Source organism: Coptis chinensis, chromosome 3 (assembly GCF_015680905.1).
Source record: "Coptis chinensis isolate HL-2020 chromosome 3, ASM1568090v1, whole genome shotgun sequence".
Classification (NCBI taxonomy): Eukaryota; Viridiplantae; Streptophyta; class Magnoliopsida; order Ranunculales; family Ranunculaceae; genus Coptis; species Coptis chinensis.
Window position 1 is genome coordinate 115,639,071 of NC_141458.1, and position 143,684 is coordinate 115,782,754.

A 143,684-nucleotide genomic window follows, 5' to 3' on the forward strand; every position below is an offset into this window, starting at 1 on the left:
TGAAGTCGAAGTTTAGGATTCAACGACTTACACAAAAGCCTTAGTACTGCGGTCTATATTCAAGGTTTGATTGTGTATTATGTTGTATCAAATCGATAGATTACACAATGTGCTTGTTCAACCCCCCACATGTCTAATTTTGCAGAATGTCTCGGCCAATTCAGAAAGAGTGGATGAATGAATTGGACAGACTTGGAGATGTGTACAAACAAGGGGTGGCTGATTTCATTCAATTTGCGATTGTGGAACAACCGGCTCGACCACGTGTCCTTGTCCTTGTAGAGAATGTCGAAATGGAAAAAGCTTTGTGTTTGATACAATCTCTAGACATTTGATTAGGTACGGGATGGATAAGAATTATCGTGTATGGGTTTTACATGGTGAGAACCCATGTACGGATCCGGTGGTGGAGCCAGTGATTGAAGAAGAAAACACTGAAGCTGAAGGGCTTGGGATGGGGAATTTTGTTGATGCTTCTTATGGAGTGCATGAAGTAGTTGCATGTGATTTGAATGAGGATGAAGAAAATCATATGGGGGATTTTGAACCACCACCTGTTCTTGAACCTGATTTGGGGAAGAGGTACAACGAATACAAGAAAATGGCAGAACAAAAGCTATACCCTTCATGTGAGGCTCCCGTTACAACACTTTCGGCAATTGTTGACCTTCATAACTTGAAGAAGAAATATGGTTGGTCGGGAACTAGTGTGTCTGCACTTTTGTCCCTTTTGAGGATATGGTTCCCAGAAGGAATCACTTTGCCATCAAAGTACCCGTAAGAATGAAAGCAATGCCGAAAAGATCTAGGAATGAAAGCCACAAGTATCCATGCATGTGAGAACAATTGTATGTTATCTTTGGAAAGATGATGCTAAGTTAACGGAATGTCGCCGTGTAAAAGCACCCGGATACAAAGTGAAAGAAGGAAAGATGGGTAAGAAAGAAACAAAAGAGCGAATAAAGTTTTGAGACATTTTCCCTTGATTCCAAGGCTCAAGAGGTTGTACACTATCCCATGGATAGCTTAACGAAATGATATGGCACGCGACCGAAGCTACACCTTCTTGGGATCATATGCGACATCCCATCGACTTCAATCCGATGGAAAACATGTAAAAAGAGTTGGCCCGATTTTGCTTTCGGGAAGGCGTAATGTTTGGCTTGGAATTGCAATCGATGGTTTCAATCCCGTGGAATACAATCCACTAGCTACAGTTGTTGGCCTGTTTACTTGGTACCTTATAATCTCCCCCCTTCTTTATGTATGAAGCCAGAGTTCCAAATGATGCCATTGCTGATACCTGGGCGGAAGGCACCTGGCTTATGACATGCATAAAAAACAGCATTTTACCTTGAGAGCTATGCTAGTGTGGGGTATTCATGATTTTCCTGCTCTTGGAAACTTAGCGGGTTGCATAACACATGGTTACAAAGCATGTCCGATTTGTTCAGATAACACTCAATCGATATATCTTGAGCATGCAAAGAAGATTGTTTACACAAACTATCACCCCTTTCTTCCGTTGGGTCACCCGTTTCGGTCAGGCAAATACTTGGGACTTAAGATCAAGAGTTGAACATTGCTCCACAAAGGTTAAGTGGAGAAAAAAGTTATGCAGCCAGTGAGTCATATCAAGTATAAGCCGGGTAAAATCCCAACGGGTAGCAAAAAAGCATATCCGATGTGAATTTGGATGATAGTGTAGATGATGAAGATGTTCAAGTTCTGAGAGGCTTGGTATAAAAGGTCTATTTTTTGGGATATGCCCTATTGGCCCACTCATAAATCCCGACATGTTGTTGATGTGATGCATACTGAGAAAAATGTTACGGAACATCTACTAAATTACATCCTAGACAAGAAAGACAAGTCAAAGGATACAATAGGTGCGCGAGAAGATATGAGGAAGATGCGAATTCATAGTGGTCGAGTGGATGCAATCGCATCGATCCACAGGGGAAACCAATAAAACCGAAGGCTCCATTTGTCTTAACTAAAAGGCGAAGTTAAACTTCTGAAAAATTTTGAAGGACTTGAAGCTTCCTACGGTTTCTCATCAAATCCGAGCAACATTGTCGCTTTAAATCCACCTCGGGTTTGCTCGTAATGAAATCACATGACTATCATGTCATTATGTGTTATTTGCTACTGTATTGCTTCAACATGCTTTTCCTAAACATCGCGGATCTGCGAAGAGCTATTCATCGATAAGCTTTATTCTTCAACTTGTTGTGCTCTAAAGTCTTAGTTCGCAACATATCCAAGAGGCCAAGTACATGGTTGCGTAAGCATTGTGCATGCTTGAAAAATATTTTCCACCATCGTTTTTGATATCGGCATCCACCTCATGGTGCATTTTGGTGATGAAGCGCTACTTTGTGGAACTGTGCATCAAAGGTGGATGTTTCCATTTGAACGGTATGTAAATTACTTTTACCTTAATATCTTCTCTAGCTTTTTCTATAATTGGATTTTAAAATTGAAAGTGTATACTTAAATTTCTTGTTCTAATAGGGCGATGAAAGAGTGTAAAAATATTCCAAAGACAATAAACGATATGTTGAAGCGGTCCATTGCAGAGTCATTATATTATTTCCGAAGTGGTTGTTAGGTATGCTATGGAGTATATGCCCAATTTGGCGGGACGGAAATCATAAATCAAAGCGTGTAGCCTTTACGGATGAAGATGGCTTAGTATAGTGATGAAGGGCCTTTGCTTTCGATGGTAAAGACTGTGACTCTAAGTGTTAAACAATGGATTCAAATACGTAGATGGTCCTGTTTAGGACTAGACGTCGAAAAGCTTGATGATTACTACAGTGTGTTTTTTTGACACATTTGGTTTCTAAACCTACTCTAGTACTCTACATGAAAATACTCATGTGTAATTGCATGAACAATTTGTAGTGAATACCGCTCCTTACAATCTCGTGGTAGAGGAAAAGGGGTTGCAAAGTCGGCGCGTGGATACAAACAGATTTCATTGTCCGGGTTATATAACAAGGTATTGTTTAATTCATCCATTAGTTAAATAGGAAATCTGAAGTTAGTAATATTAGCTTTCTAACTATCGCGTCTTTTACAGTTATTGGCTGCAAAGCGACACCAAGAATGACTTATGGCGATTAGTTGAAGGACCATTACACCAAGCTAAAACGTATAGAAAGTATCGCGATCAATGGTTTTGTCTTTTCTACTAGGTCGCATGACTAAAACAGGTTGTCATACAAGATAGTGGTGTTTGCATGGAGGCAATCACTTCGTTTACGTCAAGTAGGAAAGACAAAAATCCAAAGTAGATGCATCGCGAAGTGGTATGGGGTTATTGAACAAATATTAGATTTGGACTATACGGACTTTCAACAAGTAGTCTTTTATTGCAATTGGGTGAAGGTGGAAGACAAGACCAATGGTCGCAAGCCTCGCTCTAGACTCTAATTTGGTGTTGGTCAATCTTAATAAGATGAAAAGTGTTGATCAAGATTTTGATGAGTCGGTCATTCTCGCTTCGGCTAGTCAAGTGTTTTATTGAAGGACTTGAAAATCCTAATTGGTCGGTAGTCATCCATTCACCGAGGGCATTGACGTGTGGAGTTGACTCACTAGATGTACCAACCTGTTTTCCAATCTACCCTTGAGGACCAACCTAATTTGAAGCCTTTGATGAAGTGCTTAACCCGATTGTAATTGTTGTAGTTTCCAAACTATGATAATGTAATGAAATACTTTTGTTTGGATTGAATCGTGTATATGCTTTTATTTATTCTTCTTTCTCACCTTTCATGATTATATTTTTTGCATTACCTGGACTACTAATAGACTATTTTGCAATATATGTTAGGATTTCATTTGAAATGGTATCAGTCAACCACGACCTAGTGCATCTCAACCTTCCGGTTCGCCTCACATGCATCATGACCTTCTACTTCGGTTTCACATCCATCTCACCCTTCAAAGCGACGGCAAGAATCAGAAAATGTTAGGAAGTTACCTATATTGATTGATATTGATGGTGTTGTCGTTGGTGATAATGCCTCCGGATGGAATACTCGTCTTTCGGTAGTCTCATTCGAGCTCAGATCCCGTTAGTTACACCGATTGGGGCTTGTACATTCCGAATTCAAGGATAAGGTTTGGAATGCCTTAATGGTAAGGTTTACCCTTTTTTTTTTTTAATGCATTCTAGACATTTTGAGTTCTAGCTTCATTCACATTACTATATAACTTGTGTTTTACAAATGAATTTGAAGTTACAAATGTCCACCAAGCACTAGCTCGTTCACATGCAGTAAAAAAAACTTTTCTACTAAGTTTAGATATGGAAAATGGGTCTTGAGAAAAGATATATTGAATAAGTTTGAGACCTTGGAAGAACAAATCGCGCGATGCCCACCGGCATTGATCCAAATCATTGGGAACAGCTTTGTAATATATGAGAACACTTTCGAGGTGATGGCAAGAAATGCTAAGAATGGTGAGAATATAAAATTGAATGATTCTCGACATACACTTTAATGGGGATCATTGATGCCAACACGTTGCATAAAATGGTAGGTGTCTTTCCATAAACTTTTAAATTTTTATCAACGATATGCTAACAATTGTTTACCAATGTACATGTAGAATAAACAAAATCGACAAGATACACGGACGGGTAGACAATTGGAAAGCGGGACATGAACGTCAGAATGGGAACTTTTGGAGAGCCGAGCCCGTTATGTGAGTTTGCATTTCACTGAGTTCCAACTATAATTTTGTTAAGTCTTTGACATAGTATTTCTCTTTTAAATGATGCAACTAACTAGTGTGCGGCCGTTAGTTCGTTACTTTGTTATTATAGACAATTTTTTTCTAATCGATTTACTTTAAGTTTGTACTAACTTGTTAGTTTTGAACTAATTTCCATGGAAAACACTATAGGAATTGGTGGAGGCAACTCAAAAGAAAAGAAAAGTGCAACTTCAAGTGGAGAGGCAAAGGCAACTCATCTTGATTTTGATAATGACGAATTGACCAAGTCTTAGGAGCGGACAAAAAGAGTAGGACTCGTGGAATCAGCTCTAACCTCTCTAAGAAGCAATTAAAGCGCATAAGTATTATGAAGGTGATGTTAGCACAAGCAAGGTCTTCATCAAATTCTGAATTTAAGGGTGAAATGAGTGAGATGAAGTCCTCCATAGCTAGAGTTGAGGGTGTGTTGATGGTGAGTTTGCCTTAAATAAAAAACTTATTGTTTTCATCATATATATAATTCTTAGTTTTGTCATTCATTTTGTCAGGATATGCTTAAGCTTGTAACCAACAATGGAATGTCAATAGTCAACCGCCACATGGGGATACAACACCCTAACCAATGTTGGCTCTAACTCGATTCAACCCGTCCGTCTCAACAGAATTTAATGAATATGTTTAAATCTATGAACCCTCCTGCGGAACCCTCCCCGCGAACCCACTGTGAACCCTCCCTCGCTGAAATGTTGAGTCCACCTCTTAAGGTTACCCTATTAGGTAGAGATGGTGTTAGGTTGCTGGGGATATGTTATGACAACCACCCCTAATATTTGCCATGGCGTAACCGGCCCTTAGAGGGGAGAAAAAGATCTACATCGAGGAAGTCTTGGTTCCCAATGCTCCTATTTATGATGGACCTCAATTTGGTCGCTTCGGACCTTAGTGATTTTGTTGAAGGGGGCCTTTGATTTGGCTTGAATCAAGGTTGCGAGATGAGTAATCTATTGTGTGGGATATGCAAACTTCATCTATTTTGGTTTTTGAGTATGTTTTTGTAAGTAATGGTAAGAGCCTTTTGCAAGATGTAAGAATGACATAACGAATTTGTGCACTATAGCTTGTTATGATGGTATGATGGTTTATAAGAATGTTTATTGTCCTGAATGTTATATTATGAAAGTTTTTATGTTTTTTTGCAGTGTTGAAGAGATAACCGTTTTTAACTCCGCCAAAGCAAAGTAATGAAAGTTCTTTCTTGCCGGTCCCAAGCCCGGATAAAGGAGGAGGGAGAATGGTGGAACTTTGGAATGAGTGTTGCTGCCATGGTAAGAATAGGCACGCTTTTAACTTCGGGCGGATATCATCGGCATTGGCAAAGTTGATGACTAAAGACAATCATCTTGCTGTACCTCATATTTCTGTGAAAGATATTAGGTGGATTGATTGGGTAGAGTTAGAAAAAAGAGGGTTTAAAGGTGTGGTTTTTGATAAAGATAATACACTTACGTTGCCTTATTCGCTTGCGCTTTGGCCTCCTCTTGAATCGTCCTTGGATTCTTGTAAATCTGTTTTTGGTGATAATGTTGCTGTTTTTAGCAACTCTGCTGGTAAGTTGGCATTGCCTAGTCTGTATAAATATCTTGTTTCATACTTGTGGACTAATGTTTATGTTTGATTTTTTTATGCTAGGATTAAGCCAATATGATGCTAATGGTTCCAAAGCTCGAACGCTCGAGCAATCAATTGGAATTCATGTCATTAGACACGGTAAGTCACTTTGTTGCTGTAGAGTGACATGCTGTGACTGGTTCCAGCTCAGCCTAAAGGAAGGCCTCACTGTCTTCCGTGATCAGGTAATCCCTCATCCTCCTTTCTTCTGTCAATTGGTGATAGAAGGATGCTTAGATGATTTCATTTTGAGATTTTAAATCTGCAAAACTCTTTCACAACTTACAGGAATTTTCATCGGACATGGGGAGTCGTCCAGTTAAGCGGATAGCTGACGTTTCAAGGCTTCGCTGTTCTCAATTTCCACAGGTTTCTTACTTTTCGGTTTTGTAAATATTAATAAAGCAAAACAAGAAATTCCTAGAAATTTAGAAAAAGGAGGCCATCAGAAATCTTTCATTTTTTTGTTTTGTTTTCTTTTTAATTCAATTTGGTTTGGAATGTGGATAACATTGATACCAGCATAAGGTACAAATACATTACAATATCATGCATATCCCAACATCCATCCGACGATCCACACGCTTTGACAATGGTACATTAGTTAGTATATGAATTGTACAGCACATTTCCTTTCTAGTGCTTGTTTATTTTTTAAAATTTTCTTTGTGGTCTCTTTTTTCATCTTCTTTATCTTTATTGTCCTTGTTTTCTTTGCCTTTGCAGATGTATAGGACTGTGAAGACAACTGACAAACCTGCAGCTTCCTCAGGTGATTTGTATAGCTTAAACTTCACAGTTCAATACCTTTCTTTTTAGCAGTTCAACTTTTATTCCAATTTTCAGTAACCATTTACAAATAAAATCCATTTCTTCCCTTACCCCAAACTCTCATTAATTTCTTTACTATTTCCATTGCCAAATCACAATGTGTCTACCAAAACAATGTTCTCCCGTGACAACAATGGTTCAGTGTTCACAAAATCAAATGTGGTCCTCGAACATTTAGAACTTTGTTCCACATACAAACAGATGAGTTATAACCAAAATGTCTCCTCAAATTTATGACATTAGGCCAATCTGATGGATCTGGAGAAGAAGATTTCTCAGGAGGGGCGTCAGCCGGGTAAATAAATGACTCAATCCAATAAGTTATTATTATTTATATTTGTTGTAGATCTGATATTTGATATTTTGATGAATCTTTGGCAGAGTGTACTTGGAATAATATTAGGAGGTGGAGCTGGGACAAGATTATATCCACTTACAAAAAAGAGAGCAAAGCCAGCTGTTCCATTAGGAGCAAATTATAGATTGATTGATATCCCTGTTAGTAACTGCTTAAACAGTAATATATCAAAGATTTATGTACTAACTCAGTTTAATTCCGTGTCTCTTAATCGTCATTTATCAAGAGCTTATGCTAGTAATATGGGTGGTTATAAGAATGAAGGATTTGTTGAAGTTCTTGCTGCTCAACAAAGTCCTGAGAATCCTAATTGGTTTCAGGTATGCTTTCCTTTTACTTAAATTGGTCTACGCCTACGTGTATTAAATGTGATATTGGTTTTCCTTTCTAATTTTGCATAAAAGTGATACATAGTTTAATAATTAGCCATGGTTGTGTTTCCATCATGCTTAGAGTCTGGTTTAACCTGAAATGGTAATGTCTTAAAACTACAAAAAGGTTATTATTGTTATAGGTGAAGTGGGATAATTCGTGACTCCTGCATTTTTTTTTCTTCTGGTTAAACAATTGTAGGGTACAGCTGATGCTGTAAGGCAGTACTTATGGTTATTTGAGGAACACAATGTCATGGAATTCTTGGTTCTTGCTGGAGATCATTTATATCGTATGGACTATGAGAGGTTCATTCAAGCTCACAGGGAAACTGATGCTGATATCACTGTGGCGGCATTGCCAATGGATGAAAAACGTGCCACTGCTTTTGGACTAATGAAGATTGATGAAGAAGGGCGCATTATTGAGTTTGCTGAGAAACCCAAAGGGGAGCAATTGAAAGCCATGAAGGTATTCATTTTGCTGAGTTCATACATAGATTCCCGCCTTTTTGTGCCTTGGTATCTTATCCCTTTTTTTAATCAATGGGATTGTGCTTATACACATAGTAGTTTCCTCACTTTTTCTCATTTACATAGCATATCATAATTTCAGGTGGACACAACCATTTTGGGCCTTGATGATGAAAGAGCTAAAGAAATGCCTTATATTGCAAGTATGGGCATATATGTTGTCAGCAAAGACGTGATGTTGAGCTTACTTCGTGACAAATTCCCTGGGGCCAATGATTTTGGAAGTGAAGTTATTCCAGGTGCAACATCGATTGGAATGAGGGTAGGTTGTTTTATTAAGGTCATTTTTTTTAATGATGAATCCTGTAACAGTATAGTTATTGGGCTGTTTTCTTATGATGTATGTATGGTGAGGGTACTTGCATTACAACTGGGATTAAGGAGGAGCTGCAGTTAAGATAATAAGTTGATATGATATTGAAGCTCGTGTAGAATTAATCAAAACGCTAAAACAGTGTATCTGCTGGGAAGGTAAGCGTGAATTAATAAATTGCAAAGCTATTTTCTCTTTTAACAAGTAATTTCTCTTGGAAGGTTACTAATGAGTTGTGTTGGGCATTTTTGTTTCTCCCTCGTAGATTTATGTTGAACCGAGCGTGCACGCATTGATAAAAACCGCTAAGATCAAGGAATCTCGTGGCCTTATTGCCGAGGTCAGCCGACTTGATGCAGGGAATTGCCGTGTAAGTGATTTCACGAGCAATAGGACCTCCACGCTGCTTTTCTATTGGGTATTAGTGAAAATCAGCATTTTCGTATGTTGCTTAGTTGTTGTTCTCTTCGGATTTTACTATTGATCCTAAGTGATTGTGTGTCAGCCGATTCGATGTATTGAAATGTGTTGGCTGATGTCAGGTAACTCCATGATTGGCTATGACTCCTCATATGGGTCTATTATGGACCATATAGTGACTATGAGTCTTACTCTTTATCCCTCCTATATATACATATAGTTCCATTGTGTATTTCCTTACTAAAAAAAAAGTTATAATGAGGCCTAAAAGGTTTCTTATTTTCCGACTACAGGTATATGAGAAGGTTTGTTTTTCTTCTCATGACTCTTGTTCATCTTCATGTTGCACTATGACTTCATTTGGCAATTTAAGGATTGTGGATTATTGTTGTGATCTTTGATAGGAGTGAAGTTGTCGGGATGTACAAAACTTTGCTTGGGAGTATAGAATTGTATTTTTTATTTGGTTGCTGTATAGATGAGGTAGTTTCTTTTATCTCTTTCACTATCTTTTGAGATTTAGTCATCAAACCATAATACAAATGCTCCTGTTTTGATTAATTCCTTTCGTCCTATTTGCAAAAGCATTGGTAATTTTCTTTGTTTCTATATGAAACCAGGAGGTTCAAATTTAGGGCAAGAAAAAAATAAAAATAATTTTTTTTACAATATCAACACATTAGTAACGGTTTTAAACCGTTGCAAAGCAAAAAAAAATTAAAGCATCATCAATAATCGTTACAAATCAAACTACGCAACGCTTTTTAATCGTTACTAATTGTCACTCTGCGAACGGTTAATAACCGTTGGAAAATTTGGTTTTGCAACTTTTTTAACCGTTAGTAATTGTCACTCGCGAACGGTTAATAACCGTTGAAAATTTAGTTTGCAACGCTTTTAACCGTTAGTAATTGTCACTTTGCAACGTTAATAACCGATTGGAAAATTTGGTTTGCAACGGCAAAACCGCACAAATATTTCCAACACTTTATCGACGTTTCTATTCGCGAACGGTTTTTGCCGTTGCAAATAGCCTGTTATGGTGTAGTGTTTCCGACTAATGGGGGAATGATAAAACATAAAAATGGCAGTTTACCTACGAAATGAACGATGAAACTCAAAACGTAAGTAAACTACACTTAAATATGAGCTTATATTTATCAAAGTTTTCTACTCAATCGATATGAGATATAGTGGAGTAGATGATTCGCTCCACTCCTAAATTCTTCCGCGTCTTTGTGTTCTCTACGTATAAGTAATCTTAACTAAAGTCTAATGAGAGGTTTACGAGGGGAATTCTATAATACGATGCAACTACCCACAAGATGCAACTAGTCGACTATTAGAACAACTATGGGAATGTTATGTCGATTCTATGATAAGGAGTTAGAGGGGGATTGATTCCACCTTAACTTCGACTAAATCTTACTAACGACGAATCGGGTCGTAATCCGAATTGAATCGCGCAAGCAATCAACTGTTACTCCTAATCCCTAATTACACATGGAATTTCTACCAATTCATAACTAGCATGTGAACGATTACACCCATTCTCATGGTGAACTAATCGTTTCTAGAGTGGAAAGGAAATTACGACGACTCTCTACGATAATCGAATCAAGCTTTTATCAAGGCTTCTCAACCCTCTAATGGAGTTTTAGCCGAGAATCATTCTTTTTAATCATTTCCAATGGAATTCAAACAAGACATGATATAAAGATTTGAACTTTTCTTATTTAAACTCAATTGGAAACTAATCATGCAATAATTAATTGAATCTAATAATGACAAGTAATTGAATCTACGAATTGAAACTAAACAATTAATGGAAATGAAACTAGATTATCAAGAACACTATTTTATTAATCTAATGAATAATAAAACAATGATTCAAATACTAAATTAATAATCTACTTGTTCTAAAGTAATTAATTAAACATGAAACTAGATCTAAAACAAGATATGAAAAACTAATTAATGGAGGCTAACTAATCTAAGTCTAACTATCTACCCTATCTACCATTAACAAAGAGTCAAGCTCTTGTTTTTTATACTTTCAGATCCAAAAATCGTGCATGGGCTTGGAGCCATGTTTTGGGCAAGAGAATCAGGCCCAAAACCCAATTCTTTCAGTCCAAAAAAGCCTCTTCAGCTATAGTTGACTTCAATAGACTTTTCATCCACTTTTGCTCCTTTGATTGGGTCAAGCCTTAGACCATTAGAAAGCTCTTTCCGGAGCGGTCGTTTTGACATAAGGTAGGCCCAATTCGGAGGTCCGAGTCCAAAGATACTGACGCCGGAAGTTCTCACGACTTTGAGTGTTGTTTCGCTTCGATCGATTTTTCGGCTTTTTGGGCTTTAGAAAGGCTTTATTCTTATTGAATCTTGGCCTTTAATCACGTAACTCCTCAACAACCGACCTTTGCTCCTTTATCTCGTTAAAGTGGCTCATTTCTCGCATAATGGACTTTGAAGCCCTCGAAATGCATAAAACACGTGAATCGATTAACTCTTAATTATTACTCACATAATTGGTCTAAAAGTATGATCATATTCTGGGGGTTAAAACCATGGACCAAAATATCGCCGATATATCCGATATATCGCCGATATATATCGGTATTTTGGTACACCGACATCGATATTCGACATATATCCACCGAATATAGAACTCTTTTTTTTCCGATATATATCGGAATTTCCGATATGAAACTTTATATCGCCGATATAATCGATATTTCCGATATAATCGATATATATCGGTTGACTTTTTGACAATTTTAAAATATAAATCCGATATTTCCAATATATTTCCGATATATATCCGATATATCCGATATTATATTTCCGATATATCCGATATTTACGATATTTTAAATAGTTTGGATTGGTTACCAAAAAAATGGATATATCCGAAATATCCGATATATATCGGTTTTTGGGTACACCGATATATTCATCGATATCGATATTTTGGGCCTTGGTTAAAACTACAGTTTTGGGCTCTTATCAGGGAACATATGAAATAAGAGGGGACCAAGTCGCCGCTTAAAACATTCACCAGGTAGTGGTTAGAGAGTTGATCCGCGCACCAAAGAAGAAAGTGGAAGGGGAGGGCGAGTCCCCAGCATAGCAACTACAGACCGCAATGGCTAAGGGAGACGGGTCCGTGGAAGGAAAGACCTTGGACGAGACTGCGACCGTGAATCTGGGTGAGGGGGAAGAAGAGAAACTGGTGTCTATTGGGGCTGAGTGGCCAGAGAGTTGGAAGGCAAAGTTAGTTGCTTTGTTAACAGAGAACAGCGATGTGTTTGCGTGGTCGATTGAGGACTTGATTAGACTGGATACCGAGTTTGCGTGTCACAAGTTGTACATGAGAGATGAGGCCAAACCCGTCCGGCAAAAAATGAGAGGAATAAGACCACAGTATACAGAAGGGATAAGAGAGGAGGTGTAAAGGTTGAAAGCCGCAGGAATCATCCGCGAGTGTCAGTTTACCGAATGGCTCTCGAACATCGTCGCGGTACCTAAGAAAAATGGGAAGGTAAGAATATGTGTTGATTTCACTGATGTCAACCAACAGTGCCCGAAGGATTGTTATCCTATGCCGCGGATAGATGAACTGGTAGACCGAACGGCCGAGTTTAAATTTTTTTCATTCATGGACGCTTCCATGGGGTATAACCAAGTGGTAATGTACGGCCCAGACCAGGCGAAGACTACGTTCATAGTAGAGGGAGGAGTGTATTGTTACACCAGAATGCCTTTCGGACTAAAAAATGCAGGAGCAACTTTTCAAAGGGTAGGGGAGAAGATGTTTGAATGCAAAATCAGGAGGAGTATGGAAATATACATAGATGATATGGTAGAGAAGAGCATGACTGAGGAGGAACATCTAGAGGGATTGAAAGAAACCTTCGCGATACTGCGGAAATATCAGCTGATCGAGGTTGAACCCTGAGAAGTGCACATTTGGGATGACATTTGGAAAGTTTTTGGGATATATCGTCACATACCGCGGCATAGAAGCTAACCCGGACCAGATTAGGGCGTTGGTGGAAATGCAACCACCCCAAAACGTGAAGGAGGTTCAGATGCTTGCGGGAAGAATTGCGGCCCTCAACCGGTTCATATCCAAGTCGTCAGACAAGTGTAGACCGTTGTACCTACTCTTAAGAAAAACAACTGACTTTCAGTGGACCGAGGCATGCGAACGAGTTTTCCAAGAGTTAAAGATTTATTTGGGAAAGGCTCCTATTTTATCGCGACCAGGGCAAGGGGAAAAGTTGTATTTGTATTTTGGGGGTGTCGAGAATATGCTATTAGTTCCGGGTTGATAAGTGGTGGTGGACAAAGCGAGAGAGGCGATATTTCCGAGCAAAACAATGTTAGATGCGTAAAACCGAGTACAACAAGATTGAGAAATTTGCATTGGCCTTGGTGTTTTTGCATTGAAATTGAAGCCGTGCCGATGCTCATTCTATGGTCCGCGGTGACCAACTTGCCTCTCAAAAACGCGTTGAAGGTCGACAAATTAGGGAGAATGCTTGAAATAGGTCGTCTTTGTTGAGTGCATATGACATTGAATTCCAAATCGAGCAAATGAAAAAAGCACAAGCTATATGGCAGAGTTTTGGCGAGAAGACCCAACTTGGGGGACGATATGATCATGGAACGGGAGGGAGAGGTCAGTCAGGATTTGTTAGACCCATGGGACATGAGAAATGGATGGAGGGTATTCACAGATGGGTCCGCGACGGACACCGGAAACAAGATTGGAGTGGTGGTAGTCACCCCGGAAAATAATCGCCTTGAATTATCAATGAAGTTGGGTTTCGCGGCTTCTAACAATGAATCAAAGTATGAAGCGGTGATAGCTAGGCTAGATTTAGCCACGGATCTGGGGATGAAAGAGCTGACAATGTATTCCGATTCCAACTTGGTAATTTGTCGGATGAATGGAGAATTTTTGCCCGATGCCCGGGATGGCAAAGTACACGGAGGTACTACGAGGAAAGCGAGTGAGTTTGGCAAGATCCGATTCGCTCATTTAGGACGGTGAAAATCGACATCTTGCCGACGATTGGCATATGTAGCCGCTGTGCTTCCCTGGGTCCGGAGGGGCGGATCAATTGAGGTTAGGGTGTTGAGCAAGCTGGTACCCGAGAATGCCGAGGTAGGAGTGACCATGAAAGAAGAGCCGAGGTGGATAGAGCCCATAAAAATTTCTTATTGAGAATAGAGATCGAGGATAGATGCGAGAGAAGGAGAATGGAGCGGTATCCCAAAGATACATTTTAATGGAAGGAGACTTGTATGCAGCGAGCGTCGGCCGACCGTTGTTGAGATGTTTAACCTCGCGGCAGGCAAAAGAGATCTTGGGAGAAGTTCATGAGGGGGACTGTGGGAGCCATTTGGCAGGAAGAACGACGGCGCATCGGGTGTTGTTCCAGGGGTATTTCTAGCCACACATGAAAAGAGAAGCAACCGAGTATGCTAAGAGGTGCGAGAAATGCCATAGATTTGCGCCACTGATACATGCACCCGCTAAGCCTTTGCACAAGGTGTATAGTCCTTGGCCATTCGCGATGTGGGCATTGGATATTGTAGGACCGTTACCGATGGCCAGTGGTAAACGAAGGTATATGCTAGCAGCGACTGATTATTTTACCAAGTGGGTAGAGGGTGTGGCACTCCAACAGATCAAGGAAGAACTGGTGAAGAAATTCATGTGGGAAAATATAATATGTCGGTTCGGGTTGCCACACAACATAATTGCCAATAATGGGACTCAGTTTACAGGTGGGAAGGTGCGAGATTTCCTTCAGGCGTTCAAAGTAAAACAAGGATTCGTGGCTCCTTATAACCCAGAAGGGAATGGGCAAGCAGAATCCTCCAACAAGACAATCATGGATAATCTGAAGAAAAAACTGGAGGATAAAAAGGGTTCATGGGCGAACGAGTTAAATCATGTGCTGTGGGCATATCGAACTACACCACAAACATCCACTCATGAATCACCGTTTGCCATGGCGTATGGGGTAGAAGCAGTGATTCCAGTAGAGATGGTGGCGGCCACAACCCGAACAAGAGCGGTGGAGGAGGGGATCAATGATATGATATTGACCACGGATTTGAATCTCACTGAGGAGAGGAGAGACACAGCCCGCATCCGACTGGAGGAATATCATAGAAGATTGCAAAGACAGTATGACAAGAGAGTGAGGCCGCGACAGTTTCAGGTGGGGGATCGCGTCTTGAGGAGAGTGACACCGTCAACTAGAAAGGAGGTGGACGGAAAGTTAGGGCCTAACGGGAGGACCCTATATTGTGGCGAAAAAGGGGCGCAGAACATATCGGCCGCGCGACACCTCGGGGAAAGGATATCGCGAGGCCTTGGAACATCAGAATGTTAAAAAGTTTCCATGAGTGACAATATGTATTATGTGGGAATCAATGGCAAAGGCAGCGGCCTCTAGTGATGTAGCGACATTTTATGATGATGTTTAGATTATAAAATTTATCAATGAATAGAGTAACATTTTGGCTATTTGTTTGCTGCATTGTTAATTGCAAGGGTGTAGAAATTGACCATGGACGATGAGGTCCCACTCTAACGGGGGCAACCGAAGTTGCCTTGACGATTTTACTTTTACTACCGAGAGATAGCGAGGGCTGAGCCCCTTCGGACAACAAGGTCCAAATGTGACTTGGGGGCAAATTGAGTTTCCCTCAATCAAGAGCCCATCTGAGATAGCGGGGAGCCCTTCGCGGACAACGAGGTCCAAATCTGACTTGGGGGCAAATTGAGTTGCCTCAATCGGGGAGCCCATCCGAGATAGGCTGGGGTGGAGCCCCTTCAGGACAACGAGATCGTGTATCAAATTGGGGGCAAACTGAGCTGCCCCCAAGGATCTTCATGAACGAGAGTTTAAGTTAGGGCAATTACGGCGAGGGGTGAAGACGGTTATATAGTATGGTTCAAACACTGTGCCACGAAATAAAAAGAAGAAGCTACCGCGAACTGGATGGTTAAAATAGCAAACATAAGTGTGAGCCCGTTGGGAACACCCAGAAATACGGGACATAAAGTAGGCATACAAAATGATTGAGAACAAAATATGGCCATGGCTAAGTAAACACATAGAAACAATTTCGGATTTAATGTTCAGCAGCCGCGTCTGGTGAAGTGGGATTCCCGGCCATGTCTTTGTGAGGAGAACCTTCGGATATTACCACGACTGCGTCGTCTGCCACGGCGTCAGCGTTGAGATCACCCGCAGGGGGCGGCGAAGAGGCCGTTGAAGGTCCAACCATAGGAACAGGGGTGGAAGAGGACGAGGGAAGGAGTCTCCCAGCAGCAGTGAGATCGTCGAGCTGACGTTGCAACTCTCTGACTATCATCTTTTCAGCCAAAACGCGAAAACGATCGGATGCAACCTTCAGCGATTGCTCCAGCTGCACTTGAGCCGCCGCCTCGTAGGCTGTCTTCTCGCCCTCCATCTTGGCCTGCAGCTCAGACAATTGCTGATTGAATGCCTCCTCCGCGGTCTGTTGAAGCTTGTGGGATTTGAGAGCTACGAGGCGTGCATTATCGCGATCTTTCTCCAGACGCTCATATCGTGCTTTCCAACCTTCGGGCCCATTAATCTCTTGTTTTACTGCCTCCAGGGTTTCCAGGGTACTGGTCAGACCGCGGATGACGTAGCCTACATCCAGGCTCAGCTGTACACAAAGGAGATGTTAAGCATCTTATCCACAAAAGATACCAAGGTAATAGGGAACTAAGACATACCTTCTCCCAGCCGGTGTAGATGGCAGCGCGGTGGGCAGCGAAGGTCCCAAAGTCGCCATAGGCTTGGTCACAAGGAAGATGGGGGCTGAAGAACAGGGTGGCAGCGACCGCAGCATTATCCAAAGCTGAGTCATGGGTGGTGACCGCCCGATCCCTAGCCTTGAAATCGGGGCCTTGGACCTCGGGAGCAAGCGGGGCGCTTTCCTTTCTGGACAACGACAGTAGATGCCGCTGGGCCGCGGCAATATTAGGGCGGGAGCAGAGGGGGTAGAGGAGGTTCCCATCGTTCTGCATCTCTTGGCTGGCGGGCTCTTGGCCGCAGAATCAGATTCGCCCTCTTCTTCATCACTGTCCCACAATTTTAACTTGGTGGCATCCATATCCTCGGGGCATTGGGTAGAGTAGAACTAAGCGGCTTGAAAATCGTCCCTCCCCGGCCCGAGGGAAGAGTAAGAGGCCGGGCACCCGTGGGTCTTTGCTTGGAAAGGTCTCGGAGGGTGTTGTGATTGTTGAGTGGCCGCAACCCTTTGGGCGGCGGCTTTGGAATGAGAAATCTTCTTGGTATATCCCCCCCTCTTGGAGCCTTGGGCAACCTTTCCTTGGGAGGAGGCAGACGGTAGAAGGGGCCTTGGTACTTGCAGAAATCCTTGAGAGACGGATCTAGAAGAAGAGGAGTGCCTTTCTCCGGATCGATGCCTAGAACTTCGCACTGATCACTTCCCAGGTCGCGGAGATTCTGGAAGATGGCAGAATTGACACCGGAGTATAGTTGGGAGTGTGAGTCTGGTCTCCAACCTATGCCCATGCAAAAAATATTGGGGTAATTAAGCGATAGGAATGTGTAAAAAGAAAACATAGGCGGGCGGTCTATACTTACCGCTCGAGAGAAAATGTAAATGTCTCGAGGAGATACTTCGATAGGAAGGTCGATTAGACGAGGAAGCTCCGGACACATCATGGCCGGATAGTGGCGCCACACTTTGTCGGAAGATGTGATGTTGAGAACGAAGGACTTCTTTCGCGGACGGCTACAGAAAGATTGGTAGCCTATACTACCGAATTTGGTACTCTTCTTTATGTAATAGTGGGCAATCATGTCGCGGAGTTGGATGTTGGGGGAGTTGGTTTTGTTAAAGAAGTTGGCGGTGTACATAACACGCCAGAAGTTGCCAATACCCTGACACGGTGGGATATTGAAATGGTTGCAAACTTCTACGTCTAATAAGGACAGAGGAAACCGAAGACCGACCACGATTTGACCTACGGTAGCGACAAAAGCTCCTAGCCGAGGTTTGACCAAGTGAGGGAAGTGAGTAACACTGGGCACATGCTCTAAAGTCACATCGTCTGGGATATCATAAGCCGCCTTGACCGCAGCCAAGTTGGGTCGGCGGTAATGTGAAGGGGGAGGAGGGAGTTTGAACGATCTCCCAGATGTGGAAGGGATAGCGGTTGGGCCATCCGAATCTGAGGCCGCGGACTCAGATCTCTCAACAATAGGGCTACTGGATATGGAAGAGGGAGAACTAGATCTGGTAGATCTGGCGGCAAAGGTGCTTGCCGACTCAGAAGCTGACATGATGCAAACTACACTAGTCGTAGAGTGGAAAAGATGAAAGGGCTAAACTACGCAAGTGGGAGAATCCACAGATCACTAGAGAACAACCAAACCAAGGATATAATAAAAGTTCGAGAGATAAAAGAAAGAAGAAACGAACCTGGTTTACGAGGCAGCAGCAAGCAAAGAGATTGGCAAGAATCGAACCAGGAGCGAAAGCAGTAGAGATCACCGTGAGGAAGAAGGAAGATAGGAAAGCCAGGCGATTCCAAAATGAAGAACAGAGAAAGAGGGAGTTGAAATGATTAAGTGAAGAAAGAAGCAGAAGGGAGTGAGAGAGAAAAGGAAGGGTTTGAACGAGTTTCGAAGCGCTAGGTACAAAGGTAATTTCCAAAGTGCAAAAACCAAAGAATCAGAAGGAGGGGCCAGCAGGGGGTGACACGTGGAGGGGCTAAGAACGAGGCGACAGGTTCTGCAGGCCATCATAATTGCTAGAAGCGGGCAAGGCACGCGAGAAGTATAGAGCTCTCAAATCAAAGCCAGGGGGACACGTGGCCATAAGGAAAGGACCCCCTCCCCTTGTTTGGTTATGAGCTCTAGGACATGTACCCGAGCTCCGCGGCTTCAATTGGCAGAAGGTATCTCGGACCCCGAACTAAGGGTCCGAGGACCGAGAGGGGGCATCTGTATCAGCCTAATATATGACTACTAAGACGACTGGTGTGTTTTGGGCTGGGGCACCATAATAGAAAAAGGTGAATGAGCAAAGGGGTAGTTCGCGGATAATATGAAGACCACAAAATCTCGAAATGCGTGAAGGTCAGCGGAGTGTCTATGACTTGAAGGAGATGTTGAATAGGGAAAGGAAGAGCTGGAGCACAGTAGCTAAGACACGATCTCACGGGGAGGCAATTGGGACGATTCTTTGGGCGTGGGACATAAAGGAGGTCATGGGGATAGAAGAACGGTTAGAGAAGTAGGGCAGTTATGAGGTATATAAGAAAAAAGGAGAGAGGAGGAGAGGAGGAGTTTATAGGTTGTAATTCTAGACAACACAGTCATCACAACTAATTAATCAGTAGAAATTATGAACAAATTTTCTGTTGATTCTTGGCTTGCATATATAGTTTGCGATGGACCAAATCTTCACCATTCTCACATTTTAAGTTGTGTACATTTCATTCTAAGAGTAGTTGTTGTTCAACACACCTGAAAACTAGTTTGAGTAGTTTCTAATTAACTCAATTTTGAAGGAACATGAGATAATGTTACATATGGATATGATTGTCTGGTGATGAGGAGAAGATAATTGGGAGGTGAGGTAAGACATAGTACAAAATATCGCGATAAATATTGAGATTTCGGCAAAAGATATATAAATATCACGATATGTTTAGAGATATATAAGACTGAAAATATCGGTGATATTTCTACGATATTTATGATATGGCGATATTTGGGGATATTTGACGATATTTTGTATATGTAACAATTTTATTTAATATTTATCATTATATTTCAAATAAATATAAATGATATATCATGATATATCAAGAAATAACCATAATATCTACAATATTTTAGATATTTTAGATATATCCATAATATTTGTATATGAAACAATGTAAAATATCCCCAAAGAGAAAAATATATCCACAATACATATCAAGAAATTGAGTATCGATAAATACACATATCCCGATATTTTGTACTATGAGGTAAAATAAAATGGTATATTGGTTAATTTGAATTTTGGGATGGGAGGTTATCAAAATGAGGCGGTGAGAATATTAACACCCAAAATATAAAAAGGGAATAGTGTTACACTTGAATTGTAACACAAGCCAAAGTAAAGATGCCACATCAAAAACAACCTAAGAAACTTGGGAGAGTGGTAATCCACTTGAGAAAACTTTCTCCCCGTCACTTTGCCAATGTTCTTTGCCATCATCATCCTTTTTTATTTTATTTTTTTTGAATTAGCAAACATGTTTTAAATGACATCAATAACTCTTTTATGTTAGCGGGGTTCGAGCCCCAGATTTCTAATATCATCACCCAAAGGTTTTACCGACTTTGCTAGTTGACACCTGCAACATCCTCCTCTTTCACTATTTTCTCCCTTTTTTTTCCATCATTTTTCATTTTAGATTTCAAAAGCATATTCTACCCTATCAACACCACCACTACCATCCAAAACCACCACCATGTTTTTTATTTTGGTATAATAGTTAAGAATTTTAAGGGTTCATTGGATATTGGAATCTAAGAAAGTAACAATTTAAAATCAAAATTTAGTAAATGTGTTTAAAATATATACTTCAAGTATTTATGATTATAAAGTGACTTTGGGTGTTAATTTAGAGCAATTTGTTTTATTAAAATTAATTTGTGTGTTTTGGATTTGAGGTGAGTGATAATGGAAAGTGTAAATCTTTGTGGTTGTTGAGAATCTATAGGTAACGATTTCAATTATTATTCATGGTTTACAAAGAGAGAGAGTGTGTGTGTGTGTGTGTGTCACAGCAGCAGTCAATGTGGTGGATTAAGACGAAAAAGAAGACAGTAAGCCACTAGCAATGGTCGCACTATAAAATAATTCTTTTATTACATGTTAATCACATAACAATACTCGTAAATAAATCACATACCTTTATCTGAAGTCATGCTTGTATGCAAGGATCTTTAATGGGGGAGAACTAGGTTACTCTCTCTTAGCCTATAAACCTTAATTGTGTATTCAATGAAACTTGATTGATGAAAATCAATACATATTTATAGGTGGAGAGAGGTCATTAGTTTCCTAATTCATAAGATTTCCACTATTCATCATGGTAGGAATATCGTAATTAAGGAAAGACTTTTGTTTAGTAAACCACTATAATCGGCAATTTCTAAGTAAACCAATATACCCTATATTTTTTATGGACCATATCTAGGGTTTCCATTATTAGAAAATTATTGTGTTTAGAATATTTCCAACACGCACTTCTCTTTTTTTGTATTAGAAACTGGTTGTTGTGGTACTCAAGTTTCCCATCCAACATGGCAAGAGGCTATTTGTTTTTGTGTGATTTCCGAGTAACACATTGTGTTATGCTCAATGTTCACAATTCCGAACGGAATGTTGGAATTCCGCTAGATATTTCAGTTTTTCAAAAACAATGGAAAAAACAACATAGGGTTGAAATATTGATGATTCTGAAATTAGCCAAAATCAAAATATGACATGGGTTAAAATATTATGAATTTCGGTTTTCCAGATTTTTGGAATTCAGAAAATTATGAAATCCCGAACTATAGTTACGCTAGAAGGACTCGTACAAAAATCAAAAGTCTCGAGAAAACTTTGTGGTTAGTGATGTAAATAGGGTGGGTTTGCCTTCTCCATCCCTATCCTCGATTTCATTTTCGTTCCCCATACCTGCCCCACCTGAGTACCGGATTCCCTGGCCATACCCATCCCACCTGAGTACCGGATTCATCGGCCATACCTGTCCCACTCCCTAGTAACCAACTTCACCAAAAAAAAATCCTTATTTATACTCACCTAAAGAAACTATTTTTCGCCTATAATTAAATACACTTTATGAATTTGGCATTAGCTTAGTGGAAAGATGAGCATAGTTTCAAAAATGAGGTATCAAGTTTGATTTTTACTCTTGCAATAGTTTTACAAATATACATAATATATGGAAATTACATACACTATATACTTAATTGGGGCAGAGTCAGGTAGATGACCCCATTCTCCGTACCCGCCCTATCCCCACTTAGAAGGAATCGGGGATTCTCCATACCCACCCTCATTTCCATTTAGCACTCTCCATACCCGCTCCATTAGGATCGGGTCTCCATGGAGCCCCGTCCCATGAGTATTTTTGTACATCCTTATTCGTGGTTGTGTGTGCACTAAATCATTGGGGTCCAGGGATCCAGCCCATAAGCATAGGAAGGTAAGTAACATTTAATCTAACTACTTTAAAGTGGATGGTTCGGTGAACAGTGAATTTTTCTTATAATACCCCTATACAGTTTCTATTATTACAATTATTATTATTATTAAAAAGTAGATATGTTATGGAAGGGTAAGACTGGCATTTGACTGGTAAATTTTAGACGCTTCTCTCTTGATTTAGCACATTGTCTCTATGTTATCAACAAATTACGAAACTGCCATCTAACTATTTTAATTTACAAAACAGTTCTTATATTTTACTTAAATTACAGAACAGTCCATCCCTATACTTTACCATAAATTATATAACAATCCCCTATAATTTGTCTAAATTACAAATAAGTCCCTATATTGTAAGTTATGAAATTTTATTTTTTTATTTTTTTTACAATGAGCACCAAATAAAGATGTAACGGCGCATCGGCGCCGTGCCGGAATGCTAGTAAAATAAAAGTGGATTCAGGGGCAGTACAAATAATTCAGGGACAGTAAGGGTACGCCTTTTTTTTTTTTTTCTTTTTTGTCTCTTACCAGTCACCACTTAACACTTGGCCATAACTAATAGTTTTTTTTTGTTTGGGTGAAATTGAGGGTACGCCAGGGTATACCCTGACCCCCTCTTGCTCCGCCATTGTATGTATGCTTGTCTGGTTACTCTGGTATGCCGTACCCGTATTCAATGGTCATAAAATTTGAAAATTGACCATACCTGTGTCCTGTTACCAACTCTACGGATCGGAGTATGCCTGTATGGTAGGTATGCTGTACCTGTACGAGCTGGTCATAAAATAAAAAAATTGACCATACAAATACCATCTCTATGGAGCCCAAAATCAGAGCATTGATAACAGTTAGCCCAAAAACCGAAAGATTTTGCGATATTCACGTGGTTTTGTACTGTGATACCGAGCGTTCACCTACGTCTTGTACGACAGTTTTGTTTTTTTATTTCTTTTTAAACCCCTGGAATAGTGAAATGTGTTACGTGGAAAGTATGTTTTGTATTGCATAACAGCGTTACCTTAGAATTTCTTCCGACAGCAGCAGACACTGCCACTTAGGGCGCCTCTACGGCTCTACCACACATGATCGCAGGCACACGATTTCTCTACGAAGTGGCATCTGATTGGCTGCGGGTCATGACGTGTGGTATAGATAAACTAGAATTGAATGAGCTGAAAATTAAGGGAAGAAAACAGAGTTATTTCAACTATTAGTACACAGACCTACTTTTTAGATCTATTATTGCGACCTCACTATTTACTATTTTGATAACGTTGGTTTGCATTGAAATATACATAAACACATATCTCAATGTAAATCAATGGTTACCATTAATAGGTTAGTTAAGTAGGTCAAATTCTCTCTCTTTATCTCCTCTAGTTTTACAATTTCATCATTTTTCATTTTCTCTTGTAAAACCCTCACTCTTGCGGTAACACAAACTCTAAAAATAAATAAAATCAAGTTGGATTGCGTAGAGACGAGAATCAATGAGTTTATTTGATGTTTCAAGCACCCAAATTGTAAAAACTAAGAATTTTAATACAAAATGCTACAACCCATACTTAGATTTTGGTGTCTCCTCTCATTAAATCTCAAAGTTGTTGATTTTTTTCTATAAAATTCAACTTTAATACAAACACTTTGCTATTTAAAAAATAATCAAAATAGAATTCAGGGGAAAAAAAAGGTGATCTTAGACACACCCATAAAAATACTCCCGTATCCCAATTTTAAAATAAATAAATAAAATTATTTTAGACACATTTAGATTTCTAAATTATCATTTTTTTATTAGATGTATCCAAAATAAAACAAATAATTTATTTAATATACATCGTGGATCCCATACTAATCTCTAGATACTCTACGTTCTTCACTTATAACTAAAAAAAAATGTGTTCATCTTCTTCTTCTTTCAAAAGAATGAATACCAAAAAGACATGTTGTTATTATTATTATTTTAATCATTTTGTCCATATTGGAAATACAAGTTAATTTGGAAGATATTATTGGATTGAGGTGATTATTGGAGTATGACAAAAACTTACTTTAGTTATGGGATACGTGAGTGTTTTTATGGGTGTGTCCAAAATCACCCAGAAAAAAATCAGTAATAATAATGGATTGGATTACCAAAAAAAAATATATAAGAATTCAAGCTCAAATTATCGAAGAGAAGGGAAAATAGTAAAAGAGTAGAAAGGAGCATAGAGAGATATAGACAGGGGCAAATCCAGGATTGCCACTCAAGGGGGGATGCTACAACTAGCATACACTACAAATATATTTTTTGGGTGAATTATGTTGGAATCTCCAAGAGTATTTCAAAATACTTGTGTGTGTGTGCAAAGTGGAGAAGATGAACTATGTGTGTTCTCTCCACTTTAGTGCACTGTGTTTAGTCCCACATTGGTGAATCACCACTAGCAAGTGAAGTATATGAGGAATTCCTCTACCATAAGGACGTGCCCTTAGGGTACAAATGTTTTTGTGTTAGGAGGGAGGACTCACCTAAAAAACACACGCGCGCACGCCCGCCCCGCCCTGCACCGAACCGAGCCGACGCCGAGCTTGTTGTCTAGTGGGTAGTGGCTTACTAAAAGCCTAAACTGTTTTTATTTTGCTGTGAGATTGGTTTTCAGAGTCCTAGTATGAGTTGGTCTCTTGACCGACCATGTTCTTGTGCGAGTTGGATTTGTGGATTCTTTGTGGACCGACCTACACCTATAAATAAATGAGGGGTCAGGCGTCCATACCCGATACAATTCATAAGAAACCCATCTCGGAGAAACGAGAAAAACCATTACCCGCCATATTCTTCTTCTTCTTCTTCGTCGCCGAGAGAAGTTATATTGCCGTTCTAGAGGGTAGTCCGTTCTAGTACAAAGTCAGTCATTGTTAACTATTGAATCATGTGAGGAAGACGCCATCGTTGCTTTTCGCACCATTAGAATGGGTGAAATCTTTCCTTAAGGACGACCCTAATCCGCCTGGTTGGTTATTACATTATTCGTCCTTGTCTTCTATTGTTTTCTTTTATCCGCATACAACAATCTTAAGGAAAGAACAAGATGTCTACACCGTTGACACCACGCCCGATCAAAGAAACCAGTCGAGTCATGGAAGTTACCCGACTATGAGAGATGATGCACCTCTTGAATGCTCGCGAACTTACCCAATGTGTCAAAGATTGAATCCTTCAACGGTTCACACTTCAAGCGATAGAGAGAAAGGGTATTTCACAGCCCTAGATGTACTCAACTATGCAAAGTATCTATCTCGATACAAAGACCCGTGGAGGGTTCTAATGATTTCGAAAGAAATCAAGCTGCTTGGCTCAATGGGAATAAGGTATGTCGTCATGCTATTTTGAGTATCTTGTCTAATGAAATTTTTGATATTTATTGTTCAAATAATAATGCACATGATAAATGGGAGAGTTTGAACAAAAAATACATAATAGAGAATACTGGTACTCAGAAATCTGCTATTGAGAATTTTCTAAAGTTCCATATGAGAGAGGATAGAGATGTAACGTCTCAAATCCATGATTTTCATGTGCTGATTAATAATTTGAAAACTGAGGGTATTAATTTACCCGAAACCTTTGTTGCTGGATGTTTTGATTGAGTAACTCCCCGAGTCTTGGAAACACAATAAAAATAGTATAAAGCATAAGCGAAAGCAGATGACTCTTGAGGATGTAATCATTCACATTCACATAGAGGAAAAAAACAAGACTCGGGATGAGGTGTTGTCTAAGGAATTCCATTCTAAAGACAATATCATTGAAGGTAATCCCAGCAAATTTAACAAAACCTCTAAAAGTATACAACAAAAATAAGAATTTCAAGGTCGAGGCACTTCTTTTTAAAAAGAGTGGTAATCGGCAATGGAAATTGTTATGTTTGTGGTAAACCCTGGACATAGGCTTTTTTCGGTCAAGCACAAGAAAGACACTGATGATCCTCCCAATGCTAATATAGTTGAGGGAGATGATATTATTGCTGTTGTGGTATCACAAGTGTTCATGGCCACTGGGAAAAAGAATTGGGTACTAGATTTTGGTGCCACCCGCCACGTATGTGGTGATGTTGAAGCCTTCTCAGACTACATACTAGTGAAAGATGAAAATGTCTATATGGGTGACTCTAGGTCTGTTCCTGTTGAGGGAACATGCAAGATTCTTCTAAAGTTAACTTCAGGGAAAACCTTTTCACTTAGTAATGTTCTTCATGTTCCGAGATTAAATTAGAACCGATTTACGGCCCCATCTTGGGAAAAGTTGGCGGCCAAGGTGACTTTTGAGAGTGACAAGTTCGTTCTGACAAAGAATGAGGGTTTTGTTGGTAAAGGTTATTGTAATAACAGTGGTCTTTTCATGTTGAATGTACTTGACAACATTATTATTAATAAGAATGAATCATACGCTTTTACTTGCTTGACTCTTTTAATATATGGCATGGTAGGCTAGGACATGTGAATGTTCAGTATATGAAAAGGATGAAAGCATGTGATTTATTGTCTGATATTTTGGATTTTTCTAATGATAAATGTGAGATATGTGCTGAGACTAAAGCCACAAAAAAACCCTGCAGAACTGTTTCTAGAGATAAAACTGGATTACTAACTCTTATTCATATGGATTTGGGTGAATTCAGAAGTACCATGTCTAGAGGGGGGAAGTTTTATTTTATTACATTCATAGATGACTTCTCTAGGTACACCATGGTATATTTACTTAGAAACAAGCATGAGGCAGGTGAGATGTTTCTCAAGTACAAAACTGAAGTTGAAAACCAGCTTAACTGTAAGATTAAAAGACTTCGGTCTGATAGGGGTGGAGAATATGAGTCTAATCCCTTCCAGGACTTTTGTGACAAGAATGGCATTATTCATGAGACTACTCCACCATACTCTCCTGAGTCTAATGGAGTAGCCGAACGGAAAAATAGAACACTAAAAGAGATGATGAATGTTATGCTTGTAAGTTCGAGCTTCCCCGAACTTGTGGGGAAGCAATCCTATCCTTGCCATATACATAATAGGATACCCAACAAGAAAACAGGGAATAAGACACCATATGAGTTATGGAAAGGTCATGTACCTAACCCGACATACTTCAAAATGTGGGGGTGTCTGCAAAGGTTCTTGTGAACGAACCTAAAAAGAGAAAATTGGGACCTAGAACTATTGATTGTATGTTCATTGGTTATGCTCATAATAGTGCTGCATATAGATTTTTAGTAGTAAAATCTTATAATAATCTTGTCGATGCTAACACTATTATAGAAAGTAAAAATGCTGATTTCTTTGAGAATTTGTTTCCTTTGAAAATTGGCATTAAGAGGTTGGTTGCTCCTAGTGAACAACAATCAACAAATCCTGAAATTTCTGAACAAGAAATTTGGAAGAGTAAAAGAGACAAAAAATCCACCAATTTTGGTGATGACTTTTACACGTTTCTTCTTGATGATGATCCTGTGGCGTATAATGAGGCAATCAGTTCTCGAGATGCACCTTTCTGGAAGGATGTTATACACTCAGAACTAGATTCGATTATAGCTAATCACATATGGGAGATAGTTGATCTACCTCCTGGGGCGAAACCTATATTTTACAAGTGGATCTTCAAAAATAAATTGAAACTAGATGGTTCCATTGAGAAATACAAGGCTAGACTTGTAGTCAAAGGATTCTCCCGGAAAAAAAGAATTGACTATTTTGATACTTATGCTCCTGTAACTAGGATTTTTTCTATAAGAATTCTAATGGCTCTAGCTGCTATTCATAATTTATTTATTCATCAAATGGATGTAAAAACTACATTTTTGAATGATGATCTTGATGAAGAAATATATATGATGCAGCCTGAGGGTACGATAGTACCAGGGAATGAGCATAAGGTATGAAAGTTAGTTAAGTCTTTATATGGGTTGAAACAAGCGCCAAAATAATGGCATGAAAAGTTTGACAGTGTCATGATGTCTAATGGATATCACATAAATGATGTTGATAAATGTATTTACTTTAAATCTTTTGATGTGAATACATATGTGATTATCTGTCTATATGTGGATGACATGTTAATCATGAGTCCTAGCCTTGATGTTGTGAGAAACACCAAGATGTTTTTATCCTCCCAATTTGAAATGAAGGATTTGGGCGAAGCATATGTGATTCTTGGAATCAAAATCATCGAAAATGATGATGGCTATATGCTTTCAAAAGCATTATGTTGAGAAGTTTTTGAAGAAGTTTAACTTTTATGATAGTAAGCCCGCGGTCGACACCCTTATGAGGCAAATAGTGAACTTTAGGAAAAATGCTCAACATGGTGTCTTCAGTCTAGATATGCCCAAATTATTGGTAGTCTCATGTACTTTATGAATTGCAGTAGACCTGACATTGCTTATGCAGTTAGCAAGTTAAGCAGATACACCCATTGTCCTAGCCAGGAACATTGGAGTGCGTTAGAGAGACTAGCTAAGTACTTGAGAGGAACAATGAATTACGGCATACGGTTTAGACAAACTCCACCTGTGATAGAGGGTTATTGTGATGCAAACTGGATATCTGATTCTCATGATATCAAGTCCACTAGTGGTTTCCTCTCATAGACAACGATGCTCATTACTTAATAATATATGACATGGTTAAACATCATGTCAATGTTAAATAATGCATTCATGCCAAACATGGTTAATATCATATCATAGGTTCAAGAAAAGTAAATTTTAACTGTACCCCACAACAAAATGTATACGATATTAAGCAAATCTAGCCACTGAATATGCAAAACAACTAAGGACTCCACCTCCTCTCCTTACATGAGCTCAAGCAAGATAGGATACCCTATCAACAAGACCTCAAGTACTACCACAACATCTAATGGCTCAACCCATTAATGTCTTCAACTAGAAAAATTTACCAATAAACTATCATCGATCAAGTTCAAAGTAAATTCACGATAATTAATATCCAAAACTAGCATGATATACAATTTTAACATATGCTATATTGGATATAAGCTACAAATTACTTCATCTAACATGTATTTTCACAACAGTACAATTATAACCATCGTCTAACAACACGTACACTCAATAAAGGTAAACAATTATGTATTGAATACATTATAATTACTATCCAAGATTTGAGTGTGATTGATATTAAAAATCTTAAGGTCTCTCTTAGACCATCTACATACATCTATATATGTACAAAGAAAAATAATATCAAACTACTTCTAGTCAAACCAATTAAAAGAAAACAATAGAAGACAAGGACAGAATAACATGTAATAACCAAGGCGCGGATTAGGCTGTCCTTAAGGAAAGACTTTCGCCCCTTCCAATGGTGCGAAAAAAGGCAATGGCGTCTTCCTCACAGGATTCAATGGTTAACAGCAGCCTGACTTTGCACTAGAACAGACTACCATCTAGAACAGCAATATAACTCTCTCTGGCGGCTGACAGGAAGAAGAGAAAAAGAATATGGCAGGTAATGGTTTATGTTTCTCTGAGATGGGTTTCTTATGAATTGTATCAAGTATGGACCTTACGACCCAGTATTTATAGGTGTAGGTCGGTCCACGACAAGAATCCGATCCAACTTCGACAAGGACATGGTCGGTCAAGAGACCAACTCATACTACGACTCGAAAACCGATCTCACAGCAAAATAAAAACAGTTAAGCTTTTGGTAAGCCACTACCCACTAGACAGCAAGCCCGAGCCCGAGCCGACGCGACTCGGTGCGGGGCGGGCGCGTGTGGCTTTGAGTGAGTCCTCTCTCCTAACACAAAAGCATTTGTACCCTAAGGGCACACCCTTATGGTAGAGGAATTCCTCATATACCTCACTTGCTAGTGGTGATTCACCAATGTGGGACTAAACACGATGCACTAAAGTGGAGAGAACACACATAGTTCATCTCCTCCACTTTGCACACACACACAAGTATTTTGAAATACTCTTGGAGATTCCAACAATTCCCCACTATTTCAAAATACTAATAAATTATACATTATAACTAGTATTTATTTTTTCGATGGAAAACTTGCAGCACACCCTCCCCCCCTGCATCTGTCCATGCATATAGAGATTAGAGCATATTCAATACTATTCTATAATTCTATGTGTCGAGTGGGCAACTCAAATTTTCCACACCAACCCATATTTTATATCAAATAGACAACTCAACATACTCTATTTTGGAGGTCAAATATAGAGTTTGATTTACTTTATCAATTGACACTCTATGCTAACTTCTCATACTGTCCTAACTTGCTACATGTGCAAACAACCAATTTTATTATTTTTGTATTACTACACTATTTTAGGGATTAAATGAAAAAAAAAAGATGTGGGGTGTTGGCAAGTAGAGAATAGTCACAATATTTTAGCATAAGTGTCCAAAAGATCTATAAGATAAGTTTCATTATAAAAACAATAATATAGAAAGTGTAAGTTGGTGTGGATAATTTTCAAGACTTCAACTAATATCACATTTTAACTTGATGACATCACTTTGGACTCTAAATGAAGTGTATGAATTGATCGAAAATACTTAGAGAGACTTAATTTCAAGTCTGTTTTGCCGTTTTAGTCTCCATTGGTTTTCGGTTTTTTTTTTGCTAAGGATAATTTGTATTAAGCAAAAACAATGGTTACAATGAAAGAATCATTAGAACTGGCCTGGACTGTGCAAGTCTACTCAATACATTGTTAAGGCACAAATCTAAAATAGGATGCGTTTTGGTTTCGAGCTTTGATATGAAATCTGCTCTATTTGACTCGATAACGTCTACTTCCACCGTTGGTTTTCGGCTCAAACACTCGTGACCCACAATTTTTATTACGAAATAATAATTTCATAAAGAACTTGTGTGCTGGATCGGAGCATGTGTGGGGTTGGTTACTGCCTAGAGATTGATCTGACCATTTGACTCGATAACGACGGCTTCTACTCCAAAATTACTTATTCCCTTTGTCTCATTCTTTCTTCACTCTTACATCACTCAAAACTTTCTAATAAGCAGTTTCACCCTTACACTATGGATAATCGTCTCCGCAAAAGAGCCAGAATTGAGAGCAACGAATCTCAAGGTCAGTCAATCTTTGCTATGTACTCATGCCACCTCTAGCCGTCTCTTCAAATTCATTTTTTTCCCAATAGGAGTCTACTAATGGAACTTCTGTTACGAATCAATTCTTTGTTTACATATCTATTAAATTTTCTCGTCATTGTTTAATTTGTAGAAGTGACCAGTTTCGAATGGGAAGTCATAAACATGACTGTGCAAGAAGAAGATCTCATTCTTCGGATGCATAAACTCGTTGGGGATTGGTAAGAATTGACGTAAAAATAATATATATGTATATAGTTCACTAGCTAGGGCCATAGTGACTGTATATGGGGTGTCATGCGCTAGCTAGGAGTAAATGCGTTTGCATCACTGGAAGTTATATGCTTCACCATAAACAGGAATTTGTTCCTTCAATTCTAGGATTGTAACCTTCTCCAAAATTCACCATAAATTCATAAAGCACGCTGGGGGCCGGGAGGATTCTCCTTATTGTAAGATTTAAAATATTTGGAGAACACTATATGTAGTTAATCACTTGTAATCTCAACATAACATCGTTAAACGCAGAATGGGATAATGCAAGTATGCAACTAATCCTACAGATCCTTAATCACACATGCATGCGCTCTCTCCCTCTTACACACACAATGACACAACACACAAAATGTCAAACACGTTTCTTCTCCAACTTGCATTCTAGCTTCTCTTGTGTGGTAATGTGGTGTACGCACGTACGTATATATCTCATCTATTTGATGAATTTTTCAGGTGGACTCTAATTGCAGGCCGGATACCAGATCGGAAACCCGAAGAAATAGAGAGGTTCTGGATAATGAGACAACGTAAAGAGTTGTCCAAGTTTGAATTCTAAAATGGTCAACGATTCTACACTACATGGATCATGAGTTCATGACGTACACCTTAAGAAGAAATAAACTCCTTGCATTTCGTCTGTCTTCGTTGCATCTCTCTCTCTCAATTATTTTTTTCAAGTTTAGTGATTAGCTACTTCTAGATCAGAGTGTCGGACTTTTACGTCTAATGATATTTCTTTTCTAGATAATGCGTCTAATAAGTATTAATTGTTGTATGTCATATCATAGAGATCGTCACACCATGAAATCGGTTTGATTTACTAAGCAGGGGAAAAAAAGGTGAGATTTGAATTATCGATTCTCGTTGAATCTACACATGGAACGACTGGGATTTTGGAATTGTCAGGATTCCGACAACTCCAAAACCGGAATCTTTATATGAAATTTCGTAATAATTCAACCTGAACATTTTTTAAAATACTAAGAATAATCAATGGAATTCCAACCCCATATCTTCATTCCGATGCCATTTCCAAACATAATAACCGTCGGGATTCCGATATAGTATTCAAAACATAGTTCGTGATTCCGAACGGAGTCTCGGAGATATTTCAGTTTTTTAAGAAATCGGAATAATTCCGAATTTTGCTTGGAGTATTTTAAAGTTCTGGTTTTTGGAGCTATCATAATTATGAAGGGTTCCAAAATCCTAAACTATGATACAAAATTGCGAACCAACAACATCTTTAGGAGAGAAACCAAAAAAATACCAAATTTTTGAACCAAACCAAACACCAAACCAAAAACATCAACCAATTTCAAGAGAAACATCAAATATTCGACATCAAATGACGCGGTTTATCCAGTTATATAGCCTATGTGGCTTTCTCAAAACCGCGCCACTGAAGCCCATCTTAAATGCCCAAGCCCACGCGATTTTCCAAAAACCGCGCGATGTGTCGCACATCAATTTTTTTCTTTATTTTCTTTTCCAATCTCTCGCGTGGTTTTTGCAAAACCGCATGATTGAAGCCCACTGTTTAGCCCAAGCCTATGCGGTGTTAGAAAAGCCGATGGTTTTTCCAAAACCGCGTGAGAGATTTGACACAGCACCAAAGCTGGAACCAAATTTTGGTCGATTTAGTGTTTGGTTTGGTATTTTGTTTTATGTTTTCATCAACGTGTAACTCTCCTGAAGATGAAAAAATACCAAATTGTTGAAAATTTGATGTTTGATGCTAGGAAAATATTTCTCCTAAAGATGCTCTTACAAGTCCAATGGCTCTTAATATCTCCACAAATAAGGCTTAAAAAATCAATATCAACTGATATTAGGGGTATTAACAGGTAGAGTTCGTCTACCCCGAAGATATCTTTATAGGGACGAGATCCGCGATCCAACGGTCCGAAAATCAAAAACAAACTCACATTCTTTCTTTTCCTTTTAGTTTTTGATTTTCGAACCGTTGGATCGACATCCAACGGTCTCGGAACCCTCATCCCTATGAGAATATTCTCGTGGTATCCCAGGGCTAACGAGTATCTGATCCAGAGCCAAATAATGTGTATGTATAGTGATACAAGTCATATTAATAGGATTGGTGGAATTCCAAAGTTTCAACCCAGTTATTTGAAACAAAATGCACATTAAAACCCTTAAATTTACTTAACCTTTCCTACTTCAAATTAGATTGATGACTTGTAAGGCTTAAGACATATCCAAATAAATAACTCAACAAAGTTAGTGCAAATAACTAATTTTCTTATTGAACTTGTTAAAATTTAAATTTTAATTTGGGTTATTTTTCCAAAAAAATTTGGGAACATCTGCTTAATAGATGCATAGGCTTTGCGCTAAGGCTATGAGCAAGATGTCATACTTTGACTATAAATAACTAATAAACCATAAACCCATGATAATTCAAAAACCCAACACTATAACTATCACCATAAAACATGTCATAATATGATCATGCAAAGTACAAAATTGAAAACAAAAAAAGGAATAAATCTCTAAGACAATAGATAAGAACATCAAATGCCCATATCTACATAGCCTACAAAATTGTAATGAACTTTAAATGGCTTAAGATTATATGAAGAATTATTACCTCATTGTTGTAGGAACCGTTATGGTTGCACCGAATGATTTACAAACTGCGAAAACCCATGCGCAGCGGAATAAAGGGTTCTCACGATTTGGTTAGAAATCATACATTTAGATCAATTGTGATATCTCTGAAAATCCAAGATCTACGAAATCAGCAACCTCTTGATCTTCTGTTGTATTCCTATCCTTAGAATGGACGTTGTGTGGGCAACGATCTTCCAGCCTCTTCTTTCTCTCTTGGCCTCTCTCACTCACAAAGTTGGAACCAAATTTGGATCTCACTTTTCTTGAGCAAAACCTTGAGTATTTCGGCCAGAGAAAGAGGGTTTCTATTTATAGGCTACAACAGGGACCATGAGGAGAAATCAGGGTTAGGTCTCCTAACGGGCTTGGGCTTTCCATGTTCACCCAGAACACACGACCCAAGTCCGTCAACTAATGACTTATTCCACTAAAGGTCATTGTTGCACTACCGCCCTAATCCCAAATTACGTGTTACGTTTATGGGATCTATATTATATGCTTGTTGATCTCCCCGTGTTTAAGATATCGAATGCCCGTTGATTAAGTCAAGTTACTGACAACTACATTAATCAACTTCTTTTGTCCTTGAGTAGTACCACTCAACCTCATTGTCATGTCGGGTTAAATCCACCTGCAGAATTTACATGACAATCCTTATGAGCTCCTCAAGGGGACATCATCAACCCGACTTCCTACGGGTCACGGATTCCTTTTATAATCAACAACACACCCTACATACAATGTCATTACCCAATCCATCGAGTTTGTTGATTCACAAAAGAATCTCATTCATTGATGATTTAAAACAATGTACAATGCACATAAGTGCTCGTTATTATATCCGGATTAAGATGACAATCATCAATGATAACAGAGGTGTTTGTTCTCTTATATAGTCAGTATAAAGAGAAACAACCTCACTTGGTCTTGTTCAATACACACAAAGTGTACTAGTGTAATCTTGTAGTCAAAATAGACTAATACCATATTATACTACAACCGTACCAATAGTTTGTCCAAATTCATCTAGGTTGTGAACGCTTACTTATATTTTATAAAGTACTGATGATATGATCTTCTGTGTGTCACCACACACCATATCATCTACAACATAAAGTATTAGACGCATGCATATAACTAATAACATATATAATATGCATAATATTTGCTCATATGATTCTCATTCAAAATATAAAAAATTAGAGTTAATACAAAAGTAATACTTTTAAACATATAACACATTTATATTTAATATCATAAAAGAAAAAAATGGTCCTCTCACCCTTTACATAGGTATGCTTTAGCCATGGAAGCATCCAGCTCAATTGCTCTTTTTTCATCAGAAATTGTCTCTGTTCACAATTACCCATGGGTTATAATCTTTTATGTGGATGGATGAGCTTCGCTCATCTTAATTCTATTGAATGTTAAAGTTCATACTTCCACTACTAAAAAAAGGACTTATTATGACGGATGTTTTTTTTCTATCTTGATGGCTTTGTTGAAAACCGTCAAGATAGGTGTCCTAGTGATATTTTTATGACAGTTGTTGTGACATTGTGTCGTGTATGATACAGGCGTCAAGAAAATATAACGATTTTATGACGGTTTCCTAAACCAGTCAAGTTAGATTTTTTTTTGTTATGACAGTTTTGCCTAATTTATGACGTCATTAAGACACCCGTCAAGAAAATTTATGACACGACTGAGGTTAACCGTCAATACTCAGTAGAAGGGGTTGGTTTGTGTGTTTTGGACCCATTGAGTTTTTTGTTTTTCTGAAGTAGTCAAGACTCTAGAGAAGTCTATCCAAGTCACCCGAAAAGAAGGAATAAAACAAAAACAGAAAGGGAAAGAATGGAGTTCCCACGCACTACCGAAACCTCTTTTCTTCAAAGCCAAATTTTGTCTGTCTCGACCTTCTATTCTGTCAAAATAGAAACCCTAGCTAAGCCTGCTCTGCCATATCTCTTTCTCTTCTATTCCATGCTCGAAATCCTAAGAATTTTGGGAGGTCGCTCTTGTCAACTCACGGGAGAAGATCGATTTTTGTTGCATGTTTTGATGAGAAGAAAAATTCGTTTTTTGCGTGTGCCGAACTTATGGCAAACAAGTGGGTGTTTTTTTTTGTCTCTTCTTATTTTCATTCCTTTTGATCAACATTTTGATGTAAAAAATTTGGTCTTTTGAATGTTTTTATCCGAAACAGTTGGTATTTTTTTTTTTTGAAAAATATAGTTTTACAGACGAATTTTTGTTGCATTGCATATGTAAATGCTTATGTCGCTAATAAGAGTTTGATTCTGTGTTGTAGTTGGTCGAAATTATGTGCAAGTGTGGGGGTTCTGTTCTGTACATATTAGATGTTTGGTAAAATGTTAGATGGGGTTTCCAGTTAGCGCTCTGGTTTTATTAGAAAACTTTACCCTTTGGTTGTTCATTTTGTCACATTGTGTAAACAACAAGTGCAATATATATATGTGATGAGCTCGATTCCCTGAATTTGATTCAGAATCAAAAGGTTTCTTTTCAAATGGTGATGGGTTCGTTGTGTTTTTATCAATCTTAATTTCATGCATTTTATTGACATAGGAATTTAGTGTAATAGCAAATAACTTGAGAAGCTGCTATACCTGTTTTCATGCACATTTTGCGAGGGTATTTTTTTCAGCATGGGCATGTTGCCAAGCCATAGGTCAGGTCATGGCTTTGCTTGTTACCTATGTGTACTGGTGAACTTTGTTTCCAAAATCAGGTCCTGACTTATAGCCATAAGAACTTGATACTTAATAGTTTACTCTTTTTTGGGAGTATAGAATATCCTTGTCTCATGACCAGTAGGTTTGTACCCTTGTTTGGAATGATTTTTTTTTTCTAGCTTTCCATGACATTAAAGTTTTTCATTTGGATTTGATTTGCTTTGTTATAGTTGAACTTTTTGATAATTGTATGCACTTGTATAAGGAGCCCGGAGGTAGGACAGTAGCGGGCATTCCTTACCACTGCTGGCCGGAAGTCCCCAATGTTTTGAAGTAAGCTGGATACTCTTTCTTGGTTTCGATAAGAGTAAGTGATACTCCCAAGCCGACATTCCTTGCAACTGCTGGAAGTTTCCTAGTGTTTGCCATAAGTTGGATACTCCAAAGCATGCAGGTTATGATTATGTTACTCTTTATAGTGATGTTAGATTTGTTGAAGTGTTCACTTATTATGTTGTGATAATCGATTGAGGTGTAACCTCTCTCTCTTCCCTCTTTTGCAGCCCTATGGCTTGTCATACGGATCTCAATTTAGTAACGCCATAAGTTCATGAATCACAATTTCAGGGAGAACACAACAATTGCTAAGAAGGTAGTTATCTGCAATTTAATGCCTATTGAATTATATACAGTTAGTTAAATTTTATCAATTCATAGCCGAAATAATATTATATCAACTTAATGAAATGCTAATATATGGGTTGATGTTGTAGTCATTATTTTGGTTCCAAGCTATAACACTTATCTAGGTATTTTTGACAAGATGGTAGTCAATCTTTGTAATTAATGCTTGTGCAAGAAAATCTGGAATTTAGCTTCACAAGTGGTTATTGCATTGTGGACCATGCACCCCCTTCCAAGCTCTTACTAAGTTGTTACATTTGTGGATATTGTATGTCAGGTTTTCAACTTGGAAATGCATTGCCACATTATTGGTGATTATTTACGTTAAGATTAAGACTTGATAAACAAGTAGATACATGGAGCTTGCACAAGCAGGATTTGGTGTTTGGGTTGGAGGGGAGATAGTGGAAAATTGTTCGGTTGATAAACGAAAGAACCAGACCTAGCTTGGCAGGCTCATTTAGATGATAATATAGTTTATTAGAATATTTGTATGATGTGTTCAAATTTAATTCATTTTCGAATGTTTTGGATCATGTAAATTAGCATACAACTATTATAATTGAGAAAGTTTTCAAACTATATATGGATTATGTTATGGTTCAAGTTTCTACAATGGAGGTTGATTGTTTACAGCTCTAAATGCTTTCAACTATAATTTATCTATAGGTCAGGTGTGTATATATATATATATTTATATATTTTTAATAGTGGAAATTAATTTTTTTTTGAAAAAAAAATGTTATGACGGTTGTAGAAAATCAGTCAAGAAACATTGTAATTTCTTGACCTTTTTTCTTAAGAAATCATAACGGATATAGAGAAAGTGACACAATAAAGCTCCTCTTATGACGTTTTCAGATAAATATATGTCATGAGGTCATGTCTTTTTAAGACAACTTTTTAGTAACCGTCATAAATTTAATGACGGTTTTGGTAGACTTTTTATGACGCCCTCAGTAATGACGGTCATTTTCTCACCCAAAAGACGTCATCACAAGTGTATCATGACAATTTTTAGCTGTCATTAAAAGCCTCTTTTTTAGTAGTGTTCAGACATTTTCCTTCTGAAGTAAACCAATTCTAGTGATGGTGACGTTGTATGCTTGCCCATTATAAATGTGTTTGCAAAGCAAGTTACAACTTACAACCATCATCCGTGCCTTACCTCATCTAACAGAGTTCAGCTAAAATAGAGCAACAGTTTTAGTCTATCTTGAACTGTATGGAAAACTGTCTTGACCTTTCGTAGTAGTCAGCTGCTTAATAGCAAGAACTCTGCAATTCAGGCTGTCTCTAATGCTTCCGTGGGCCATGGCCATCCTGGACAAAACTAAAAATACTGCTCTCAGATATCATATATTCTGCTATATGCTATATATAGCAGTTCACAGATGGATGTAGCATTCTATTAAAATACACATACTCTTATCAACTTAATTTGGGAACAAAATAGAAATGATGTTTGCTTTTGCAAAGAATAAATTGAGGGTAAAAATAAAAGCCTAGTTCCATAAACGATTTTCACTAATGTTATTGGTAATTCTCTCGTAAATTAGAATTAACAAGTGCATATTTTTTCTGTGAAGATCCTAAATTAATGGGTCTAACCATTAGTAACATGCATGTGCAGTTGTGCACATCCTCTTAGTAATATCGATTAACTTGACTTCGATACCCTTCTCCTTCCTATATACAGGTTTCACATCACATTCAATAAGAACCAATAATTCTCAACTCAAAGCATTAAAAGGCTTTGGTCACGAATCAATAGAAATTGTAATTGTGGGAAAAAAAAAGGGATCATACTAAATCAAACATTAAAACGTCCTAATTAGTGATGATTCATTTAACAAACTCAAAAATGAAACTCAGAACACATTTGTATACACGATTGACAAAATCCAAATTGACTTACCTATGTAAAAAACTTTGATCATGGAGACCTAGAACCAAATCAGATGCGCTAACCTCGCTAATTGTAGACGCAATAGTTCTACCATCTTGATCACCTTCTCTAACAACAATCTCCACCTTAGCCTATATATACCACATGATCACCATATGATAAGAGCAGAAAAATTATCAAACTATGTAGCATTTATAAATATGTTATGATTTGTATCAATAACATCACAATAATCTTTCTTTTTAACCTTACAGATCCTAAACATGAAGATCCTCAAACCTCTGGCATTGCGTTTAAGATGAATGAAACGGATGGTAGCTTTTCTTGGATAAAACCAACGACGCCCGGAATCCAAGTTAAGTGGAAACTCAAGTATCAAATCCCTTTTCGCATCCGGTTCTCATCCTCTCAAATCTGTTGTTACTATAAAATTTGAGCCACTTGTCGGCACTAACGATCGACCCCATCTTTGGCGAGAAACCCGTTCACGTCAAGAAGCAGGGGGTATTGATCCACATGATGATTTTCTTAACACTCCAATAGAGAATACCAGGGGAAATTTGAACAAAGCTCAAACTGAAGAAGTGCATGATTGTCCTACTCCAGCTCCAAAAGATATGAATGTTGATAGCTCGGATCATAAACTTAAGAATTAGAAGAAAAAGTTTTGGGGTTGGTTTTCTATTTTCAATTGAAGGTGTTTTTTTTTTTTTTTTAAGGATTCGTAGTTTGAGACGATGGGAATGGTTTTCTATTTTCAGCTTAAGATTTTTCGTTTTTTGAGGATTCGTAGTTTGAAGCGATGGGTTTTTTTTTTTTAATCATTTTTTGTGTTTTAATATTCTGTAGGTATATCACGAATCATAATTTTGATGGGTGTGTAATTGTTTTCTCATAATTTTATGGATCTCGAAAACATATAACCAATCTCGAGCAAATTCAACGTTTGGTATAATTTTTAGTAAGGACTGAATTGTAAATAATTAAAATATTGTTCTGACTTTTTAATTTTTTGGGTACCTATTTAAAAATTGTGCTGATGTGGCCTTCTAAAATCGCATATGAGCATTTTCGCCCACTGTACAATAATAGTTTTAGATTGGTCTTGCACATTGCACATTAATATGCATAATATAGGTTGTGATCGATGTTGTGCCGTCTTATGCTTGTGCACACATTACATAAAGTTGCATATGGTTGTTGTTATATCTGGTTGTTTTATATTCTTTGTTTTTTCAATAATTAATGTTGTTGACGAAGACAATGCATGTTTTATCTTCATTCTTTTATCAGTTCATAGAGGATAACGATGCAACCTAAGCCCTAAGGGGCAACCCTGCTTGTCGCCATCCCTCACTGTAACGTAAGAACAAAAGAGCGTCGAAAAAGAGTTTAAGCCAACAAAAAAAAAATGATAAAAAGAAATTTGCGTTCACACGAAGGAGACTCGACGACACATGGAAAATTCTACACAGGCAACGATCAATCAACTAGATTTGTTGAAATCCAATGGATTTGGTATTTAATGTCTTTTTTTAAGAAATACGTTAAGTCAACACATTTTTATATTGTAGTGAAAAAAAAAAAAAAAACACATTTTTATATGATACACATTTGCCAATAAGTGTGAACAGTCACAACTCTCATATGGTGACCTCAAATAACCCAATCACACTGCAATAGTCCAGGTGTCCAACAACGTGCACACTTATTCGATTGTAAAAGTTATGATGTAAAAATTACGATTTGTTAATCTTACAAATGTAGGTAGTTTTTAGGGAGAAAGGGTTTGTAGATTGGATTTGAGCAAATTCTTGTGGACAAACTACCTACATATCAAGATCTCTCTATGAGAAGAAACTTGAATCAAGTCAAACGTAGTTTCTTCTCCTCTTTATATAGGGATGTCTGCGCTTCCTCTTCTCCCGTGTCAGGTCAGGTTCAAATCATTTGCGAGCCATGATGGCGAGTTATAGAGGTTTAATGAGCAGGTGCATGACTAAAGCTGCAGTCATGAAGTCAACAGTAATAACATACATTACGAGCCGTTGTTGTAGAACTGGGTGGCATGAGTGTTGGAGAGGTTGCTTCTGGACGAGGTTGTTACCCGGTCCAAGCCACTTTGAAGCGAGCTTGTGGAACGAGTACCTAAGGTCGGCTGGTAGTGACATCGTTTTGGAAGCGAGTCGCGTAGATCGCCTGCCTAAGTTGAGTCACTATGAAGTGAGCTCGTAGGGCGAGTACCTGAGGTCGGTTGGTAGTTCTATTTGTGCTAGACACATGTGTGGTATTCATTGGATGTGAATACTACTCCCTCATACAGTAACCATTTTGCATTTTGCATTTTAGAGAGTTCACCTTTTTGAGTTTGGTTCCTCTATAACTAGGGACAGGTATCAATCCCTGTAACTGTTATGAATTGCATACCACGTGTACACATCACTAATTGGCTTAACAATTGGAGTACTTGGTTGTCATTTGTCTTTTTTCTATTTTCTGGTTTTTACTTTAAATATTTTATTTCCTTTTGACTTCAACCAAACTTTGTAAATATTTGTGACTTCACATACATTATTTTATTATTATTATTATTATTATTATTTTGTTTTTTTTTGTTGAAATATTTAGAGAGTTAAGACATACCCACACCGGTTACATTGAAGGGCCATATCCTTAAGGCTTACATTGCCCGAAGGCTCTCGCCTAATCGCCATTTTGAGTAAACCCAACCGCCTCCATCTTGTCTATGAATACTTGTTTTCACTCCTCGATACACCCATCGTAGCACCACCTTATTTCTAGCTCGAAAGCTCACCTGACCCCAAAGACCCATCATATAATTACACAAAAAAGAAATCACAATCAACACTTAGTAGGATTCGAACTTGTAATCTCTCCCATGAGAAGATGGGTACACAACCAATTGAGCTAGAAGCTCAGTTCACCATTAAAACAACATAGCCATAAGCTTCTTCCTCCTTTGCTCCTTCCATCATGTTCATCTTCTTCCTCTAAGAATCCTCCAATTTGAGTTTTAAACTCAATTTATACATTTTGAAATATGTAAATCAAAGTTCAATATTATAAGGAATCTTTTTGCACAATTTCCCTTAAGTAGTGATCTTAATTTATGAATCTACATTTTTCGATTTTGATGGTTGAGAAATTGGATTTCTTCTTGAGGGGTGGTGCTAAGATGGAAAGAAGGTTGTGTGTTGACTATCAAACCTTTTGCGGTTATGCGTTGAGTTCAGAGACAACACTATTGTTTGCCGGAATTGCCATTTCAATGGTAGAAGATAGAGATCGAATTTTTGTAATAAAATGGGGTTTAGTAATAAATCGAAATACCAAGCTAGATTTGAATGTGTTTGTAGTGGCTGTTTGATTGTGTTGGTCTAAGCTTTTTAATACAAGGCAATACTACCACTTATACCTATGAACTTGCAATAAAATTCCACTTTACCTATCTGGCCCATTTCAAGCTCACTTATAGATGTGTTCATTCAATCAATCAATTGTTTTGCATTCATTATAAAGGCATCTCCAATAGGGGGTGTAAAATTACACCTCCACCTAGGCTCCACATAGGTGACATTAGGATTTTACACCTCTAATTGTATTCTATTGTATAGCCTATAAATATCCACACTTTATAGGGTTAAATTTCGTGTTGGAGAAGTGTATTGAAAAATTAGATTTATTTTAAAAGGTTGAGAGAGGGTTAAAGAGGTTGAGAGAGTCCGAGAGACGTTACATACTTATACTAACCTTTAATAAAGATATGGATGTCCACAGTTATAGAAAATGGGACTTTAGGGACGACATATTATAATCTTGACATATTCTAATTAAAATTCTAACTTTAGAATTAGAAATATGCAAATTAAACTTGGATTACAAAACAAAAGATAAGAATATTGCCCTTTTTCGATAGAAACCGCTTGGTTTGAAGAACTTGAGACGTTAAGATTTAAACCGTCGGTTAGGCAATGACCTAACCCGAATCTTGAAGGTGTACCTCGACCACAAACTGAAATCATAACACCGGTGTTCGTCATAATATAAATTGAAAACAATAACGGTGACTTGATGTGCGCTTCTTGGTCGCTACTATCAATATCACCGTTAATGTCAACAAAATACTATTATGGGTACTCCTAAAACATATGCATAAATTGAGGCTTGATTGCTACCGAAACTTAAAACAGGATTTTTATTAGGGCTTACTGCTACCAAACTTGATAGCTACGAAACTTGGAGAATTCCTCAAAAGGCGAATAGTGGATCTATCAACTAATATTCTTATTACCTACGAGTTGGAATATATAACACGAGAAAATTGAAAGATTCACAAAAAAATTCTAATAGATAGAACAAACCACGATTTTGGATTTGGAGTTCAAGTGGAAAAACGTGGAGATAGAATGCCCACTATAATGCCCAAACCTATAATACGGGACCCGGCGGAACTTTATTGACATTTGGGTTGAAACATAAAATTTTCTTCATACTCTAATTTACAAAAAAAAAATTCTAATAGAACTCTATTGGTCGCTACTTTTATGAAACAACGGTTTACTCGTGAGATAGAGGTCCCCCATAATACTTCAAACAAACAACTTGAATGTTCTAGAAACCGTAAATCATCAAAACTTAGCTTTAAACATATCGAGAAAGCGATCTCCTAGCATTCTTAACCCAATAATTTCAAATTTGAAGTAACCCGCCGGAGAAAAAAATGAAAATTAAGCTTCTTCTTTGAGAAACTTTTTTTCTTTTAAATACTAATTTTACCCCTCCATGTCATTATAGATATAAAACATAAAAAAAAAATTATTTTTTTAAATACCGAGAGAGATTGTTCACCCCGAGTTGTTATATTAAAACATAATAAAGAAATACTAGATTGGATGTAATTATTCATATCCAAATGGACATATTGAACATATCTATATACACTATGAGAAGTGTAAAAAATTAGATTTTATATGAACAATATGCGTTCAGTTTAAATCACATTTTAAGTGACGTCTAAGTTAAAAATCATTAGAAACATTATGTTGAAATATATGAGCAAATTGATTGTTCTCATATGAACTAATATTGATTACTGGTATAACACCCCATAACTCATGTTATATATACCCCCTGCCCCAAAATAGGTATTTGAACAATGACAAAATAAATTGTTTTTTTTTTTTACTAATTTTGCTTGATATAAAAACATAAAAAAAAAAAAAATTACGGTTTTTTTTCTTCATTGAACATTGATTTTCATATCCTATGCACAAATTATGTTGTAATAATAATGATTGTTCATGGATGGTTGTAAAATTTTATGAAACATGGGTTTCAATTGTGAAGGTATGAACAATATTGATGTAATTGTTCATACCTATTTGGAGTATGAAAAATTAAATAATTGTTCATACTGATCATACATTATGTTGATATATGAACAATAAATAAATATGAACAATCTGTTCATGATTGTTCATAATTTATATACCGGATTGTTTCGATTGGTCTAGACCGTTTATTATTTCGCGCCAAGAGTATACTTGATAGGAGTATATTTGATATTTCTTTTACCCGGCCTCTTGTGAGTGTTTAAAAACGCGTTGAGAGTGACTTTTTCGTTCGATTTGTCTTTGAGAGTCACTCTCATTGCTAATCTCATATCTTATTTTGGACTCGGTCCGTCAAATTATAAGATTCCAACTGGCCCACACGTTCAAATGGTTGAACCATAGGGGTGAGCAAAACGCGTGCTTTTGGAAATCATCATCTAATATTCTTGGACAAAATGGCCATCAAATTTCCACACTTGGGCCTTTGCTTCTGCCTTCCAGACGCTTTTTAAACTGTGGTCAAAGTGAAGTGTAGCAGCTGAAATTCCTTTTTATTTTCTCTCAGGTCAAAGTAGCAACTGAAATTGCAACCATGTAATCATTTGAAAGGTGGTATATGGTTATTATACGTGGGGAGTTAAACTGACCCGATGGTAGTTGGATATGTACCCGATCCAATTCTGTGCATCAATATGGAGCAGAGCTAAAGTGAGCACCAGCTTCTCCTATCTAGTAACAAACGCCAATGCACATTACTGATTCTGCATATAAGATGTGTCTCGATTCACAGTGCATTCGAGTATTCGACACTCTTCAGACAAGATAATGAACTTACCGTTTTATCATACAGTATTCTACACACATTTGTTTATGCTAATGCACACAATGGCTTCCTAAAAACAATTTAGAAAATCGTTCCCAAGTTCCAACATAATACTTACTTTATTTAACCCAACGCCAAATGGGACGTGGTCTCAGATTAAATGAAAATAGCATTAGGCTATCAAGTATCAAACGCAATCCATTGGCACATTTGAAGCCCATATTTGTTGGGGCTCCACATGGGTTTTCTATCATAGTCAACGGGCGTAAGGGGTAATTACATGACATCATTCCTCTCACGTCAAACTCACAATTTCTCTGTTCAAGCGTAGTAACGCGGACGAAGGTTTGAAGAATCTTCATGGTGTGCTGCTTTTTGCATCACAAATAATAATAATTTCCAATCTGACTTTCTACTTCCTACTCTTTCATCCTTAAAAGGACAAAAGGGAGAGTGAAGAGAAACGAGTGAGAAGGAGAAACATTTTAAGGAGAAGAAATGGTCAGCAATGGGACCTAAACATCACTCAATCTATACTCGGATACTCCCTTATGACCAAAGACTGGTCTTTGCAAGAAACTCGTACACTCGCTTTCCTCAGTCAAACTTCACAACCTCATCCTTTATAATCCTCTTTGTTTCAAACAACATGTCTCTCATTCAAGACCAAAAAAAATTAAGTGCAAACCCATACCTTCTCTTCTTCTTCAGGTTTCATTCTTGTTTTCCTTGTTTACTACTACTCTTCATTCAAAAATTCTAGTACCCATCTCTAATTTTGGTAACTAGACCAATTTCGAGAGAGATCTTTCTAGAGTGATCTTTTGTGAGTTTAGTCGTTTTGGTTTCTAAATCGCAAAACATACTAGCACTTGCGTCTATGTGTATGTGCATATACAATCTGAATTACCCAATTCAGATTTGGGCTACTTGCGTCTTCCTAGCTTCTAGTTCGTGGTGCAACTTCCCTCTTGCTCCTCTCAAATGTCAGATTCATTTTACTGACAAGAGCTAGCATTGATGCAAACACAAACTCTTTAGAACTATTTGCATCCCTCCAAACTTGCTGATCAACGTAAAAAGAAACTTCAAGTCTAGAAATGGAGATTAGCAAGGATATTAAGCAAAAGCCTTTGATCAATGAGCTAACCCAAGGGAAGGAGTTGGTAAATCAGCTAAGGTTGCACCTTAGCCCCACTTCTCCCACAGGAGAGTTACTAATAGAGAAAGTACTTTCATCCTTTAACAAGGCTCTTTTGATGCTCAATTGGAATGGATCGGAGGCGGAGGCGGAGGCAGAAGCTGGGACGAAAAGAACTAGCGTTGCCATGATAGAGTCACCACAGTCCATGAGCCCGCGAAGCGATGATTCAGACTTGAGAGATGTATATAAGAAAAGGTACATTTGAATAAGGATAAAGAGATAAATATTTACAAGCAGCTTGATATGATTCAGAGACCCTTTTCTAATTGAGTTCATCTGAATCCCTTGTATGGCTATGTTGATATTAACTATGCACTTATGCAGTCATTAACTTTGGACAAATGTTGCAATTGTTTATAGGAAAACAATGCCTCGATGGACAGAACAAGTTCGCGTCTGCTCTGGGACTGGGATAGAAGGTCCCCTTGAAGATGGTTACAGTTGGAGGAAGTATGGACAGAAGGACATCCTTGGAGCCAAGTATCCCAGGTGAGAAATCTCTCCCCCCAATTTATCCATGAAGAACATTACACTTAAAAGGCACAACTTATCATCCTCAAAGTCAGAAATTCTGTCAGCTATATATAGATGATCATCTAATCATTGGCCAGTTAACAACCTTACATACACATGGACAATAGTATGAGTTATATATATCTCTTTTTGACAGAGTCTCATCTCTCTGTATACATATACGTACACCTACATTAATTCCAAAAGCTGCCCAACAATCGACCTTTACCCTTTAACGAATTAAGCTATGGCCCCAAAGTCTTGTCCCTTTCAAGCTGCTTTCAAGCCTCCAAGAAAGGTCGTAGTCTGGACTCTGGATTGCCCATTCTTATTCAGAGTGTTGTTGAGTTCATTACGCACATATTCATCATGACGTCCGTATAGCATCTGATACATATGTGCCTTTCTGTATTTAGAGCCACAAATATGTATACTTGGATAATTTTAAGAACAAAATGATCAATAAGAAATAGAGTACCCATATAACGACATGTATCAACATAATCGGATGTATGTTTAATTCATTGTCATGTTAGGCATGTGAATAACTGTGTACTAATTGGGGTTCAATAACTTGCAGAGGCTATTACCGATGTACTCATCGAAATGTTCAAGGGTGTCTGGCTACAAAGCAAGTTCAGCGATCCGATGAAGACCCCTTGGTGTTTGATGTCACTTACAGAGGAAAACATACCTGCAGCCAAGTGTTCCCTCTAAAGCATGCATTAAGTGCACCTCAGAAACCAGACCAAACAAAAAATCAATTGCAACCACTGGAACAAAGGAAGATAAACCAATCAGAAGAGATCCTACAAAAATTCCGGACAGAACTTAAAGTTAAAACAGAAAACCAGGATATCCGAGAACTGACATCTTCAGTGTTTTCATTCCCCTCAACGATGTCCACTGAACACATTAAGTCAGACAATGACATCTTCTCATTGGCGTCACTCAACAATGCTTACATGGTCAATTTATCTTCTTTCACATCCCCCACCACATCCGAATCAAACTACTACTCACCATGCCAAATTAACAGCACAGGAGGTAGATCAAATTTCCAAACATCGGAATCTGACCTCACTGAGATAATCTCAGCTGCTACTTCGACCACAAATTCTCCAGTTTTTGACTTGGATTTCACACTTGATCAGCTGGACTTTGAGTCGAATTTCCCATTCGATAGTCCCTCCTTCTTCAATTAAGTTTACATATTCGTAAGCAAAACACAAAAAAAAACACTCAGGTGAGCATTCCTTCACAACCCAGTTGCAGTTGTCTCGTTGATTCCTAGCTTGTCCAAGATGGGAGAAGGAAAACAAATCGTAGAAGATAGTTGATTGTAATGGAAAATATGAATACTGGGAGCCTTCATAACATTAGCCACAGGGAGTTTTGCTCAATGAGGTAGACATAAGATTGTACTCACTTCTTATCTGCTGCTGCAACTTCAATTCATCTTAGTTTTGCATTTTATTTTTTAGGCTTTCTGGAGAAAATTAGATCAGAAATAGTGGATAGTCTGTAATGTATTTCAACAATTGTTGTGACAATTTGTTCAATTTAACAGTAGCAATAATACTTTCTTGGGAGTATGCTTTCGAGAAAGAAATTTAACAGTAGCAATGACACTTTCAAACAACAATGTAAAGGGGATAGATTTTTCCAACAACAATTACCATGTATCAGAAAACTGATTGCACTAATTGAATATTTACATATTGCAATACATGATTGATACAAAAACAACAATATAATACAGACAAGTAAACATGTTACATTCAAGATGAACATGATACCATATTAATGCTGAAAGATAAAATCAAAACAAATGTTTACATTGGATGATCAATCTCTTACCTGGTTATAGTGCAAGAACCAGACAAAAAAGAAACATGATAATCCGTTGTGATCAAACAGAGGACTTTTTCTCGTTTTGGATTTCTGAAACTTCTCTGTTGCTCTCATTTGCATCTTTAGCTTTTCTCAAAGCTTCTCTTAGTCCCATCACAATGAACAAGTTGGTGAGAGTAAGAAGTGACTCTGCTCCACCGTGTAGCCAATCGACATTAGACAAAGAAGTACCATAATGCACCTTAGCTGCCCCAATCACATAAAGCAACACGATTACATATAAGGCACAAAATATCCCCAAGCTTTCAATACATATTAAATCTTGCTAATTTACAGAAGCCTTACCATATATGCCTGCCGGAACTACTCAGAGGAGGTTGCACCAAGACAAAGATGAAACAAATCAGTCAAGATGAAAGGATAACCATTGAACAGATACCAGAGACAACAAGTGAGTAAAAATCATGCTATCTTGTCTTTAAGACGAACAGGAAACGTTTAGCTTCTGACTCCAAATAACACAGGTTTCAAGCATAAATATAATTCAGAAAACAGGGAAATAAACAAATCTTCTTGTACATTGTTTAAGGCTCATGGATCATGCACACAGTTATCACCAATTCACCATGCATTAAGTCGGAAATAGGATAAGATTTCCACCATAATTACAAAAAAGTATTTTAAAAAACAGACCAAGAACTTCTAAGAGGGAGAAAGGAAGAAAAATGAGAGACATTCAAATTTATTACAGTCCAAAAGTATAATTGAAAAGTCATAGGAGCATCTTGGTGAGATAATTTCTACAGGTTACAAGGGCAGGCAGACCTCATATAGACAACCCCTCTCTGGACTCCAATCTCATAAGCCACAATGACGCCAACACAAGCTCCTATATGTCCAGTGGCCAACTGTCAAGACTTGGGAGGTTGGGCCCAATTCTGATTCCCACCTTCATTGGGGAAAAAGGGAACTTAAGGTATTAGGGAATAATCTTCTAACTATCAAATAAAAAAAAAACTAGCACTATCCATGGTTCAATAACACTCGTCTTTTTCTTTAGCTGTGTTGATATCTCTCATATTCTTAAGGCAATATTCTGTGTTTCTCAACAAATTTTGGAATGTAAGAGCACTGTAAATCTGAGTTTGCTTTTCCTCATAGGGTAGTTTAATCAGGGCAAGTGAACATTTGTAAAAATGGTACATATCATTGCATGAGAAAACACCTTGTTTCAAAAAAAATTAATGTGCAAGTTTCAATCTCATAGTCGTACGAATTGGTACAGTTATCTTTTTCTCCTTTCAGTTTAATAAAACTTCATTAGACATCGCTAATATTTCCAACCAAAACCTTTAGATATACAAAAAAAAACAATGTAATCTTCAGGGGGAAAAAATCAGACTTCAAAATATATCCTGGTGCTGTCTGGACAATGTGCGACACGGATAGAGGAGTAGTTCATCAAACAGCCCCACCAGATCAAGTAGACGACTCAAAATACCACATCTCCCAAGGCTACATCTATACCAAAGAAGTAATACTGGAATTCTTAAGTACACTACCACTTAATACATATAACTTGTTCCTGTAATTCTGTAAACACCATAATTCCCTTAATGGCTTGACCCCTCTTTATTTCCAATCAGATTTCTCGGAAAGGAACTCAAAGAACTATAATCATTCTTCACTGTAATAACACAGAAAGACTATGACATAAAAAAAACATTGGAAGAAACTTACTTGTGGCACCAACAAAGGCAAGTAAGAAGTAGAATCCAAAGAGGGTAAGTTTTGGAGCAGTCTTAGATTTAGTGATGAAGTACAAGAAACCAATATAAGGAAAGAGAGAAGCAGCAAAGAGTTGTGAAGCTATACTCTGAGAATCAATGGTGGGTGCCCATGGATCAACTGGAAAAACCCCACATACTATTGCACTACTTCTCTTACTAATGAATCTTCTACTTTTCCAAGACTTGAAATTCTTGCATCCTGTAAATGGGGTTTTCTTGATGTTTAGTGGGGATCCAAGAAACGTGGTGGTTTTACTTAGAGACTGCAAACAGTTGATCATTTTCACTTAGCACCTCTGCTGCTTTCAGCTTATCTCTATGTCGTTCTTTTTTTTTTTTAAGATTGTTTATTTCTACTGATCTACTACTCCCCAGAGTTATATTAGAAAAAGCACCATTGCCTTATGGGCCAAGATAAAGTAGCAAAGCCCACAACACCGTTTTATCTTACCCCAAAAGGCATTAGATCATTTCATTTGTTCATGAGAGTAATTTCCATTGGTGATTTAATTGGGCACATCAAATTGGATTGGGCAACCCACAAAAAATAGAAATATTACAAGTTTGTCATCAAAGTCCAGACCCAACAAACCAGTTCAACCAGTCTCGCCATAATGAAACTCTCATATCGTTTCAGTGTACACTGAAACGGTCTTACCATGTCGTTTGAGACAAAACTCGGGTTTTTAGCTAAACAATATGACGTGGTCGTTTAGGCAATCCCCAGGATAACATGATGAGGTCGTTTAGGGACTCTCTTGGGCGACATGGTTGGATAGTTTGGACTTAAAAATTTGATTTGTTTGTCATGAGTTCATTTTAAAAATCAACTTCCACTTAATCAACCCAAACTCAAAAACAACTTCATCAAGCTTGGGCAAACTCGAACTCAATTTTAATCAACCCAATATTCCACCCAAACTCTAAAAAAACATTAAATTTGAAGTCATCAAATTTAATCAACCCAATCTTCCATCCAAACTCGAACTCATCAAGTTTGTATTGAGTTTGATATGAAGTCATTATGTTTGTAATATTTTGGTTGGAGTCATTCAAAAAAACACTTTGTTTTGAGTTTGAAATCATCAAGTTTAATCAACCCAATCTTCTACCTAAACTCGAACTCAATTTTTGTATTAAAGTGGTTAGATTGGACAACCAAATTCAAAATTTCTTGGATGTAAAACTCGAACTCGCGAGAGAGATGATACCGCTACAAGCGGTTACAAAACAAAATTCTTTGTGGGGGGGAGGGGGGAGGTATTGGGCTATTTCTATTGGACTTAGTTGTTGGGATTGGGCTGAAGGCTGCCCAATGCAATTTTATGAGTGCCTAATACAAAACCCTTTCCATTTTCCTTGTTAACCTACTATTAGAGTTTTGACTTTTGAACAATAACATTGGCCGATGCAAATTTGGAACAGGGATTACGCCCCAAGGACAAAGCCCAACAATAGTTTCACAATAAATACAAGACTTAATTAAATTTCGACTCAAAGACAAAACCGAGCTGACATCAACAATCTTCATTAATAATTTTGGTTTTAGGACAAATCGTGCTGTCGTTATCATATGTATGACAATATAAATTTATACTGTTATTTTTACATATGTATAAACTTAAATATAAATTTACACAGTATTTAGCATATATATATTTATATTTACATATGACAATGTACATTTACATAAGAAAATTTTAATTTACACGGTATTTTTCGCAATTAAAGAAGTTTGTAAAATTATATTTATATGTTTTGTGAACATTTAAATTTATATTGCTGACGTCAATGGTCAACCCGTGTTTTTGTCTTGTAATTAAAATTCATAGGGGTGAATTTGGAAGCCATAAGAATAGAATAATTTGTAAATTGATTGTTCACCTTGTAAACGAGGCCCATTTAAGTTGGGTCAAAACTAATGAGATTAATTAGTAAATGGGCCTTCCACATGGGACCAATCATTCCACTATACAGCAAAACTAACTTAAAACTCTTTTTCGATAGCACGCACAACTAAAACTAGATTAGCTTGAGACTGGCAACTCCTCTGCAACCTACCTGCTTCATACTAATATACTACTATATACTAGCATTTAGTCTCGGCTCTCGAGTGGTTGCTGACATTTATCATTGAAATTGAAAGTATGTAAGTTGTCCACTGAAACTGTTTTGTTCTTTATTTTTTTTTTCCTGCGCCGAATGTTACCTTTAGAAATAGATTTGACAAGGCACTTATTATTTGCCGATCTGGCATACAACAGAATTCACAAGAGATCGTCCTTTACTATCGCAAGAACGTAATTTTCTCGTATTGGCCCAACAAAAATGATGGTATGAAGTATGAACCTATGTGCCAACTGCCAAACTTTATTTATAACTATTCCAACCAATTTATAAAAACAAACATATCTGTCTCTCCTTTTTAATGAACTGAGTGCAGTATAATAGTAAACTTTTTGCTTCTTAAAAGATCTTTTTTTCTTGTTGAGTTGGATAGGAAAATAGCTCAAGTTGAGACAAATCATTTTATTTTATTTTTTGTAAAGAGACAAATCATATTAACTTCTATGAGTGTCAGAACCTACTCCCGTATCTTTAATTGGAGTTGAAAAGCAAACAAAATTGGTATAAAATGTTCTTCTTCTAGATGAAATTGAGCGCAGAGAGTACTGCTGTTACATCAATCTATGTCCATGGTTGTTGGACTTTCAATGTAATGGAACATGGAAGCACTCCATGAGACCACTCAACTTTATAGTTTCCCTCATCAACATGCCAATGCAAAAACCTTCTTGTGTATGGTTAGTATGGATGAAGATCACCTATAATGGGGGCGTGGTGCCCACTGCCACTAATAAGTGAGTGAATCTAATATGCCCGAAGCTCTTCTTCCTTATCTTTGGGATGATGCAAACTGTCGTCAAATAGATACAAACTAGAAAGTTGGTTTATATGGATAATTTCAACGTTCTGTTTTTTTTTCGCTGAATAAATTTTGGAAACTCATTGGCGCATACCGCTGTCGGGTTATGTTCAATCAAACAAATTTCCATTACAAATGTGCATAATAATTTTATAGGGACTTCATAATTTAGCTAGCATCTAAATTATATTTTAAAAAAAATTAAAAAAAAACAAAAACATAAATAAATAAATAATAATTTATCCAATTAAATAGCTAAAATCTAATATAGTAACAAATAAATAACAAAAAAACTGATTTATATTTCCATAATAAAAAATAAAATAAAATAAATAAATAAACCAACGCCCAAAAAATTCACCTTCTTCATTATCAATGGGCACCCTTATCAATCTCATCTTTTTCTTTTTCTTGTTACAAAATTTAAATTTTTATCATTTTAGTTTATATTAATTTTGAATAGAAAAAAATATATATTATCGATTTATTGACTTGAACAAATGTTTGGAGAAAGATGAATAGTCTGATTATGAAAATGGTGTAACTGAAGATGAAGATGTAGTAGAAAAGAAAATTAATAAACCTGATTCAACTAGTTTTTGGCATTATAATTTTTATTTATTTATTTTGTTTGTGGAAATAGTAGTAAGTTTGTTGATTTTATGATTTTAGTTATTTTGTTTCTATGTTTGTTTTTTTTTAATTTTTAGAAAGAAAAAATGAGATTTGGATGCCATGTAGTAAATAGAGTATCAAGAGAGTTATAAGAGAGTGAGAGAGTGAGTAGACACACTCTGTATATAATTCATTTGAGAGTGCATTCCAAATTTACAATTCGACTGAGCAAACAGGCAACATAATAAGTTTGTAGACATACCACTATTTGATGTCCACAAGACAGTAGGTCCTGATTGGTGGAGAGGCTGCCCAAAAAAACTATTTATCTGTTCGAAAAAACTATTTATCTAGTCCACAAAGTGTTTGGACCAATGAAAAACTGCTATGTGGACAAATCTGTCAACAAATTGGCTCTTAACAAGCAAATAGATCTCAGAAAGGCATTGCAATAATTTTACAATGATGTAGCAAAGCAACTTTGTGGTGGTTGACAAACTTTGCCGTCACAAGTGAGAAAAGGTATACAATAACCCTACAATAATGCAATATGTACAAGACAATTTATTAAAGTCTAAACAACTCACTAACCCGGAAAACAAAAACAAAAGCACAATCATACAAGTGTAGAAAACTGTAATAACGTGAAAGGAAGAGAAGTGGAAAACTATAGTTTTATACACTTGAGCATTGGTTTTTCCACTTCAGTGTCACCTCACATAGTGACTTCATTGATGACCCATCTTCCGTCAACACGGTACCTGCAGCACTCTTAAGGGCTTTCATTTTGTTCCTAAGTTTCTTTCCTGCTTCTCCTTCCATAAGTCCCTTAACAACTTTGGCTATCTCATCTCGGCGAACTATGCCATTTTCATCGAATTTAGGCCTTAGCGCAACTTTCATATAATCGAGCATCACTGCATTCATTTTTTGCTCGGCAAATAGTGGCCATGCAATCAATGGTACACCATTTACAATGCTCTCTAGGGTCGAATTCCATCCGCAATGGGAGAGGAACCCACCAGTCGAGCCATGGCTAAGGACTTGGACTTGAGGTGCCCATGAGGGTACTACTAGGCCCAATCCCTTGGTCCTTTCTACGAACCCTTTTGGTAAGAAATCAAAAGGGTCCTTAGCACTTTGGGCACTAAAATATGAGGCATTAGCTGCCTTTTCACTTGGACTTCTCACAACCCATAAAAACCTCTGCTCACTCATCTCTAATCCAATGGCCAATTCGTTCAATTGCTCTTTAGAAAGAGTCCCACCGCTTCCAAATGAGATGAACAGAACAGAGCCATGTGGTTGCTCATCCAACCACTTCAAACAGTTCGAACCATCAGCTCCTTTATTGGTCGAGCCACTTTGTATGAGTGGTCCAACAGGGTAAATTGGTGGTCTATCCGGTTTTTCCTCTTTCAAAGCCTCAAAAGTATCCGGTTCTAAATCTACGAAGCTATTTACCAAAATACCCTCGGCTAATTTGTACCTGTTGGAATGGTGTAGGAGCCATGTATAGGCCTCGTTCTTCCTATCTTGCAAAGGGTCCAAAAAATCACGTCCATGGAGTGGCACGCATCCAGGCAGTTTCACAGGTTCGAGCAGATCTCTGTACTCGCACGAGTACATCTCATCGAGTTTCGGCAATTCAAGAAACAACGACAATGCGTTTGCCGTAGAAGGATAAAATATATATGATGGGAGCTTGAATTCCTTAGCAACATCAAATGCATCTGTACCAAATAAATCAACAACCAGCGCGACAACACGCTTATTATCAACCATCTCCTTCAACACTTCCCTTAAAGAAGATAGAGAACGAGTAACCGTGAGGGAGATACGTGTTTCAATCTTGACGTCACCCGATAGGTCGTCAAAATTAACAGGAGGAAGAAAAATGTAATCTATGGAATCAGGAAGAGAGCCTAGGACAGTTTTTTGAGCTTCTGAAGGAGAACCATCACTAGGAATTGTAAATGTAAACGAGAAATCGTGGCGGAGGACGAGCCGCTTAGCGAACTCAATGAGCGGAATGAGATGTCCCATACCTGGAGTAGGCAGAACAATTATGTGTGGATTTTGTTGAATTTCTCCCATGGTTGTTGCTAGTTGCTACACAGTGTTAAAGTGAGGAGAGGAGATAAGCATACAAGAGCTTTTATAGAGGTTGGGTGTCGTTCTTGTAATAAATGTTTGTTTTGTTGTACGTTTGCGGAAATATATCTGGAGGGCCATGGACTTTCCATTTGAATTCTATTTATCAAGAATTATTATACATGTCCATGATTTGTAGATGTTGAACCTGTACTGCATTGTATGAATGTTAGTGTGAATCGTGATGTCAGTCTAACGTGATTCTGATATCATAAACCATCACATATCTAAATTTAGTAGTAATTCTGTTCACTTGCTTTCAAAGGAGGGTGGTAAAGTCAAAGATGGTTCTCTTGATTTTCATTATCCTTAATTACTGATTTACTGTACTTCATGAAACTCCAAATATAAGAAATATGGATAACTCACAAGTTTGACTACTATTTCCTCCGCCATTGCTTGGCCATAAGAGTATTCCGAATGCAAGCAACTTTTTTTCTCGACGTAAGGCTATTTTTCCTATTTGCTATTTTTCTAGTGAAAAATAAGAAAATGTTGCCCAATACATAGGTGATTTTAAATTTCGGACGGAATATTTGATTTCGTTTGAATGCAAAAATCGAAAAAACTGCCCGACAAAATGAAACATCCCGTCTAAAAGAAAAAAAAACGAAAAAAAGTTGAAAAAACACGTGGGACAGAATATTAAACATACCGTCCGGAAAAAAAAACTGAAAAAATATAAAAAAAAAACACACGAGACGGAATAAAACATTCCGTTTGAAGCTCACAACTCAATAAAAATCTCAGTATCAAGTGTTATTCTCGTTGTGACTTAGTTACAAGTCACCGACTTTGTCACTCTTGCATTGGGCAAAGATTTTCTGGTATTCAAAGGTGAAAACTCTCTATTTCCCCTCATAGTGACTTGCATTGAAAATGCTCTAAAGACCAATAGACAAAAGTTTCATATAAATGATCAATTGATCAATTTGCAGTTGGCTTGATCATATTACTAAATGTCGTGAAGATTAAAAAAAAAAACTATGAAACTTATGGTTCTCTCTCTCTCTTTTTGGGTAAATACTTATGGTTCTCTCTTCTCTTGTAGCATAACACACAAGTTATCACAATATATCAGTTCTATAGGGTCTTGATGTAACTAAATTTAAAAGATTTAACCAAAAAACGGCATGGATCACTAGATTAGGTTTCTTTAATGGAGTCGAGATCTCTACAACCGGGTATAGAGATCATCCCTGTAACCGTGTTATTTCGTCGTTAATCCGAATTCGAGATGTGTGTGTGTGCCTTGATACCTGTGTGTGTGCTCCGAGATGTGTATATGTGCCAAGATACGAGATGTGTGTGTGTGGTACGGGGTTATAGAGGAACCGGTCTCTTCTTTAATGGTTCGGAAATTACATCGAGTACTGCCATACCAAACCATGTGTCTCTAGACTCTAGAATCATAGCACACATTGTTACATACCTACATAGATATTTCTATTCATAATGACATGAAAAGTATGTAATGATATCCTTATTTTAAACAGCAAAGCAGAGGGCCTAAAAAATTATATTCAACAAGAAGGTCCCAACTCCCATTTTCTAGTGAAAATCATTTTCAAAACCAACCATTTTTTTTAATCGCTCTCAAGGACAAATTTCGGATGAAAATAATTCTAAAAATCAATTTTTGAGTGAAAATAACTTTTAAGGACAAATGGTCCGGATTTAAAATAAATATTTTCCGATTTTACTCATTTCCGTAATTTTGTTATGAACAATGAGTGTTCATACCTTATGTTGATGTCTAAACAATGATTGTTTATATCCAAATAAGTGAACGTACCTCATACAATATATTGATATATGAACAATAATTGTTCATAGTTCATGTTGAGATACAAACAATAATTATTCATACTTCAATAGGTGTTCTTACTAATCATACATTATATTGAGGTATGAACATTGATTGTTTATACCCCAAATAGATATGAACAATGATTGTTCGTAGCATAGATATGAACAATGATTGTTCATAGCATGTTGATGTATGAATAATGATTATTCATATATATCCCAAATATGTATGAACAATCATTGTTCATATGAACAACCGTTCATAGCTTATGTTAATGTATAAACAGTGATTGTTCATACTCTAATAGATATTTTTACTGATCATACATTATGTGTGAGGTATGAACAGTGATTGTTCATACTATACTCCAAATAAGTATGAACAAATCTGTTGATTGTTCATATCCTTAAGGACAAATGACCGAATTTGAAATAAATATTTTTCGATTTTATCTTTTCTGTCATTTTGTTATAAACAATGAGTGTTTATACCTTATGCTGATGTCTGAACAATGATTGTTCATACCAAAATAAATGAACGTAACTCATACAATATATTGATGTATGAACAATGATTGTTCATAGCTCATGTTGAGGTATAAACAATGATTGTTCATATTTCAATAGGTGTTTTTACTGATCATACATTATGTTGAGGTATAAACATTAATTGTTCATATCCCCAAATAAATATGAACAATGATTGTTCATAATATGTTGATGTATGAATAATGATTATTCATATATACCCCAAATAGGTATGAATAATGATTGTTCATATGAACAACCAAACAATAGTTGTTCAAGCTCATGTTGATGTATAAACAGTGATTGTTCATATTCCAATAAGTGTTTTTACTTATCATACATTATATTAAGGTATAAACAGTGATTGTTCATACTATACCCCAAATAAATATGAACAATGAGTGTTCATATGATTGAAGTATGAGCAATGATTGTTCATAGCTCATGTTGAAGTATACGATATATTGATGTATGAACAATGATTGTTCATAGCTCATGTTGAGGTAGGTATGAACAATCATTGCTCATATCTCAATACACCGGGTCGTTTCGGTTGGGTCGGAGTTTTTATTATTTCATAGTTGGGGTATACTTGACTTTTCACCTACCGGAGCCATTTTTAATTTCACGTCAAGAGTATATTTGACATTTTATCTACCTGGTTTTTGTGAGTGATTAAAAAAAAAATGTCCTCTAAAGTTATTTTTTTCCCCAATCTATTTTGGAGAGTAACTCCTTGCATATTCAAATAGCACGCACCGTATGACTGTATGATGAATCATATATACCAGCAACATATCGTCTAAACTACTCGAATCTTGAAACGATACTAGCTTTATAATTTTTTTATTTTTATTTTTTTTTCGCAAAATTCTAAACTCAATTCTGTGATGCACTAGAATTGTCTTTTGCAGTGTCAGGGTCTGCCTCAACCCAAACTATATTCTAAAAAAAAAGAATTGCCTTTTGCAGTGTATCACAAGTTCAAAATATGAATGTTCTATTAAATGCCAGATCAAAAGAAAGGAAATTTTTTTTGATATAGAAAAATGTTTTGTTAAGAACTCTTTCCCCAAATGAACCTCTAAACAGAACGTATTTGTTTTGTTTACAGCTACAATGAATTTCTGGGCTCCTAAGGTCCCACGGCGTTTGCTTACAAACACGAAAGTGCTACTTGTTTGACTAAAAACATTACAAGTGGTGACATCTGAATGACTCCGATGGCTGTGGAATCTTCTACGTGTTGCCAATTTTGATTATTGTCATTTTGTCAAGTCTACACATATTTTTTAATTCGTTTGTTTCAAATAATGACGATTTAAGCAGCCAGAAGGCAAGAAATGATGATTTAAGCATGACGGAAATAAGTTGAGGTCTGATAACTGGTGGGTTTCATTTTTTTCAACGATAGATACTCTGTTAATTGTTTTTGTTGGCTTGTTGCTGTTTTATTAAGTTTTACAACTTAGTTTTCAACATGCTTGTTTACAGCATCGTTATTCACTTGTTCTTCGATGGAAACATAGCCTGTGTAAGTGTGTGACTGGTCCTTTATAACTTTCCACGTGTTTGCCCTTAATTTTTTAAACATGTTCAAATACAGAATAATTTTGTGGACTGGCAGTCATCTTCTGTCCACAAGACAGTAATTGGTGATTGGTGGAGTCGGTGCATACGAAAACTGTTTATTCTGTCCGAAAAACTGTTTATGTGTCTGAAAATAATTTGGACCAATGAAAAGCTACTGATTCGCTGATTTCGCTCTCTCTCATTCAAATAACATCAAAAATGCCAAAACCATGGCTGAAGTCAATTGCCAACATTCAAGCCTTGGTGGGTAGGCAGTTGGAGTAGGGGTGAAAGTGGATATCAAATAATTAAATCCGATTCGGATTTCGTATCTGAAAATTTTGATATTATTCGAAATTTTTTAAAAATTTTGGTTATTAGATTTGGATTCGGATAATTTTTTGTGTCCGAAATAGTTTCGGATATGGATTCGGATATGAACATAACCGCATCTGATAATATATGTTTCGATCCAAAAAATTAATATTTATTGTAAATTGCTAATTTATTCATTATTCTTTGTAGTATAAAATATTTTATAAAATCATAATAACAAAAAAAATAATATTAAACAAATCAAATAAAATTTAAATAATATTAATTTTCAGATCGGAAATTATCTGACCAAATCGGATTTGGATATTCTTTATATCCGACGATTTAGATTTGGATAGGCAGTATAAATTTTCGGATTCAAATATAGACATATTCAAATCCTAGAAAATTAGTTTAGAAGAGTTAGTTATAAATATTTAGTAGTCCTAAGACTCCTCTTAAATTTGTTTAGAATTTAATACCCCAATTTGACCAGAATATGGAACTAACCACCTGTTATCCAACTTTTACTCGGTTGAAGGAATAAACTGAAAGGCGAAAATATCCTCACTTGGAAAACAAACATAACCGACTATCTACCCAAGAACATAGTGGGATACAAAAAAAAAATTGAATTTCACACAAAAATTTGGAGAAAGGTTTGAGATTACAAAATGTTTTTAGGGTGTTTTTTTGGCCACATTTAAAAATGCATATAATGAAAAAGGGATGTGAAGGGTGCATCGAGTGTATGAGTAAGTTATGAACTTTGATTGAGGAATGAGAGCCCTTTTGGACAATACTTCTTTGATGCAATACACCAGTACTTTTTGCCTATATGAGTGGCCCAGGATGTTTAGGGCTTGAAGTACACCCTCAGACACTAGCTTTTCGGTAATGAAAAAAGGTTAGGGTTTATTAGGGCCAAATTCCCACCCTAGAAAAAAAATATTATGCCTCCAATATTTTGTGGAGGCATTTGACACTAGTCGTTAAGTCTAAACTCCAAACCACTAGACACTAAACCCAAAATCTTTATAAACTAGACCCTAAGCCTAAACCCTAAACCTTAAGACACTAAACCCTAACCCCTATAAACTAGACCCTAAGCCTAAAGCCTATAAACCTTAAGACACTAAACCCTAATCCCTATATCTTAAATTTATAAACATTAAACTCTAAACCAACCCGTTTCATTTAATAGTAGTTAATCAAACCCACAAAATAAATAATTAAATGCATTTTGTATCTACATTTTAAAATGCATGAATTTTAAAATGCATGGTGTGTATGCATTTTAAAATGTATAATTTATAACGTGGTGCATCTGCATTTTAAAATATATAATTTATAACATGGTGCATCTGCATTTTGAAATGTATAAGTTTATAACGTCCACATTTGGATGAAAATAGATAGTGTCAAATTTAACTTTTGGAGTAATACACGGTACTTTTTGCTAAATTCTATTCAAACCCAAAATCTACTCTTTTTGTTCTATTAGTTATCTTATCTAAAAGTAGTTATCTTATTCAATCTTTATTCTGGTAGTTATCTTATCTACAAGTAGTTATTTTGGAATGGTGAAAAAGAGAATAATTTATATTAAAAAATAACATGTGGCACTTGGTCTCGAGTCAAAAGCTTAGATTCTAAAGATTTTCTATAAAAAAACACTTATGGCGAATAAAAACAATGTAGGGGTATTAAAACCCAAAAAAATTATGGATAGGACTTTAGAGTTTTTTTTTTAAATGAGACTCTCTAGCCCAATTTCTTGTATTCAAATCCAAACATATCCATTTGCACCCCTAGTCAGCAATGCACCAAACTGAGTGTTGTTCACTTTCTCCCGATCAAGAATGAACCACAATTAGGGGGTCAATAGATCGGTTTGGATTGGGTTCTGAAAATCCAAACCCGAACCGATAAAAAAATTAGAAACCCGAAATCAAACCGAACTGATAATATTATATTTCATTCAAAACCGAACCGAAAATATATATTGCAACCCGAAACCGAATCGACCCGAATCAAAAACTATAAAATCAATTAAATTCTAAATTAAATCGATTAATTTTAGTCACACAATTGATAAAAATACAAAATTAATCATAAATATTACTAAAATGTCATCTTATCGATTCAAATTCATATCGGTTCGGTGGAAAATAAACCCGAAACTAAACCAATATCTTATTGGTTCGGTTCGGTTCGGTTTCGAGTTGGTGGAGAATAAACCAAATTACCAAAACCCAAACTATTTTTTATCGGTTTAGTTCGGGTTGGTTATCGGGTTATTGAAACCCATTGACAGCCATAACCACGACAGACCACTTGCGCAACACTTGATATTCCAATTCGGCAACCAAAATATTGAGAAAATAAAAGAAAAAACACATGCATGCGATTGTATTGTAATTTGACTAACCGACTTTAGTCCAGCTCACAGGTTTACAATGTTACGACAAACCTGGGTTCAGACGTTCAGTAGTCAGTGGGCGGGGGGGGGGGGGATAGGTCTATAGGAATTGGACTGCAGCACGCTTTAGTCAGTCCCCATAAATCTCAAATGAAGTCGTGACCCTGTGAGGCATTGACAAGGCATCCCGAAGTCCCGAACTCATCGACTCATTTCTAATCTGACATATTTTGTAATGCATCTGCTCGAAATGGCACCCCTTACTCCCTTAGGTCGCTGGCGATAACGCACGTTATCACCAGCGACCACAACCACCTATATATGTACACCTGTATCTAGTTATGAATGTAAAGGTAGTGTGAGACAGGCAAATGCCACTGTAGAAAATAAGACATCAAAATTCCGCAACCAATGGTCTATACCAAGACCATATGTATTGTAGGCTTGTAGCTCAGTGTGAGATCAAGTACTTTTATGAACACAAGTTACATATTTTGGCTCTTTGCCATTACTACGGGTGAGTAGTATACAGTACAACAAGAGATCATCTATCAATCAACTATATCACTACTGAAGAGCTTGAACTTGCTTGCGTCAAGGACCAACTTTCTTACAGAGGAGAAGGTGCCCATAATTCCTGCACCTGTGAAGACAACCATGATAGACATATTGATCCAATAGATGAGGCTTGATCTGGAAGGCTTGTAGGTCATGTTGTATAATAGCATGGGGAGAATGAAATCTAGAGGAATGAAACCAACAGCCCCAACAACACCATTGATATCACCAAAGAATGGTAGCATTGCAGCGAAGAATCCACAAAACATCACGTAGAAGGTTCGGAGCAGTATCCTAGGGATTAAGTTTCTCTTGGAAAACATTCCTTGGCTCACATCTGCCGACTGCTTTTCCATAATCTCATAAGCAACTTGTGAATAAACCTGTATTACTATCACAAGTTCAGAACAAACAAATTTAATGACTGATAGAAGTTATTAGTTGGTCAATATGGAAATATCATTCACCCCCCACCCGAATGAGTTTCATTGACATATTCTTGTGACCGGGTTCGGGGAGGATAAAGCGTTCAACCTTGGTAATATAGTGGTGTGGTCACTGTGTGTCTGTATGAGATGATAATATGGTCATGGGTTAGTGCCTCTACAGCTATATAATTTAAGCACTGTAGGTCTAATGATATGTAGCACGGGATTTGCAAGAGATAGAGAGAGCATGGTTTACCTATTGATGTGTTTATAACTGCGTTATACTGAGATGTGCACAGTGCGCAATTTCAAACACGGTCTGCTGCACCAACAATTATGTAAAGATATAGCTTGCAAAGAGAGATCGGAATACTCTGGATTTCATTATTTTAAAGCCAGTGACACACACACACACACACAGAGTTCGTGTCCAGTGCAAGTAATTTCTAGTTTGTAAGTGACATGCCACAAAATGTAAAATTTTACTAGCACAGCAATGAATACCCACGACTAAACTTATAACTTCCAAGTTCCAACAAGAGGAAGCTCTAGCTGAGACATTCTACATGTGCATAAGATTTATACTATGTGGATATGTCTAGAATCTAGATAACATCCAGCTGACACATTGTCCTAAGGTGTAGCAAGTGAAAGGGTTGTGACTAGATGGCATACCAGTCCAATAGCAAAGAGTTGAAAGAGTACACAGGCGACTGCAAGGCCCAAAACCCATGTAGGTGCCAGTGCAGGTCCTTCATCTGGAATTAAGCTCTTCAGAATATTTGAGGTTGATTTGTTACCAAAAGCCCAGTAACCCGAAACAGCTGCCGAATAGAAGGTAAAGAATATCACGGTGTAGCACATAACAAGTCCTTTTACCATTTTTCCTGTAGCTGGTGGAGCCAGAGTGGCCTGTATGAATTACAATTCACAACTGAAATTTTGATGATAATTAGTCCTAAAAAAAATTTACTGAAAACGGGTGTCACTTGGCAACTTCTATTGAAAGTGTGAGCACTACTGTTCATTCTTCAAAGCTCACTTTATTAGAATATCTCAGGAGTTGAGACTCAGTTTTAATTATTAAAGATAAGGTTACTATACCCAGTTTTTAGATATGTTAAAGGTGATTTAGGAAATAAAAGTTACCTGTATCTCCGGAAGAATTCCATTCCCAAATATCGCAGCCAATATGGATATTGAAGTGAAAGCATCAAATGTTCTTGTGGCTTTTGAAGGATCTAAGGAGTACTCTTTTTTAGGTGCATTTTTAGAAAGCCCTACACAACAATCAACAACAGCAAGACTGATCTTATAATAAGATTTACAATTACCACACAATAGTATATATTTAGGCTATCGTTTGCCTACGAATATTTTCAAGATAAAAAATTCATTTTTATATATAAATATATTGCATAGAGGTATAAATTTTATATGCATCTTAAAAACAAGTCAGAGCACAACTTTTTTTTACTTCACATGAAGACTATATTTCCCCAAGATTAAATGCGCTATCAGAGACAAGCAAGTGCCATCACTGACGATACAACTAGGAAGATAACAGATAAAGAGGACTTCCATACCTGCATTAATGCAGGCACCAACGACCAGAGAAGTGTAACCCAAGCTTAGAAGAAGTGAACCCAGGTTAATGTGTCTGAGAGAATGGAAAGATGGAAGTTGAGATAGAACAATCATAACGGCTGTCACCATTGCTATGAACTCATACAATTTTAAGGGCCCATCAGGAGAAAGATTTGTGTACATGATCTTGTACACCAACAAAAGGAAGCAAAAAAATTGTCAAATAGCATGATAACAATGGATGACAAAATAGAAGTTAGCATACCAATTAAATATTTGAATTCCTGAAATTTCACTTTGTAACACTGACAAGTGACAATCAGCATATATTTGGAAGGCTATAATATAGTTCAAAACTTAAAAACATAACTAGGAGAGGCCCCTCTGACTAAGTATTGGGGTATTTCATGGGCCATCACTTAGTATCAATGAAGTATTGCAACATGTCAGACCCTTATATTTAATCCCCCATTTGAGAGTCTAATGTGCTATTTAAAAGTTGTATAGTTCTAGTCAGCGTATATGAATATATAGATTACCATATGTTGTTGTTGTTGTTGTTTTTTTTTTTTTTTTTAAAAATACAGATACACTACAATATGTTAGTCAACACCAGTGGTATCTGTATTCAAAATTATCCTAATCCGAATTCACAAAAGAGTTCACATTCGATAAAGGCTAGTATAGAATAGAGGTCAAATGTTGCCCACATGCTATTCATACTTAATTTCATTTAAAATGATTGAAGATAGGGAGTTAAATTAGGATCATGGCTCTGGCCACTAATTGCATAAGTTCAGCAGCAAGTTCAGTTGAAAACCAATATCCTGTGTTATCTTAGCATCATGGTTCAAAATACAGGATCAGCTATTTCTTACTGATAAGGACAAGGGTGTTGGGTGAATGGTGATAGTACCTGTAGGCATTCGCCTGCAAGAAGTATTGCTCCAATCCCAACTCCAGTGTTTATGGCCGTCTGGATGAATATTACAAAATAAAACATTCCTCCAGATCCTATAGAAAGAAGAAAGTAAATAGATGAAATTTAGGTTCCAAAAAACAGACAAAAGTTTAATCTATCTATATTGTTAGTTAATAATTCCCCTTTGGCTGCTATAGATAATTAGATCATCCATACCTAAAGGTCAATTTCTTTCTAAAATTTCACATTCCCAATACATTTTTCAAAATTCTACTTCAGTAAAGCATTCAGTATATACCTCAATACTATGCACATTACAAATTTTCAAAGCTGATTCTAAGTTGTAATTCATATTATATATAGGGGCAGAGTCTCTTAATCAATTATCAATTGCTTGTCGATTAGGTTCACTGACCAGTTCCATATTGGATACCTATCATCCAATTTAAACACTGTTACATGCTAGTTGACTTTCATAATATATCTTAGTTTGCAATTCAAAACTTTACGGACAAAGTTTTATTTGGCTCCAGCTACCCCGAGGATATTCTCATAGGGATGAGGGTCCGCAGACCGTTGGATGTGTGATCCAATAGTCTGAAAAATCAAAAACATAAAAAATGAGAAAGAAATGAAAAGATGTTGTATTTCTAGACCGTTGGATCACACATCCAACGGTCGCGAACCCTCATCCCTATGAAGACATCCTTGGGTTTAGTAGTTAGAGCATTTTTAAGTGAGATACTATTCTTGGTGTTTTTTCATTTTTTTCATTTTTAGGAGAGATACATGTTGATGAAAACATCAAACCAAACACCAAATCAGCCAAAATTTAGTTCCAGTTTTGGTGTTGTATCAAATCTCTCGGTTGTTTTGGAAAACCCACACGGTTTTTCTAAAACCGCATTGACTTGGGCTAAATAGTGGGCATCAATAATGTGGTTTTGCGAAAACTGCGCGAGAGATTGGGAAATAAAATAAAGAAGAAAGTTGATGTGCGATACAGTTTCTGAAAAATCACATGGGTTTGGGCTTTAGTGACGCAGTTTTGAGAAATAGCGCAGTTTATCTAAAACCGCATCATTTAATGTCGAATATTTAATATTTCTTCTTAAATTGGTCGGTGTTTTTTAGTTTGGTATTTGGTTTGGTGTTTTATTGGTTTCCCACCTAAACATACTCTTAGCTCATTTATTCAGATACGTGACTAGCTAATTTATTCAGAGACATAAGTATAACTACTTGCGTCATTGCGTGTGTAATGTATGATAGACGAGTAGCAACCTACTACTGTAGCTAAAAGCCTAAAACACCACCAGAAAACTAGCTGCCCTACCCCATGCGTGTATTAAATTATTAATGATAGCCGAAAAAGGAACGTACGCTAATCGTAACGCTATCATTACATTTTAACTTTCACATTATGAAAGTCAATGTTAAAAACTGTAAAGAAAAGAAAAAAGATTTCGGATTACCTAAGACATCAGCAGCAAGTTCCCGAAATCTAATATGCCGACGACCTTGTTTCTCACAATGTTCAAGAACTTTGGACATGAGATAATAAGAGTAAAAAGTCACAACAGCCATGGTGGTTAAACAAAACAAACCAACCATCCAACCAAGTCCTCGAAACGCATATGGCAACGTTAATATCGTGGGTCCGACTATTGCCGTAGTGAGATGAAACCCAGCATGCCACCAAGTTCCTTTCGATTCTAAAACGAAAATTGCACCGGCATCACCTTCACGAGACTTTTCAGGAAACGGGTCGGGTTGTGGAAGATCCGCCATGGAAGATGGTGGTGGTGGTGATGGGGTTAGAGAAGACGAAGAACGAGGAGATGGGTTGAGATGATCATGGACTTCAGAATGGGTCGAATCTTGACCTTGTTGGGTTTTTTCATCTGTTTGTCGGATGCGTTGAAATAAGGCAAACATGAATGATGATGTTGAGGACGAGGATGATTTTTTGTTGCCTTTGCCGCCCTGGTGCATATCTTTGCAAATCGAATGCTTCTCGGATATTTTTCACTATGATACTTCCGATTTCTTTAGCTCGCCACATCATTGGTAGGTGCCCACTTATTATTCTAGTTTTGACTAAATTTGAGGTGAGTGATGAAGAGGACGTCGTGCACTGTAAGAAATCTTTGTTTAAGTCACCTAGCCACGTGAATTTGTTCGGGTACATTCAAGTCAAAGTGCATGTGGGTCTCAACAATCAAGAGTTGGTTATTTCTACACTATATGATAGCCGGATCTTTAGGAAGAAAATTTCTCAATCTAACTGTGTATCTCTAATTTCTCTATTTTATGATTTTAGAACCACCTCTTTTAATTATTTTAATCAGTTCTCTCTTTTTTAAACAATTTATCAAAAATTCTCTCACTTTATTGAAATTATAATTAGTTTCATATTATTTAAAATAATTTATAAAACTTCATTCACCTCACTCAAATTATATTCAATCCCTCCTAATATTTTTATATTATTTTTTAGATTATAACTAGAATTCAAAAAATTATACTATCAAGAGATGTTAGAACGACAGATTTAAATATTTGAAAAAACACCGATGCGTGAGCATACTCGTCGGGGTTAGGGTAAGTAAATAATTCGTGGGAGTAGATTATCGTTACGGAAGGAAAGAAGGAAGTGATTGTTTGGCATTTTATGGGTGGAATTACAAAAATGTCCGTGTTCTGTGAGGTGCTACTGTGTCCTGATTTCGTGTTCATCTATCTTTTGCAGCTAATAATGCCAACAGGAATTTTTGGCAGTACTTCTACACAACCAGAGAAGCCACTTTCATAGTTTCAGAGTTTAAGGTAGTTGGTTGACTTGGTTCTTCTCGAAAAAATGAGCCCATAAAACCATACGTCCATACTTATAGCGGCCCAATAAGATATGCCCAACTCGATGTATGTTGGGGCTTGGATCTAGTAATTTTGTAAGTGGACAAGTCCATTTGTAGCCCCAGTTTAAAAGCATTTCCAATGCATGTGGATATGGTGGGAATGTGACAATATTTATCTCTTTATAGTTCAAAACCTTTGCCCAATGCAAAAGTGAATATGGTGGTGACTATTTTTCCAAATAAAAACGAGAGTAAAACCTTCAACCGAGATAGTGGCTGAGTTGTGAACTTCGGACGGGATGTTGGATTCCGTCTGGATTACAAAACTCATCAGACGGAATCCAATATCCCGTCTCACTATATTTTTTTTTCTATCTAGACAGAATCAAACATCCCATCTGTTGAAAGTGAGTTGTTTCGTGTCTGTTGATATTAGACTCACTAGACGGGATATTTCATTCCGTGTCGTTATAAAATACCAGACATGATGTTATATTCCGTCTCAATCAAAAAACCTTTAGACAGAATCCAATATCCCATTCGAGATTATTTTTCATATTTGCATTGGGCAGCCTCACATTTCTTTTCACCAAAATGGTGGAAAATAGAGAAAATAGTGGTTTACATTGGGAATGCTTTAAGCAGTTGCATGCATAAACCATAATGAATTTGAAACTTTCCTAATTTTTGCAAAGCATTTTTCGAAACTTTTCGTGCCATTTAGTAAGCTCAAAACTAACTACTGTATTTCATCAAAAGTTAAGATCAGTTCGAGAAATTCGTGTATGTGATTTTTTGTGGACAATAAATTGGTTCCAAAGACAATTTTGAGTGAAAATAATCCGAAATGACAAATAGCCGGATTTGAAATAAATATTTTCCAATTTTACTCTTTCTATCGTTTTAGTATGATTGTTCATACCCAAATAAATAAACATACTTCATACACTACGTTGATGTCACACTCTAATATGTGTTATTACTGAAATACTGATCATACATTATGTTGAAGTATGAACTTATGAATAGTCAATGCATCCTAAAATATTAACAGTGATTGTTCATACTCTAATAGGTGTGAACAATGAGTGTTCATACTTCTGATTGACCACACATTATGTTGAGATATAAACAGTGACTGTTCATGCCCTAAATAGATATGAACAATGATTGTTTATACTATATATACTAGGTCGTTCATTATTTCGTGTCAGGAGTATACTTGACATTTCATCTATCTGAACCGTTTTTAATTTCACGTTAAGAGTATGCTTGACCTTTCATCTACCCCATCCTTGTAATTGATTAAAAAAAAAAATGGTTATGCAAATGACTTTTTCCTTTTTCCCTAATCTGTCATGGAGAGTTACTTCCTTTTTTGTGGATGAATAATTGCTAAATAGCAATATTGTGTGTACTACAAAAACAATCTAGTTTCGAAGTAGTTCACATTTTGTTTATTGAAAAAAAAAAAAACATGAAGTTTGAATTGTAAAGCTGAACAAGTAATGGTCATAGTATTCAAACTTTAAATTTCAAAATCTTCGATCATTCCACAAGATTAATAAATTTCGCTTCTTAAGGTAACGCCATCAAAATTTCCGATATATCTTATTCCCGATTTCTTAACAAACTTAAACTATCACTGAATTTCGAAAGTTTCGACTTTTCGACAAATTAGTTGGGCCTCCTTTTTGTAAAGAAAGAAAGCCCACTAAAGTAGGTGATCAACAGCAAACCCTCGTGAGTAGAAGAAGAAGCAAAAAAAGGAAGACGAGGAAAAAAAAAATGATCTACCGAAAGTGGAGTCTGTTGACTATGCCAGCTATAATTTTTGCCCCCGTAGCAGTCGTCGTGGTCGCCGGTACTTGGATATTATCTTCTAAAGAAGTAAGCCCACTTTCAATCTATTTACAATATTCTGATTTCCTTCATCAAATTACACCCGCCCCAACAATAATTCAATATTTTTTACGCGTATTATTTCATCTGTCGGTTCAAAATGTGTTTCAATAGCTAGGAGTGAGCTATAACATTCTAACATTACATCTGACATTAGACCTAGCTTGTTTTGTTAACTTCCACACTTGTGTAGGGGAACCCCAAAAAGAGTACTCAGAGGAAGTAGGGTAGGCATGGTGGGATTGATTAAATGTGATTATATTTTATCAATGTCTTTAGTGGTACATGACTACATGCAGCAAAATTTCACCTCCAGCACCTCGTTTACGTTCCCTATCCAGTGTGTGGCGGTCATCATTTTGATCCATTGGTAGAGAAAGGAGACTTTAACATGCGGGGAGAGGGAATCCAAAAAACCAAAAATGAAAAAATTGGGAAATGGAGAGGAAGTGAGTAATGGCAGTAAGAAGAACTCTGAAAGTATTATTCGATGACTGGAGATGGTGAAGGGGAAATGGTAGGCGTGAAGATTGATGACAAAGATTTCGAACTGGAGTTGAGTAGATTAGGATGGAGAAGATGTTTCGGATGGAGAACATATTATAGAAGTCAGTGGGAAGGCGGAGAATTGAGAAAGTAATTGAGAATTTTCGTGGAATACATATCTAAGATCGGATCCCACAATGTATTTTTTTGACAGGTGGTTGCAGTTCCAAATATACCCTAACATATATGAAGAAGTTGTTTTCTGATAAAAGGACAGAGAAGTTGTTGCAGTGGGCGATGTTACTGACAGGTAATGGGAGCCTGAAAATGTGGCACAATTTTAGCCAGTCTATAACACTCTGCAATTCTGTGAGAAGAGGGAAATTAGGCAGCTGGCTAGGCTGGAGCAGGTGGCTTTGGAGGGAGGCACGCAACATTGTAGTAGTAGAGCTAGTACTTGTTTATTATTTGTCAGTATTCTTTGCGACATGGAAACTATCTTTATGGTACGAAGTATACTGCGAATCTGTATTAGTAGGGCCAACTATGTTTTTCCAGAAAGGTTCAGCAGTATCTATGTAAATCGGTTGTCATTTATTTTTTTCATTGGCTCACCATTTTTTATACTTATTTTTACCAATTTATGCTTTTCACGTTGCTGAAAAACATTATTCAAAATTTGCAGGATACTAAGAAAGATGAAGGAAAGGATGTTTTGTCATCCACCAAGTAAATGGCAAAAGGGGAGCAGTGACGACATGCATTAAGTACTTTTAGCTTGTTCAGTTGTTTGTGTGTTTGTGGAGGCTTTACAAACTTGTATTTGCAGCTGGACATGAATCGGTTTGTCAAATAATTTTGAGTCTATGAACTTGTTACTTTCCGTACTAAAGGTTTTGGGGAATACTAACTGTTGAATTTTTTATACATAAGTGTAGAAGTAGAGTAGACATTCTACTATAGTATAACCAGTTGGCAGGGTCGAGGTGTAGTTCTGCTGTGTTTATTTTCTGACTTTTACCCATAAAATGTATTGAATTGTTGTGCTCTGTTGTGCTCCATCAGATTACCAAGGAAACCCTTTAAAAGTAAATAAATAACCGATGACCCAGCTCAGCTGCATTTCCCGTCTTACATTTAGGCAATACATTGAGCTTCCAGTGTTTTAAACTGAAAAATGGACGGATTGGTTGAACCATGCTCTGTCAGTGATTCCAATCAAATTTCAGTAATACACTAATACATCTTAATCGTGGTTACTGGCCACCTTGCTTTTAAAGTGTACATATCAGCTTCAATTTGAATGGAAATCTGATTGTTGTTTCAGGGTGTGCAGTTTGTGAAGGCAGGTTTGTACAAGACAGTCTTGTCCAAACGCTTGAAGATACCACTCTATCCTAGATTTACGCTTAGCTTAGTTTAGCGTAGGATTTTTTTTTTTTTTTTTTTTTTTTTCTTGTTGGAGGCTTGGAGCCACAGTATCTTATAATCGGGACTGCTTCTGTGCTTTCATCCACATCCTCTTTCGTCTCCTGCTCTTCAGAGGCCGTCTTTTTCAAAATACTGGAATCAAAGTTGTAATGAGAAATGCTTAGGAACAGTACGGAAACAAGTTGCGTTCTTCATAAGTTCATACCCCACCTTATTGAATGACAGTCTAGGGAGTTTGAAAGTTGTACTTGAATACTGATTTGTGTCTCTTTGAGGTGGTCTGTATGCGATTCATGCATCGCACAGGTTGCTTGTTAGCACCCCCTAGTGTGTATAATTGGCAGGGGGCGTCTTTTGCATAAGGTATATCCTTACATGAATACACTTTTTCAGGGTATATGCATAGACTTCTACCATCTTCCACAATTGATCTGAGACAACTAGCGTTAAGGCACCATTGAAACATGTTTCAGCTATGCAATAATGTAGGTCTCAGCTGTGATAAACGCATTTTCATGGCTAGCCTAGTTATTGCAGATTCGTTCTAATTGATCCCAGTTTTTATTAACTTGATATGAATCAACATCTGACACAATAATCAAGATTTGCAAAAACATAATCAACTTGAATATCGTCAAGTGCCATTGAAATCACATTCAGAAGCTAACGCATTCTGTTCAATAAAAGCACAAGATTATTTAAAACTAAACAGTTGACCATGGTAGGAAAACCAACTGTTACTCAGTTCAACAGAACCACTTGAACAGAGTCGCTAAGTTTATGTCAAAGACGGACCTGACCAAACAAAGACTTGGTCACACAAACATAACACGACCATTAACAACACTTCTAGTTCGAGTATAATCAAACTCCAACAACCTCACTTATACTCAAGTTTCGCAAACCCCGATCTTCCGACTGTTGTATTCTTGCATTTCCTTTTTGTATGCATTCATGCATTTGCTGCTATGTCTATGTTATTCCAGATTTCTTTCTCTGTTTCATTCAGTTCCTGCAAACAAGGCAAAGTACCAAAACTCATATTAGATGAACTTCACATAAATTGTAAAAACTTCATGGACCACAGTATTTTCCTAAAGATAGAAATTTTGATCATACCTTCCATTTGACTGAAATCAGGGCATTGAGTGTTGCATATGAAAAGGAACCTACCCTCCCACGCTAACCCCATTACCAGTCCAGTTTACCATATGAAAAGGAAAACCAAGGAACTAACGTGTAGCAATAGAGTCTTGGATCCTCTGTCGTAAAATGTGGTTTTGGGTAAATTTTGGCACAGACAACTGTGATTAAATTAAATTCCTTTAGTTGCAAACTTCAAGTCGTGTCTCATGTTTTTTATCAGATCAATGTGATTGTGATCCTTCCAAGTGAGGCTCTTGACCTCTAGGAAAATTCGTTTCAGCAAGCGTTCATGTCTTCCAACTTCCAAGTATTTCAAATTTTCAATACAGATATATTTCATTTCATTCACGGTCTACGAAATGTCATTCACTTTGCTCTTGGTGAATTGCTGTTGACTGTTGAGGACTGAACCATTGACGGGTGTTGGCCTGAACTCTGGCGTCTGGAGGATAAGAACAATCTGCACGCAAAAACAGTATGTAGAAACCTCACCTTTCACCACATATAGTGATATGTCTAAAATACCCCCCAACGCTCCCTATCCCAATAGAGATTAGAGAAAAAGAGGAGGGTAAAAACGGGGAAGGCAAAAAAAGTTAGGGTTGTATAAATACAAAGGTGAGGTTAGTAGAATGGCTTTCATCATTAGTTTAAGTATGAGGCTCGCTCAGGGGAGGTAGGGAGTTTTGTTGGGTTGTTGCCCCTCTCTGTTTAATAGAGCCGATGATTACTTCCACAAAATAAACAACCCTTCTCTTTCTTTCTCTCTCTCTTTCTTTCCGTTGATGTTGGTGTTGTTACTACTGTTAACAAACACCACCACCGTCATCACTATCTTCTTCTTCTTCTTCTTCTTCCTCAATATCGCTTGGGGGCAATTGGATAAGAGTGTTCATTTTGCTATGGGCTAAGCCGCATTGGTGGGAAGTGTTCATTTTTGCTAAAGTTCTGAAATGCAAGACGCATTGTCATTATCGATAACAAAATAAGGCTGTGATGATACGAAAGTTTTCAGCTTTGATCTACAGACGTGAGGAAAGTAATCTCTGGATATGTTTTGGCGAGGTAACTTGGGTTGCAGCCACTCCCAAAGATCTTTCCTTTTTGTTTGAGAAAAGGCGAATCTGAGCCTCAAAATAATCATCTTATACAAACTTCAAAACGCAAAACAATTTGAGATTTCTCCTTTTTCTTTTAATTTCTGTAAAATAAACTCATTAAGATACGTGTGGATTTTTGTTCTTCAGATGAATAAAAACTGGATCTTTACGACCCCATGCCAAATTAAATTCCGACCATTGAACTATCGGGATATTCTGGTATGTCAACAGTACACAGCTGCAATAATTGGCATTCCAATAATTCCGTCACTTTATCCGATTTCATAGCATATTGCGGTCCAGACTCCAGACACCAGAAAGTACTGCGGCTCCTTGCCCCGATCTGTAGTCATTTACTTTTAAAAAATCCGTGATTTGAATGGTAAAAATCTGGTGAAAAAGTGGATACAAGATCGATCGTGAACAAAACAGTGCTTTAAGCTTCTTCCAAAGTTTCATGCCAATAATATCTCAGACAGAGTGGCTGCATCAAATATCCAACCTATTCGACTTGGTTAAATACTTAAATGTTGTAAGAAAACTATTCAAAACTCTAAGTGAGGCAAACAAAATTGTAATTTTTTTTCCTAAATTTCCACAACACATTCTTTTGCAGGAAGTCAAACTTCAGCTGCGATAGGTCATGATGCTTCAGTTGATCCAGATGGTGGTGAGCAAGTGTTCTTTCTTCTTCTTCTTGAGCTGCAGTTCTGAAACTTCTATAAAGACTATAGCTTCCTCAATGACAAATGACTGTTTTTGCACGATCACCAAAGACATCCCACCATATGTGCAATTCAAGAATATGCTCCAGCAGCTTGAAGATTTTGGTAAATGCCTATATGCAGTGATAAATGTTTGTATTGCGAACTCCTTGGAGGAGGAAAAGAAATCAATCAGAGGATGCATGGGTCATCTTTAGTTGTTCCATTTGCAAAGGGTAGCTTGGTAGGAAATGTGTACAAGGTCCTTGTAACCACCAGTAAGAGGAAAGATTGATAGGTGAATTCTGGTTTGTATGCTAAGCTTGCTGTACTTGTAAAATATAAAGGAAGGAATTTCGCAAGTATGTTATTGCAGACTGTAACTGTGATTCTGTCCGACAATCATCTCGAAAGTTTCTGCGTCAGGGTTGTAAGTAGCTACCCCCTATTTTAGATATACGAACTAGTAATTACACTCTCTAGATAATTGGTTGACATAGTCTTTTCCAGTGCAGTAACTTTCGTTATACTTTTTGTTAATTGTTTAAAATCCAAGGAATTGAGAACAAATTATGCTTCTACCAACAAAACAACTATTAGCATTATGGACCCTTGAGTAAAACTTTTCAGGAAATTTATTTAATTTTTGGAGTTGATTTTAATGTGAACACCTCAATGCTCAAAAGAACTTCTCAATGTCCACCTCAGTCTCGGAATCATGATCGGCTATCAAAGTTAATGGAAGGTATAACTCAGAGACACTAAACAGTACGTATACCGCGCATGCACAATTAATTCTTTACTCAAGGAACAGTGTGTATAGTTGTTACCAAAAGAAACTGAACTGTGCACCTCCAAAAATTAAGTCATGAAGGTAATCATACACTAAACACAGACGGCAGTGTGCAAGGCCTAGTGGGGCAGTGGGCAGCAGTTGTGCGGGACAGTAATGGTTTTGTTGTGGCAGCAGCGCATGGCAGATCTGAGTACAATACCATAGCACTTGTGGAGTTACAAGGGTTGGAGCAAGGGCTCAAGCTAGCTGAGAAGTATAACATCAGAAGAGTGGAAGCTCAGACGGATTCATCAAATGTGGAAACCTTTCTAAGGCAGAAAAAATATCCATGGCAGGCGAAGAGACTTATCAAGAGCATCGCAGCATTACAAAGTAGGCTCAGTTTCTTCTCTATTAAACATGTTTATCGAGAGGTGAACAAATTAGCTGATGCTCTAGCAGCAAATGTTCCAAATGTAACATTTATTGAAATTCTTCCTAGCTCCTTTGCAGAGGATGTAAGGAATATTATGTATGATGATGTAATAGGAAAGGAATACGAGAGATGTAATTGAAAGCTTTTGTTATTTAATGAAAAGGGGTAGGGGGCCTCTAAAACAACCTCGCTTACCAACCAAAAAAAAAAAAAAAATTAAGTCATGAGTGTAAAAAAAGAGTACGCAGACAAAATGAATAAGTAAATAAACAAATTTTATGCATTTATCGTGTTTAGAATATACATTCGTATACTAATAATTTAAACAGGTACAATTAGAAAGACGGAAAGAGGGGAAACAAAGGAAAAGAAACTTCAGAGACATTTAAGTGGCAGTAGATGCCTACATTAAGGGGATGGCTCCCCTAAGTACAAATGGCGTAACAGGGCCATTCATCCACCAATATTCATTTCGAGCTGAGAATTCAGAACCTGCAATTTTTCAGTGTGATATAAATTAAGCGCAAAATCACTGCCGCAGTTTACACTTTTCAACCATCTAATACCATCTTCATGACCAAATCACTCCATGAGTCTATTGGCCCAGGCAGGCACCAATGCAAACAGTCATTCTGAACTTCAGCATTTTTATCCTGTGCAAATGGGTGGAAATGCCTATACGGGCCTGGATGTCCATCGGGTCTCAGTAAAGCAAGATTGGTCGTGTCCAAAAGTTTTAGTTTCACCTTGTTTTTTGATGCGACAGCTTCGGCTTTCGTAAATTCCTCTAATTCAATCTTGCGTAGTATCACATCGAGGTCTTTTAAACTAATTTCACCGTCTTTAAATGGCACAGTTCGTTGACAAGTTCCTCCACTGAACCACTCACCGTTCTCGAAATGATCTGGTGTTGCACTCCTGAACAGGATCAATCCCTTGTGATTGGATGTTACAATGAAGTTAAGCACCCGGTGGAGCGCTTTGCGGTAAGCATATGGGAAACCAAGTTCTGTAAAGTTCCTCTTAGGACAGTAGTGGCACCCCTGTATTGTGTTGTTCTCGTAGTAAATTGCTGTTTTGAGGAACCATTTCCCACCTGAAATAATCATGTAATCAAGGCTCTGAAATTGGTCAGCCCATTTTTTATCAAGTTTGTCCAGATGCAACTCAATATCAGATGTCGAAACACCATTTACATCTTCGAAAATAGCAGCATTTACAAGGAAAGGGGACCAGATCACCGAAAGTGTGAAATTGTACGAGGGGAAGAGCCATCTTTTGGATTTGTACTCCTTGTCATGATAAACCTCATGCCCTTCTTCCACCTGAAGTAAATAAATAACTCGGGTTGGATAACGTCAGATAAATGTTCATGATTTTAAAATTCAATGATCTAAATATGATGCTAAAAATATAAGCAAGCGTGTTAGTTTTAACCACCTGTCATGTTTATGTGTCCTTTTTAAACTGTGGGCGTTTAATAAGAGCTATCCTTCAGAAGTAACAAATCAAAATATAGACATGGTGGGTCTTTTATTGTACATTGAAAGAGGAATACTGAGATTTTTCTCAAAATAGTAAAGAATCATCAAGACTACTTAATAGGCACTTAAAAGAAGTAATTACGGCTAATTACAGGTAGTATTTTTATGTATTTACTTCACTAGTGACAATACTAGAACTGATCCTGTAGTTCTCCTGTTGTTCTATGTCAATTTGAAGATATATATTTTAGCAAGAGAGTTGCATGGACCCCATGTCGATTTAGGCTGTTAAGCATTCTAGTTGCATACACTGAAGTATTATCCTATATGATGTCAGAATAATTCTATGAAGAAGTAATGAGTAAGAACGACCGAAAGTACACAGAAGTATTATCCTCTATGATGTAAGAACTATTATACAAAAAAAGTAATGAAGTAAAAACTGACAGAAGTAAGGAAACCATACTCTTTGAATTATTGCGTTAGAGCATTGGCTGGCTATATAACATGTGGTATCAAAGCCAACCCCACATCCCAGGTGTGAACCTCAGGAGGGGGCGGCACAGAGGCTTAATGAAAAAGTCTTGGTGTTCTGTAAGGGCATGGTGCCAAGTCACTTATACTGATAGGTGACTGTAGCCGCCAAAACAGAAAGGGCTACCATCGGGTCTGTGGATAGAGTGGGTCGGCAAGGACGAGGACATCAGCTTTGGAAGCGTAGTGGAATGTTAGGATCCTAATTAGCTTTCCGCTCCTTGACAGCTTGCGCTTTTGAGGAGTTTTCGCTGCCTCGCTGGCTAATTACACCTAGAGTCTTATGTTTCATATACGCATATTATGCCATCAGTATGTGCTATTGTGCTATTATAAATTGTGCTATCAGTTCTTTTCAGCATATCAGTTCTTTTCAGCACAATAGCATAATTTATATGCGCACCTGATGGATGCTGCAGGCAATGTGTTTGCCTTGATAACTCTATACTTCCTACTGCAATATATTTACTCTGCAATAAAGCAATCCTGAGCTGTGTGTTTGTCATATCTTTGCCCCTGGGTATGGTGGTGTATGTGTTCCCCTTATTAGACATGTGTTCCTTTGACATTTCTTATCGCGCCTCTCTCCATCAGCTCTAGTGATTGTAATAAGGTTCTCAACAATTGGTATCTTGCTAGTTTGTTCCATACATCACTTTTCACAATAAACCACCAAGAACAAACCCTTAAGCATAATCCCAGGTGATGAATAGTTGATCTAGAGATAAAATGCAACTAATTAATCTAAATGCCACTGTGTTGTATGAACAATATTGAGAATGATAAGATAGAATGTCGCTAGCTGCATTCAAATACTATTATGCATGTGGTTCATTTTGCAACCCAGAAATAGACAATCCGGAATGGATTATGCAAAATTCTTAACAAATATATTCACCTATAAAAAATTAAAAAATAGATTAAAAAAAAAAAACAAAGATATTTACCTTTGATAGAATGCAAAGCAACGACTGAACATGGTTGCGAGAAATCGAATCACCAATAAACGCCCAAGATTTATTCCTCATCAACTTAAGAAATCTCTTTGCATCAAACCGCGGTAGCTCACAATCCCGAGGTTTCCATCTCCAATAAAGATAACCTGAATCGGGACGCCCATTCGTCATACAGTTCTGATGTTGCTGAATAACAGTGCAGCTCTCATTAGTGTAAATTGGCCCCGAAGGGTTTCGAATCCAACTTCCATTAAAGATATCACATTTTCCTGCATCAATTCAATATAACCACACCCATCATCTAAAAAAAAACTCCTAATCATACAAAATTCTCAATATTACTAAGAATTACAAATTCTGAATACCTTGGGGAGTTTCGACAACAATTTGAGGAAGAAGCTCATTGTCTTGTTCAACACCGTCGTCTTTATTATCAACAGTGGGAATTTGAGTAATGGGAGGAGGAACTTCAATTGAACGTGAAGAGAAGAGACGAAAAGCAAGACACATTACGAAAATTGAAAGAGTAAATTTTACAAAGAGATGATTGTGTTTTCGAAATGACCATATTGGGTTCTCCTCAAATTTCAATTCTTTCCCCATTTTTTACTCTTGATCGATCACCACTGAAGAGACAGAGAGAGAGAGAGAGAGTGTCAAGGGTGGAAAGAGCCAAAGAGAGTAGTAGTAGTTGTGGTGTCAAAAACAGGCCACTTCAATTGTGTGTGTGTAAAAAGAGCGGTAAATTCGAGTGAGTGACCCACAAAGACAAGAAGAAGATTTTGAGACCAGTAAAAAATTAGTTTTGACTGAAGCATAATCCGTGAGCGGAGCGAACATTTTTGGGAAGAAGGGGGATTATGGACAAAACCAACTTTGGTTGGTTTAAATGCACCATCTGTCCTCATCTCTTCCCTTACATTTTTTTCTTTCGCCTCTCTCACTCTCCCTTTTCCTCTCCCTCTCCAGACACTCTAAATCTCCACTCCTCCTTCTCCATCTCCACTCCTCCATCTTCCTTTTCCCACTGCCATTTGCCCCCAGCAATATCTTGGTTAACTAGATAAGCGTTAAGCGGTGGAGAAAATAGTGAGATGCATGCATGTAAAACCAATCAATTTAGTTTTTATCCGCATACCCTTTTTTTTTCTGCCCAGATCGTTCGCTTTACTCACTTGACATGCAATGACGTTAGATTGGGTAAAGAGTAAGTAATCTTGGAAAAGTTGGTACAGAGAAGTATTTTGAGAGATTAGACCAACATTGAATTTCAGTAACCTCATATTGTAGTTAATATCAAGGACCAAAATATCAAATTTAGATGATATATCGTGTACTCAAAAAATGAGATATATTGAAAATATATTTATTTTATTGACCACTCAAAATTTTATTTTATATATCAATATATATAAAAATATTAGAAATATCATCAATTATATCGGAAATATCATCTATATATTAATAAAAATAGGTCAAAGTCAACAATTTATATTGTATACTAGATTTTGAACCCGGTCATACGCCCGGGATCTATTAAATATTTTGTGTGCTGAAAAGGCTTTACAAAATGTCTCACACAAATTTTCGAATCAGAATATATTTTTATTGAAAATAAACCGAAATACGTTAATGAGCAGTGATTATGGTGCAAAAGTACTTGGAAACTAAGGGATCAACTTTATATAGCCTCTTCACTTTGTGGTTTAGGATATTAATCTATAATTTTCAAATAGAATTATCTTAAACTCGATCTAGCTTGTATAATAGTTTTCTTAGATTTATAGTGATTTAGCTGCAAATTTTCGAATCAGAATATATTTTTATTGAAAATAAACCGAAATACGTTAATGAGTAGCAATTATGGTGCATAAGTACTTGGAAACTAAGGAATCAAATTGAGATAGTCTATTCACGTTGTGGTTTAGGATATTAATCTGTAATTTTCAAATAGAATTATCTTAAACTCGATCTAGCTTATATAATAGTTTTCTTATATTTATGGTGATTTCTTGGCAAATTTTGAATCGAGAATATATTTTTATTGAAAATAAACCAAAATACGTTAATGAGCAGCGATTATGGTGTATAAGTACTTGAAAACTAGGGGGTCAAATTGAGATAGTTTCTTCACTTTGTGGTTTAGGATATTAATCCGTAATTTTCAAATGGAATTATCTTAAACTCGATCTAGTTTGTTTAATAGTTTTATTAGATTTATGGTAATTTAGCAGTAAATCATCACCGTTCGGCTTACGTACTAATGTGTACAAATCACTAAAATAGATTGATTGTTTCCATATCCTCAAAGAATACACTACTCCCACTTGAAAATATTTATCACATGAACGTGTCCTTATGAACGGGTGTCGTTATATTAAATTATTCTAAAAAATATTAGTAACTATGCATAGCTATGAGATATGAAAATTATATTAATTACTAATTTAAATTTCTTGCACCACTCTCTATAAAAAGGAAGCATCAAACCTTGATAAAACTCATCGATTTCTTTTTATTGTTAGGCTTAACAATAAAAGTTTGATTGAAGTTTTATGAGAATGCCCAATGTGGCGAAGATAATATTAAAGCTACTTGAATAGCAAGACATTCCCAATCACAATAAATGAATTATGACTAACACTACTTAAAAAATACAAAACTATATTTGTCGAGACATTTATTCCCTACATATAATACAAATATATTTTAGGGTTATTAGTTCAATGCATTTACATCAAGTTTCTGATTTTCCCTTAATTATTTTTTGAGGTTAGTTTAATGTAGTATGTTACATCCAGTTTCCAATTTCTCATTAATTATTCTTTGAGGTTAATTCAATGCAGTTGCATCAAGTTTCCGATTTTCTATTAATTATTATTTGAGGTTAGTTCAGTGCAATTGCATCTACTTTATGATTTTCCGTTAGTTATTCATTAAGGTTAATTCAGTACAGTTGCATCCGACCAATTTTCAATGTTTCGTTAATTAGTATTTGAGATTAGTTCATTGTATTTATATCCAGGTTCCAATCTCCCATTAATTACTCTTTGAGGTTAGTTCAATACATCTGCATCCAATTTCTAATTTCCCGTTAATTGTTTTTCTAGGTTAGTTCGATAGTTTACAATTTCTATACATTGTGCATACATGTAAGAGTCTGTTTTTATAAACTCATTTTCGTTTTAGGTTCCTAATTACTCGTAAATACTCATGTGAGAAGGCTAAAAAAGCGGACATTTATGCTTTGAGATCAGTGCGATGCAGTTATATCCGACTTCCAATTTCCAGTTAACTATTTTTTGGGGTTATTTCAATACATTTGCATCCAATTTATGATTTCCCGTTAGTTAATCTCTGATTTTAGTTTAATGCAGTTGCATCCAATTTTTTGTTTTTCGTTAATTATTCTTTGAGGTTAGTTCAATGTAGTTGCATCTAATTTCTGATTTTATGTTAATTGTTCTTTGAGGTTAGTTCAATACATTTGCATCAAGTTTTCGATTTCCCATTAATTATTTTTTAGGTTAGTTCAATCTGATTTACATCAAATTTATAATTTCCCGTTAATTATTCATTTAGGTTAGTTCAATGCAGTTTCATCTATTTTTTAATGTTTCGTTAATTAGTCTTTGAGATTAGTTCATTGCATTTGGATCCAGTTTCCGATTTTTCGTGAATAACTCTTTAAGGTTAGTTCAATACATATGTATCTAGTTTTTGATTATTTATGCTTTGAGGTTAGTTCGATGCAATTATATCCGGTTTCTGATTTTCCATTAATTATTCTTTGAGATTATTTCAATGCATTTGCATTTAGTTTTCGATTTCTCACCAATTATTCTATAAGGTTAGTTTAATGCAGTTGCATTCGGTTTTTTATTTTCTTTTAATTATTTTTTGAGTTTAGTTCAATGCATTTGCATCCAGTTTTCGGTTTCCCATTAATTATTATCTGAGGTTAGTTTGATGTATTTGCATACCGTTTCTGAATTTTCCGTTAGATATTTTTCAAAGATTTGCATCCAATTTCTAATTTCCCGTTAGTTATTATCTGGCGTTAGTTTAATGCAATCGCATCCAGTTTCCAATTTTTAGTTAATTACTTTTTGTGTTTAGTTTATTGCATTTGCATAAAGTTTTCGATTTCTCGTTAATTACTCTTTGAGCTCAGTTATGTATTTGAATCCAGTTTCCGATTTTCTTTTAATTATCCAATGTGGTGTGTAATACTAACTTCTAATGATCCATCTGTAGTGTCCTTGCAAATATGACATAAAAAGTAAATTATGCTTGATTTACTATGTGGGATCATCGAAGATTATTCAGTTCCCGATTTCCCATTAATTATTCTTTAAATTATGCATGACTCACTATGTGAAATCTTCAAAGCTTATCTACAAACGGGTGATGTTATATTAATTATTCTGAAAAATATTTGCAAATATGCAGAACTATTATATACTAATATTATATTGATCACTCAACCAAATTTCTTATAACGTGAAAACCTCACTTTCTATTAAAAAAAAAGAACTCACCTTTGATAAAACCCTTCAATTTCATTTTGTTATTTAATAAAAGAAGTTTGATTGAAGTTTTGTGAGATTGCCTAATAAGGTGAAGTTCATATATATTGAAGCTACTTGAATAGCAAGGAGTTCCCAATTACACGGAAAGAGATAAGATAAACACCATTTTAAATGCAAAACTATACTTATCGAGGCATTCCCATAACATATAACCCAACTATATTTTGAGATTAATTCAATGCATTTGCATCCAGTTTATGATTTTCCGTTATATTTTGAGGTTAGTTCAATACAGTTTTGCATCAGATTTCCAATTCCGTTATTTATTTTTTGAGATCAATTCAATGCAGTTGCATTCAATTTCTAATTTCTCGTTAATTATTCTTTTCGGTTAGTTCAATACATTTGCATCCAATTTCCAATTTTCTGTTAATTGTTCTTTGAGGTCAATTCAATGCATTTGCATCCAGTTTCTGATTTCCCGTTAATTATTCTGTGAGATTAGTTTAATGCATTTGCATCCAGTTTTTGATTTCTCGTTTATTATTTGATAAAGTTGTATTTTCATCTAGTTTCCGATTTCCCGTTAATTATTGTTTGAGGCTAGTTCAATGAATTTGCATCCAGTTTCTGATTTCCCGTTAATTATTTCTTGAGGTTAGTCCAATACATTTGCATCTAGTTTATTTTTTGAAATTAGTTCAGTGCAGTTGCATCCGGTTTCCGATTTCCCATTAATTATTTTTTAAGATTAGTTCCACGCATTTGTATCATATTTCCAATTTATAATTAATTTTTATTTGAGGTTAGTTCAATGCAGTTGCATCCAGTTTCCGATTTTCCGTTAATTTAATCTTTGAGGGTTAGTTCAATGTATTTGCATCCAGTTTCTGATTTTCCGACAATTATTTTTTTTATGTTAGTTTGATGTATTTGCATCCAAGTTTTGATTTTCCGTTAATTATTCTTTGAGGTTAGTTTAATGCATTTGTATCTATATTCCAATTTTCTATTAATTACTTTTTAAGATTAATTTAATGCTTGCATTTGCATTCAATTTTCGATTTTCCATTAAATATTATTTGAAGTTAGTTCGATGCATTTCCATCCAGTTTTCGATTCCCCATTAATTGTTTTTTGACGTTAGTTTCATTCAGTATTTTATATTTTTTAAAATATTTGTCATTGTTGTTTTGCCGTTATTATTATTTTTTTTTCATTTTATATTATATATTTTGTGATGTTAGTTTTTGTATAATTGTTTTTAACTATGTTTTGAGGCCGTGTTAAGGATATATTCGAAATAAGTCGGTGCTTTATCATAGATACTGAAATTGTATGATTTGTAATAGGGAATTAGTTTATACAAATCACTTATTTTTTAGCAATTTTTTTTATTTAATCAAATATATAAGAATTGAAACACTAAAAGTGTTTGATTCGTAATAGGAAATTACCTTTTACAAACCACCTATTTTTTAGCAATTTTTTTTTATTTGATCAAATATATAAGAATTGGAAATACACTCAAACTCTTCAAAGAGGTTCCATGTACATGGGATTGTAAGCTATTAGAAAAGACTATCTTTCATATTATAGTACCACATAGGTGAGAGAAAAAACTAACTCTCATATTAGAGTGCCACATAGGAGAGAGAAAATCCTCCATGAGAGGTCTCTGCTTTAGTATATAGACTAGGTATTATACCCGGGCATATGCCCGGGTTCTTTTATGAAATTTTCATTTCCAGCATTGTGTAATAGGAGTAAGGGTTTTATCATGTAATTTAACTAATTGAGAAATTTCATTTCCAGCATTGTGTAATAGGAGTAAGTGTATCATCATGTAATTTAACTAATTGAGAAATTATTGCATAATAAATCACAAACATGTAATAAATTTAAGCATATATTTGCGTGCTTGATAAGTTTAAAACTTGGCACAATCTATAACCTAATTATTATTCCTAAAATAAGTAATAGTTCCATTAAAATTTATTCTACTGTTCATCATCATCACTAATGTTGATTATCTGAACAACTTCATCACTCGTCATGTCAACATTAGCAAATGATGTTCGTAATTCTCTATTTTCTTGTCCAACGTGCATGATATCGACATGCAGTTGTTGATTTATTTCATGAAACTGTTCATTGGCTTCTTGAAGTTGTATGATTTCGCTTTGTAGCTTCTTCATGAATCGACGCAGATGATTGATTTAAGCTCCTTGCTTCTTTAAGTTGTTGGTCGATATGGGTAAGTTCTTTGAAGTTGAAATCTCGACGTCGAATTGGTACAATTCCGCGAAGTGATGTGAGAGAGCAACATGCAGACTTGATTTTCAAGCTATATATTTTGTGTTTCTTCGAGTTCCATAACATGTTTGCAATGTTGACGAATTATCATAGTCGTCACAATCTTCTTTAAATATTCCTTGTAGAATAGGAACGTCTATAGTCACATTTGATCCAAATCGTAAGCCTATAATTTCCGTTTTGTAAACCGGTGGTGTATAAATTTCGTTATGCAACAAGATTCGATTCAATATTGCTTTCCTTGAAATGGGAAATATTTTATCATGATCCATTTTGCTGCACAAAAAAAATTAAACATAATTAGTAATGCGTTAAATTGTGAATAAGTTTATATACATGTTGACATAATATCTACTATCGTGCCGATGCAATATTCCGGATATGGCATTTACCGATACAGTTGTTAATTATATTTGCTAAAGTAATATGCCAAGAAATATTTCCAAATTCCAAATTCCAAATATTTGCTAAAGTACGTGTAATCCAAATTCCAAATAATTAGAATTCAAAAATTCAAATTCCACATAGCGATATTTCCAAATTCCAAATTCCACACAACGATATTTCTTTACTATTCAAGAATTGAAAAACACGCGCCATTGGCACTCTGGCAGCATTGAAGAATTGTAAAAACATACCTGTAAGTTGAAAACTGGAAAGAAATTAGATTGTTGCAAAGAAGAAATCAGCGAATATTTGTGTAGTCGGATCTGGTGTTATATAGAGTTGATTTTAGAATTCTAGTTGATTTTGAATTTGAAATATTGTTCTGTATCAGAATTCTGATTTGGTTTTGAATTGGTAAGCCGTATATTTTGATTTGATTTTTTGTTTAGGAATCTTTTGTTATTGCTCTGTAACCCCCTCCAAATAAAGGTTTTTGCTTTGTTTTTTAGTGATTGAGATGCCATAAGAACAGAGCTTCAGCGATGAAGGCTTCGGTCCTCCCCCTAAGAAATGGAAAGACACTTGCGATGGAGGAAACAATTTTAAAGGCAACAGGTAACTCTCATCCTTGAATTCTGTCATTTGTGGTTAATTGCACCAGTATTTTACGTTTTCTGGTCTGCTAATACCTAGTCAGACATTTCCAACAAACTTTGGCTTATTTCGCTGTTATGCTAAGAACATAATTTATTATTTGAGTTAGCAAACTGATGAACATACAAAAACTACCTCATTGTGATTTATCTAAATAAGGAAGTGTTAAAGTCCACTTGAAAAAAAACCATATATGGATTAGCATTCAACAACGATATCCATTGGATTATAAACAAAATTATATTCCGACTTTTCTTTGGTGTCTTAGCCCAAATTTAGATGTCTTATAATCTAACGGAATCTGTGAATGAGCGTACATATTTTAAGTAGAAAAAATTATCGTTTTGGGTTCGCAACTTGAGCGCTTTTTTACCATACAAATTTTATTACATTTTAGATTGCATTTTAGGGTACTCGTTATGTATTCGCTAGTGTACATGCTTATTTATCCATCTACTTTACTTCTATCAAGTTTTTCCTTTCCCAATAAGTAGATTATAAGTAGATTAGCCGATTTCCTTGTTTAGTGATTGACATGCAGTTTTAACCATAAGCTGAAAATTCTTAGTTCATATGCTGATGCGTTGTGGAGGGATTGGTGACATGTGGATGATGGATTACAAAAATTGAAAAGCATGGGTGCTTTGTGAAATTTTACAATGGAGTCCAAGGATTTGCTTCAAGGTTAGCTATCTGAATCTTTCATATAGCGTACTTTTGATTTAGCTAGTTTATTTGTTAAACACATATTTGCTTACATAGATAGGTTGCTGAAAATAAATGTCAGCTGTACTGAATGTGAAATTGTAGACTACGAAAACATAGCCAAAAGGTCTTGTTTTCTGTTCGGTATGGCCTGTTATCAATACACTTGTAGGAGATCATAGAAAATGGTTTCTTAGTTTTGTGAATCGCTTTGATCAATTTTGTAATTATTGCCATTTGTTTGTTTTACTTTTTTAAACGGCTTAGTAGAATTTTAAGATGATTTTAACAAAGGATTATATATACATTAGAACGAAAAAGAACATCCAACCCTTGCAACCCCGACATGAGGGGTTCAGTTCACTCCACCAAAAACTCGGGTTCGTAAGGAATCTAGTAGTAAGTACATCTTCTTATTCCATATTTAGTTGCAACAGCTTTTTAGTCTACCGATGTCTGAGCCAATAGGCATTGGATGATCTCAGTTTGGTCGAAATCCAGGAATGAAATGACTGGCGTTATCTATTGAGCAACAACTTGAAGTGTAACGCCTTTATGAAAAATCATGTTTCTTGGTTGAGCACCTAGGTGAAGTGATGATAGAAATCTTTATTTGAGAGTAACATCACCATAGTCCACAATCATTTAAATCTATTTATGAATGTGCTATTGAGAATTTTGGTATTCGTCAATATGGTGGAATTTTGATTGGAATTGTTGTTTATATATAGAGTAGAATAACTTGAGTATAAAAAAAATTAAAGTTTAAAACAATCTACTGAAATAACAAACTACAGTATGATGTTTCCTCAACTAACATCGATTAAGTCGCATAATCAAATATAAATATAAAATCAAATATGCTACTAAATTATTATTCTTGGTTATCTTCATTCGTTCTGCAAATTCTTTTCGTTGGTGGTTGTTCATCTTCTCCGTCATTTGTGTTGTTTGAATCTTCAATGATGGTGGCCACAGTTCCATCTAGATGTGCTTTTGAATGATGTGTAATCTGATGAGTTATTTTTGTATTCCGAGATGCATTGTCACTTGGTGTTGCATCGTAGTTGTCCTGAAAGTAAAATATGTATGGTAAGTAATTTGCAGAGAAGTATTATATTGTTAAATTGTTATTGACTAAGATAAAGTATACCTTCTGATTTTGTTCAGTGTTGTCTATTTTGTTCACTGGAAAGATTTTAGAAATAGTTAGTGAATTGTTGTTCTGTTCTTTGTTGAATCTTGTTACTCTTATCTGGAATATAGTTGTGTGCCCAATTAGCCTTCCAAACTCTTTTTCAGCAATCTCTGTTCCATTCTCCTGTAAAATTAAAGTAAGATAATAATCAGTTGCGTGAAATTAAATATTAATAATTTATGATAATTTTGAAGTTGTGTATAAATCTACCTCCATTGTGAGTAATTCCTTTGCACTTTTCTGAAGTAAAGATGAAGCCTCTTGTTCAAATAAAGTTGCCATTGCTGTGGCTGTGTTGTCCTCTATTTCCATCTTTAGGATATACCTACAAATTAAAATTAAAGTTAGTCGATACAGAATTGAATATTGCATTTTACAATCTAAAGTCATGTATCATACTTTGGAATTGGTTCCACGTTGCCATGTTTTGTGCACTCGTATCCTTTCGCATTGGTGGTGATTTTTTTTTTTTGCACAATGTGGGCAAGCTTTGTAATACCAACCGTTATCATGCAAGTATCTTGGTTATGGATGTCTTGCATGTGAAATGTGTCTCCTGCAAATAAATATATGTTTTGAATGCAAATAAATGTAGTAATAAATATATTTCTATACTAAAAAATAATAAATAAATAATAACAACTTACATCCGAAAAAGATTTGTTCTTGAATTTTTTATCTCCGAAAGAGATCTTCATTTGTGATTCATTACTTCTTCATAGTTTTTTTTTTTTTCATCGTGCTTCTTTGTGCTTCAACTTCTATTATTTGTGAAAAAATAAGTTAGTTAGTTTTTTCTATTTATTTGATTTTGTTATTTTTTCGAGTGAATAAGTATAGCAGAGTGTACCTGTTTTTCAGATTTGCAATCTCTTGAATGTCTGAATTCTGATACACTTTCGTTGCTGATGTTGTAGATAGAGAATATGAACCTGTGACATTGGATTTTTCATTTAGTTTGCGTATAATGATCGACTCAGTAATAATTTGATTTTTTTTCGACTTACCGTAAAATTCACTAATTGATGCTGAAGTGATTATTAGCACAGTTTTGCCTGAAGAGTTTTTAAGTATCCAATCTTTGATTATTTTTGCATTTTCGCCCCAAATAGTCACTTGTATTGAATTGTTCCTGTACAATTATATAAAAAATTGTTGTTAGTAGAAGGCGTTAACTTCATTACTTTTACTGTTTAAATTGAAATTATCACCTTTCATCTTTTAGATATAATTCCATCATTGTTGATACTGTATTGTTTTTCTTTTTCTGCTCTACTGGTTGGCTCCATGTGCTGACTATTCCAATGATATCTGTACACAATGAAAAAAAAAATCGTGTTATAGAAAACACACTTTGTAGACATCACATCTTATATTTATGATTAATTACGTATGTTTATTTTTTTTTACCTGTTAGGTGCTTGTTGTCTTTTCTCGATGACACCTTTGTGAAATCTACGAAGTCAAATTGTTGTTTTGGGAATTGAGTGTCAAATTCTCTGTTTGGCTTAACGATTGTATTCCATTTGAACTTGATGATGTAGGGATGATTCACTGGACGGTATGTGACATTGTCAAATATTTTGAGTGTTGAAAAGTCTTCGATGTGGTAGATTTGCATCTCTTTTAGCTGCGGTTTATATTTGCCTATAATGAAACTTGGAATTTTTGCATGTATCTGATCTCCCTGTTAGACAATAAAATCGTGTTACTTCTATTTGTATGAGTTTGACGTAGTGAAATAAAAAGATTAGCTTATACTTACATGTTCGTCTAACAGCAACGTGTCTAAGCTTTTGACTGTATTGGTAGTGTAGTCAATTGCTTCCCAGATTCTGCTTACTCTGACCTTGATTTTGTAATTTCCATTGGACTCTTTGATTTCCTTGATTCTGGTGTATTCTTTTTCAGCCATATTCCTGAAAATTGGTCAGGAGTCAATTACATTACATGCATGTCATATTGATTGATGTTGGTTTAAGTTCGATGGTCTGTAATAAGTTTGTGCAGTAAAGATTGTTCTTGACAATAACGAAATAAGAGAATTGAATTATTGGTATCTAGTTCCTAGGTTTAAGTTAGATGCATACATATATGATTATAGAACAGTAGAGAGAAAACATACCTTTAAGTAGTCAATTAATAGACCAATACTATCTAGATGAATTAACTCGGAGAATAGAATGCCTTTTATATAGACTATTTTGTTTGTTGTACGAATATGGTTTTCTATTTTGATTTGTAATATGTTTATAAATTGATTTGGATTTGTGTCCGTAGCAATTCTAATACATATCTAAATAGGACTCCTACAGACGCCACAAAATAGGAATATGGACATTGTCTTTAATTATTTGGGCTGAATTCTAATACCTTGCTTTTTGTTTTTTGTTTTTTGTTTTTACACAACTGTTACAATACCATTATTACTTTTTTTTTCCATGTAATTGTCATGGTAGGCGTTTTGTACATCACACTTTTTTGTTGTCCAAATAGGTCTTCCATATTTGGAGCTATTAATTCACTTTCGGCTCTCGGTTAGCGGTAACAAATCTGGACCTACACTAACTTGCTTCTCACCTAGTAACATTGATAAAGAGCTTATGGAAGCAGCTCACAATTTTTCGAGGAACAGAGGGGTTAGTGTTGATCCCGAGGCCAAGGTGGCATGAGTCAAGAAAATCCTTAGATGGTAAGTTGTGGTACAGGGGCAAAAATCTTTTTACATTTGAAATTATGTTTCGGAAAAAAGGGGATGGAGATCCCTTTTAGTAGATTACTCTCATTACTGTTTTCTATAATATTCATATGTGATAATCAAAATTACATATGGGACGGAGATCCCTTTTAGTAAATTACTCTCATTTCTTGTTTTCGTAATATTCATATATGATAATCAAAATTACATATGCTTATATGATCTCGGTGATGAATTCAAAATGCAGTAAGGTAATAATTTTTATTGTATTTCTTTGACTGTTATGAACACATGAAAAATTGAAGATACATTGCAGCTAGTAGGGTTTAATTTCTTTCTTACATTTACATATAGGTTTGTTTGATCAAGTGTTATATCTTACATGCTCCTCCTGTATTTTATTATAGGTATAGTAGCAAAAGTAGCTGCTAAGAAAGCGATTAGTCCGATTTTCGGCTGGAATCGTAGCTACGGATAGATCAGCAGATAAGACTTGACAATAACGAAATAAGAGAATTGAATTATTGGTATCTAGTTCCTAGGTTTAAGTTAGATGCATACATATATGTGTAAGGTAAATAGTTTGATGATTATAGAACAGTAGAGAGAAAACATACCTTTAAGCAGTGAATTAATAGACCAATACTATCTAGATGAATTAACTTGGAGAATAGAAAAGTTATAAGAAACTACTTCTCCATAATGCCTTTTATATAGACTATTTTGTTTGTTGTTCGAATATGGTTTTCTATTTTGATTTGTAATATGTTTATAAATTGATTTGGATTTGTGTCCCAGCAATTCTAATCATTATCTAAATAGGACTCCTCTGAGGCATACAAAATAGGAATATGGACACTGTCTTTAATTATTTGGGCTGAATTCTAATACCTATCTAAATAGGATTCTTACATATGTCACAAAATTGGAAAGTTGCAAAGTATGGACACCGTCTTTTATTATTTGGGCTGGACTATTTTATAATTTAATTAAGTGGAGTGTGTATTTTTCATATTACAAATGCATTGTCGTCTCTCCTGCCATTCATCTGAACCCTGAGAAATACGAAGATCCCCTTGCCTTCAATCCATGGTGATGGGAGGTGGGTGCTTATTGTAGCATTTTCAAGTGTATTTGTTAAGTTGGACTGCTTCTTGTTCTGGTTCGAAACACTTCGGCAACCCCAGTGTTTGGCCATCATGTAGTTGTTTCAATTGTTTTACTTCTGAGTCATTATTTTTGTGTCTTATTTGGGCAGTTCGATAGCACAATGGGATAAGTGGCCTGTGCTAATCCTCTGATTCATTTACATGTACCTGTGCGTCACAGCTCTACCTCTACAAAAAAGCGTACATTACTTTGAATGGGTATTGGAGCTTGGTTTGATCAACACTACTGATGCTTGTTCTTGGTTGTATATTGTGACCTTTACAGTTTTAGCCATAAGCTGAAAATTCTTAGCTCATATGCTGATGCTGCGGAAGGATTGGTGACACGTGGATGGATTACAAAAATTGAAAAGCATGGGTGCTTTGTGAAATTTTACAATGGAGTCCAAGGATTTGCTTCAAGGTTAGCTATCTGAATCTTTCATATAGCGTACTTTAGATTTAGCTAGTTTATTTGTTAAACACATATATGCTTACATAGATAGGTTGCTGAAAATAAATGTCAGTGCTTGGCCATCATGTAGCTGTTTCAAGTGTCTTATTTCTGAGTCAGTATTTTTGTGCCTTGGTAACGTTGTTTGAATAATGCTGAGCATCACCCCCTATTCTGGTCTGTGATCCAGCTTATATATATTCTGGTCTTGTGATCCAGCTTATATATAGCTTCAAAATAATGTTGGCCACTGATCAAAATTCATTTTTGGCTATGAGATTTTGGACATGTACTAAATTCGACGTAACAATGGGATAAGTGGTCATTCCTTTTGGTGGTGGAATGAGATTTTGCGCTGGCTCAGAGTACACATAGCTGCAAATATATGTGGTTCTCCATTTTTAGGTCACGAATTACAGGTCTTGACTTTCAATACGAAGATCTTTTTTATCAACTGATTCCCATTGATTGTTAAGATATATCTCTGCAAGTGCAGTATGAAGTGCGACCCCAAGTGGAAGGACATCTTCATCTAAAAAGAAGTGTGGAGAATGCGGCGAGTGAACTGAACCCAAGTCCTCATTTCTAATTCCAATTCCGAACATTACACCAGGAATAACTCCTTGATAGAAACCAAAATCCTCGCCTGCCATCACCTTGTTAGCCGTTGTGACATTCTTCGGACCAAGTAAGAGCTTGCCAACCCTCTCCACATGTTCATGCAAGATCTCATCATTGATAGTAGTAGGGTAGGCCGGATACTCCTCTTCCAAGAAGTCAATGTCAGCCTTACATCTCGCGGTACGGTGCATGTCCCTTTATGACCTGCAATGAGCGCCATAGATATCAAGAAGAACGTAGAAAAGATGAGGTTATCTCATGTAGGCATTTCCTTCATTTAAGAAGGGAGGCAGTCCAAATTCGTTTGGTGAAGCCAAATATACAGAAAGTGCTATAGCATATAGCACTTGTTCTAAGTATGATGTTCTCCGACTTATGTATTTAACGGTAACTTTGGTGCCTTTCACCATCCATAAAGATATACAAACAGAGAAAGATCCTGTGTATTCGGATCTTGCTTACCTCTTTCAGTCTCCTCGGAGTAAGTGCAGACCATCTGTGGTAAGACTTCTCAAAGTGCCCCGAGATTCAGCAGACTGCGGAATTATGTTCGTTACTGTTCCACCATGAAAATAAGTGACAGAGAGAACCTACATCAAGAAATTAAAGCTTCAGTAATAAACGTTTTAAGTAGTTAAAGCCTCGTTTGAGATATCTTACATAATATATACAAAAAAGTGACTGTGGACTATGTTTCATTACAAAGCTCCTTGACTTTCAATACGAAGATCTTTTTTATCAACTGATTCCCATTGATCGTTAAGATATATCTCTGCAAGTGCAGTATGAAGTGCGACCCCAAGTGGAAGGACACCTTCATCTAAAAAGAAGTGTGGAGAATGCGGCGAGTGAACTGAACCCAAGTCCTCATTTCTAATTCCAATTCCGAACATTACACCAGGAATAACTCCTTGATAGAAACCAAAATCCTCGCCTGCCATCACCTTGTTAGCCGTTGTGACATTCTTCGGACCAAGTAAGAGCTTGCCAACCCTCTCCACATGTTCATGCAAGATCTCATCATTGATAGTAGTAGGGTAGGCCGGATACTCCTCTTCCAGAAGTCAATGTCACCTTACATCGGTAATGTACTGCATGTCCCTTTATGACCTGCAATGAGTGCCATAGATATCAAGAAGAACGTAGAAAAGATGAGGTTATCTCATGTAGGCATTTCCTTCATTTAAGAAGGGAGGCAGTCCAAATTCGGTTGGTGAAGCCAAATATACAGAAAGTGCTATAGCATATAGCACTTGTTCTAAGTATGATGTTCTCCGACTTATGTATTTAACGGTAACTTTGGTGCCTTTCACCACCCATAAAAGATATACAAACAGAGAAAGATCCCAGGTATTCTGGATCTTGCTTACCTCTTTCAGTCTCCTCTGGAGTAAGTGCAGACCATCTGTGGTAAGACTTCTCAAAGTGCCCCAAGGTTCAGCAGACTGCGGAATTATGTTCGTTACTGTTCCACTACATCAGGAATAACTTCTTGATAGAAACCAAAATCCTCGCCTGCCATCACCTTGTTAGCCGACATCATTGATAGTAGTAGGGTAGGCCGGATACTCCTCTTCCAGGAAGTCAATGTCAGCCTTACATCTGTGTACAGTTGCATGTCCCTTTATGACCTGCAATGAGCGCCATAGATATCAAGAAGAACGTAGAAAAGATGAGGTTATCTCATGTAGGCATTTCCTTCATTTAAGAAGGGAGGCAGTCCAAATTCGTTTGGTGAAGCCAAATATACAGAAAGAGGCCTTTGAATAGCCGCACCACAGACAATCTAATGTGTCGTTAAGATATATCAATATTATGAATTTCTGATTAATCTTGTAATATTGAAGCTAACGTTGACTCATGAAAGTGAATCTCATCTCCATGATATGCACATTCTGATTGTGATTATCGAACTTGATCCATGAAAATCGGAAGGGATGCCATTGTTCTTAGCCAGACTGCCAAATTGAGATCTATAGGTTTCCTGTCACAATCATTAAATGAAGGCAAAGATGTAAGTTATCGCCAGTTTCTTATGTTTGTTTTCCTTGTTTTGCTTTATTTGATATGACTGCAGATTCTGGAAATTCCAATTGTAAGCTATGCTACGCAGGGCCTTACGATGGAATTTGACTTAAGCGTTCATACACCAGCCTCAGCTAAATATAATCTGAGAATTATAAAGGAATTTTAACTTTTTGATGAGTAATTCATTGCGACACTATTACTCTTAGAGGGGTTGGGACACAAATATACATATGGAATTTGGATGAATGGGGGTCGGATTCTATTTTGGATTTGGCGGTATGGAAAGGATACTTTGCACGAAGGTGACATTTTTATTCGGGTCTAGAAGGATCGGGATCGTCCGGTCGGATCGCCGAGAAGGTTGGTAATTATCACATTCTATTTGAAGTCCGAAACATTTTCGTAGGAAGAAGGTTTTGTAGTTTTCTTTTTAAGTTGCAAATCAACTTATTATACATGAGATAGTTTATTATCTTACTCTCTTGGTTTTAGTTTATATGGGTTGATTTTTTTTTTTTTTTAGTTATTACTTTTGCAATTAGTATTTGTTATTTCAGTTTTTCCTTTTTTTCTTATAGGTCCCTTTGAACTATTCCCTCCGATCCTACTTAGAAGTTATCTTTTTGGATCCTCTATTGAAGATCAAGGTTCAAGGGTCTACTAAGGTAATCAACTTAATTTATTATGTATAAGTCAGTAATAGAAATAGAAAATACATAATGTTTAAAATTGATTAAAAAAATAATCATGATAATATATGTCTTCCAATGCCTTCAGCTTTAACATTATTATCTCCTGTGTGCACAATAGAAAGAATGTATTAGAATTTAGTTAGATATAAAAATAAAACAAAAATATGTATGCGAGTGCAATTGGTTGTAATACATTTGTGTTTGATAATCTTACCATCTGATTGAGCTATGTTGCTTGCTGTTCTTCAATTTGCATTTGTAGCCGCTGTGAAATTTATTCTGAAAAGTTTGATAATAACATTTGGTTAATGGTATTAAATATATATTCATAGATTAAGAGATGATGTGTTCGGATCATGTCTAGTTGACATACCTGTTGGTAGATTGTTGAAAACCTCATGGTAAACAATGTTCTCTGTATGACCGTATGGTTTATTTTCTTTGTTGTCTATCAATATCTTTAATCCTTTCGTGACGTGGGTACGGGAAACAACAAGAACATGAGTTGTCCATGGCTGAAAACGGGTGTAGGAAGGTAGATTCCAACATGTTTTAGAGTTTGACCCTGGCTCTTGTTGATTGTCATCGCAAAGCAAATTTTTATAGGAAATTGTCGTCGTCTTAGAATGAAAGGCCATTTTGATTCGTTTGAAGACATGATGATACGATGGATGGGAACTCTTTTTCCGATATTCCTTCCTGTTATAATTTGTGCCTCGATAACCCTTTCTCCTAGTTTTGTGATGATTAGCCTTGTGCCATTGCACATGCCCATACTCGGGTTTGTGTTTCTGAGGAGCATAATGGGTACGCCACGCTTCAGCTCGAGTTCATGATTTGGAATCCCAGACAACTCTATCGTATTTAGGAACTCTGTCGGATACAAAATATCTTGATTTTGAATATTTCCACACATTGGGCTTATTGAGTCAGCACTCAGGTATTTTTTAGAGTCTCCTTCCAATGTCGAAAGGACGAATGAGTTAACTTCGTCGACACAATCATTTCTTGGTGTCAAAATGCATCTGTCTCTTAAGTATTCCAGCTTTGTATAGTTGTTTTCAATGTCAGGGTAGATGCTAGACACAATTTCTTTAATGCCGTTCTCTCCAGGCGGAATGAGAAGATCGTCTGGGATTTTTATCCAAGTTGGCTCTTTGTTACTATTAAGAGCAATTGTAGGCAACTTTCCTTCACCTAAATCGAGGACCCACTTGCTGAATTTGGATATGGACTCAACCATTTCTGCATCAAGGTTTTCGTCTCTAAGTCGCATATTTTTTGTCAGTAGATAAACCTTGCATTGGTCCCACAAATGAGATCTGGTTAGTGAAGCACAGACCACTTGTTCTCTTTTTCCTTTTGCGATAACGGGTAGAGTTTGTCTGAAATCTCCTCCCAAGAGTACTGTTTTTCCTCCAAAGACTTTTATATTGGATTGTGGATTTTTAAATCGCATCAAATCTCTCAAGGTTTTGTCCACTGCTTCAAAAGCATCTTTATGATTCATTGGTGCCTCATCCCATACAATAAGATCCGCCAAGATATGAGTTGACCAAATGGCTGCCTTGGCCAATGTTGCAACATGAGTATTCATCAATGTCTATAGGAATTTTCAATCACGGAATGTGCGCAGTTCTTCCTCCAGGCATTAATAGAGATGCTATACCTGAAGAAGCTACTGCCAACACAATTTTCCCCTGTGATCTCAATCTCGCTAGGATCGTGTTCCAAAGGAATGTTTTACCAGTTCCTCCGCTGCCATACACAAAAAATAGGCCTCCTGTTTTTTTCTCCACCGCATTGATAACTGCGTCAAAAACTCTCATTTGATCACTGTTTAGCTGTTTGTGATGCTCGGAGAACTCTTTGTCGAGGGCTACCCTATCGTAGCACAACTCTTCTTGAAGCAATCTGTTACCTTTACTAACATCAGACTCTTTCGACATGTCGGGAATTAGTTTTTCTGAAAAGTCTTTGAGTTTTTTATTGTACTTGTTTAATAATCTCTCAATCTTGCAAAGTGCACGATTTTGAATTTCCTCATCAGTGAGTGTCAGTTCATCGTTTTTGAGTCTGTTTCTTTCGTCGAAGAGAATATCCTCAGAAAATAATTTCCAATTTCTGTTCCATAGTTCCAAAGGATCGGTTATCTCGCAGTACATCAAAAGAGTGACGAACATTTGCCTCAATGTTTTTGGTAATGCTGAAATTGCTGCTTCTTTGATTGCTTCATGCCATTCACCATCGTCTTCCAACAGTCCTAGTGCAAGGCACGCTGACTTGTAGGTCGGATGCACTTTTCCATTTACTGTTCTTATCTCTTTAAAGTTCCTTGGACCTTTCACCGTGTTAAGAAGTAGACGAAGATAAAACCGTTCACCTGTTGTCGGTGGGGTATAGTATATCCTGCCTATAGTTCTTCCTGATTTCCTTCTTGTCCATTTCTTGTCATTGTTTGCATCCTAGGCCCATTTTGTAGGAAATTCAGCATATGTCAATTGCCTTGTATCTTCGTTCTCCACATTCGTCTTCATCCAATCGGTGAATTGAGTGTCGTGCACTCCAGTCCTATTTGCCACATAGGTATATAATCACTGTCCTGGTATATGATAGGCTGTTGGTTTTCCAAGTGGAATGAAAGACGTTCGACTGCCGGGTTTCGATATTGAATGTGAAAACCGAGAATTCTCCAAGCTGCCTCATGTGCTGATAGATAACGACAGTCTTGATATTGTTTGATCTCGTCAACTTCACGTATGACCTGTTCTCCATTTGATTTGCCATCTTGGATGTTCTCCTCAATAACAAATGTTGCTCTGTCACCACCTTTGTGCACATATTTGAACAAATACTTAACAGACCTTCCTTGGTTGCAGAATTCGACATTTATGTGTGCTTGGTATTTGACAATCAAATCTCTGTTGTACGGAACAACCCAACTGTTATCTACTTTTTTCCCTTTCTTTGTAATAGCGAATTTGGAATCATTTCTTCTCATGTAAGCAGCAAATCCTTTTTCATCTATGGTTGTTTCGTTGCAAAATCTCTTTGGGAATTTTCTAGTGCATTTATTTTCATCCATGCAAGGAGATTTTTCATTTTTTGTGCCACATGGACCGTGTATCATGTATTGGACTACGGCTTGAAATCCCAATGGATCATCGACTTCATCGGGCAGCTCGGCAGAGATGATTTTTTGGATGTCTGATGGAGTTTTTAGTTTGTCATGGAGGAACAACAATATATGAGCATGTGGTAGTCCCCTTTTTGAAATTCAATTGTGTAAACAGCTGCAAAAGGAAATCGAGTTAGATTAAATACACAAAAGGTAATAAAGGAGAGAAACAAAAGTCTCTATTGACTTAGAGGCTAAAGTTCGAAATTCAAAGTCCAAATGAAAATAAATAATTAGCCACTTTGGCTGATGTTAATATTAATTAATATATAGTTAATTAGGAAGTTCAACTAAAATTCAATAAATTAGATTCGTCAGTGAGACAGAAGGAGAGACATCTAGAAAATACCTGCCATAACCTTTCCGAAGTGTTGACCTCGACATAAATCGTCCATGAGTTGATCTAGCTTGATCTTAAATGCCCGAGCTACAATTAATGGGTCATCTTGTGGTTTTAGCCCCACTAAGGTGGTGAATTCTTCTATCTCTGGCCATTTAGAATTACAGGTAAATGTGATGAAAAGATCTGGTGATCCTGCATATCTACAAATAGCAATTGCGTCTTGATAGCTTTGAACCATATATCTTGGACCTCCTGTAAATGAAGAAGGTAGAACTAATCTTTTTCCAACTGAAGCTGGTGTTGTGTCCCCGACAACAACTGCATCTTGGAGACCTTTGGTACAATTCTCGATCGATCTTTTTACGGTTATCACGTTATCCAGCGTGAGGCGGAGCTCCACCACGCTTGTTTACGCATCAACTACTAAGCTGGCTCAAAAGGCGTCCACCTCTCATCGGTGTTTGTCCTTCATTTTTTTTCTATGTTGAAGCCTGTAAGCATAGAATTCTCTAATGCTTCTTGTATTGCGTTTTGTCGACTTACTTCCCGCGTACATTATTTTTAAAATCTGCAAATGGAAACCGTCTTCTCCAAATGGAAAAAGAATAGGATATTGCATAGCCATAAAGCTTGGTTGTAACTCATTCATCCTTTTTAAGCCTTCGATCTTTTTCGACAATTCGTCTCTACCATTATTATTTTCATGTCCGTCTCCAACAATTAATCCAAAGAACCTGGCGCCTCCTCGGTATGTTGTCTTTGCCTTGCATCCTTGTTTAGCGTTCCAATGATTCTCAAGCTTAGCGTGGATCAAATCAGACTCTTGAAATCTTTCTCTTGCTGTTCGAAAAGATTTTATTAGATTATTCTCAACATTGAACATTTTTATCAATCCGTCGACAATTTCTTTATCTATGTTTTTGGATCTTCTTTTCTTTTCTTTTCAAAAATCCACTTTCGGTTTTGAACCGTTTTCGTGTCATGTATATATAATTGAGCAAATCTTGGCTTCGGCCCGGCATTGGCGATAAAGAACCTATTTTATGATGATTCTGTCGGTCAATTTGAAAACATAAGGTCCACGACCTTTTTGTTTATATCCTTGTCTATTTTTCCGCCCATAGACGCGTCATAGCAAAACATCGTATTGTATGACCGTATGTTTTCTCTGAATTTTCTTGATCTAGGTCCCCATTGTAGTCCATGAGCTGCTTTAGAAAACTTCGGAGGTTCTCTTAGTAATGGCAATTTTACCTTCCCTTGTTGGCAAATGATGGTAAACTTTGGATTCTTGGGTCTCTTATATTTTGTGTTCCTCTCCTCATACCAAAGTATAGCACCACGGTGAGAGCGGACACTTGAAGGTCCTCCGAAATTCCCGGTGTAGAGAATTTTCCTGCAAATGAAAATACATACATGTTAATAATATAAATTAATTTAGCAAAACAATAATACAATTAGAACTTACTATTGGTGACAACTTTGTCTTGATTGTTCGTTGATTAAAGTAAACATCTCGCCCCGCTAAAATGTCATCGTCTCAGTAGCATTAATAAGGTGTTAACAAATGATTTTGTGATATACACTAAGAAATGCATTAATAAGGTATTACCAATTGTATCATAATCAATTTCCATATGATCATCGCTTGCCAAGGTTGTGGCATTTGTGTATACAGTCGAAACCTCTTGTGACCTTTGTGTATTGCAAGAGCCAATATCTAAACATATAGAAGAGAAAAGTAAGAATCCTAAAAGTTTTATTTCATAAATATATTATCATATTTTCAATATTGTACCTGATTGATATTGAGGAAGATTTGCATATTGAGTCTCTTTGGAATAGTGATCGTGAGATTGGATGTGACGGGTGGACATTATATCCAATTGCTGCACACATAATGATGTAAGTAACTTCTCATAAACATATGTAAATATATATAAATATGATTTCTTTTTACCTGGTGAATGTTGAACATAAGGAAAGTACTGGTATTGTGAATGTGAAATCATAGGTGATGATTGCACATTGCTATTGTATTGAAAAGATAATGGATACGAATGAAAGAATCCATGTGCTTGTGTTGTTGAATGTTGAACATAAGGAAAGTACTGGTATTGTGAATGTGAAATCACAGGGGATGATTGCACGTTGCTATTGTATTGAAATGATAATGGATATGAAGCGAAGTATCCATGTGCTTGTGCTGTTGAGATAAAGATATATTAGTTCATGTGTTTGTGCTTGTGCTGTTGAGATAAATGAATGTGATAAGAATTACCAAATGCTAGACCGGCAGGTGAGTTTTGTCTTGGTGTGTTATGCATTCTTCTTCTGTGTGTATGGTTTCCCTTTGCTCTCAACTTAAACATTCTTTCTATGCGTGCTTGTTTTGCCTTCAGTTTTTTGGAGACATCCATTTAGTTCTACACCGGAAAATATATTAGTCAATAAAATAAATATATACAAACTAATATAGCATGCTTTCTGCAGGATGGCTGGCTCCTTGTGCTACTATGAATGTGGTAAGGTCTGCAACATAACCTTTACTTGCAGCAAAACAGAAACATAAGTAGAGTAATAAAAAAACATGAGGCTTCTGCATTACACACTGCTCTATTTGATCGAGATAACATACTTGCCAAATTCCGATACTTGTTCTTGTAGGCAAAGGTCACAACGATGGAATTGCTGGGTTCATTTCAACTTGTTCAGTCTCTGGGGGAAGTTGGAGTTATAGTTTCAACAATGAATATTATGGTTGTTGCTTAGGAGGAAAAGGAATAAGCACTACGCCTTGTTTATGATGTTTGTCCACATATTCAGTTTGGTCATTGTGTGGCCAACACATCAATATTGGAAGCCTCGTAGACTTGGGAATGACAATGGGTCTACCACATGGCCACTAATGGCACACATTGATCAACAACCTTGCCAGTCGCACAGGTTACGCTTATTGAATTGAGAACTTCAGTCAAGGCTGGCCATCAAGGCAACACTCTTAATTTTCGTTGAATGAGGCCTTGTGTCGACATTGCATCTGGGTCATGTATAGCACTTACATGAGTCCAAGTCTAGCTTGTGTTAAGGTGCAGGTCTCGTGTGTGTTTGGGAGTGTGCATGCGCAAGTGTGCGCATTTGTTGTCTGCCTTCAGAAACAATCAATGTGCTTCTGAGTTCTGATTATTTTTCTGGCCAAATATATGCGACCTTCTGAGGCTATGGGAAGCGAGGATGAATTTTTATTACGATTATGAATTTTGGGGTTTCATGAGCATTCTTGTCAGAAAAGCTTTTTGCAGTAGGTCTTGGGTAGGGGTGACTGAACTCAGAAACAGATTTATTTCACAACGATGGAATTGCTGGGTTCATTTCAACTTGTTCAGTCTCTGGGGGCAGTTGGAGTTATAGTTTCAACAATGAATATTATGGTTGTTGCTTAGGAGGAAAAGGAATAAGCACTACGCCTTGTTTATGATGTTTGTCCACATATTCAGTTTGGTCATTGTGTGGCCAACACATCAATATTGGAAGCCTCGTAGACTTGGGAATGACAATGGGTCTACCACATGGCCACTAATGGCACACATTGATCAACAACATTGCCAGTCGCACAGGTTACGCTTATTGAATTGAGAACTTCAGTCAAGGCTGGCCATCAAGGCAACACTCTTAATTTTCGTCGAATGAGGCCTTGTGTCGACATTGCATCTGGGTCATGTATAGCACTTATATGAGTCCAAGTCTAGCTTGTGTTAAGGTGCAGGTCTCGTGTGTGTTTGGGAGTGTGCATGCGCAAGTGTGCGCATTTGTTGTCTGCCTTCAGAAACAATCAATGTGCTTCTGAGTTCTGATTATTTTTCTGGCCAAATATATGCGACCTTCTGAGGCTATGGGAAGTATTGTGGATCAATTTCTCTTCTTTAAAAACGTTTTTTCTTACATTAGAGAAATATCAAACTGAAGCTGAAGGTCTTAGGGCCGAGAAACGCGAGGATGAATTTTTATTACGATTATGAATTTTGGGGTTTCATGTTATGCATCTGTATGTAGATGGTTCATGGGTGACAAAGAAATCGGAGACGGGCAGACCGTTAATGGGTGACTGAACTCAGAAACAGATTTATTTGTAGTTCGATGAAGTATGACGTTTACTTTATCTGCTTTGACCGTGTATTTTGATCTATTTCGCATTCATCTCAGTTCTCAGGTATGATTTGTTTGTTCTGTTTCCTAACTATCTTCTTATAGATTCTCTTTAAAGAACTTAACTATCCTCTTATTAGTGACAAAGAAATCGAAGACGGGTTTCTTTTTTGTTGGTGCAAGAGGTTCCATCAGCAAGCTTTGTTTTGTTGTTTTGTTTTGATGGCTTTACTACGGGTTCTCAGCGACTAATTGTGTTCCCCATTAAATTGGAACCTTGAAGATGCATGCTATACAGGCACCATGTGACAAAGAAATCGGAGACGGGTTTCTTTTTTGTTGGTGCAAGAGGTTCCATCAGCAAGCTTTGTTTTGTTGTTTTGTTTTGATGGCTTTACTACGGGTTGGTCTAACCTATTCTGAGTGATCGGTTGTCATTGCAAAGCACAGACAGAATATGTATGAAATTGATTAGGGGGATAGATTCTGCAAGTCCTCTTTCTTAGCGACTAATTGTGTTCCCCATTAAATTGGAACCTTGAAGATGCATGCTATACAGGCACCATGTCTCTAAAAAAAAACTCAACACCAATCTTCCTGTCCTCAATTGTGTTTCTCCTATCGTATCCATAGTTTGGTATTTTTCAACGGGTTATATTACTTCAAGGTAGGCAGTATAGTATAATAAAAACTAATTACTGTATAGAATAAATAGATAATGAGGAAAAGAGAAAAAGAGAAAAAAAAGTGAACCTTTCAATGAATCAGCAGGAAGAACGTTGAAGATGAAGATGAACAGAAGATGAGTAAGATGATGAGTAGGAAAAATTATTGTTAATATATAGAAGATGACCAGTACAATTCGATTGCTAATAGAATTTGTTATCTATTTGTCATACGGATTCGATTGCTAATAGAATTTGTTCTAATATATTTAATAGAATTTGTCTACAGAGTTTTAGTGGAGAGATGAGTGTACGTGGCATACCCCTCTCTTAAGAACGCGCCACCTAGGATTGTGATTGCCACCTCAGTTGGACTCTGCTTTAATATAGAGAGAGGTGATAGTAGATATCAACAAAAACAAAATTCAATATTCAGTTGAAATATATCAAATATTTTCATCTCGTGTAACCAAAAAAACAAGATTTATCAGTAATATCTCAGAAATCTCAGTGATATTTTGGGCCTTAATATACAGATTATCCACATAAGTTGGGCGAGGTATTCTGGAGCCTGCCCTGTCAGACAATTTTAGCTTGAATGTTTGAATCCACTATCCAATCTTGGGTCATTTGTAGAATAATCATTATGCTCAATAGCATACTGGGTATTTGAAATAGCATGTTTATGTTTGAAGTACTGACCACTGAGAGGTAATTGCTCCCAGATCGGGAATACACTGAGCTATCCCTGACTGCTTACTGATGAAATTGCAACATAAAATTACAGTAAATTACAGAGGTACCGAAAGATGCTAAGTACAACGAATTCTGAAGTACACACTTGTTTTTCACTATTGGCAGCATAACAACAAATTTTCTCGCAACAAATAAAAAACAAGATTGAAAAACAAATTGACATGGCAGAAGACTGGTATGCCCTTTGAACATACCCATGGAAAACCAAAGCAGTGAAATTCAGGATACTATTAAGAACTGCCAGAGTTGGATGAGTTCCATGTTCTCCATGGCGTGAACCGAACAAGGTAAACCCCTTATGCAGCTGCTGCTCTTGGCAACCGCATGCCAAACCCACGTTTTAATTTCTCCACTCTGTTAAAGGATAAAAGAAAGTAAATTCAAGATTAAAAGCTTCCAAAAAGGAAGAATTAATTTCTTATGCTAATGATGGCATGTCAAAACAATAATAAGAATATACATATACATGCATGTTATTGCTCGTGAACTAAATTGTCAGGTTTCCCAACACATCAACCGGACATTTGATATTTCAGTACTTCACCTAAGACGACATCAGAAAACATCTGGAAGCCTCGTATTCATAGAAAAAGACAGAAAGACACTGTGGCTGTCCTAAGACTATTCTTGAATGGTAGCATACCTGGATCGGAGCGAGTTGGGTGGGACAAATAATTCTCACATGGTCATACGGCAAGACAAAATCCAGTACCAAATGGCTCATTATTTCAGTTTGAAATAATTTCTTTCTCAAAAACTAAATGGTGTAGAAAGTATCAAATGATTGTGCGGATGAAAAGTAGAAGAAATAAATTGGGGGGGCGTTTCAGCATGAGATACCACGGAGGACAACACTCCGAATTGCACCCAATTCCTCTGTATTGATACATGTTTTGTGAGGGTGCAGAAAGAATGGTCTCTTCAGTCTTCACCATGTCTTAGCCTTAAAGGGTTTTATTTACTAGATGTCTCACTGTAGGAGGTTAATGATTTTTGAAATGGTAACATCTGCCCCGTTTAGAACTTAACCATTAAAAGTAACCAACAAACTCAAGAGAGAACATAAAATATTATTTATGATATAGGACACGACTTATCTTGTTTAACACTAAGAAAACTCAAATATATACAGACTCAAAAGAAAAAAAAAATTAAACTTAGAGAAGGATGGAACTTACGTTGGAGCAAGTTTTCCAAGGTTATCCAGTTCTTCGCCTGATTCCTCATCTAAAACCCTGCCGGAAATCTCAACAAGATAGCATCTATCTGGGGCTGTTGGGAGTCCCCTGTTGGCAAGTAAATCTAGATCTTTCTGATGAAGCTCTCTCCCGTTTACAAAAACGCCAGTATTCCCACCAGCACAATTTTCGGGCATAGGATAGTTGAATTCTTCAATAAATGGCTGCAAGAAAAAATTAAAATAAAATAAAATCAGCATAGATGTTCCAAGTAAACAACATCCTCAAGATAACTTAGTAGCAACTTTTCTAACATAATTGAACTCACGGGAATTATCCCAAGACAAGGTTGGCCCATCAAACCCCAGAATCCAGCTCTATAATCATACCTGTAGGTAGACAAAGAACATGAATAAGTTCCTACATAAAGTAGGTAGACAAAGAACATGAATAAGTTCCTACATAAATGATGACCCTGGAGAGCAAATCTGCTAGAATTATAATTGTGAATTCACATGTTATTTTAAGATCATATCAAAGTGGATTTTAGGTCTAGACTTCTTAGAAGTAGCCCCCCAACGTATTTTCAGTTTTTCACTCATAACACAAATGAGATGAGGTTAAGTGGTGTTATAGTATTCAATTAGGAAAGTGGAAAACTAAATGGCTTGTGTTCTACCCGATAGTCATTCACTTATGAGAAATATTTAAAATTTTATGCATATGTAATTAGAATCTGTATTTTGACAACTCTCCATAAATATCCGATCTATTTCCATTACCATAGGCTCACCATCAAGATTTTGTTTGATCGTATACTTTTGTGCAGATTTCATTAAAGCCATAGAGGTCACTATTTCATCTGAGAGTTATTTCATGAAAAGAAGAGAAAAGATGAAGGATATTATTAAATCACATGAGAAAACTTAAGTGTCTTTTTTTCCACTCTAATAAAATGCCAAATGTAATAATAGGATTTTCCCCTTTGTGTTACTCAACAGATGAATTAGTCTCACTTTCTCAAATCTCATGCATTCTTGATCCTCCCATGCCATTTGGTGCTTCTCTGGCATGGGCTGACCAGGTATTACGAAGGTGCTTCTTTCCTCTATGTCCTCTTTGTGATTACCTATTGCAAGGCAAGTAGGAGTTAGCAGTATTTGACGAAAACTTTTTTTCCGTATCCGGACATTCTCAATGGTGTGAGTATTTAACGTGTATTTGTAGATTTTCTTAGGTGCAAGACAGTACCAACCATATGTAGGCAACCAGGGGGAAAAAATTAAAAAAGCGATGGTATGCAAGCTTATGGGAATAAATTAATTTGTGTAAGTACTGATCAAGAAAATGACTATGGTGTGTCGCTCGAGATGATTGCTTACCAGTATTGTCCAGGATGGATGCGCCCAGCGTACTTCTCAGCTTTCTTAACCAGCTTTCCAGATATATGTTGCCCGTTAACCAAAAAATTACATTTCTCATTCTCCCCTGTTTCGTTAGATTTCGAGAAGTCTTTAAGGCTCTTCTTGATGAGGCCAACAAAAAATGATTCACCGCCCTTACTGACCCTTGGATGATCTTCTTTGGACACCTCCCCAGAGTCCTGAGACATCGTGGCATTTGAATACTCATTGAATGAAACATCCATCTCAGTCGCCATTGATGCATCTTTAACAGAATTCTGTCTAGAAGTAGCCTTAGTCAGGAACACCTCTTCTTGGTGTGTACGTTTGCTCCTATTACCCTTTTCAAACTTGTTCACAACCTGGTTTGAAGACGTATACTCACGAAGAGGCGAACCAGGAACTGGAGGCGTCCCGCTAGCTTTTAGACGCAACTCTGCAGAACTGGAGACCTCTCTTCGAGCAATCACATTGCCAGGACTTTCCTCATCGTCAGAGGTGGTGTAACTTGAAGAAACAAGACCTTGCAGCTTCTCAGACTCGCTTAAGTGCAGTCTCCGATCCATCGAAGTAGAACCAGGTTCAGTATCTGTCAACTGAAAGTTATACCCAGAGTTGTCGAAATCACTGGAATAAGTGCTCTCGCGCCGATTTTCTTGACCATCAGGTTGTAAAAGACCTTTTTCTATAGGAACAGAACGTTCATTGACCAGAGAAGGAACTACATTGGTTTGAGAAGGACTGGAAACAATAACCCTCTTGCTCTCAAACAAAAATGTGATTATAGTAGAGCAGTTCCCACATCGCAGTTTCCTCTGATTCTTCTCCATGTGCAAAAGCTTCCTCGGCAGTGGAAGCAATTCAAAGCAATTGTGGCAAGTAATAAATGGTGCACCACCTGCTATTGGACAACAACGGCGTCCACTCCTCTTTGCTAGTGCCACCCTTCTTGGACGACTCTGACCAAGACCCTTAGGTTCTGTATCAAGGTCCCTTTGCCTTCTTGAAAGGGGCTGTGGTTCATGAGAACGTGTTGGAACTGGAGTACTATCTCTAGGATTATACCCTCTTGGACCAAATGTACCTCGACTCTCAACATTGTAGAACAAGGGATTAGGTGGCACATCCACAAACCTTCTGTTATGGAGAACACCTGGTGGAACTTGAGAAGGGATATGCCAATGCTTGTTGTAGCATTGGAAGCAAGAGCAGGCAGGCTGGTGAAAGAATGTATTAGTTGGGTATGATGCATTGTGATCAGGATCCATGTCCATATACTGCGCAGGAAAATAGTCATGAGATGGGTGGTGTAGGTACTGATGGGGTGGTTGGTTAGGAACTATCATTTGCGGAGCAAAAGGATCGCCATATCCCGGAACTTCATTTGGGGCATGCATTAGAGGGGAATAAAAGTTCTGCATATCCAAACCATGCCTATTCATCAATGGAACATGTTCAAGGGCATGGTTGGAATATAATGGCCTTTGAGCATGTTTATCAGCTTGGAAAGGCGGCATAGTGGGTCTATGCTGTCTGGACGAACCTTCTGGAAACCATGTATCACGACCAACATAAGGATCTACAGGAACTGTTCTCCCGTCCAGTGGAACCCTTTCTTTTGTTTTGTCGGAGATATCGCAAGTCTTTGCCAGTTGATCCTTGAGCTCATCTAGCTTTCTAAGAAGCTCCGCTCGATCTTGTTCAAGATGTTCGACTTTATTAGGTCCATCTGAAATGTTCTGGTTCTGCTGAGCAAGACCATAAGAACCATTGTAGCTTGATGTTCCTTCATCAGGATATGGAGTTCTTGAAAACCTCACGTCTTCAGCCACAGCTCTCGGCGTTCTTCGATATGCTGAATACCCATCTCTTTCCCCAGACCGCCAATTAGAAACTTGCTCCGAACTCGTTGTTCCACTTGAACCTCCCATTTGGGGATCAAATTCTCCAATTTCTTTCTTCATATTACTCCTAACCGATTTATTCCAACTTTTATTCATATCATGATCATTTCCAACATCCCAACTATCAACCGGATCTTTGGAGGCCCTCCTATATTTATCACTTCCCTCATTTCCCAGCTCTACACTTCTTCCCCCATCATATTTCGACGTCGCTGTAATGTTTTCATTCACAACCTTGTTTTCAATTCTAGATAAAGAACTACTGGTGGAATCAGCTGTTGCTCCACTTGGCAAAGGTCTTTCCCTTCTTCCTTCCCTAAATTTGACCCCATTACTCTCTCTATCAGAAAACTCTAAAGCATCACTCACATCAACAGCTTCCCCTTCCTGAGGGACACTCACTTGCTTCCCAGTACTCACTCTAACCCTCTCATCATCAGATTTTTCTGAACATCCATCACTTGAATTTGGTCTTTTTTTAGCTGTACAACAAAAACCCGAGATCTAAACTCAATAAATTACTTAAAACTACACAAGCAGAGCTAAAGAAGCAATAAAACAGAACAAAAGATATAAACTTTAAAACTAAAACATACCTTGTAGAACAACACCACATCCACCACACTGATAAACAGCTAAATTTGGAAGTTCTGGTAGTAGATTTTCACACTTGGGGCACCGAACTAATCTAACCTTTGTCCCTTCTTCCATTACTTCAAAAAAATAACTTTCTAACAAAGCTAAAAACACTATCTGTAGCTCAACAAACTCTCAAAGAAAAACAGCACACGTACACCATTAAATGAAGTTTAAATACATTCTACTTGGGGAAGATGAGAGAAGTCAGTAGAATAAACAAGTCAAACGAAGCTGTATTTGTCTATTTAAAGGCCTTCTCTGTCCAGAAGTCAGTGCTTCATTTTCTCTTTGCAGTTGGAAAAAGTCTGTTTCGAAACAGTGTGTGATTCTCACGAGAAAATGGATATGTTTGGAGGGAATAAGTGGGAACGAAATCCAACGTGGTAGAACAAAAAGTAAAGAAAAAAGTGTAAAGAGGAAATAGATAATTAGTATGTATGAATAAAAAGTGAAAGGAGAAGAATTGTGTGAGCAGCTTTTTAGACCATGACTTTAAATAGTAAAAGTTATTTGCTGGATTCTCAGAGGGGATTTGTGGCAACAAGTTGGTTTGCCAATCACAATGCCATACAAGGTCTTCTTTGTAATAATTTGGTGTTTATTGTATGAGCCCACAGGCCACAGCCAGCTTTTTGGTTGTAAGAGAAGTATTCATTCAAAAGCAACTGTAACGAGTGATCATTTCATATTTTCATCTAGGTAAGTGGAGTCCCGGTCTTGGAACTTCTTTAATCCAGTACTATTCACAACATTGCTGAACTACTTAGAGTGACTCATAAATTTATTAGTCTAAATGCCAACTTTCAATCTAAACCTGTTTTCAAGTATTCATCTTTTACTAACAACCTAACAGCGTAGACCCAAAGACGCAGAAATTGTCTGTGTTTTAGTTTATTAACAGGAATGCACATAGTCTAATGGTGCGCTATTCCACTAAATAAGACAAAATTTGTAATTTAATAGTGCGTCAAAACACTAATCCAGCAATGCTATTGTTATTTTTTTTTTTTGGTAAAGAATGCTATTGTTATTAATTTACTTATATACAACACTAGTATTAGCAGAATAGTGTATGGTCTACCCACCACTTTAAAAAGCAAATAGAATATATTTGGACTGCACGCCAATACAAATAGCGGCATGGAAAGCAAGAGAGATATGAAAAAGGGCAAAATGGAAAAGAAAGGAAATTAACCATTGGACCTAAAACACGAACCCGTTAATATATTGTGGTTCAGTGCGAAACCATTGGACTTAGCCTAAGGTGTCAAAATGTGGCATGTATCCTTCACACTCACGATTTGAACTCTTTCACTGAGATTTACGACTCCTCCTTTAAAGTGTTGCTTAGAAAAATTAAGTAGAGAATCCAATAAGGTGGCCTAAAACTTGGAAGGCGAAGTGGAAATTCAAGGCTCATCTTTTCTTGCTGCTAAAGGAGTGAAGGGTTAAAGCCTTAATTTGTCGGATCTAGAAAGAAGAGAAAGTGAGAGTCGGGTATCCCCACTATTGCTCTGACATAGTCCACGACCCATCTCTACCCCTACCACCTGCTGCCCCACATATTATCCAAACTTCTTTAACGTTTTATAACCCAAATGACAACCTTGCCCACTCCCAATCTCAGCTTTCCATCTTTCAAAAGAGGGTTTTTTCGTCAGTTTGATGTTCCAGTACAAATATTCTGACCAACTGACCATAAAAGCAGAAAAGTCGTGTTTGATTTCTTCAAAGAGACGAGAGAAAGAGAAAGGGTAATGCCACGTAAGCCAAATATTGCTGAGGATGTTGACGTAACTGCTGGTACTGTGCTGTATATTAAAAGCGACAACCTGGAAAATCATGAATTTTGACTTTGTATGATTAAGCCATCTCTTCTCCACCGCGTACTCAGTCCACGACGATGTCTCGCTTTAAATTCCAGCCCCACTCGAGTTCCGTACCAATTATTATGACTCTTGAGAATAATCGATTAATCACAATAATTGGGTACCATTAGTTACTAACGAGTATGCGAACCGTGCTACGCATCGGTGTTTTTTCAAATCTTTACCGTGCTACGCATCGGTGTTTTTTCAAATCTTTAAATACGATTTCTAACATCTTTTCCGATAAGTATGATTTTTTTGAATTCCTAGTTTATAATCTAAAAAATAATATAAAACATTAGGAGGGTTAAAAATAATTTGAGACACGTGAATGAGATTTTTAAATTATTTTAAATAATTCAAATTAATTTAATTTTAATAAAATAGTTTTTTGGTAAATTATTTAAAAACGATGAGTTGATTAGAATAATTAAAGGAGGTGGTTCTAAAATCATAAATTAAAGAGATTACAAATACACAGTTCAGTTGAAAAATTTTCCTCCTAAAGATCCGGCTATTGTAAAGATTTGTGAATTAATGATAATAATTTACTATCAAATCATGTTTGGCCTTGTTCCCATCGTACATTTGCAAGTGTACTTGTCTTTCTTTCTTAGACACCTGACTCTTTCAAATTAACAAGCAATTAATTATCTGTGAGACTAGTTAAATGTTCAACTCGTAGTTGATAAATGGGAAGTTGGCGGCTCAATCGCAGATAACTTGCAAGTTGCAACCATAGACTAGGAATATTCTACAAACACAGGTTTCAGATTTGAACACGGAAAAATAAATAGACATTCTCCTCTTTTCTTCTCTCTGGTGACGAAACCAGTTAAGGAATTATAATATTTCGAGCATATATAAATTTACAATCAACAAAAGTCAAAAACAGAACAAACAAAATTGGGATTGCCACACAAGTCGCAACATAACAAGGGTCATGAACAACACACAAAAATGATAAGATTTGGTTAGTGTACTTTGTGCTTTTTATCGATTTGGTGACTACTTTTCTGGTAATCTAATTGGGCTCTGTTCTTATTTTATTTCAATTTGGTGTCTCTATTAAGTAACAGACTAGCAGTTTCAAGAGCAAGTACAATATAGGGATATATAGGATATTAAATGCAAATATAACACCCCAATCACAAAAATGTCATTCTAATAAGACTGCTAAAAAAGTCTTAAATTTAGAAAGAGTCAAAAATCCAACCAAAGTTAAGACTTTTGTCAGTAGTTGCTATAATAAGTTCGGGAGACAAACAACATAATTTCTGCCGCCCGTATGTTAAATTTCGACAGACTGCAGAAACTATATCATCTATCTAAAAAAAATTTTAAAAATAATGGATGGACGGACAGCAGAAACTATATCATCCGTATCATTTAGCACTTCAAAACAGACAATGCGATTGGATTGGTTTTTTTATTTTGGAGAACCAAATTTAGCTGGGCAAGCTAAAAAGCCTATGTGGCACTTTTAGCAGCCCAATTTAGTAGCTCTCCATTAGACTTGCTCTAATTTAGAATAGTTGTATCAAAGACTTTAACAGATCAGACCCATTTCAGAGAAACATAAACTATAACCTATCCTATTCTTCTTCTCTCTTCTTTCCCCGTGAACCGCTAGAGAAGTTATATTAATTACAGAGGGTAGTCTTTTTTTAGTGCAAAGTCGACACGGTACCATTAACCATTGAATCTTGTGAGGAAGACGTCACTGCTGCCTTTATACACCATTGGAAGGGGTGAAATCTTTCCTTAAGGACAGTCTAATCTGCGCATTGGTTATTACCTGTTAATTCTGTCATTGTCTATTGTTCCTTTTAACAGACGTAAACTATTTTTATTTTCCAACATGTTATTTTTCATTTTTGTCAACAATGACGTGGCCATTTCATTCGTAATAACGATGGGCATCATCCATAAACAGTTAAACCCCAAATTCAATTCCAATTCAAGTAATTGGTGTACAATTTCAGTCGGAAGAAGGAATCGACGAGGAATGCAAAATACGACTTCCAAATTTATTATACCTTGGACAAGAAGAGCTTGTAAAGCAATCTTCATCATTATTAATATCATTAGATTGACAATCATGGAAGTTATCTTGTTCTTGAATACGTTTAGATGGTGATAAGACTTAAGAGTGAACGTGCATCGATTCCAAGGTCTGATGCACAACCATAGTTCGTGATTCCGTGATTTCGAATGAAACTCCGGAATTCTGATTTTTCAAAAAAACGGAATTCCGAATATAGAGTCGAAATATCTGAAATTCCGTATGTAATAAGAGTCGAAATTTAATGAATATCTGTTTTTGAATTTGTCGGAATTTTGAAAATTCCGAAATTCCAAACTATGTGCACAACTACTACCGAAAAATCATTTGCATTCGGAGAACTCCCCATTTTCTTTGACCTTATTTCTTCTTTTTCTCTCTTCAAAATGAAAAGAATGAGATATTTCTATTCATATTAGTCCATTGATTTTGGGATTTCAATTAATTGGTGTATGATTCAGTGGATAAATGTAACTTTAGGAGCATGTAACCTCCATGAAATGCCCATGGTTTCATCTTGTTTTGTGACCAAAATTTAGCGAAAACTATTGTTGAAAAAATAGAACTAACGCCTTTAAATAAAGCCAATACATCTCTCCATTCTTATTATCATATAATTTTGCACCAAAACAAAAAAAAAATAGTATAAAAGATGAGACTATGAGAGTAATGAGAGAAACAAAAAAATTCTACATATTGAGATAGACATAAATGGTTAATTGGAGCAATATTGTACACATAGAAACTTCAACTTTTCCTCTTTGAGCTCGCTCTTTCTGTTATAGAGAAACAAGTGTTTTCAAAAAGTATTTAATGGATATCTATGGGTATGGGTATGGGTATGGGCATGTGTTATGGTCATAGGGTAAACTTATTAGATATGGTGAATATATCTATGGACCAACATATGTACCAATTTTTACAGTGAGAATATCTCTACCCTTTAATTTAACAAACTATTTAAAGAGTTAGACAATTTAGTAATTTCAAAGAAATGACCCCGTAGCACTTTTGTTTACACCAGTTTATATTCCATGTCATCATGGAAAACAAAAGATGAAAGCCACATAATAAATCAACTAACAGTTGTTAAAGCAAGGCCCAAAATTTCGATATCGGTTAATATATCGGTGTACCCAAAAACCGAGATATATTGGATATATCGGATATCTCGGTTTTTTTGGTGACCAGTCCAAAGTTTCTAAAATATCGGATATCTCACCGATATATTTCGGATATCTCGCCGATATATCTCAGATATATCGGATATTTCGGAATTTTCAATAAATAATTGGTCAAAAAGTCAACTGATATATATCGATTATCTCGGAAATATCGATTATATCGGCGATATAAACTTTCATATCGGAAATTCTGATATATCTCGGAAAAAAAGGGTTCAATATTCGGTGGATATATATCGGAAATATCGATATCGGTGTACCAATTTACCGAGATATATCGGCGAGATATCGGATATCTCGGCGATATTTTGGGCCATGTGTTAAAGTAATTGGACCAACACTTAGCAGAGTCACCAAATTGAAAAAAAATAAGAGTCCAAATTAGATTCCAAAAAAAAAGGCCAAATTGAAAAAAAAAAAAATGTAAAGTACACTGACCAAAAAGTTAAACCTAACAAGATTACACAATTACACAATACACAATACCATTTTATAAGAGATACCAAATACCATATGATCTGTAAATGCTTGTACGGGCATTCAGTCCGTGGTGTGACGAGTAAGTTCACGTTTGCCGAGTTGCTTGCCAAATGTGTTGCGAGAGCGAAGTTTTGTTGCCTGTTAAATTTGACAAGTAATATTCACATTGGTGTCGACCTTTCTAGTAGTTCGCCAGTCATCTCGTCCTTTAGTTATAAACTTTGTGGGGGCAACACACCCTCACCCCATTGGTTATTAGAGAGCTCAGATGCTGAATCACAGATACAGCAGGCATATGCTAGATTTTGCAATAAATTTATAACACGTGGATATCCATGATCACTGATCAGCAAGAAGATGCAGATAATTCAATAACTTCATCCAGCCATTAATACCAAGATTCAAGATGCACACTATTTTTATATTTTACTTTACATACCTTGCATGTTTCTACAACCATATTGGGTAGGAGTAGTCAGCGTGAATGTACAACTTTGCCCACAAGAATGTGCTTTCAGCAAACCTGGGTGAATTGGTGAAATAAAACAGGGGCATTTGGGGAGTAATGGCAACCTCATCTACCTGTACATCTCAATTCACATATTTTAAGCCTTTAATGTACCAATACATGTCACTTGAAGCAAAATTTTAAATGAAATGGTTTAGTTTAAATGTTTAATAGCCAACCAACATTAATTTATGATGACAGACAACCAGTTTCCAAGAAGGTAGAGATACCATTGGTTAAAACAAATAGAATGACTGGAAGAATGGAAGAGAATAAAGTTTAGGCACTAATAGCATCTTTAGCAGTGATATCAACCTAGCATCAAACGCCAAATTCTTTAACCAATGATGATATCAAACACCTAGTAATGATATCAACCTAGCATCTTTAAGAATTTGGTGTTTTTTCAACTTCAGGAGAGCTATATGTTGATGAAAACACCAAAAAAACACCAAATCGACCAATATTTGGTTCCAGGTTTGGTGTTGTATCAAATCACATACGCGGTTTTGGCAAAACAGTGTGGGCTTAGGCTGCTAAATGAGCTTCTATGAAGCGGTTTTGGCAAAACCGCGCGGTTTTTCTAAAACCGCGTGCTCTCAATTACAACAACGGGCAAAAAACGGCTAAAAAACAGCTATATCTTTCTAACCCTATAAATTGAAACACTCACCCCATATTTTTACACTCACTTATTTTTTCACTTTACTCTTTTTATCTACTCTTTACTCTCTATTTTTAAAACAACAATGAGTCAAGAACCAAAATCAAAATCAAGAGGGGCTTCATGGATACAAGAAGAAGATATTGCTCTCACCAATAGTTGGCTACAAGTTAGTCAAGATAGTGTAGTAGGAAATGAGCAAAAGTCGAACGATTTTTGGGCTAGAATTCTAAATGCATTTCATGCAAATTTAGGAATAATGACCGAATGCAACTTGACGGGTATGAAACACCGTTGGTCTATTATTCAAACTAATATCAACAAGTTTCATGCTATTCTTTCTAAAATTCAAGCATCTCCTCCAAGTGGCTATAATGACAATATGATGGTAAATATTTACTTTTTATTTGTTATTTTGATTAACAAATATATTTTTCAATTCTAATTTAGTTTTTGTTTAATTGGTAGATTGAGGAAGCAATAAGTGCATATGCGATGCATAATGGGGTTTGGAAGTGGATGCAATGCTATAATATGGTGAAAGACTCACCCAAATGGAAGAGGCTACAGTTGAGAAATGATTTGCATCCCACCAAAAAGTCGAAGATTGGGGAAGGAGGTTCATCAATTCCAATATCAACTGTGACAACTCAATCAATGGATTATGATCCACACCAAGTTCATGGGCTTGAGGATAGACCTCTTGGAAAGAAAGAAAACAAAAAAAGAAAGCAAAAAGAGAAAGAAGAAGGTGATTCTAAAGTGGAGGAATTCGCTAAGAAACTTGATGATTTTCTGATGGAACTTTCTAAAACCACCAAAGAAGGCTATGAATTGAAAGCTTAAAGACAGTTGAAGAAAGATGAGATAGAATTCGAAAAACTTCAATTGAAGAAAAGTTCGATGGATTGGAAGCTTCAAATCCAAAAACCATCCTCCGAAGTTCGAGAAGATGAAAATGATGCGAAAATATTAGGAATGAAATTAAAAGGGGCTTGAAATTCAGCAACTGGTGAAATTTTACAAAAATGAATAATCGACTTGGCAATATCACTGGTAGTAGTCAAAGTAGTGCATAGTCTAAATTTGAGTTTATATGTCTTTTAATTTGAGTTTGTATGTTTTTTAATTTGAGTATTTTAATTTGAGTATTTTAATTTATGTCTTTTAATTAATTACGTACTTTAATTTAAGTTTGTATTTTAATTTTAATTAGAATGTACTTTAATTGAATATTTTATTTTAATTTAAAGTTGATACTTTTTATCATTCTAAAAAAAATTTGTATTTTCAAAATTCTCATATACAGAAATCCTTTCATAAAACCACAAATACATAGAAATAAACTTGGAACACAAATACATAGAAATTAAAACGATAAATAAACACAAAGTCTAAATGAAGTGCAAATAAATAGAAATCAAGTCCGCCTCCACTTACTCCACAAATGCTCCCGACCAAGTCATTCTTCAATCTATCATGAACAATGTTTGAACGAACCCTCTCGATGCGGATGCCCAACGAGATAAAACAAAGTGGCGTTCATCTTCAGGAGCACCTTCTCTACTTGGTATTTCCAAATCAGGAATATACTACGGGATATCCGTTTCGCGTTCATTTTCCACAATCATATTGTGTAAAATAATACAAGCCCTCATAACAGTAGCCATGTTCTCCAAATACCATAACCTGCACGGATTCGCTAAAATAGCCCAACGCTGAATCGTAATATACCAAACGCCTCTATGTCTTTTCTAACTTCTTACTTCTTTGCAAAATGTTTGTCTTGTGCAATAGTCGGTTTAGCAATCGTTTGAATCAAGGTGGCATAATTAGGATAAATACGTCGCCCCAAGTAATAGCCCATATCATAATGATGGTCATTCACAAAGTAGTAGTTATAAGGAATAGCTTCATCATTGACTATATCATCAAATATTGTGGCGGCGGTCAAGCACATTAAGATCATTGTGAGAACCCGCCATTCCAAAAAAAAACATGCCAAATCCATTCACGATCGGCATTGCCTCCAAAATCATTTTGTTGGTTTATGCTTATGGCGGTAGGAGAGACCCTTGCCACGCGGATGGGCAATTCTTCCATTGCCGATTGCATGCAATCAATCCTTCCTAGCAAAGGTCATCCGCGTGTTCCTCGACTCTTTAAGCAAACGTTGAATATCTGCGGCATTTGGTGGGAAGTATTCACCTCCAAAAATTCTAATAATTCCATCATAAAAATGCACTCATGAAGACAAGAACATGTAACATATCATCTACTAGACCCGGTGGCCGGTCCATAAGCAAGTATTCGTGATAGCAACAATTACTTTTATTTTTGGGTTAATCCCAAACTTACCCGCGACAATTAACTTTTGTTGAAAATATGGTACATTATGATTAAGATGATTGAAAAAACGAGTAAATAATGATCGACCCATACCTAAATCGGCGTCGAAAGTCGTGGTCCGAAATATAGGATTTTACCGGAAATAATTAGCATTTAAGCCGGTGTCCACTAACGAGGCTTATATTTTCTTCCTTTCTTGAACCACCATGTGGTCTATAAGAAGACTTAAACTTTGAATAAACTCGACGATGTCGAACCAAAAGTAGAGCAATAGCCACTAATTTGCGAAGTTTTAACCGCAATGTTATCATTTGAAGAGTTCGAGCCGATGAAGAATCGAGAAGAAGATGAATCGAGAAGAAGATAAATGATCCATTGAAAAATCTTCAAGAATTTTGGTAATTTTTTTTTTTTTTTTGCTCAAGGGATGAGTTTAGATGAGAGGAACATGAAAAATGAAGAGAACATAAAACCGAGAGTTAAATAGACGCGATTTTGCAAAAGCGTGGGCTTGGAAGTAAGATGGGCTTCTATAAGGTTTTAGCAAAACCACGGAAGACAAGTTTTTGCAAAACCGCGTAATTGCTTGGTGTTTTTTTAATGTTGCTCCTAAAGTTGCTTAGTGTTTTTTTGGTTGCTATGCTAAAGATGCTCTAAGAGTCTATTATAATAAAATGCCAATAAGACTACAAGTTGACGATGTTTAGGTAACATGACAGCCTGGATTATGACAAAGATCGTCTTCCCACTATTATTTTCACATCAATAAATCAATTGGTAACGTCTGTCTTAATTTTTTACAGGAAGAAAATGATTGCAGTAATCTTGAGCAGCATATGTGTGCAATCCAGTGCAGACTCTATGAGTTACAATGGGAGTACTAACATGGATAACTACTATGGGGCCTGACCCAACTCATGCCAAAACCTCCCTAGGTTGAGGTCCTGTCTAAGGATACCTGAGCCCACAACCCAGCCAGTAATCTGACCCATTAAAGATCCACGCTGAGCTCATGAACCTCCAGCCAGACCCAGTACATTATAAGAAGAATGTGTACCTGTGAGAGCCATGTAATACAATACGTGGTCATTTAAAATATCTTAATTACCAGCGAAACATCTAGTAGCCAAAATTTCCAAATAAATTATCAGGTTATTGTCTCATTCTCTTAGGAGCAGGTGATCAAGCAAGGTGTGTCTGAGACTGATCCAGCAGCCAAAACTGACAACATAAACAGTGATAGAAGATGCAGCCTATGAAAGTACACATAGATGTCTGATATATGGCAAATGGAAACAACCACAAGCCTGAGATTCTATAATATCAAACTGGAAAAAACATAAAACAAGAAAGCAGATTGATGGTCGGAGGGTGGGTCACATCATACCTTTGGAGAGAAGCTAACGCAGTCAACTGCACCCAAAATTGGCATGAGCAGCAAGAACACCATTCAACACCATTATTTTAGTAAAACCTGGAGAGAACCTAGGGCCTGTGAGACAATATGCAGAGATCCTGTGACAACAATGAGACGTGAGTCAACCATTTTCCCTCTTCTGAGAATCCGATCTGCAACTTTAATGGATTCTTCCACTGAACTACAGATAGCTAACATAGTAGTATGTTTCACTTTCTTAGAAGAGCATACGGACTGCTCCACTAGGCATTCATCCTCTACTACCATCCCAATATCTGTGAAATCAATACCCAGCTCCAGAGCGGCTTGGATCCAAACATTGTGCAACAAGGAAGCTGAGGTCATTCGAGCATGGTCTCCGGCAATGCCAACTTCTGTTACAATTACAACTTTCGGTTTCTTACCTGAAATACAACGGAAAAATACTTTCAAATTATTCCCTCCTTGAGATTTAAAACATGGATGTATAGCTTCAAGACTGTACCATAAAAACAACTAAAGGCATACTGATACCTGAGAGAAGCTGTCTAGCAAAAGCGATATGGTCTTTGTCATTTGCCATTGCTACCACAAGAGCCACTTCAGCATCTGGATGTGTCAACTGAATTGTGTCCGCTAAACTTTTAGCAGATTCTTTGGTGTGGGCTGAAATAAAAAAGAAAGTCGGTTCAAATTTCAAATGGGCTGAACAGAAGATCCCAATATCTTTGAGATGCAATAAAATTTTCATAGGTAGGTTATATAATTGACATACGTGCTTGAGGCTGAAGACCTTCCAGTGGGTATTACTCATGAGACATCCAATGTTAATCATGTAATCATAAGGAAAGATTGTCAACTTCTATTAGGTGTTTAAATTTTATTTCTTCATTTAATATATAAGGATTTACTCACTGCTAATTTCATAAAGTGGGCTTGATTTCAGAGGCCAAAATGTAATGTTCAACTTTTTTTGGAAAAGATATTTGAGATGCTCTTATATATTTACTTCAGTCAGCAGAGTTCTCCCGTAACATTGTTATGTTGTCCTTACTAAGGAAATATTGGTAATGCCCCATAAAAGTTGCCTCCCTATAACGGGCCACTTAAATTCCTCAAGGAATAGAAAGCTTTATATGTAAATTCCTCAAGGAATAGAAAGCTTTATATGTAGGCACTTTTATGTCAGCGAGTTGGGGACCTCAAATTTTCTCATTCAAATGCTACAGATATCAGATATGTGATTGAGATGAATAAATCAGGTACCAACCTCCATCAGCTAGTACTTGCACCCCACTAAGTCCAATTGCCTGAATTTCCTCAGATGTCAGAAACTGACTTCGCCCAAGCAAGTATGTGCGTTCCAACCCAGAACGAATTGATCCATCTGACACTTTCCAACCTAAAATAAACAGCAACATTGAGTTTATATGATTATCCATACAAATGTTTTTTCATAAATTATCCTTCTGAAAGACTTAAACTAAAACTCATACCTAGTCAACTATCTTAACGGAGAAATGAACAAGTGACTCTAGTGGCAGAGAAAACATCAAGTTGAAATTATCCCTTCCCCAGCAGATCCCAAAGATAAATCTCAGCCAAAAAATCATTTAAGAGGTAACTTCTGTAGAATGCGGGCTGACATAGTATAGTCAATCACTTAGACAGTATCCCAGGACTAGTGTTGGAACACTATAAACAACTCCAACTCCAACACATTTGTAGGGAAGTTCCAAAAGTAATAGCATCATACTGGTGATAAAGCTGTAAACCAGCCAAAATTGGTTGAAACCCAAGCTCTGATAAACCAGGACAAAGGATGGAAATTTTTTATTCTTTTTAAAAATAGTAAATTGAAAGGAAAGAGAAGAAGGTGCTGGTAAATTAGTATTGAGGAGATTGAGAAGGAAAAATGTATTTCTATATATTGTTATAACGACAATTATATGACCAACGAAAAAACTTGATGGATAGTCAATGTCCATTATCCAAAAGCTGCCACAGCCTAGGGTTATTCTGCTTTGTGGTATAATAGCCAATTTACAAACGCTGAAATAAGTGCTTACCTTGATTGCGAAGACATAAGGATGCACAAGTGGCACTTAGAGCATTTTGAAGTTGGTGATTTCCAAGCATGACCAGTTTTACACCACATATTTCAACAAACTGCAATGAAAATTTAAAATGATCTCTTTGTATATCAAGAGAAAATTAAGGATAACAAGTGATACCTCCAAAAATAAACACTACACATGGTAAATGTTTCAATCCTAACTTTACCATCCTTGTTATCCAAAAGGAGGGATCTAAATCATAAAGAGAGCAAAAGCTGAAGTGCACACCGTCTGGAAGTCCTCATCAACTTGAATGAGTATATCACATACTTGGCATGGTTTTCCATTGTTTACTATGACGCCTTTAATGGTGCTTCTCTTTCCATGATCAGATGCTAACAAAACAGGTGAACTCATGGAGGATGCTCTGTCACGGAGAATGCGCTCAATGTACGGTTTGAATGGCCCACCCAGCACCACCTTAGAAGTTTGAACAGTTCGAGTCAAAACATTGATGGACGCAATTACAAGGACACGCTGGTCATAATCACATGCAGACACAGACCCACTCTGTTATTCGAATATTTTTATCTGAATAACATAATGATCTGTGAGATCAACATGTGAACTCTAGTAAAATATAAAGAAGAATATGAACAGTGAGAACTACATAACTGGTCTCCCATGCTTTATGATACCCGACTTTGCCATCGCAATGCTCTCTAGGGATCCCCCTAAGGCCGCCAAATGTTCCTCTCCAATTGTTGTTATAACGGATGCTGCAAGTTCAGAGCTAGTGAAGACATTTGTTGCATCTCTTGCGCCACCTAAACCAGCCTGTCACAAAGAAGCTGGTTTACTTTAGTTCAAGATGGAACAAACCGGCTTTTTGCTAATGAAGATACACAAATATACTTGTTTTACTAACGAAATATTGGAGTTTAAATTAATAAATGATTACTAACTAAGGGTAACAAGTACATGCGAAAGAGGAGCAGAAAATATAGTCAAATGTTTTATGATACTACCTGTCTGCACCTAATGACAACTATCGTTCCATCAAATCCATGGTCGATAAGTAGTATGCCTAACAAGCCTAACAAGCTATCCAATACTTAAGTAAAGCAAAAGCTAGATGGACAAGAGTGTTGAAACTTAAGCCTATACAAAGTCTGAAATGCATTGCATTAACAGCATAACCAGCAAGGGGCTTCAACTTGTTTCTGTAAAATGACCATGGTAATAAAATGGCATTAATAACAATGCACTCTGTACTGCTGCCATCAAACAAGTCCATATCCATAAGTAGAAAGTAGCTGATTGGACTTTTAAGAACAAATTAAGTATTTAACCTCAATAACGGCAATGTCAACATTCTCTTGAGCGAAAATGGAGAAAGCCAGTGCTGTGAGAACCTGCGAATTTCATGTTCGTTAGGAACATCTAACATATAACCTATAAAAAAAAAAAGGAACATCTAGCATATATAAACATAAAAGCTCATAATTAGATAGAACAAAATTCACCAGCAGAGATCCACGTCTGATAGACATGAACACAAAGATACTAAAAAGTTGATGCACTCAAATTTGGACAGAAGCATGCAGGTAAGTGATTTAGAAATGAGACAAATTTAGTTGCTCGTCATTTGTCATTAATTTTTCGTACTTACTACTGCAATGCTTCAATGTCAATAAGAAAAATTAATAATATGACAAGTCAAGTAATTAAATGACTACATATTCTGAACCTCATATATAAGCTTTAGAAAATCTTCTCCAATGTACTTCACTTTTGGGGAAAAAGTAACAGACACTCTAGTATTTTGGAATGCTTCTTGTCATTTGGTAAGTATATGCACAATAAGTTCATTACTCTCGGTTCAAACACCAAACCCTTCTGTAAACGTCCATAGCACTTTAAAATTAAAATAAATGTGTTTTAAAGCAAGAGAAAAACACCGAGCCAATACATACCTCAAAATGGCTAATAGATCCATTTTCCAGCTCTATTGAATGGTCAAGAGTGTTTTTAAGTTGATGAAATAGGCAACTCATTGCCTCAGCTGAGATTGGATCTCCATTTCTCCCTAATGTAATTCGCTCCCTGATACTCCAAAGGTGGGGGCTGCAAATAAATAGAAAATCTGTTGTCGAATTATGATATATACCAGAAAATAACAAGGATCATGATCATACCTAGTATAGCAACCAACAGAATACCCTTCTTCTCGTAGTATATTAGAGAGAAACGCAGCTGTTGACCCTTTTCCCTTAGTACCAGCAATGTGCACAGCCTATAATTAATATTAGTTCAAAATCAATAGAAGTTTCATCAAACAAAAATAAGAAATAGTTTAAAATGAGTTGGAACCTTGAATTTAGACTGAGGGTTTCCAAGTCTTTCCAACAAACGATTCATTCTCCCCAAATCAAACCCATCATCTGAATTAGTCCCAGCACCTTTTGGAACACCAGATTTCTCATAATTCTTCAATTTCTCTAAATAATCTACAAACTCATTCAACTTTGGGTCCTCGTTTCGGTAACTTGAAAACCCTCGCAAGAATCCTAATTTTGCAACGGTTGGAAATATTAGGGTTTCGTTTTTACTCAAAGTGTTGAAAATTCTCATTATTAATCGATTTGTCTGAAATCAAAACAAACCAGAAATAAGAGGGAAGTTAAAAGAAGAAGAAAAGGTTCGTTGATGGCCCTTGGAAGGCTTTGGACATATAGACCCATGGGGGTTCACGCTATTCGGCACGGGTTTTCTAACCGAGTAATAATTTTAACTAGTATACTGCTATGCAGTGGGGCCGCGAGTGGAGAGGGAGAGGGATGAAGAGAAGAGACGAAGAATAAAGACAGACAGACATAAACCAACCAAATGACTTTTTGTCTACATACCCCCCACTCGTCATAGAACGTTCACTCCGCTCACTTGAAAATATGTTTATTTTTACAATTATAACTACTAGTATACTGGGGGTGAGCGGAGTGGGAGAGGAAGATGGAGGAGTGGAGATGGAGAAAGAGGAGTGGAGATTTAGAGTGTCTGGAGAGGGAGAGGAAAAGGGAGAGTGAGAGAGACGAAAAAAAAAAGAAAGGAAGAGAATGAGAGATGAGATTGCATTTAAACCAACCAAGTTGGTTTTTGCCCGCATAACCCCCTCTTCTCTCAAAATGTTCGCTCCGCTCACGGATTAAGCCTATCATTGCTGGGCCTCAACACACATAAGAGTCCAGCCCTCTGAGGATTAGGTTGACTGAGCCCAGCCCAATTCACACACCTAGAGTCCTAGACCTTCCTTGAAAAATGAAAGAGATTTTGCGTTTTAGCCAAAAAAAAAAAAAAAAAAAAAAAAAAAAGATTTGTGTACATTTGAAAAGGTCGATACTTAGAATTTGACATATGAAATTATCCTCCAAAAAGTTCAGAGAACCGATTTCATGTGTCTAATGTAAAGTTGTAAACAAGTTCGATATATTTGCCAATTGGGCTCGTTAAACGCTGTAAATTTTACTAAAATAATCTGATAGTATAAGCAATAGTGTAAATATTGTAGTTGGTTTTTGCAGGTGCACACTGCGTCACTGCCAGACAATTTTCGGCAGCTTGAAAGCGACTCGCTTGAAAGGTGCTTTTTGAATTTTGAGTAACAAATAGTAACAAATACCTTTTTTTTTGGGCTCCATGCAGTAGGAAACAAAATTTAGTCTGGGGTCCAAATCTGTCACCCATAATTGAGCTAAGGGGGATTCGGCAGATTGGACATTTTTTCAGCAAATTACTAATACCAGTACGGTTCCATGTCTTTTCAAACTTTTGCATTAACTTTTCGTCATATCAATTGGATATATGTGAGGATTTCATGGTATCAATCTCACTCGAAATGATGGGCATGGGGGACTACATATATAAGGCAAATGATAAGGAGATATCATTCTCTCTAAATTTAGTGCGCACTTCATATTGGCCGTTGGATGACATGATCATACGGTTTGGTGTAGTTTGTCAGTTGTGGGCCATGCAACAACCTCGATCTCGAGAAAGAATTTCTCCATCCAACAGCTATTTGTCTTGATCTCTCCAAATTTAGAGAAAATGATCTCTCCTTATCACGACTCTATATATAACCGTAAACTTTTGTAGTAGTTCAAGGCTACAAGGTTTGGTTGATCTCACATCATCTATAATTGTCAATTATCTCTCCATTGATACTTAGAAATTAGATTGTGTATGAGCACACGGGGCACACCTCGTGGTTTATATGGCTTATGGGGTGTGGAGAGAAAAGTGATTTAGGCGAGCTGCAGTGGAAAACGTTTGGGCGGCATACTGACATAAATATATGAAATGGGCAAATTCTCCGTTATGGTTTCTCTTCACACCCCGAGTCACTTCTTTACCTTCAAATCCTTTTACTCACAAACTTGTGTGGGAGGTATCTATCCCCTCAAATATCAAGTTCTTTATGTGTGTGGTGCTTGCTGTGGAATATATAGGACTCTTAATGTTGATAACTTGAGGAATAGAGGAATGAGCATCCCAAATAGGTGTGTGTTGTGTCTAGGCCAAGAAGAATCCATCTTGTATCTTTTCACGTCTTGCACAGTCACTCATTCAATTTGAAATAATCTACTATATCTAGCCACCCCAGATTGGTAAACTCTATACAGTCGGTTGAGGTAATTAGTCAAATTTTCTCAAAATGACCGATACTTCATACTAGAGGACTTGGAGAACACATATAGGCAATTTTTCCCTACGCCATTGTATGGTTAATGTGGTGTGTTCGAAATGAAATCATTTTCAAAAACTGGATACTTTGCATCAACAAGGTGATTAACAGGATGACGTGTTTGGACATGACTTTGTATGAAAGAAAACATATTTGCAGCTAGTTGAGATCACCACTTTTTGAATTTTGTATAAGCAATAGTGTAAATATTGTAGTTGGCACTGCGTCACTGCCAGACAATTTTCGGCAGCTTGAAAGTGACTCGCTTGAAAGGTGCTTTTTGAGTAACAAATAGTAACAAATACCTTTTTTTTTGGGCTCCATGCAGTAGGAAACAAGATTTTAGTCTGGGGGTCCAAATCTGTCACCCATAATTGAGCTAAGGGGGATTCGGCAGATTGGACATTTTTTTTAGCAAATTACTAATACCAGTACGGTTCCATGTCTTTCCAAACTTTTGTATTAAATTTTCGTCATGTCAATTGGATATATGTGAGGATGTCATGGTATCAATCTCACTCGAAATGATGGGCATGGGGGACTACATATATAATGCAAATGATAAGGAGAGATCAGTCTCTCTAAATTTAGTGCGAATTTCATATCGGCCGTTGGATGATATGATCATACGGTTTGGTGTGGTTTGTCAGTTGTGGGCCATGCAACAATCTCGATCTCGAGAAAAAATTTCTCCATCCAACAACTATTTGTTTTGAGCTCTCCAAAATTTAGAGAAAATGATCTCTCCTTATCACGACTCTATATATAATCGTAAACTTTTGTAGCAGTTCAAGGCTACAAGGTTTGGTTAATCTCACATCATCTGTAATTGTCAATTATCTCTCCATTGATACTTAGAAATTAGATTGTGTATGAGCACACGGGGCACACCTCGTGGTTTATATGGCTTATGGGGTGTGGAGAAAAAAGTGATTTAGGCAAGCTGCAGTGGAAAATGTTTGGGCGGCATACTAACATAAATATATGAAATGGGCAAATTCTCCGTTATGGTTTCTCTTCACACCCCGAGTCACTTCTTTACCTTCAAATCCTTTTACTCACAAACTTGTGTGGGAGGTATCTATCCCCTCAAATATCAAGTTCTTTATGTGCGTGGTGCTTGCTGTGGAATATATAGGACTCTTACTGTTGATAACTTGAGGAATAGAGGAATGAGCATCCCAAATAGGTGTGTGTTGTGTCTAGGCCAAGAAGAATCCATCTTGTATCTTTTCACGTCTTGCACAGTCACTCATTCAATTTGGAATAATCTACTATCTAGCCACCCCATATTGGTAAACCCTATACAGTCGGTTGATGTAATTAGTCAAATTTTCTCAAAATGGCCGATACTTCGTACTAGAGGACTTGGAGAACACATATGGGCAATCCTTCCCTACGCCATTGTATGGTTAATGTGGTGTGTTCGAAATGAAATCATTTTCAAAAACTGGATACTTTGCATCAACAAGGTGATTAACAAGATCAAGGGACGTGTTTGGGCATGACTTTGTATGAAAGAAAACATCTTTGCAGCTCGTTGAGATCACCACTTTTTGGATTTGGTTTTCAACTAGACATGGATCATCGACAACTAGTTGTAATGTGTCTTTTTGTAGTGGTGTATAATCTGTGAGGCTCTCACTCACACTATCTTTCACTGACATGGAGAGCCAGTACCAAATTGTAACACAACCCTATTTTACCTTATATATAATAGGGTGAACTAGTGAACTAGTGTTACACCCCTATTTTACCTTATATATACATATGGGCAATTTTTCCCTACGCCATTCTATGGTTAATGTGGTGTGTTCGAAATGAAATCATTTTCAAAAACTGGATACTTTGCATCAACAAGGTGATTAACATGATGACGTGTTTGGACATGACTTTGTATGAAAGAAAACATCTTTGCAGCTAGTTGAGATCACCACTTTTTGGATTTTGTATAAGCAATAGTGTAAATATTGTAGTTGGCACTGCGTCAATGCCAGACAATTTTCGGCAGCTTGAAAGTGACTCGCTTGAAAGGTGCTTTTTGAGTAACAAATAGTAACAAATACTTTTTTTTGGGCTCCATGCAGTAGGAAACAAGATTTTAGTCTGGGGTCCAAATCTGTCACCCATAATTGAGCTAAGGGGATTTGGCGTAGATTGGACATTTTTTTTTAGCAAATTACTAATTGTCACGGTTCCCTGTCTTTCCAAACTTTGTATTAAATTTTTCGTCATGTCAATTGGATATATGTGAGGATGTCATGGTATCAATCTCCCTCGAAATGATGGGCATGGGGACTACATATATAATGCAAATGATAAGGAGAGATCAGTCTCTCTAAATTTAGTGCGTAATTTCATATCGGGCCGTTGGATGATATGATCATACGGTTTTGGTGTGGTTTGTCGGTTTGGGCCATGCAACAATCTCGATCTCTCGAAAAAATTTCTCCATCCAATGACTATTTGTTTTGATCTCTCCAAAATTTAGAGAAAATGATCTCTCCTTATCACGACTCTATATATAATATAAACTTTTGTAGCAGTTCAAGGCTACAAGGTTTTATTGATCTCACATCATCTGTAATTGTCAATTATCTCTCCATTGATACTTAGAAATTAGATTGTGTATGAGCACATGGGGCACACCTCGTGGTTTATATGGCTTATAAATATATGAAATGGAAAATGTTTGGGTGCATACTAACATAAATATATGAAATGGGCAAATTCTCCGTTATGGTTTCTCTTCACACCCGAGTCACTTCTTTACCTTCAAATCCTTTTACTCACAAACTTGTGTGGGAGGTATCTATCCCCTCAAATATCAAGTTCTTTATAATGCGTGGTGGTGCTTTGTGGAATATATAGGACTCTTCTTGTTGATAACTTGAGGAATAGAGGAATGAGCATCCCAAATAGGTGTGTGTGTTGTGTCTAGGCCAAGAAGAATCCATCTTGTATCTTTTCACGTCTTGCCGATCCACTCATTCAATTTGGAATAATCTACTATCTAGCCACCCCATATTGGTAAAACTCTATCTGATCGGTTGATGTAATTAGTCAAATTTTTCTCAAAATGGCGATGCCCGACTTACTAGAGGACTTGGAGAACACATATGGGCAATCCTTCCCTACGCCATTGTATGGTTAATGTGGTGTGTCGAAATGAAATCATTTTCAAAAACTGGATACTTTGCATCAACAAGGTGATTAACAAGATCAAGGGACGTGTTTGGGCATGACTTTGTATGAAAGAAAACATCTTTGCAGCTCGTTGAGATCACCACTTTTTGGATTTGGTTTTCAACTAGACATGGATCATCGACAACTAGTGGTAATGTGTCTTTTTGTAGTGGTGTATAATCTGTGAGGCTCTCACTCACACTATCTTTCACTGACATGGAGAGCCAGTACCAAATTGTAACACAACCATATTTTACCTTATATATAATAGGGTGAACTAGTGTTTGAAGCTAGATGAGCCAATTAGGATTTCCCCCCCACTAGATGGGAAATTAGGGTCTCCCTCCTAAACACATGGTCAACTTGGTTTGACCGTTAACTTTCAAGTCAAACAACTGAAAATGACATAAATGCCCCCACCTAATTAAAATTGAACATTTTTTTTTGAAAACAATGAGGACATTTGTGTAATTTTCAATTGTTTTTAAAAAGTTAACGATCAAACCAAGTTGACTGCAGGTTTGTGGGGGAGACCCTAATTTCCCATGAGGGATCCTAATTGACTCATCTAGTGGGGGGTAATACTAGTTAACCCTATATAATATAACACTTTTTACTTATAAAAAAATGTTTGTTATCGTGTGGATCAGTTGGAGCTCATATGGTTTTAGCAACTTGGACATGTTCGATAATACCTTATATTTGATGTTATAACTACATCTTTTTACTCTTAAGCACAGCCATCTGCGGCAAATTGTGTAGAAGTATCTGCTCGCAACTTTGCAATGAAAAGCACCTAATTAATAATTAATATGGGACTTTAATAGGTGTTATCAACCTTTTAATAAGTGGCATTATTCAAAAGGAAAAGTGCAACTAAGTTGGCTCGTTGCTTGATCAAAAAGAGATCATTGGCCTAAATCCCTAAAGGCGCTAACATAGCTTCCATCACCTTATGTTAGGCTTTGATTTTCACCCAGTTTTGGGTAAACCTTGTTTCACGTTTACTACAATAAGTGTCTATCAAAAAAGTGGTACAAAAGTTAGTTTTCGTCGAAGCAACTTATTAAGAAAAACAAGACCTGAGAGAAATTATTTACATTTCAAGTGTAGGACTGTTAACTGTAGGCACAGAATAAATTACTGTAGTAGCATGATGTGGAAAAGATGCGGGGTCAGCGGTGCAGGGGATAAGGTGCAGAATACTGAAGAGAGAAGGAGAGCATGGGATTGTAATTGCGGAACCCTAGACCGTAGGTGTCCCAGGTACGGAGGGGAGTCGGACCGTAAGATATATGGACAGATGGACGACCCACAAAAGAGGGGGTCGATATAAAAGGAATAGTGTGAGTGCGAGAAAAAGAGGGAGAAAAAGAGAGGAAAAGAAAGAATGAGTTGTATCGTGCTCATACATTTGGCACCGTCTGTGGGGAATGACAAGAACAAGAGAATAATGGCACCGAAGAAGAGAGTAGGTAGACCTAAAAAGGTGGCGGTGGAGAATGTAACGCCGGATCTAGCGCTGGATGGTGTGATTGACGGGGAAGGAGATCGAAGAGAGGAGCGGGAAACTGAAGAAACGAGGCTGATGAGAGAGGAGATCGCGAGGATGAGGGAGGAGAATGAAGAATTGAGAAGGGAGAGAGAAAGGGCGGAGGATGAGACCAAGGAAGAAGGGAATGAGGGATCTGACGGAGAGAGAGCTGAGGAAGATATGGCGGGACCAGATCTGGTGGAAAATCCGGTAGCAGGGTTGACTATGGAGCAAGTCCAGGAGATGATAGACAACGATAGGGAAGTGAACCGACAACAAGAGAAAAATCAAGGAGGAGCGGCCAGTCAGGTGGTGGCGAGCCCGAGTTGAACCGCAACCCGTTGGCAAACAAAATATGGGCATCAGAGGTTCCGAAGTGGTTCGCTCAACCTAGATTCAAAAGGTATGACGGTAAGGGAGATCCGGTGGACCACATCCATCATTTCTGGCAACAGATGCCTCTGTGGCAGGAGGCGCGGTATGATGGTCTGCGATGCATGATGTTCCCGGCGAGTTTGAAGGGAGGAGCATCGGATTGGTATTACAGGTTACCCGCGGGGAGCATAACCAATTTCCAGGAGTTGGAGCAAGCATTCATAGATCACTTCATACACCAGAAGAAGCGGGTGGTAGATATCGCGGCACTATTCAATGTGAGACAACGATCCTCGGAGTCAGTTAGAGAGTTTTTATGTCGATTCAAGGCAGAGACATTGAAAGTTCAAAACCTGGATGAACGGACCGCGGTGATAGCATTTGAGAGAGGGTTGCGCCCGGGAACAGGAGTACATCAATCTGTGGCGAAGAATGAGATCGCGACTTTGCATGAACTTTATCCGAGGGTGGAGAAATACATAAGGTACTAAGATACAATGCAGAAGGATTCCAGAAAGTCGGGAAAAACAGTATTGTCATTGGAAAAGGGGAGTGAGTCTAGGAGAACGGAATCCGCTGGGAAGGAAAGAGTGGGATACCGCGGAGATCGCACATGGGTAGCGGGGACACGGGAGGGTGTCCGAAGAGAGTATGGGGAGAGAAAACCATACAGAGAGACAGAGCAGACACCCCTGAACAGACCTTTGAGCGAGATCTTACCCTTAATCAAGAATCTACCGGGGTACGAGGGACCGCAAAGCACACCAATAGAAATACCTGAAAAATCGTTATGCGATTATCATCGATGCGGAATCACGAAACTAATGACTGCTACGCATTGAAATGGTTGGTTCAGAGGATGGTAGAAATAGGGGTGATGAGAGAGTTTGTGAGAAGAGAGCAGAACGAGGGACACATGCCGCCTCCGGGAAGGATATTGGGAACTATCAATGTGATATACAGCGGTGAAGTCCTAAGTCACAATGCTCATAGAGACAAGATAAGGCGGACGGCAAGCATCCAACAAATCAGTGAGAGGGTGGGAGACCACCATAGAAATTCGGGGGGGCGACATCGAGAGAAGGGACGGGATAGTGTTTGGCCTTGAGATCTATGGGCAGTGGACTCGCCGCATGAAGACGCCCTGGTGATTACAGTAGCTATGGGGAATTACATGGTAAAGAGAGTGCTCATCGATTGTGGAAGTGCGGTGGACCTTATATTCAGAGGGGCGTTGGAAGAGATGGGAGAAGATCCTAAGCAGCTGCGGCCTTCACGGACCAATCTATACGGATTCAATGGAAGTATGACTAAACCCATGGGAGAACTTTTGTTGCCAATAACAACGGTCCGGTGACCGTTTTCACGCGATTCATGGTGATAGATTCGATTTCGCAGTACAATGCGATTTTAGGGAGACGATGGATCCATGAGATGAAGGCGGTACCATACACGTACTATCAAGTGATACGGTTTCCAACACCTGCCGGCATATATGAGGTTTATGGTGACCAAGTGACGGCCAAGAATAGTCACAGGGGCACCCCGCGTGAAGCGATTGATCCGCGGACCGGAGGGAGAAGCTTCTGACCCCAGAAAAAGGCGAGCATAGCAATTACAATGCGCCTCGGTGGAGGGGGAGTTGGAGGCATCAGAGGGACCGAAGACGATTGATGAAATCGAGATGGTAAATATTGGGGAAGGAGAAAAGGAGAAGTTCATAGCGATAGGATCCAGTTTGCCAGAAGAATGGAAAGATAAGTTGATACAATTTTTATCTGAGAATAAAGATGTTTTCGCTTGGACAATATAGGATGTCACCGGTTAGATCCTGAGTTTGCGTGTCACCGGTTACACATGAAGGAAAACGCCAAACCCGTGAGACAGAAGTTGCGATGCATCAGACCTAAATATGCGGAGGGAATTCGTGAGGAAGTGGCGAGGTTGAAAAAGAGTTGGGATAATCCGAGAAGTGGAGTTCATTGACTGGTTGTCTAACATAGTCGCGGTACCGAAAAAGAATGGCAAGGTTTGCATGTGCGTCGATTTCACGAATGTGAATCTGGAATGTTCGAAGGATAGTTACCCGATGCCTCAAGTAGACGAGCTGGTGGATAGGACGGCAGGATTCAAAGTATTTTCCTTTATGGATGCATCGATGGGATACAATCAGGTAGCGATGTATAAACCGGATCAGGAGAAGACGGCCTTTGTGGTGGAGGGGGGGTACCTATTACTATACGAGGATGCCGTTTGGATTGAAGAATGCGGGAGCTATCTTCCAACGGCTAGGGGAGAGAATGTTCGAAGGCAAGATCCGAAAGGGAATGGAGATTTGCATTGATGACATGGTAGAGAAGAGTATGTCGGAGGAAGAACATATAGAAGGGTTGAGAGAGACGTTTGGGATATTAAGAAGATACAATTTGAAGTTGAACTCGGAGAAGTGCACATTCGGGGTGACAACGGGAAAATTTCTGGGATATATCGTTACCCAACGGGGAATTGAAGCTAATCCCGAGCAGATAAGATCTTTGGTAGAGATGTCGTCACCGCGGAATGCTAAGGAAGTACAGCGTCTAGCCGAAAGGGTCGCAGCTTTGAATAGATTCGTCTCCAAGTCATCCAAGAAATGTCGTCCGTTGTATAGATTGTTAAGGAATACAACTGATTTTGTATGGACCACAGAGTGCGAGGAGGCATTCTAAGAGTTGAAAGTATATCTAGGCAAAGCGCCTCTGTTGTCGCGTCCAGAGCAGGGGGAAAGGCTGTATCTGTATCTGGGGGCCACAGAGTATGCTGTTAGTTCAGTATTAGTCCGCTTAGCGGACAAGGTGGAGAAGCTAGTATATTTTCAGAGCAAGACTTTGTTGGATGCAGAAACCCGATACAGCAGGATCAAGAGGTATGCCTCGGCATTAATTTTCTCCACCTTGAAGCTGATCGAGACCCTACGTTGAGGCACACGTAGTGGTGGTGGTGACGAATCTGCCACTAAAGCATGCTTTGAGGACAGAAAAGTCCGACCAAATGTTGAAATGGGCGGTGATGTTGAGTTCATATGAGATATAGTATCAGGTAAGGACCGCGGAAAAGGCACAGGCGGTAGCGGAATTTCTGATAGAGTTTCCCGTGGAGGATCCTACTTGGGGAGAAGAGATGGTCATGGAACTGGAGAGAGAGGTAGAGCCAGACTTGTTAGACCCCTGGGATAAGAGAAACGGATGGAGAGTGTTTGCCGATGGGTCAATGACGAGCGCATGCATCAGCATAGGGGTTGTGTTGGTTACGCCCGATAATGACAGAATAGAGCAAACTATGAAGTTGGGGTTCGTGGCATCCAGTAACGAGGCAGAATATGAAGCAGTAATAGCAGGATTGAGAATGGTCGAGGACTTGGGTGTGAGGGAGCTGACAGTGTACTCAGATTCTAATTTAGTCGTGTGCCAAGCGAATGGAGGATTCGCCACGCGATATCCCCGAATGGCGAAATATTTGGAGGTGTTGCATAAGCGGTCTTCCTATTTCACGAGTCTTAGATTCATTCATTTGGGCGAGGTGAAAATAGGCATGCCAACTCCATGGCTTATGTTGCCGCAGCAATCCCAGGGTCAGAAGAAAGGACGATTCAGGTGAGAAGGTTGGAAAAACCAAGCATGGAGGGCACAACGGATATATGCTAGGTCGCAGAGGAACAGGGGAGTTGGATGGATCCTATCATCCACTTTTTGGCGGGAAACGAGCTGTCCGACAAAAAGGAGAAGAGAAGGTGGCAACAGATGTCCCAAAGATATGTTCTACTCGAGGGGGAATTGTACCGAAAAAACTTTAACGGGCCGCTGCTAAAATGTTTGAGTCCACGGCTGAAACCGAGGTCTTTGGGTCGAATTACACGGCGGGATTGCGGGAGCCATTCTCAGCGGGAAGAACTACACTCACCGGGTTGTCGACATTAAAAGGGTATTTCGGCCCCACATGAAGAGGAATGCAGTGGAGTTTGCCAAAAGATGCGACAAGTGTCAGAGGTTCGCGCAGTTAATATTCGCCCCAGTGGAACCTTTGCACAACGTTTTCACTCCCTGGCCTTTTGCTATGTGGGCAATGGATATAGTGGGACCGTTGCCCATGGCTAGCGGGAAGCGAAGATTCATGCTCGCAGCCACTAACTATTTCACGAAATGGATTGAGGTTGTACCTTTGCAACAAGTGAAGGAGACACAAGTGATCAAGTTATTGTGGGAGAACGTCATCTGCCGGTTTGGATTACCATATGCCATCATAGTGGACAACGGGACCCAGTTCACCGGAGCAAAAGTGGCTGCCTTCTTGCAAGCGTACGGGGTGAAACAGAGTTTCTCGGCCCCTTACAACCCGGAGGGTAACGGACAAGTGGAGTCATCCAACAAGACTCTTATGAACAATTTGAAGAAGAAGTTGGAAGACAAAAAGGGAGCTTGGGCAAATGAGCTGAATCATGTACTCTGGGCCTATCGGACTACACCTCGGTCCTCCACTCAGGAAACCCCATACTCCATGGCTTACGGTGTGGAGGCCGTGATACCTTCAGAGATGGTTGCAGCAACAACGCGGACAAAGGCAGTGGAGGAGGGTTCAAATTGGAGAATATTAGCAGCGGATATGAATGTGGCGGAAGAGAAAAGGGATACAGCCCGCATAAAGTTGGAAGAGTACCACAGAAGGTTACAGAGACAGTATAACAAGAGGGTCAAGCCGTGGCACTTTCAGATAGGCGAGCAGGTCCTACGCCGAGTGACCTCTAGCACCAAGAGAGAGAATGAAGGGAAATTAGGGCCGAACTGGAAAGGGTCGTATACTGTGGTAGATGTAGGAGGAGCGGGAACCTACAAATTGCGGACCAAGGAAGGCAAGTTGATAGAGAAACCATGCAATGTTAGAATGCTCAAAAAAATTCACACTTGAATGTAACGAAAAATCATAGCAAATATATGTAGCTGTGTGTAAATATATAATACAACAGCGCTTTTGAAATGAAATTGTTCACTGAGATGAGTTCAGAGTCATGTAGGAGGCAAAGCAAGGGGCCCCAAATGGCTTCCCCGTGGTCCAGAATAATCTTGGAAGTGATACAAAGTACACATGGGGCATTGAGCCCCAGAGTATAGAGAGAGACAGCGTGGGGGAGGATCCCTGCGTTGACATACGAGTCTCAGAATAGAGTGGGGCAGCGTGGGGGACGAGCCCTGCGCTGACATACTCACATTATTGAGCAGAGGACAAGAAGAGTTGTCCTCATCCGCGGAGTGGGATGAGCCCTTCGCGGACGAGAGAGTTGAACTACACATGGGGAATTGAACCCAGGAGCAGCAAAAGCCAGCGGAGGGGATGAGCCCTTCGCCGATACAAGCCCGGAGAGGAGCCGGTGGTAAGTGGAGACGTCCCAAGTGAATTAGTTGGTCGTGGAATAGAGTTATGAATGCACGCGGATCGTGGAGAAAAACCTCTTCTGGCTAAGTAGCTAAGCATAAGGAGGTCGGCCGGGGAGGAATACTAACTATCTATGTCAATACAACAAGATCGTAGGAGGGACATATATAGACAAGGGGAGACGGGGGATGTATGTACAATACAGATAAATCAAACATCGAATCCATAGCTAAAGAGACAACCCACATGAAACGAAAAACAAGCATTCTTTGAAACAAAACGAACATCAAGTGTTTACAAAACAAAAGGAAAGGTAAACTTGGTAAGAGTTCAATAGTTCAGATATGGCATGGTGCATAGAAGATAAGCTAAAACTATTCATTTGGGGGGTTGTCCTGAGTCCGGATATCAGAGTCTGCGTCCATGGCCGGGGGTGCGGAGTTATTAGTAGCAGCTGCTAGAGTGGACGGGTCCTCTTGGCTGGGGGGATCGGGGATGACATCAGTGGGTTGTCCGCCTTCCAGTGTAACATCAGTTCTATCAAGCTCTGTGGTGTGGGGCCTTTTGGGGAGGAGTCTCCCTTCTCGAGTGAGTCGTAAGTGTTCTTCTTGAAGTTTGCGTACTACTCGCTTGTTGGCCATGATTTAAAAGTGGTGTATGAAAGCCGCCATGTCGGCCCGGTTTATTCTTTGCAAGGCCGTGGAGTCAGCCTGATGTGTTTGCTTAAGGGCATCCACAGATTCTTGATGTTGGCGAGCAAGAGCGTCCAAGTCGCGCTGGTGTTGTTGAAGAAGTTCTTCCCTCAATGCGTTCCAGCGTTCGGTGGCTTTTCCATGTCGCATTTGGTGGGTCAACTCCGCGAACCCAAGCTCATCTTGGGCCCGGTCTTCGCAAGGTTGGCGGCTTCCAAATCGGATTGAAGCCCTGCACAGGCGCTTCTTAAGCCTTTAGGCCCACAGAGTTCTTTCTCAAGGGATACTACTTTGTTCTTGGCGTTGAGGAGTCCGCGAACCATATAAGAAATGTCCAAGCTTACCTAGAATCATAAGGCTAAAGGTATTGAAAAAAAAAAAAAAAAAAAAAAAAACCCTTTCCCAATTGGTATACAATGACGTGCGATGCTGATCGAACGAACCCCGATCAGAGTACATGATGTCTTTCGGAAGATGAGCATTGTAAAAAAGTGAGGAGGCGACGACCACATTATCTAGGGCAGAGTCGGCGGTGGTCAACCTGTGGTTGCGTACCTTGAACACGGGACGAAATTCTTCCACAGGGGACAAATCTGAAGCAGGAGCCTCGAGTGGACAAGGTTCTTTGCCAGGACGACAAGTGTGCGAGGAAGGGACTGCGGATTGGAGGGGTTGGGAAGGAATGGGCTCAGGATCTTCAGAGACAGAGTTCTGCTGGGTAACTTGGTCGGATTTGGCAGAGGTAGAAGTCCACGGTCTCTTGGTGGGTGGAGCTTGGGCAGATACATTGGTCTCAGGAATAGGGATCTCCATGACATCGTCATCCCCGTCGGAGTCGTTGTCAAACAACTTCTGTTTGCGGATATCCATATTTTCAGTGGGGGAAAGGGGAGAGGTGTATTGATCTTCCCAAGTGGATATGGAGCGGAAGGAGGGAATGTCTTCAGGAGCAGTGTAAGGGTAGGGTTCACAAGATTTGAGTGACCGTGAGGAAGGTCGGGAATGATGACGGTGCGGACCTGGGTTTTGAGATCTTTTTCTGGGAGGGGGTGAGGCTCGCGGTTTCCTTTCTTTGGGAGGAGGGGGACGATAAAATGGAGCAGAGAAGTCGCAGAAAGTTTGTAGAGCAGGGACTTGCAATAGGGGAGTAGCGGTGGTAGGGTTGATACCTAAGAATTTGGCAACCCGACCACCAAGATCCACCAAGATCACGGAAAGGAAGACAGGACAGGAGATGCCAGAGTAAATTTGAGATTTGGAATCCTGGCGCCAACCTACAAAATGGGGAAATGTGGCGGTTAGTGGATAACGATACGGATGGACGAAGAGATAAGAATAGTAAAGATACTCACCACGGGCTATGAAGGCGAGATGGTTAAGTGTCAGTTCTTGGAGGTATGTCCGCAGACAAAAACTACCCCGATACGTATAAAGGGTAGTGGTGCCACACCTTGTCGGAGGTAGTGACGCGGAGTAGGAGGGGGGACTTCTGAGGGCGCACACAGAAGGACTGGTACCCCACACCGATGTCCTTGGTGCTCTTCTTGAGAAAATAATGGGAAATGATATCGCGACTGGTGATATGAGGGTCACCAGCTTTGTTGTACGAGTTCGCGGCAAACATTGTCTGCCAGAAGTTCCCAATGCCTTGTCATGGGGGGATATTAAAGTGATTACATACTTCAACGTCCAGGCGGGTGAGGGAAAGCCGTAGACCGGCAACTATTTGACCCACAGTGATCACGAGACACCCCGGCTTGCGAGGAACCAGGTGGGGGTAATGGGTGGTTGATGGCACATGCTCTAGACCAATACAGGCAGGGAAGCCATAAGCAACCCTAATTGAGTCTAAATCAGGGCGGCGGCATCGGGACGGTGGAGGTAACGGGGGACCTTGACGTCCCAAAGTGGATGGTACCGCCACAGACGATGTAGGGAGTGGAGACGATGCCCCAAGGGACGGAGATGAGCCCGATTCATCGGATTCACTGGTCGACATCAGAAAGGAAGAGGAACAGACGCAAGATATAAACCAACCCAAACAACCAGTTCAAACAAAAAGAGAAGAAGGCCAGAAAACGTACCAATGGGAACAAAGACAGAGATGATAGGCCTGGAAGAGGGTGCCGAAAGTGGGGTAGAATCGCCGGAAGAACAGTGGAATTCATGCTAACAGAGTCTGACCAAGAAAGCAAGAATAATGGCAGAGCAAGAGAGGTAGAAGAAAGAAATGAGAAAGAGGGAGAAGGGAAAGAGTTTAAAAGGAGTAAGGGGTAAAGAGGTAAATGCAGAAAGTTGGTGAATTCGAGGAGTCGGGGTGGCAATCCAGTCAGGATAAGACACGTGGGGGCGCGAGACACGAGGGCGGCTGGAACATGTGTGATGATGATAGTTTACCTCGCACACAAATCGATGAAAAAGAGATAAGGGCGAGGGAACGAGAAAGGACAAACGGTGAAGGTTCGAC

General features: G+C 37.4%; 12 protein-coding genes and 3 long non-coding RNA genes across 22 annotated transcripts; 7 read left to right on the forward strand and 8 right to left on the reverse strand.

Moving 5' to 3' along the window:
• Nucleotides 1-7,751: 7,751 nt before the first annotated feature.
• LOC147513310 (glucose-1-phosphate adenylyltransferase small subunit, chloroplastic/amyloplastic-like) lies at nt 7,752-8,908 on the forward strand. The gene is made up of 3 exons (XM_086599533.1): nt 7,752-7,911; nt 8,165-8,434; nt 8,579-8,908. Exons 1-3 carry the CDS (start codon nt 7,834-7,836, stop codon nt 8,891-8,893), a joined length of 663 nt encoding a protein of 220 aa, XP_086455659.1. The 5' UTR covers nt 7,752-7,833; the 3' UTR covers nt 8,894-8,908.
• A 22,628-nt stretch (nt 8,909-31,536) lies between these two features.
• Nucleotides 31,537-32,700, forward strand: LOC147513311 (transcription factor TRY-like). The gene is made up of 3 exons (XM_086599534.1): nt 31,537-31,656; nt 31,810-31,897; nt 32,406-32,700. Exons 1-3 carry the CDS (start codon nt 31,605-31,607, stop codon nt 32,506-32,508), a joined length of 243 nt encoding a protein of 80 aa, XP_086455660.1. The 5' UTR covers nt 31,537-31,604; the 3' UTR covers nt 32,509-32,700.
• Nucleotides 32,701-36,435: 3,735 nt separating this feature from the next.
• LOC147513312 (uncharacterized) lies at nt 36,436-38,575 on the forward strand. 3 transcript variants are annotated; one of them, XR_015217370.1, is made up of 4 exons: nt 36,436-36,699; nt 37,516-37,739; nt 37,849-37,937; nt 38,247-38,575. It is a non-coding gene; the product is annotated as an uncharacterized LOC147513312 (long non-coding RNA). The 3 variants fall into 3 exon arrangements; XR_015217369.1 differs by having other exon boundaries at nt 37,551-37,739; XR_015217368.1 differs by having other exon boundaries at nt 36,436-37,739.
• A 7,899-nt stretch (nt 38,576-46,474) lies between these two features.
• LOC147513313 (putative WRKY transcription factor 41) lies at nt 46,475-49,447 on the forward strand. Its single transcript, XM_086596351.1, has 3 exons — nt 46,475-47,454; nt 47,620-47,748; nt 48,353-49,447. Exons 1-3 carry the CDS (start codon nt 47,156-47,158, stop codon nt 48,975-48,977), a joined length of 1,053 nt encoding a protein of 350 aa, XP_086452477.1. The 5' UTR covers nt 46,475-47,155; the 3' UTR covers nt 48,978-49,447.
• Nucleotides 47,807-51,767, reverse strand: LOC147513314 (1-acyl-sn-glycerol-3-phosphate acyltransferase). 2 transcript variants are annotated; one of them, XR_015215396.1, is made up of 4 exons: nt 51,367-51,767; nt 49,972-49,989; nt 49,633-49,872; nt 47,807-48,159 (listed from the first exon to the last, which is right to left on the reverse strand). XR_015215396.1 is itself a non-coding variant. In XM_086596352.1 (3 exons), the coding sequence occupies exons 1-3, from the start codon at nt 51,695-51,697 to the stop codon at nt 49,685-49,687; spliced, it is 537 nt and encodes a 178-aa protein (XP_086452478.1). In that variant the 5' UTR covers nt 51,698-51,767; the 3' UTR covers nt 49,413-49,684. The 2 variants fall into 2 exon arrangements, 1 of the variants encoding a protein (XP_086452478.1); XM_086596352.1 differs by lacking the exon at nt 47,807-48,159 and having other exon boundaries at nt 49,413-49,872.
• A 3,741-nt stretch (nt 51,768-55,508) lies between these two features.
• Nucleotides 55,509-57,296, reverse strand: GT72B1 (UDP-Glycosyltransferase superfamily protein). The gene has a single exon (XM_086596353.1). It carries the CDS (start codon nt 57,052-57,054, stop codon nt 55,633-55,635), a length of 1,422 nt encoding a protein of 473 aa, XP_086452479.1. The 5' UTR covers nt 57,055-57,296; the 3' UTR covers nt 55,509-55,632.
• A 6,861-nt stretch (nt 57,297-64,157) lies between these two features.
• Nucleotides 64,158-69,537, reverse strand: LOC147513316 (Transmembrane amino acid transporter family protein). Its single transcript, XM_086596355.1, has 6 exons — nt 68,728-69,537; nt 67,247-67,344; nt 66,330-66,516; nt 65,893-66,023; nt 65,419-65,655; nt 64,158-64,698 (listed from the first exon to the last, which is right to left on the reverse strand). The coding sequence occupies exons 1-6, from the start codon at nt 69,245-69,247 to the stop codon at nt 64,309-64,311; spliced, it is 1,563 nt and encodes a 520-aa protein (XP_086452481.1). The 5' UTR covers nt 69,248-69,537; the 3' UTR covers nt 64,158-64,308.
• Nucleotides 69,538-71,811: 2,274 nt separating this feature from the next.
• Nucleotides 71,812-73,422, forward strand: LOC147513317 (uncharacterized). The gene is made up of 2 exons (XR_015215397.1): nt 71,812-72,000; nt 73,184-73,422. It is a non-coding gene; the product is annotated as an uncharacterized LOC147513317 (long non-coding RNA).
• A 2,284-nt stretch (nt 73,423-75,706) lies between these two features.
• LOC147513318 (uncharacterized) lies at nt 75,707-77,241 on the forward strand. Its single transcript, XR_015215399.1, has 2 exons — nt 75,707-76,707; nt 76,792-77,241. It is a non-coding gene; the product is annotated as an uncharacterized LOC147513318 (long non-coding RNA).
• Nucleotides 77,242-77,617: 376 nt separating this feature from the next.
• On the forward strand, nt 77,618-78,229 carry LOC147513319 (uncharacterized). The gene is made up of 2 exons (XM_086598900.1): nt 77,618-77,624; nt 77,775-78,229. The coding sequence occupies exons 1-2, from the start codon at nt 77,618-77,620 to the stop codon at nt 78,227-78,229; spliced, it is 462 nt and encodes a 153-aa protein (XP_086455026.1).
• A 119-nt stretch (nt 78,230-78,348) lies between these two features.
• On the reverse strand, nt 78,349-81,885 carry LOC147513320 (protein trichome birefringence-like 25). Its single transcript, XM_086596358.1, has 3 exons — nt 81,430-81,885; nt 81,056-81,333; nt 78,349-79,415 (listed from the first exon to the last, which is right to left on the reverse strand). Exons 1-3 carry the CDS (start codon nt 81,665-81,667, stop codon nt 78,642-78,644), a joined length of 1,290 nt encoding a protein of 429 aa, XP_086452484.1. The 5' UTR covers nt 81,668-81,885; the 3' UTR covers nt 78,349-78,641.
• Nucleotides 81,886-98,957: 17,072 nt separating this feature from the next.
• On the reverse strand, nt 98,958-100,094 carry LOC147513321 (uncharacterized). Its single transcript, XM_086598901.1, has one exon. The coding sequence runs from the start codon at nt 100,092-100,094 to the stop codon at nt 98,958-98,960; it is 1,137 nt and encodes a 378-aa protein (XP_086455027.1).
• A 22-nt stretch (nt 100,095-100,116) lies between these two features.
• Nucleotides 100,117-103,917, reverse strand: LOC147513322 (uncharacterized). Its single transcript, XM_086598902.1, has 5 exons — nt 103,817-103,917; nt 103,631-103,713; nt 103,273-103,414; nt 101,262-101,763; nt 100,117-100,962 (listed from the first exon to the last, which is right to left on the reverse strand). The coding sequence occupies exons 1-5, from the start codon at nt 103,915-103,917 to the stop codon at nt 100,117-100,119; spliced, it is 1,674 nt and encodes a 557-aa protein (XP_086455028.1).
• A 3,680-nt stretch (nt 103,918-107,597) lies between these two features.
• On the reverse strand, nt 107,598-113,018 carry LOC147513323 (uncharacterized). Its single transcript, XM_086596357.1, has 5 exons — nt 112,667-113,018; nt 110,146-112,552; nt 109,092-109,152; nt 108,764-108,987; nt 107,598-107,939 (listed from the first exon to the last, which is right to left on the reverse strand). Exons 1-5 carry the CDS (start codon nt 112,779-112,781, stop codon nt 107,882-107,884), a joined length of 2,865 nt encoding a protein of 954 aa, XP_086452483.1. The 5' UTR covers nt 112,782-113,018; the 3' UTR covers nt 107,598-107,881.
• A 5,152-nt stretch (nt 113,019-118,170) lies between these two features.
• GLA1 (Folylpolyglutamate synthetase family protein) lies at nt 118,171-128,286 on the reverse strand. Of its 5 annotated transcripts, none has more exons than XM_086596361.1 (13): nt 127,654-128,285; nt 127,479-127,576; nt 127,257-127,407; nt 126,633-126,695; nt 125,956-126,117; nt 125,569-125,760; nt 125,293-125,392; nt 124,494-124,625; nt 123,758-123,889; nt 123,215-123,648; nt 122,786-122,884; nt 118,746-118,829; nt 118,171-118,648 (listed from the first exon to the last, which is right to left on the reverse strand). In XM_086596361.1, the coding sequence occupies exons 1-10, from the start codon at nt 127,912-127,914 to the stop codon at nt 123,287-123,289; spliced, it is 1,653 nt and encodes a 550-aa protein (XP_086452487.1). In that variant the 5' UTR covers nt 127,915-128,285; the 3' UTR covers nt 118,171-118,648; nt 118,746-118,829; nt 122,786-122,884; nt 123,215-123,286. The 5 variants fall into 5 exon arrangements, with proteins under 5 accessions (XP_086452487.1, XP_086452486.1, XP_086452489.1 ...); XM_086596360.1 differs by having other exon boundaries at nt 118,746-118,888; XM_086596363.1 differs by lacking the exon at nt 122,786-122,884 and having other exon boundaries at nt 118,746-118,888; nt 127,503-127,576; nt 127,654-128,286.
• Nucleotides 128,287-143,684: the final 15,398 nt, after the last annotated feature.

Bases quoted from the DNA above. Each gene is read 5' to 3' on its own strand.
- LOC147513310 (XM_086599533.1), top strand. From the start codon at position 7,834: ATGGGTGGTTATAAGAATGAAGGATTTGTTGAAGTTCTTGCTGCTCAA. The intron at 7,912-8,164 runs GTATGCTTTCCT...AAACAATTGTAG, and splicing joins AGAATCCTAATTGGTTTCAG to GGTACAGCTGATGCTGTAAG. The intron at 8,435-8,578 runs GTATTCATTTTG...TCATAATTTCAG, and splicing joins AGCAATTGAAAGCCATGAAG to GTGGACACAACCATTTTGGG.
- LOC147513311 (XM_086599534.1), top strand. From the start codon at position 31,605: ATGGATAATCGTCTCCGCAAAAGAGCCAGAATTGAGAGCAACGAATCT. The intron at 31,657-31,809 runs GTCAGTCAATCT...TTTAATTTGTAG, and splicing joins TGAGAGCAACGAATCTCAAG to AAGTGACCAGTTTCGAATGG. The intron at 31,898-32,405 runs GTAAGAATTGAC...TGAATTTTTCAG, and splicing joins CATAAACTCGTTGGGGATTG to GTGGACTCTAATTGCAGGCC.
- LOC147513313 (XM_086596351.1), top strand. From the start codon at position 47,156: ATGGAGATTAGCAAGGATATTAAGCAAAAGCCTTTGATCAATGAGCTA. The intron at 47,455-47,619 runs GTACATTTGAAT...AATTGTTTATAG, and splicing joins AGAGATGTATATAAGAAAAG to GAAAACAATGCCTCGATGGA. The intron at 47,749-48,352 runs GTGAGAAATCTC...AATAACTTGCAG, and splicing joins CTTGGAGCCAAGTATCCCAG to AGGCTATTACCGATGTACTC.
- LOC147513314 (XM_086596352.1), bottom strand. From the start codon at position 51,697: ATGATCAACTGTTTGCAGTCTCTAAGTAAAACCACCACGTTTCTTGGA.
- GT72B1 (XM_086596353.1), bottom strand. From the start codon at position 57,054: ATGGGAGAAATTCAACAAAATCCACACATAATTGTTCTGCCTACTCCA.
- LOC147513316 (XM_086596355.1), bottom strand. From the start codon at position 69,247: ATGCACCAGGGCGGCAAAGGCAACAAAAAATCATCCTCGTCCTCAACA. The intron at 67,345-68,727 runs GTAATCCGAAAT...TTCTTTCTATAG, and splicing joins ACTTGCTGCTGATGTCTTAG to GATCTGGAGGAATGTTTTAT. The intron at 66,517-67,246 runs GTACTATCACCA...TTGGTGTACAAG, and splicing joins TTGCAGGCGAATGCCTACAG to ATCATGTACACAAATCTTTC.
- LOC147513320 (XM_086596358.1), bottom strand. From the start codon at position 81,667: ATGGGGAAAGAATTGAAATTTGAGGAGAACCCAATATGGTCATTTCGA. The intron at 81,334-81,429 runs GTATTCAGAATT...GAATTGATGCAG, and splicing joins TGTTGTCGAAACTCCCCAAG to GAAAATGTGATATCTTTAAT. The intron at 79,416-81,055 runs GTAAATATCTTT...TATTTACTTCAG, and splicing joins TGCTTTGCATTCTATCAAAG to GTGGAAGAAGGGCATGAGGT.
- LOC147513321 (XM_086598901.1), bottom strand. From the start codon at position 100,094: ATGAATACTCATGTTGCAACATTGGCCAAGGCAGCCATTTGGTCAACT.
- LOC147513322 (XM_086598902.1), bottom strand. From the start codon at position 103,917: ATGTGTGCAGCAATTGGATATAATGTCCACCCGTCACATCCAATCTCA. The intron at 103,415-103,630 runs GTAATACCTTAT...TTTCATTTGCAG, and splicing joins AATTGATTATGATACAATTG to GAAAATTCTCTACACCGGGA. The intron at 100,963-101,261 runs GTCATACGTGAA...AAATGGGCCTAG, and splicing joins GCAAATCAAATGGAGAACAG to GATGCAAACAATGACAAGAA.
- LOC147513323 (XM_086596357.1), bottom strand. From the start codon at position 112,781: ATGGAAGAAGGGACAAAGGTTAGATTAGTTCGGTGCCCCAAGTGTGAA. The intron at 109,153-110,145 runs GTAAGCAATCAT...GTCTACCTACAG, and splicing joins ATCCATCCTGGACAATACTG to GTATGATTATAGAGCTGGAT. The intron at 107,940-108,763 runs GTAAGTTCCATC...ATCCTTTAACAG, and splicing joins CTTGGAAAACTTGCTCCAAC to AGTGGAGAAATTAAAACGTG.
- GLA1 (XM_086596362.1), bottom strand. From the start codon at position 127,914: ATGAGAATTTTCAACACTTTGAGTAAAAACGAAACCCTAATATTTCCA. The intron at 125,393-125,568 runs GTGTGCACTTCA...TTTTCATTGCAG, and splicing joins TTGATGAGGACTTCCAGACG to TTTGTTGAAATATGTGGTGT. The intron at 123,649-123,757 runs GTATCAGTATGC...GTTGTATTTCAG, and splicing joins TGCTAGACAGCTTCTCTCAG to GTAAGAAACCGAAAGTTGTA.